The 144179-nt window shown below is 37.6% G+C and overlaps 1 pseudogene; it reads left to right on the top strand.

Annotated features, from left to right (window-relative positions):
* Nucleotides 1-30866: 30866 nt before the first annotated feature.
* On the top strand, nt 30867-125014 carry LOC133730625 (uncharacterized; annotated as a pseudogene).
* The last annotated feature ends 19165 nt before the right edge of the window (nt 125015-144179 follow it).

The following is a 144179-nucleotide window of genomic DNA, read 5'->3' as shown; positions in this document are numbered from 1 at the left end:
ATTTAACCATCAAGAATCTCACGAAATTCCAATCCTTACTCAACTAGAAATCCAAACTCCACATTGCTTTGAAATCCGAATTCCTTGTTGCTTTCTCTTCCATGTGCACGGCATATGATCTTCTTGAGACTTCTAGATACTTCATGAATGTTCCAAGGCTCTCCTAGAATGAGTAGAACTCCATATGCAAGTAGGTTTCCTAGTTGAATACTGCTTTCTTTTCCGAGATGCTTCTACACTCTTCCGGAACCTTCTTGAGTAATCCTTATCCCACAGGGACTCCTTGTCACACTAGTATTCCTTATCTGAGTAGAATTGGGTTTCCTTGTCCAAGTAGAACTCCTAGTCCAAGTCAGCTTCAGACTCCTACTCCAACTGGGATTCCTTTTCCTAGTCAAACTGGGAAAACTTCCATTTCTTCATTTTTCTTCATTTCTGCGCCACTTGTGCTTCCTTAGCCATTTTTGGACTTTGAGACTCCATTTACACCTGTAAAACACTAACTAAGTTAAATTGATCAAGATAAAGGAAATAACTTAGCAAAATATAGGGTTTAAACATTATTAACGTCGCATTTTATGCTCCTATCACCTATAGGTGGCAATCAACCTAATGGCCTCACTGTTGAATCACAGCCTTACATAGAGGCTACTTATGGAGAACGTCATCAACAAGATTGTTCTTCAGACAAGAAAATTGTCTCTGAACAAATATCTGATGTCTCCACTGATCAAGCCAAATATGTGGCTACTGCTCAGATGCATGGGGGGCAAGATATGACCCATGATCATCCCTTTGATCAAGAGAAGTTGGCGACAGTTGGCGACAAAGCCGATCTTGGGACACCGTCATCTTCCAAATTACAATTGGAGATCATGTCTCGTCAACCAACAAAGATACTTGGGGGGCAAGAATACCCCTCTCACGAGCCAAATTCCTCCAAATTCTTCAACGAGAAGTATCTTTGTTCTTTTTCTACAAGCTCTCATAGGAGGGATTTTTACCCTACAAATTTTGATACATCGGAGCTTGGAGTGAAGCATAGATGGCCTCCCCCGTGGCCTTCTGGAGGTTAGCCAAATATAGTGATGCTAACTTCTTTCTTTGTTTTTAAATTTCCTGTCAATTTTCAGTTTTCATTTTTATTTTCGTCATTTGTGAATCATAACGGAATAGGTGAAGTCTCTTTTGTTAATATTGGCCTAAACTCCTTATTGGTGCCTAGTTCAGGTCCCTTAAGGTTAAGGGCGGCTTTTATTAACACTTGTTGAACTGTCTTCACACTTATGACCTTTCTCATCTTAGTAAGTATAGCCTATGTGAAATGGTGTCTAGAAAGGGGACAACGTTCATGACAGGTTCTTGAATCCAGAAGTGCGTGCAAATGGGCCTAAACCACTATGTGGGAGTAGCTCATGCCAAAATGGATCCTGCCTCTCTTGTTCGCCCTCCCTCACCTGGCCATTTCAGTAAGGTTGCCCAAAGGATTTGAAAGAAAATTTGTGTCTAGACGACTATACTTGGGCCGCATGTCTAAACCTTGATTCACAATGTCTTATTAAAATTCAAAAACAAAAAAAAAAATACAAAAATACAAAAAGAGTTTCAAATTTGTGCGTCGCGGAGGATGCAAAAAATTGTGTTCTTGCCTAATAGTGGCTGGAACTTGCTAATATACTTAAGAGGCCATTGGTATTGGTCTCGGCACATATACAAGAGGCATTTAATATGCCTAGTATGGTATTAGCAGTGGAGGAGGTCAAATCAATATTTTTGCCAATAATTGTGGCGAAAGCTGGGTTGCGAATTGTTGGCAGCGAAGTGGTTTTAATTACATGGCCTCGCAAAGGATGGTTCGCGAAGGAAGACTGGCGATTAATATATGTATGCTCACTATGTATAATTAAGAGAGGGAGAGAGGCTACTGTTCAAGTAATTTTAGTCAAGCCAATACAAGTGGCTTTGGAGCAACGACATTATAAGAGGAGTGCTGATTCAAGACCTCTTCAGTCAAGACGAAGACCTTTGACTTCGAGGTCTGGGGGGCAATGTTTGGACCCAAAATAAGCATTTTGGCCTGACAAGGCACGTCTTGGAGAAATTGAGCCAATGTCAGTGGCTCAAGCTATATATTGTCGACAAGTTCGAAATATATATTTAGAGGCTAAATAAAGCCTACTATGAAAGCATGGAAGCATGGAAACATGAAAAGTCAACTTTAGCACATTTTCCTACTTCGGCTAGGAGAAACCGAGCTAAACAAGGAAGGAGGGGCGGCAGACTGACCAAATGAACTTGAAATGAGCTGAAACTCTGCAGATTCATTCTAGACAGCCCAAGGATCATTTCTTATGAAGAGTGCCAGAGCTTTTTTTGAGTGGAAGGCCTTCAAACAATCAGCCCAATTTTCTACAGAAGCAAAACTGGAAAACTGGACCTGTAAGAGGTCCAGCAGCATTTTCGGCCCAACCACATGGAATAAAAATCTGAAAATTTGTCAGGATGATCTACACTCATAGTGGAACATTTCATATGAAGAAGTCGAAGGCATATAATGAAGTCTTGTTGGAGAAATAATTGAAGGAATAAAGGGGCAGAAACTGACCTAAAACCAGCTCAATATTCACATGTTCATGTTTCCTACCCACATGAAGAAAGCTAGATGCTTTTCTCTTTTTCCTTGGATATATTTTTCTTCTACAATCTCTTTAATAGATCATCACCACTTCCATGTTGCTGCACCTTCATGCTTTGCTTTCATTTCATCTTTTCTCTATCTTTTCCATATTTTACAAGTGAACTTAGATCTACTGTCATTATTTTTCTTCCACTCATCATTTCACTCTTCTTTTTCTTCCCTATATAAACACATTCTCCTCTCATTCTAAAACACACATTCACAACACAACATCAAAACATCTCTAAGATGATCTAAGTTCTCTCTAGAGCAACCTCTCTAAGAGCAACTCCTCTCCTTCTCTTTCTCTTACCGGTGATCACACTCCTAGTCCTAGTCTTCTCAGAAGCCGACTTTCAGTGCCACCAAACCCTCTGTCAACGTGCTTCGGTCCTAGTCTCCTCGGGAGCCGACGGTAGTGTCGCGACCACAACGGTTACAGAACCAGCCAAGCAAGGGTAACGCCCTAGCAACCCAGCCAAGCTAAAGTCACACTTTAGCAAGTTCTCCTCACTTCCCAGTGGTTCTCGCTCTGCTCGATCTACAACATCGAGTATCGATTGTGATTTTCAAGAAGCTCAGCAAAAGTCCTCGTCACGAGGCACAAAGAATCCCACGACGAGGTTGGTGCTCTCCTCGTCCACAATTGCTTGAAAGAAGTCAGGTCAAGGGACACCCCCGACGACCGCACCCGAACGGTGCTGGCACGCCCGCGCAGAAAAGAGACTGTTGACCAGCTGCAACAAAATTGGAGCCAAACAGAACTCCCTTTCATTTCTGTTATGATGTAAGCCCTAAGGCATCACAGTGCACTTGCCACTTTATTTTGTTGCTTTTCCTGACTTGTCGATTTAAATGTTGGGTTGTTGATTTAAAGTTCTTTCTTAAAAGTTTTTCTTGGTCTCCCATTTTCCCAAAAATTGCATTTTCAACAAGCCTTGTAGTATTAAGTTGGTAGGTCTACGGTACGTCTACGACGTATCGAGCTCCTATTGGCTTAATATTACGGCGCTATGGTATACCCATTCGGGTCGCCACAAAGTCTTTCTTCAATCTCTCGTGCACTAGGGATTTTAGAAGGCTCGGTCATTCATGGATATCCTGAACAACATTAAGAAGTACACAAGTTAGTAAATTACAAAATACAAGATATACAAGTTAATATTTTATACAAGAAAAACGTCACTATTCACAATGCAACAAAAGAGACTTACAAAGTTTGTACAAGTAAGAGAAGTAAGAAAACAAACCAATTTACACGTGAAGGGTATGTACAAGTACTTTATTTTACATGGAAATGTTATAAACATAGTTAATATCTCAATTGGTTCTAAGTTGTAAGTCGAGCCCAATAGAAACCACTACTATTGGTGAGCTACGATATAGGGATAGTCGCTTAGACATAAGTCCCTTTCCTTTGTTTCAGAAGGCCAGATAGCCAGATTAAGAGGTAAGTGAGAGGGAGGACTCATTTTGGTGATACTACGGAGGCTACTCCCTCAATGAGGTTTACGCCCCTATTGGCTACTTCCACATTGTGGTTTACGCACAGTCTATAGTATCTCTGAGATCCAATTTGAACCCATCACCCAGGGTCTCAACCTAAGACACCATCTGTATTGCCCCTTACTCAGCTTGGAAATTACTCATGTGTTAAACTGTTCTCCAAGTGCTAATAAAGGCCGCCCTCAACCTCATAAGACCTTAGAAAGGTACGAATGAAGGGTTAAGGCCAATATTAACAAAAGGGCCCTTGTCTACTCATACGATTTTACACACTCACAACAATTAAGCAATTAACGAAATTTATAACTCCATTTTATTTTCTTTAATTCTATTTCTTTACAAATATAATTAGACAAAAATATGTACAAAGCTTTCACACAAGTACAAAACGTCACTATTTACAACAACTTTTTTTTTTTTTTTTTTTCTTTTATTTTTAAAATTATTTTCAACACTTAGGTACGGGAACAGGGAATCTCAGAGTGCAATGGGCTGTAACAGCTTCCTTTCCGAGATTATGTTTAATCCAATATACCTTAAGTGTCACAACAATTTCTTACATTTTCTTTTTGTCATAAATATTATTGATATCAAATCTAATTCCAAGCGGTAAATCAAGTGGACGTGCGGCCCAAGTATAGTCGTCTAGACACTAAGTCCCTCCTACATCCTTTGGGCAACCTTACTGAAATGGCCAGGTAGGGGAGGGCGAACACAAGAGGTAGGATCCATTTTGGCATAGGCTACTCCCACATAGTGGTTTACGCCCATTTGTAAGCACTTCTGAATCCAGAACCTGTTATGAACGTTGTCCCCTTCCTAGACACCACCCCACATAGGCTATACTTACTTGGATATAAAAGGTCCTAAGTGTGAAGACAGTTTAATGAATGTTAATAAAGGCCGCCCTCAACCTTAAGGGACCTGAACTAGGTACCAATAAGGGGTTTAGGCCAATATTAATAAACACGACTTCACCTATTCCTTCTTTAATTTACAACTAACAATTAAACTCGTGTTCAACAATAAAAATAACAACCTAAGTAATTAATTAACTAATTTTCGAAAATTACAAATAATTAACAAGTAATTTTTTTTTTTCGGTCACAATATAAACAAGATAAAACAAATATTCACAAAGTGACAAATGATTTTTCAATCCCCGGCAACGGCGCCAAAAATTGATACGCTTTGAGCAAGCGCATAATTTAACCCTGAAATGTCATTAGTAGTATAAAGTAAATAGGGATCGTTCTATTCCGGGGATTGAGGGTACACCTGTCATTATCAAACAATTAAACAATTAAAATTAAAACAAAGTATAAAATTCACAAGAATTATTTACAACTATACACACTATTTACGAAATTAAGGGGGGATTTTGTTTTTGGTTTTCTTTTTCCGAAAATAAATACTAAGTTAACTAAATAATTAAAATGCAAAAACATAAAAACATCAACGGGATGTGAGAACAAGGATCAAAGTCGAAACTCATGATTAAAATTGATTCAAGTTCATCATTGTTCATCATAGTCATGCAAGAGGAGTTGATCATGTGAAACGTTAAAAGCAAACAATTCCCCATATTTTACTTTCAATGCTAATTAATCTAAGTGAAAGCACATAGACTAATCCTATCAAACATGCATTCAAGCCCTAGAAAGCTAGTCAATCATACATGTTTAACGCAATAAGCACCTAGAAAGGCTATCAACTCAAATGTGCAACTTAGTATGAAAAAGTCCACCTAATTGCAATCTTCTTTGATTAAATTCGGTTTTTGTACAAAACCTTTACTACTTATTGATTCAAGAACACAAGACCAAAAAGTTGATCCATGTTCTCAAATTCGTAGCAACATTCACATAAAAACCCTAAATGTTTCGAACCATTCAAGATTATCATACAAAAGATTTCTATCATGCAAATTGATAGGAGCATAAAGTGCGACGATATTATTGAGTATATGCCCCATTTTAGCCTTGTTTCTCCCTTAAGTTTTGTGTTTTGAGTCATCAAGTCAGTTTAAGAGTCTTGTACAGTGTTTGGCGTGAAATAAGCGAAAAAAGTTAAATTCATGAAAAATCCTAGCTGGATCAGGATTCCTCGTTTTTGTGGTCTTTACATTTTAATTCCCTTTATTTTCTCTAGAAAATTTTGATATTCTCCTGCTTGTTGTAGGAAACCTTGGCTGGTGGAACTCTTGGAAACAACAACGATGGAGTCATAAAATAAAGCATTTAAGACATTTGACCGAGCAATGAAGAAGGGAAATAAAGGAGAAAGACGTTTTCAGTTGGGGAATAAAGGAGAAAGACGTTTTCAGTTGCGGAATAAAGGAGAAAGATGTTTCAACTGGAAAATAAATAAAGGAGAAAGACGTTTCAGCTGTTAAAAGACCCCATTATGAGAGAAGTTAAGGCCATAAAGGAGACGTTTTCAGTTGGAAAATTAAAGGAATTATGATGCAATCCCATCCGTCCAATGATGAAGGGTATGATCGACAAAAGCCAACCAATGCTCTCCTATAAATAGGCAACGTCCAGAACAGAATTTCTATCACTTCCTAGCCAAGATCACTTCCCGGCCTATCACTTCCTGGCCAAAAACTATTCCAAGACTCTGCCCAATTCACTCCTTAAACTTCCATCACTCACAAGACCGTGACCACCATCCATCCATCATTCTACGAAGTTCTTAGGCGCTGAGTCAAGGACGCTCCACCACCATATCAGAGACGAGTTCATCACCTTGTTGCCAAGCCGCTGAGGAAAGCTTCAAAGTGTAACTATGACTCTACTTACAATTTTTATTTCGGTTTTGTGTGTTTGGATTTGCGAGTTGTGTAATTGGAGACATGAAATTTTCAGAATATTTTTATTAATATTTTTGAGATTTTCAGTTTATTATTGAGTTAATTTCGAGAATTCTTTGATGATGCATGTCACAATCTTGTGCCCTTTTATGTGTTTAGGTAATTTTCAGAGTTAGGTTCATAAGTTTGCATGCAAGAATAATGGTGAGAGTTCTTGTGTGTTTGCTTAATTTGCCAAGGGTAATTGTTATTTGTTAAGGCGCTGAGTTAAACAAGTAGCAATTAGTTCTAAAAAGTGGTAAAAATCATGCTTTAATGATTAAACGATTCTGGAAATTACGTGTTAAATTCTATGTGTAATGGTTAATTTGCACGTGTGAGTTGATTCGAGGGTTAGATAATACTACTACTTAAGAGAACTACGCTGAGTGTTTTCGAAAATTAGTAGTATTAGGCTTGGTAAGGACTTTTCCGATCCAAGCCTACATTAGAACGAATCAGATAAATGGATTGATCCGCTGAGGCTTTTCATTTGGGCTCTTATCTATGCATTCAAGATGGGCACAGTTTTGTAGCATGTTGAAATGAATTTCTGAGTGGTATTGGTCTAGGTTAGGGAAGTCGATCATTGTATATAGGTTTATTTGTTTCGTTTTTTTTATTTTAAGTAGATTAGGAACCAAATCTCAAAACCCCCATTTTATTCTTTTATTTGTTAATTGACCTTTTTGTGTAGGTGTACCCTACAATCCCCGGACTGAACGATCCCTGCTTATCCTATACTGACAACTACATTTTGCAGGGTTAAATTGTGAGGCTATTTTAGCTGCATCACAAATTTAATCAAACACTCACACAAAAGCAACCATAAATCGCAATATATGAATCTGAAAATTAACAATTAATCATAAAATTTCAGAAATCAACACTTGTTCAAACATGTGTGTCAACTAGGGCAAAACCAACGAAAATACAAAGCAAAGTTACAAGGAGAATCGGATTACACCGTGATGAAGGTGAGATGAATGAAGTGATGATGTGGTCTCTTGAATTTCGAAAGCAATCTTCAAGGTGGAGGATGGATGGTGTTCCCGGCTTGTCTTCTTCTTCCTTGGCCTTGCTTGCACTTCGTGGTTGCCCTAGAGGATGGAGAGGAGCACGGCTAGGCTAGAGAGAGTTTTCTGAATGTTTTCTAAAATGTAAAACGCAAAGAATGGGAACCTTTGACGTTGAGAAGAGGGGAGTATATATAGGAGCACGGCAAACTTAGTCTCCAAGCCGTGCACTCCTCAAAATTCTCACGGCAATTACTTGTTAATTCTCCATAATTTTCCTCCAATGCTTGCTTGCCACCTTACCCTATGATGTGTTCCAACCAATCACAAAATTCCAATATTAATTCCCTAAATATATTATTGCCGAAATATAGAGATATTTTCTGATTTTCTTCACCAATTTCGGCAACAATATCTTTAGAGAATATAGGGGACGAATCTAGACTCCTTTTTGGCCGTTTCTTGGTCTCCACACTTTGGCTTTCCTTAAAACTCTCTAGGGTTTATCACTTTGCCGAAATCTCTAGGGTTTCTTCTTGACTTGGACGGCAATCCCTTCTTTTCCTCTTCATTCTTAACGGCAATCTTCTAGGGTTTATCTCCAAGTATATTTCTTTCCATAAAAATAGCCCTAGAAAATCTCAACCGAAATCTTCTAGGTTCTTCTTGATTCTCACGCCATCTCCTTGTTTCTCTCTTTGGTTTTCACGGCAATACAACCCTAGGGTTAGGGTTATGCGTCACAAACCCTAATGTCATGGGCTTTGATGGGCCTTGATCCATTTTGCCGAAAATCCATAGAGTTCTTGGGCCTCGTTGCTTCATCTTCAAGCCTTCTCATTTTCCAACGCAAAACACATTATTTTTCCATTTCTTTTTCATGGTTGCGTTGGAAACTTGCTAGGGAAGCCTTCCTCCATTTCGCAGGGTTTCCTGGTTGGACTAGGAAAACTTCTTTTCTTCATTTCTGCTCATTTCTGTGGTCCAATGTCCTTCATTTTTGTTCCCCTTGATGTTCGCAAGCTCCTCTTTCCATTTATGAGTTCATTTCCACTTTTTAGCTCGGAGGTCCTGAAAATAGAAACTAGTATGAAAAATAGAAACTTACCTAATTTGAAAAATAGAAACTTACTAAAAGTGAAAAATAGAAAGTTACTAAAAATGAAAAATAGAAACTTGCCAGAAATGAGAAATGAAAACTACAAAAATAGAAACTTTATACAAATAGGAACTTTCCCAGTCAAAGAATGGAAACTTTCCAAAACAGGGATTTTTCCAAGGAAATGACGCAGAAAACATAGGGAAATGCAGTTAAAACGTCGCATTAAAATGCTCCTATCAAGTAGTCGCCACTTTGTTCACAAGAAGGGTGAGTTTGCTCAATTGATCCGCAATGGCAGGACTAGTGCTCACCTCATTGACCCTACGAGTGGTTTGTCTCACACCCTCATACTGTTGAGTATTCAAGGCACGATTAGCAATCAATTCTTTCCCAGCAGCAGGTGACTTATCCACAAAAGCTCCTCCAACTGCAGCATCAAGCATTTGCCTTTCCAAAGGTAGGAGTCCTTCATAAAAACATGTAAGGAGGGTCTCATCCTTCATCTGATGTTGAGGACATTGCGCAAGTAAGGAATTGAACCACTCATAGTAGGCAGAATAGGACTCATCTTGGGCTTGCTCGATTCCACTGAGCTTCTTTCTGAGTGTGATGACCTTCGAAGCTGGGAAGTACTTTTCCAAGAAGGCCTTCATCATTGTGTCCCATGAAGTGATACGTCCAGCAGGAAGCTCATATAGCCAATCTTTGGCTCTGTCAGCTAAGGAGAAAGGAAATGCCTTCATCTTGAGAATGTTCTTGATAGGAGCATAAAATGCGACGTTAATAATGTTTAAACCCTATATTTTGCTAAGTTATTTCCTTTATCTTGATCACTTTAACTTAGTTAGTGTTTTTACAGGTAAAATGGAGTCTCAAAGTCCAAAAATGGCTAAGGAAGGCACAAGTGGCGCAGAAATGGAAAGAAATGAAGAAATGGAAGTTTTCCCAGTTTGACTAGGAAAAGGAATCCCAGTTGAAGTAGGAGTCTGAAGCTGACTTGGACTAGGAGTTCTACTTGGACAAGGAAACTCAATTCTACTCAGATAAGGAATACTAGTATGACAAGGAGTCCCTGTTGGATAAGGATTATTACTCAAGAAGGTTCCGGAAGAGTGTAGAAGCATCTCGGAAAAGGAAGCAGTATTCAACTAGGAAACCTACTTGCATATGGAGTTCTACTCATACTAGGAGAGCCTTGGAACGTTCATGAAGTATCTAGAAGTCTCAAGAAGATCATATGCCGTGCACATGGAAGAGAAAGCAACAAGGAATTCGGATTTCAAAGCAATGTGGAGTTTGGATTTCTAGTTGAGTATGGATTGGAATTGCCGTGAGATTCTTGAAGGTTCTAGGGAGTTCTTGACGTTTCATTCTTCAATAAGGCGTGGAAGACATGTGAGAGGCATGTGATGTGAAGGAAAACCGAATTAGACTTAAGTTATGCTTTAAAAGTCAAATCCATTACAGATTCGGATTACTGCCTGTGCAGATCAGTCAACTTCAACGGAGCATAGAAAATCGCTCAGAGCTCAGAAAATTATGATCTTTATATGGTTGGAAAGCTACAGATGTCTAGTTTCCAGAACATTTTACAGCTCGTCGATATCTATTTTCTAGAGGAAGTTATGGCCGTTTTAGTACACTGAGGTCAAGACTGCCGGAAATCTACTTTGTGCCAAACAAGTCCTAAATCAACACAACTTTGGAGAAACCAAGTAGAAACGAATTGGGAGTGCCTTGGGACGTTCTCCTATATATACCTTGTGTATTAGACGTCTCAAGGTTGACACATATTCTCCACAATTTCGTTTCTCACCGGTTTGCTCTTGAGTTTCAGGTTTTCGCATCTTGCAAGTTCTTGCCGTGCCATCCTCCATCCTTTGCCGTGATCTTCATCTTGTGTTGCTGCCTTGGATCTGCTTTGGACCTTGGGACGTAGTCAAGGGTTGTTCTTACTATCTTCATCATGTTTTCTTCTCGGTTTTGTGACTTGTTAGATAGAAATTCTGTTTTTGTTTTTCTTTGTGTAAAACCGAAACCATGAGTTAACTTTCTGAATTTTGGATGCAATTTTGATATGCTTTTCTATGATTGATGTGTTTGTGTGTTTTTGATCTTGATTAATTGCCGAAATATGGAATGATAATCTGGTTTTGTTTTATAGATAACTTTTATGTGTTCTTGTTCTTTGGTGGCCAACTTAGGATGATTGCATGTAATTGGAGCTAGTAATTAGGTAAAACGCTTCGGGACCCTAATTCGATATAGTAGTAAAGGCTTTGTACAAAGGTCGAGATCAGATTATGCATGTAATGAAAAGATTCGCTTCGAGTACTTGAATTTGCATGTTTATTGACTAAACTTTCACTTGCTCTTAATGATTTGAATGCATGAGATTATGAGTCGCTTCGATTGTGTGATACTTGCATTTGAAATATGTTGGTTTGGCGCTTCGTCGATCAATTGCGTAAAGGGAAGTCATATAAGGGACATTGGGCGCTTGTAACTTTGTTTCTTGGTTGATATCTTTCCATGGTAATTAACAAGATTAAGGGATGCATGAATATGTTGTTCTTGAAAGGTTCTTGATAAATTGTTTTCCAAAAATTCTTCTTTTCCCACCTATGTAAATAAAATGTTTTTAATCTTTTATTTGTTTTCGAAAATTATAGTTTAAATCTTCAAAAACCCCCCCTTGTTTCGTTTGTTATGTGTTTTTGTATATGTGTAAATAATTAAAATTAACTTAGAGTTTTTAGGTAGCATGTTAACTTAGATAATTAAATAAATAAAAAATGTTTTTAAAATTCGTGAATAGTGTCTCCGTGAATAGTAAATATGTGTTAGTGTTTTCTAGGGATTTCTTTGGTGTTTTTTAGGTACAAGTCCTAGATCAACACAACTTTGGAGAAACCAAGTAGAAACGAATTGGGAGTGCCTTGGGATGTTCTACTATATATACCTTGTGTATTAGACGTTCATGGGTAACAATATTCTCCACAATTTCGTATTCTCACTTGTTCTCTCTAGTTTTTCAGGTTTTGCAATCTTCAAGGAGAAAGGCCGTGACCATCCACCTTCCTAGCCATGATCTTCACTTCTGCATCATCTTGGATCTGCTTTGGACCTTGGGACGTGATCAAGGGTTGTCCACACCATAATCTCATCATGAATTTTCACGGTTTTTGCTTTCTTGTAGTTAGAGTTTCTGCTTTGGAAAATCTGTTGTGTAAGCCGAAACTATGATGTGACAAAACTGTTTTCGAAGTATAATTTTGATGTTCTTTTCATGATTGATGTGTTTGTGTGTCCTTTGTCTTGATTAATTGCCGAATATATGGATTGTTGATCTGGTTTTATGCTTCAGTACATGTTAACGATTCTCTAAGTCTGACAAACAATTAGGAAGAATTGCATGTAACTTGCTAGTAATTAGGTTATGCTTTGTAACTCTAATTCGAATAAGTAGTAAAGGCTTGCTTTGAGTCGAAATCAGATTATGCATGTGATGATGAGTTTTGACTTGCTTTGAGTGCTTGGATTTGCATGTCTATTGATTCTTTCTTGTACTTAATGATTTGAAAACGGGATTTTTCATTATTGATATCGAACTTTTCAAAATAAAATTGATTTGGTGCTTTGCTATTTCGATTTGACTTAAGAAAGAAAGTTAAAAGGGGACAATGGTTGCTTTGATCTTTGTGTTTTTGGTTGATAGCTTTCCATGGTAATTAAAAGAAAGATTAAGGGATGCATGAATATGTTGTTCTTGATTGGTTCTTGATAAGTTGTTCTTCGAAAATTCTTCTTTTCCCACCTTTGTATAGAAACGATTTTTACTTTTTATTTGCTTTCGAAAATTTATGTTTTTCAATCTTTAAAAACCCCCCCATCTTTATGTTATGTGTTTTTGTATATTTGTAAATAATTAAAATTAACTTAGAGTTTTTAGGTAGCATGTTCATATAAATAATAAATAAAATAAAAAATGTTTTTAAATTCGTGAATAGTGTCTCCGTGAATAGTAAATATGTGTTAGTGTTTTCTAGGAATTAATTTAGTGGTTTTTAGGAAATTGTCTTGTGTTTTTTTAGGGATTGCTAAAAAATAGGGATTTCTTTGGTGTTTTTTAGGAATTGTGTTTCTTAGGGATTTTTGGTGGTGTTCTTTAGGGATTTTTGTTTCCTTGTTGTATATGGATTCCCTATGTGATATGGATTTGTAAATTGTGTATAAATAGGAGAGTAGGATTTCCAAAACCTTTTCTAACTTAGTTTTCTCTCTAATTTTCGATCTTATATATATGTAGACTTGTATATTTGTTTCTCATTCCTTGCTCTCTAATTCGTGTGAACATGTATGTGTGCTCTCTAACTCTTTGTTGTTTCATAATTCTTTCTTGTAAACTTGTAAAATATTTTCGTAACCTTGTATATGTTTGTTCTTTAATTTCGTGACTTGTAAATTCTTTTCTTTATATGTTTCTCACATGTTAGCACCCTCAATCCCCGGTTTTGAACGATACCCTATTTGCTCTATACTAACGATGATATTTTTCAGGGTTTAAATTGGCGATGCTTTTGCACGTATCAATTTTTGGCGATTATTTTGTTGATCTCATGCCATAGCTCTTTAATGGACTAGAGAATGCTAGAATTCACTGTTATGCTTGTTGAGACGTTTATAATCAATACATGTCCCTGATTCTGGAAAGGATAAAGGTACTTACTTAGGATTTTACCACCATTGCCAAATATAGCCTGTGTCCTTAATTGTGCCCGTCGTGGGACCCCCCTAGTTTAACCATTTTGAGCCTACATTAAACCTTTTCTTTCATCACCCTCGAAACTCCTTAAACCTTAACCCTAGTATAGTTATATCTTTACCCTTTGTTCTAAAGACTTAGTGGAGCATATTTTGAGACTTTGCTTGGAGTTTTGGTGTCAAGGATGCATTTTTGAAGACATGAAGAAGTTCAAGTGTGGGGGTAGACTTGTCCATAAGAGAAATTGTATGTAATTGCCGAAAGAAAAAGAAAAAAAAAGAAATCAAAAAAAAAAGAGAAAGAATTTTCAGCAATTAAAAGAAAAAATGTGTTAATATTGTTTAAGTTTTATGGATTTTAGTCCCCTATACTTAGTGGATTTGGAGTTTGTTTTAAATTGAAGGCCCATTGTTGAAGAATTTGGTCTTTGTCCTGTTCACACTTGTTCAAAAGAAGGTTAGAATGAAGTTTGGGCCCAACATGATGACACTTGGCCTTTTATAAGCCCAAAGGAGGACATGACGTTTTGCTATGCTTGGTGGATTTCGAAGATAGTCTCTCTACATGAACAAGTGCTCTGCTAGGTTTTTAGGATACTTTGTGATTTTCCTATCCCTTCGTTTCTTTAAACCTTAAGCCTTGGCCCCATTACAACCCTTAATTGAAAGACCTCTTTGATCCTTAAGATGGGACAGCCTTTGATGTGGAGATGAGTTATAACTGTTGAACTTATGGCTTGGGTTCATTCGTGCATGTGGTTGATATCTTTCATGAGATCTTTAAAAGAAAAATATATATGCTTTCGTTTCTTATGTATGTGATCTACTTCGTAATCTTTCACATATACTTGAGTGATAAGCTTTTAAGCATGAACCTTGAATCTGAGAGAAGAAAGAGTGATATATCTATGTGAGGTTGAATCATGACTTGTTTGAAATGTGTTGAGAACCCCCATCACCATTGTTTACCCCCAAGTCTTACATGCTTATATGTGGATTATATTTTGTAATTAACTCTCGAATATCTTGAAGATGTGATGCTTGGTTAAGTGCTAATCTTGGCGACTTGAAAGTATGAGATTGCTGAGACAATATGTTAAAGGGCTTAGAAGTCATTGTGTGTGTCAACGTTGGAGTCTTTGTTTGTGATGTTTTTGTGTTGATTTTGTTTAAGTGTTTTTGACGTTTTTCTTGAGTCTTGAGTCCTTGTGTTTTTCGTTTTCTATACTTGGTATTTTCGTTAGTTCTTTGTTTTGTTTTGTTTCTTAGTCTTTTGGTTTGTTATGTTGATTTTGCTAAGGGACTAGCAAAAGCTAAGTGTGGGGGAATTTGATAGGAGCATAAAATGCGACGTTAATAATGTTTAAACCCTATATTTTGCTAAGTTATTTCCTTTATCTTGATCACTTTAACTTAGTTAGTGTTTTTACAGGTAAAATGGAGTCTCAAAGTCCAAAAATGGCTAAGGAAGGCACAAGTGGCGCAGAAATGGAAAGAAATGAAGAAATGGAAGTTTTCCCAGTTTGACTAGGAAAAGGAATCCCAGTTGAAGTAGGAGTCTGAAGCTGACTTGGACTAGGAGTTCTACTTGGACAAGGAAACTCAATTCTACTCAGATAAGGAATACTAGTATGACAAGGAGTCCCTGTTGGATAAGGATTATTACTCAAGAAGGTTCCGGAAGAGTGTAGAAGCATCTCGGAAAAGGAAGCAGTATTCAACTAGGAAACCTACTTGCATATGGAGTTCTACTCATACTAGGAGAGCCTTGGAACGTTCATGAAGTATCTAGAAGTCTCAAGAAGATCATATGCCGTGCACATGGAAGAGAAAGCAACAAGGAATTCGGATTTCAAAGCAATGTGGAGTTTGGATTTCTAGTTGAGTATGGATTGGAATTGCCGTGAGATTCTTGAAGGTTCTAGGGAGTTCTTGACGTTTCATTCTTCAATAAGGCGTGGAAGACATGTGAGAGGCATGTGATGTGAAGGAAAACCGAATTAGACTTAAGTTATGCTTTAAAAGTCAAATCCATTACAGATTCGGATTACTGCCTGTGCAGATCAGTCAACTTCAACGGAGCATAGAAAATCGCTCAGAGCTCAGAAAATTATGATCTTTATATGGTTGGAAAGCTACAGATGTCTAGTTTCCAGAACATTTTACAGCTCGTCGATATCTATTTTCTAGAGGAAGTTATGGCCGTTTTAGTACACTGAGGTCAAGACTGCCGGAAATCTACTTTGTGCCAAACAAGTCCTAAATCAACACAACTTTGGAGAAACCAAGTAGAAACGAATTGGGAGTGCCTTGGGACGTTCTCCTATATATACCTTGTGTATTAGACGTCTCAAGGTTGACACATATTCTCCACAATTTCGTTTCTCACCGGTTTGCTCTTGAGTTTCAGGTTTTCGCATCTTGCAAGTTCTTGCCGTGCCATCCTCCATCCTTTGCCGTGATCTTCATCTTGTGTTGCTGCCTTGGATCTGCTTTGGACCTTGGGACGTAGTCAAGGGTTGTTCTTACTATCTTCATCATGTTTTCTTCTCGGTTTTGTGACTTGTTAGATAGAAATTCTGTTTTTGTTTTTCTTTGTGTAAAACCGAAACCATGAGTTAACTTTCTGAATTTTGGATGCAATTTTGATATGCTTTTCTATGATTGATGTGTTTGTGTGTTTTTGATCTTGATTAATTGCCGAAATATGGAATGATAATCTGGTTTTGTTTTATAGATAACTTTTATGTGTTCTTGTTCTTTGGTGGCCAACTTAGGATGATTGCATGTAATTGGAGCTAGTAATTAGGTAAAACGCTTCGGGACCCTAATTCGATATAGTAGTAAAGGCTTTGTACAAAGGTCGAGATCAGATTATGCATGTAATGAAAAGATTCGCTTCGAGTACTTGAATTTGCATGTTTATTGACTAAACTTTCACTTGCTCTTAATGATTTGAATGCATGAGATTATGAGTCGCTTCGATTGTGTGATACTTGCATTTGAAATATGTTGGTTTGGCGCTTCGTCGATCAATTGCGTAAAGGGAAGTCATATAAGGGACATTGGGCGCTTGTAACTTTGTTTCTTGGTTGATATCTTTCCATGGTAATTAACAAGATTAAGGGATGCATGAATATGTTGTTCTTGAAAGGTTCTTGATAAATTGTTTTCCAAAAATTCTTCTTTTCCCACCTATGTAAATAAAATGTTTTTAATCTTTTATTTGTTTTCGAAAATTATAGTTTAAATCTTCAAAAACCCCCCCTTGTTTCGTTTGTTATGTGTTTTTGTATATGTGTAAATAATTAAAATTAACTTAGAGTTTTTAGGTAGCATGTTAACTTAGATAATTAAATAAATAAAAAATGTTTTTAAAATTCGTGAATAGTGTCTCCGTGAATAGTAAATATGTGTTAGTGTTTTCTAGGAATTAATTTGGTGTTTTTTAGGGATTTGTTTTGTGTTTTTTAGGGATTGCTAAAATTTAGGGATTCTCTTGGTGTTTTTTAGGGATTTTGTTTTCTTGTAGATTAAGTAATTCTAAGTAGATAATAACTAGTAATCCTTGTTGTATATGGATTCCCTATGTGATATGGACTTGTAAATTGTGTATAAATAGGAGTGGGATTTCCAAAACCTTTTCTAACTTGTTTTCTCTCTTTCCTTCGAATTCTTTGTGTATATATATGTGATTTTCGTTGCTCTCTATTGTTCATTGTTCTCTAGATTCGTGTGAATGTATGTATGCTCTCTCTCTTTTCTTTTGTTGTTCGAAATTTATGCATGCTTGTTCTTGTAAACTTGTAATATTTTCGTGAACTTGTATATGTTTGTTATTTGATTTCGTAAATTGTATATTTTATTCTTTAATTTGTTTCTCACATGTTAGCACCCTCAATCCCCGGTTTGTTCGATACCCTATTTGCTCTATACTAATGATGATATTTTTCAGGGTTTAAATTGGCGATGCTTTGCACGTATCAGTTCTCATCTGCTCCTTGTGGTTGCATATTTGCACACACAGCCTGGAATGCTCGAAGATGCTTGTTGGCGTCCTCCATATTGAGGTCATGGAAAATAGGGAGCTGGTGCAATAATCCACTCTTCAGCTCAAACTCTGCCTGTCTTCCTGCAGCAGGGGCAGGGTACACAATACTCGAAGGAGGTCCTCCTTCGACTGTTGCTGTGGAGAGTTCCCTAATGGATGCCATTCTCTCTTCCTTGACTTCTTCAGGTGGTGGTGAAGGTGGTGGTGTGGAATTGGACGAAACCAAAGGTGAAGGTGTACGTGAAGGTGGAGATGGAGTAGGTGTAGGTGATGTGGACTCCTCAGAAGAATAGTTCCTCTTCCCTTGCTCGTTAAATTTGTAATCTTTGAATGGCAAAGAGGAAGTTCTTCTGTACTCAAGTTGTGGAGGATTCTTCAAACGAGCAAGTCTTTCTTCAATCTCTCGTGCACTAGGGATTTTAGAAGGCTCGGTCATTCATGGATATCCTGAACAACATTAAGAAGTACACAAGTTAGTAAATTACAAAATACACAAAATACAAGTTAATATTTTATACAAGAAAAACGTCACTATTCACATCTAATTATCTTTTTTTTTTTTTTTTTTTAGTTAGGGTGTGACATAGTTAATAAAAGCTTGAATCCCATTATAAGCTCAGACACTGAAGGTATCGACCGAGAGAGAAAAGAGTTGGCTTCCGGAAAAGGAAACTTATGAAAATAGTAAGTTTCCCACTTTGGAAACTTCTATTTATACTAAAATGGAAATTCCTTCCAATAGCCATAACTTTCTCATACGAACTCCGATTGACGCGTTCCACATGTCCACGAACTCGTATCGACGCGCTCTACAACTTTTGTGAAGGAAGTTTTCGGAGAATCCCAACGAATAAAAAGTCAACCCTTGCGCCCCCCCTAAAATGGCGCTTCCCGAATAATTATTCACCCGAAACACTTCCGCTCCATCCACGAGCCACGAAACCATCCAATAATTTCTAATTTAATTCCGGAAAATCCTCGGAAAATAAATACGAATTTTCGGGGCATCACATTCTACCCCCCTTAAAGAAATTTCGTCCCGAAATTTACACGTACCACTCCTACAAGTACGAATAAATCCTCCTCAATTCCAATTCTCATTCCCCAGCAAGAATGCCCTTATCTCACGTACAATTTACCTCGATCTAATAAGGGATACAGGTACCTCGATCATTTCTATACCCCTTGCTGGTAATCCAATCATTTCATGGATCTCATCCTCACACGTTATCCCACAAAGACTCTGTGACTGCAGCACTACCCACAGATCACACAAGAGTCCAGAATCCTGTTATCACAACAGTATCTGCATCACAGCTCAATTCTTGTCCTACCATCTCAGAACACGAAATCACGATAAGGTCTAGCCTTCATCAACCCATACATAACCTATCACCTGGCATAATCACACAATCGAGCCACTAACGATGAAAAATGTATCACGCACATACTACCCTCGCTAAAAGGAAGTCATATGCCAAAGTCTAACTATAGGCATCAAACAAAACTCAACACATCACATCACAACACACGGAAGAAGTACGCAACTATCACACATCATTCTAGCAACCCAAGCAGAAATAGATAAGGTACCTTCTTCCCTAGCACCTCGCTGACCAACAGCAAACACCCTCGCATTTCCCTCTGGTAGTTGCCTCTGTTGGTTCCCTTGTCCCCTGCCTCGTGCCTGGGTACAATCCCTGGAGTAATGTCCTAACTGGCCACATTTGTAGCATGACAAATTCCTCGGCTTCGTGCAAAACCTGATTGCATGGCCTATTTCATTGCAATTGAAGCATCTCGAGGGTACCACCTGCCCGACAGGTGCAGCCTCAACAGGTGTAGCTGCTTCCCTAGCTGGCGCCTGCTGATGAGTCCTCCGCTTCTTCCAGGACCCACCCTGATTATCAGTCCCTTCACTGCTCTCAGCAATTGCCTTTCCCTTCATTCGGGAGTCCCTTTTCGCCGATTCTTGTTCCTGGAAAGTTAGGTTCTCCTGCTCAATGGTCATAGCCTTAGTGAAAATGAGCTCCACCGTCTTCAGTTCCAGAACAGCGACATCGCGCCGGATCGAAGCATTCAGTCCCCACTGAAACTTCATAGCTAAGCTCTCAGCATTCATCTGCCTCACAAAGCGATACAACCTTGAGAACTCAGCCTCATACTCCCTCACACTCTTAGTCCCTTGGACTAACGAGATGAATTCCCTTTCCATCTGCTCCAAAGTTTAGACGTGCAGCCCAAGGGCTCGATCCTTAATACTAGTCGCCCTCCTCAATCTTTTGGTAACTCTTTTCACACAGAGCCAGGTAGCAAAGGAACGATTTTGGCGGAGCTCAGCTCACTTGTTTAGCAGGGGACGAGACCCTTTGCTAACACTTCTCGTATCCAATCAACCTAGACACCCTATGCTACTAAGGTGCGCCACATGAAAGAGAAGGGTGCAAGACTAATGTTAAAGACAAAGTCCTTCACCTATTCCATTATGGTCAAAACCTCATAATAAAATTCATACTTCCATAAACCTGATTTTTACTATTCACGAAAATTTTATACAATTAAACTTAATTTCTTTTCTTTTATTTACAATTATTTCAACACTTGGGTACGGGAACAGGGAGTCTTGATGTGCAATGGGACTTAAACAGCTACCCTTTTCAAGACTATGTTTAATCCAATATACCTTAGTGTATTACAACATTTTCTTTTGTTATTAATATCATTGATGTCGAATTAAATCCCAAGTGGTAAATCAAGTGGACGTGCGGCCCAAGTATAGTCGTCTAGACACAAAGTCCCTCCTACATCCTTTGGGCAACCTTACTGAAATGGCCAGGTAGGGGAGGGCGAACACAAGAGGCAGAATCCATTTTGGCATGAGCTACTCCCTCATTGAGGTTTACGCCCATTTGTAAGCACTTCTGGATCCAAACCCGTTATGAACGTTGTCCCCTTCCTAGACACCATCCCACATAGGCTATACTTACTTAGATGAAAAAGGTCCTAGGTGTGAAGACAGTTCAATGAATATTAATAAAGACCGCCCTCAACCTTAAGGGACCTGAACTAGGTACCAATAAGGGGTTTAGGTCAATATTAATAAACACGACTTCACCTATTCCTCTTTAATTTACAACTCACAATAAAACTCGTATTCAATAACATAAACAACAACCTAAGTATTTAACTACAAATTTTTGAACATAATATAACCAAGTATATGATATTTACGAAAACAACAATATATCCAACAATTATTCACAATTCAACAAGTGATTTTTCAATCCCCGGCAACGGCGCCAAAAATTGATACGCTCAAAGCAAGCATATAATTTAACTCTAGAAATATCATTAGTAGTATAAGCAAGTAGGGATCGTTCTATTCCGGGGATTGAGGGTACACCTGTCAATGTAAGACAATTTAAACAATTAAAATAAAACAAAGTATAATATTTACACATATAAACACTATTCACGAATTTAGGGGGGTTTTTAGATTTTTGGTTTGTTTTTCGAAAATTAAAAATAAAAATTAAAACTAATGATAGGAGCATTTTAATGCGACGTTTTAACAGCATTTCCCTATGTTTTCTGCGCCATTTCCTTGGAAAAATCCCTGTTTTGGAAAGTTTCCATTCTTTGATTGGAAAAGCTCCTTATTGTAGAAAGTTTCCATATTTGTAGTTTTCATTTCTCATTTCTCATTTCTGGCAAGTTTCCATTTTCAGTTTAGGAAAGTTTCTATTTTTCATTTTTAGTAACTTTCTATTTTTCATTTTTAGTAAGTTTCTATTTTTCAAATTAGGTAAGTTTCTATTTCTCATACTAGTTTCTATTTTCAGGACCTCCGAGCTAAAAAGTGGAAATGAACGCACGAATGGAAAGAGGAGCCTGCGAACATCAAGACGAACAAATATGAGAGAAAACGGCCCACACATTTGAGCAGAAATGAAGAAACAAGCTTTCCTAGTGCAACCAGGAAACCCTGCGAACTGGAGGAGAGCTTACCAATGAAGTTTCCAACGCAACTATGAAAAGAAATGAAAGAAATGAAGTGTTTTGCGTTGGAAAATATGAAGGCTTGAAGATGAAGCAACGTGGCCCAAGAACTCTCAAGAATGAAGTGGATTTTCGGCAAAATGGACCAAGGCCCACCAAAGCCCATGACATTAGGGTTTGTGACGCAAAACCCTAACCCTAAAGTTGTTTTGCCGTGAAAACCAAAGGGAGGAGAGAGAAGTGGCGTGAAAATCAAGCAAGGATAAAGAAGATTTCGGCAAAGAGATTTCTTAGGGAGATTTTAAAGGAAAGAGAATATGTGTTGAACTCGAAAACCTCTCAAAAGAAGTCTAGATACATTCCTTGAAACCCTAAAGGAAGTTTGGCCGAATTGGAAGTGCAAAAATCAGAAAATTCTCAAGGTATTTCGGCAAGAAAATCAAGGGAAATAATCTAGAAAATTATGTGATTGGTTGAGACACATCATAGGGCTTACTTGGCAAGATTTCATTGGAGGGAATTATGTGGAGTTAACAAATCTTTGCCGTGAGTTTCTCTAGGGTTTTAGACGGTTTTGGAGACCTAGGGGTCGTCCCCTATATATTCTCCCCTCTTCTTGATAGGAGCATTTTAATGCGACGTTTTAACTGCATTTCCTTACATTTCTTGCGTCATTTCCTTAGTAAAACTCTGTTTAGGAAAGTTTCCATTCTTTGATTGGGAAAGTTCCTATTTGTAGAAAGTTTCCATTTTTCTTAGTTTCTATTTTCCATTTTTAGAAAGTTTCTATTCTTGTAGTTTTCATTTCTCATTTCTGGCAAGTTTCTATTTTTCATTTTTAGTAACTTTCTATTTTTCATTTTTGGTAAGTTGCTATTTTTCAAATTAGGAAAGTTTCTATTTCTCATACTAGTTTCTATTTTCAGGACCTCCGAGCTAGAAAGTGGAAATGAACTCACAAATGGAAAGAGGAGCCTGCGAACATCAAGACAAACAAATATGAGAGAAAACGGTCCACACATTTGAGCAGAAATGAAGAAACAAGCTTTCCTAGTGCAACCAGGAAACCCTGCGAAATGGAGGAGAGCTTACCAATGAAGTTTCCAACGCAACTATGAAAAGAAATGAAGAAAATAAAGTGTTGTGACGTTGGAAGATGACATGGCATAGAAGTGACGCATGGAGGCCCAAAAACTCTCAAGACTTGTTGGATTTTCGGCTAATTGGATAAAAGCCCACCAAAGCCCATGGAACTAGGGTTTGTGACGCAAACCCTAGCCCTAAAGATGTTTTGCCGTGAATTTGCAAGAGAGAAACAAGGAAGAGGCGTCCAAAAATCAGAAATTAAAAAGAGATTTTCTAGGGAGATTATCTAGGGCTATTTTTATGGAAAGAAAATACTTGGAGATAAACCCTAGATGTTTTGCCGTGAAAAAGGAAGAGATAAACAAGGGAGAACGTGAAATTCCTAGGGTTTTGGACGGCAAAGATATTCCCTAGAGAGTTTTAAGGAAAGAGAAAAAGGTGGAGACCAAGAAAAGCTCAAATGAAGACTAGATGCATTCCTACATTCCCTAAAGAGTTTTGGCCGAATTTAAAGACAGAAAATCAGAAATTATCTCAAGAATTTCGGCAAGAAAATCAAGGGAAATATTCTAGGAAATTATGTGATTGGTTGAGACACCTCATAGGGCTTATGTGGCAAGAAGTCATTGGAGGAAATTATGTGGAAGTGCAAGCAATTGCCGTGAGCTTTTCTAGGGTTTTGGACGGCATGGAGACCGAGGGGCCGTCCCCTATATATTCCTCTCTTCTCTCAACGTCAAGGGTCCCCACTTTTGCGTTTTATAACTTTAGAAAAAATCAGAAAACTCTCTCTAGCTTAGCCGTGTTCTTCTCCATCCTCTAGGGCAACCACGAAGTTCAAGCAAGGCCAAGGAAGAAGAGGACAAGCCGTGCACATCATCCATCACCATCCTTGAAGATTGCTTTCGAAATTCAAGAGACCACATCACCTTTTCGTTCATCACCATCTCCATCTCTTGGTGTAATTCGATTCTTCCTTGTAACCTTTGCTTTGTAATTTTCGTTGGTTATGCCCTAGTTGACACATGTGTTTGAACAATTTTCGAATTCTGAAATTCTATGATTAATTACTAATTTTCAGATTCATGTTTTGCGATTTATAGTTGCTTATGTGTGAGTGTTTGATTAAATTTGCATGATAGAAATCTTTTGTATGTTAATCTTAAAGGGTTCGAAACTTTTAGGATTTTTATATAATTGGTGCTACGAATTTAAGAACATGAATCAACTTTTTGGTTTTGTGTTCTTAAATCAATAAGTAGTAAAGGTTTTGTACAAAAACCGAATTTAATCAAAGAAGATGGCAATTAGATGGACTTTTTCATACTAAGTTGCACATTTGAATTGATAGCCTTTCTAGATGCTTAATGCGTTAAACATGTATGATTGACTAGCTTTCTAGGGCTTGAATGCATGTTTGATAGGATTAGTCTATGTGCTTTCACTTAGATTAATTAGCGTTGAAACTAAAATATGGGAAATTGTTTGCTTTGAACGTTTCACATGATCAATTCCTCTTGCATGACTATGATGAACAATGATGAACTTGGATTAATTTTAATCATATGTTTCGATTTTGATCTTTGTTCTTGCATTCCATTTATATTTTTATGTTTTAGCATTTTAATTATTTTGTTAACTTAGGTTAATTTTCAGAAAAACCAAAATCAAAAACCCCTTTTTAATTCGTAAATAATGTGCATATGTGTAAATATTATACTTTGTTTTAATTTTAATTGTTTAATTGTTTGAAAATGACAGGTGTACCCTCAATCCCCGGAATAGAACGATCCCTATTTGCTTATACTACTAACGATCTTTTCAGGGTTAAATTATGCGCTTGCTTTAAGCGTATCAATTTTTGGCGCCGTTGCCGGGGATTGAAAAAATCATTTGTCATATTGTGAATATTTGTTTTGGTTTGTTTATAATGTGACCGAAAAAAAAAAAAGAAAAAAAAAATATTACTTGTAAATTATTTTGTAATTGTCGAAATTTACTTAGATTAATTATTTAGGTTGTTATTTATATTGTTGAATACGAGTTTAATTGTGAGTTGTAAATTAAAGAAGGAATAGGTGAAGTCGTGTTTATTAATATTGGCCTAAACCCCTTATTGGTACCTAGTCCAGGTCCCTTAAGGTTGAGGGCGGCCTTTATTAACATTCATTGAACTGTCTTCACACTTAGGACCTTTTATATCCAAGTAAGTATAGCCTATGTGGGGTGGTGTCTAGGAAGGGGACAACGTTCATAACGGGTTCTGGATTCAGAAGTGCTTACAAATGGGCGTAAACCTCAATGAGGGAGTAGCCTATGCCAAAATGGATCCTACCTCTTGTGTTCGCCCTCCCCTACCTGGCCATTTCAGTAAGGTTGCCCAAAGGATGTAGGAGGGACTTAGTGTCTAGACGATTATACTTGGGCCGCACGTCCACTTGATTTACCGTTTGGAATTAAATTTGATATCAATAATATTTATGACAAAAGAAAATGTAAGAAATTGTTGTGACACTTAAGGTATATTGGATTAAACATAATCTCGGAAAGGAAGCTGTTACAGCCCATTGCACTCTGAGATTCCCTGTTCCCGTACCTAAGTGTTGAAAATAATTGTAAAATAAACGAAGAAAAAGAAAAAAAAAAAAAAAAAAAAAAAGTTAATTAGATGTGAATAGTGACGTTTTGTACTTTGTGTGAAAGTTTTGTGTTTTGTCTAATTATACTTGTAAAGAAATAGAATTAAAGAAAATAAAATGGAGTTATAAATTTTGTTAATTACTTAATTGTTGTGAGTGTGTAAAATCGTATGAGTAGACAAGGGCCATTTTGTTAATATTGGCCTTAACCCTTCATTCGTACCTTTCTAAGGTCGTATGAGGTTGAGGGCGGCCTTTATTAGCACTTGGAGAACAGTTTAACACATGAGTAATTTCCAAGCTGAGTAAGGGGCATTACAGATGGTGTCTTAGGTTGAGACCCTGGGTGATGGGTTCAAATTGGATCTCAGAGATACTACAGACTGTGCGTAAACCACAATGTGGAAGTAGCCAATAGGGGCGTAAACCTCAATGAGGGAGTAGCCTCCGTAGTATCACCAAAATGAGTCCTCCCTCTCACTTACTTCTTAATCTGGCTATCTGGCCTTCTGAAACAAAGGAAAGTGACTTATGTCTAAGCGACTATCCCTATATCGTAGCTCACCAATAGTAGTGGTTTCTATTGGGCTCGACTTACAACTTGGAATCAATTGAGTTATTAACTTTGTTTATGACATTTCCATGACAAAAATAAAATACTTGTACATGACTCTCAATTGTAAATTGGTCTATTTTCTTACTTCTCTTACTTGTACAAAATTTGTAAGTCTCTTTTGTTGCATTGTGAATAGTGACGTTTTTGTATGAAAATATTAACTTGTATTTTGTTTGTTTTCGTAAGTTACTCACTTTTGTACATCTTAATGTTGTTCAGGAATTCCATGAATGTCCGAGTCTTCTAAACTCCCTACCATACAAGAGATTGAAGAAAGGCTCGCTCGTTTGAAAAATCCTCCTACACTTGAGTACAGAAGACCTTCTTCCTTGCAATTCAAAGAGTACAAGTTTAACGAGCAAGGGAAGAGAATCTATCCTTCTGAGGAATCTACATCACCTACACCTACCCCATCTCCTCCTTCACGTTCACCTTCACCTGTGATTTCGTCTAACTCTACACCACCACCTTCACCACCACCTGAAGAAGTTCAAGAAGAGAGAATGGCATCCATTAGGGAACTATCCACAGCAACAGTTGAGGGAGGACCCCCTATAGGTATTGTGTACCCTGCCCCTGCTGCAGGAAGAAATGCAGAGTTTGAGCTGAAGAGTGGATTATTGCACCAACTCCCTAAGTTTCATGGGCTCCCTATGGAGGATGCCAACAAGCATCTTAGGGCATTTCAGGTTGTGTGTTCTAACATGCAACCACAAGGAGCAGATGAGAACATTCTAAGGATGAAGGCATTTCCATTTTCCTTAGCCGACAGAGCCAAAGATTGGCTATATGAGATTCCTGCTGGACGTATCACCTCTTGGGACACTATGAGGAAGGCCTTCTTGGAACGATACTTCCCAGCTTCCAAGGTCATCACACTCAGGAAGAAGCTTAGTGGAATTGAACAAGCTCCAGATGAGTCCTATTCTGCCTATTATGAGAGGTTCAACTCCTTACTTGCTCAATGTCCTCAACATCAGATGAAGGATGAGACCCTACTGACATGCTTCTATGAGGGACTCTTACCCTTAGAGAGGCAAATGCTTGATGCTGCAGCTGGAGGAGCTTTTGTGGACAAGTCACCTGCAGAGGGAAAGGAACTTATTGAGAATCGTGCCCTCAACAGTCAACAATACGAGGGTATAGGGCACTCCATTCGAAAGGTACATGAAGTGGGTAGGAACAATGCCATTGAGGATCAACTGAATAAGCTCACCTTGCTCATGAACCAAGTCATAAGTTCCAAAGGACCTAGTGCATCCATAGCTTGTGGGGTATGCTCTATGCAAGGGCATGTTACTGATCAATGCCCTCAACTCAATGAAAATGGAGGATGGGAATCTGCCAATGCTATTGGAGGATACCAAGGAGGATTTCAAGGAGGATATCAGGGAGGACCTCAACGTCCTAGACATGACCCTTATTCCAATACTTATAACCCAGGATGGAGGGACCATCCCAACTTCAAGTGGACCAACAATGACAATGTTCAGAATCCTCTTGGTGGGAACTTTCAACGTCCTCAAGGGCCTACTTTTCAACGTCCTCAAGCTCCTTACATGCCTCCTCCTCAACAAAACTCTGGGAATTCCAATTCCCATTATGATAAGACGTTGGAAGCCTTGACTGCTTCTACACAAGCCTTGACAAACTCTACTCAGGCTTTGATCCAAGGACAACAGACCCATACTAAGGACATTGCAGAACTCAAGAAGCAGATGGGCCAAGTTGTAGATTTCATGAGCAAGATTCATGAGAATGGGAAGCTCCCTAGTGTCACAATACCTAATCCTAAGGGTAATGTGGAGAATGCATCAGTTGTGACTACAAGGAGTGGAAGGCCATTTGTGGATCAACCCAAGCCACCCAAGAAAGCCCAAGTAAGCATAGAGATTGAGGAAGACCATGAACCCACAAAGTTGGGTATTGAAAAGGACCCTGCAACGTCTAAGGAAGAACTCAAGGCGTCCTCACCCCCAAAGGCAAAACCGGATATTCAAGGTATTAGTTCCAACTTATCCAATTCGGTTATTACTAACCCTTCTTCTTCTTGCATGCCCTTTCCACGCAGATTTGCTAAATCCAAGAAGGATGAAAGTGACCAAGCTATCTTGGAAACTTTCAAGAAGGTGCAAGTAAACTTACCCCTCCTAGAGGCCATCAAACAAGTCCCTAAGTATGCCAAGTTCCTTAAAGAGCTTTGCACTACTAGGAGAGTAAACCGTGAGAAGGAGGTGGTAAAGGTGAGTGAGAACGTTTCTGCCTTGATTCAGAGGAAGATTCCTCCAAAGTGTAAGGATCCTGGAAGCTTTACTATTCCATGTACTATTGGTAACTCTAGATTTAAGAATGCCATGCTAGATCTAGGTGCATCTGTTAATGTTATGCCCTACTCTGTTTATGAAACCCTAGGTCTAGGGGAACTTAAATCTGATAATGTCATCATTCAGTTAGCTGACAGATCCAATGCATACCCTAGAGGTTTGTTGGAGGATGTGCTTGTGCAGGTTAACCATCTTATCTTCCCAGCTGATTTTTATGTGTTGGAAATGGAGGACTCCCCTGTGAGTTCCACTCCTTTGCTTTTGGGACGTCCTTTCTTAAGGACAGCTAGGACGAAGATAGATGTGTATGCAGGTTCTCTCACCATGGAGTTTGATGGTGACGTTATTGGCTTCAACATTTTTGAAGCCATGAGGTATCCTCTTGATATAAATGATTGTTATTCTATTGATATTTTGGATGACCTTGCTCAGAAAATGTTTGAGGCCATGAATGAGGATACCCTAGCCACCACACTCGAACAAGGAATAGGGTACACAAAAGGTGGTGCCATTATCCCAGAGGAGGAATTGAAGGACACTTGTGAAGGAAAGATAATTGAAAACGTCTCCTTCCTTGAAGCATCCCCTTATATAGGTAAGTCTAATTCTCCTTTGTCCATTCAGTTATCTACTAACAAGACTTTACCTTCAGTGGTCCAGGCCCCAGAACTTGAGCTTAAACCTCTTCCAGACCATTTGAAGTATGTCTACTTAGGAGACAAGGAGACCTTACCAGTGATAGTGTCCTCTGCACTTACGACTCCACAAGAAGAGAAGTTGGTGGAGATGCTGAAGCAACACAAGACCGCCATAGGATGGACATTGGCGGACATCAAGGGAATTAGCCCTACAACTTGCGTCCATAGGATACTTCTTGAGGAGGGGTCTAAACCCACTAGAGAGGCTCAACGTCGTCTCAACCCTCCAATGATGGAAGTTGTGAAGAAGGAGGTTATCAAACTCCTAGATTGTGGGGTGATCTACCCCATTTCAGACTCCAAGTGGGTCTCTCCAGTTCAGGTTGTGCCCAAGAAATCTGGGGTAACTGTAGTGAAGAATGCTGAGAACGAACTGGTGCCCCAAAGGACAGTCACAGGTCATAGAGTGTGCATTGATTACAGGAAGCTCAACGCAACAACAAGGAAAGATCACTTTCCTCTTCCATTCATTGATCAGATGCTTGAGCGCCTAGCTGGACATGATTACTACTGCTTCTTGGATGGCTACTCAGGCTACAATCAGATTGCCATAGCCAATGAAGATCAAGAGAAGACAACCTTCACTTGCCCCTTTGGGACGTTTGCCTATAGACGCATGCCCTTTGGCCTTTGCAACGCCCCAGGTACCTTTCAGAGGTGTATGGTAAGTATTTTTTCAGATTATATTGAGAAAATCATAGAGGTATTCATGGATGACTTTTCCGTTTTTGGAAAGAATTTTGATGATTGTCTTAATAATCTGGAAATAATTCTAAAACGTTGCATGGAAACTAACCTTGTACTTAATTGGGAGAAATGCCATTTTATGGTTAAACAAGGAATAGTTTTAGGACATATTGTCTCTGCTAGGGGAATAGAGGTCGATAAGGCCAAGGTTGATATTGTGCGTTACTTACCCTCTCCCACTTCTGTGAGAGAGATTCGTTCTTTCCTTGGCCATGCAGGTTTTTATAGGAGGTTTATCAAGGACTTCTCCAAGATTTCGAGACCTCTATGTCAACTACTCCAGAAGGATGTGCCATTTCACTTTGACAAGGAGTGTCAAGATGCTTTTGACAAGCTTAAGGAGTTGTTGACGTCAGCCCCCATTATGCTCCCTCCAGATTGGTCCTTGCCCTTTGAGTTGATGTGTGATGCCTCTGACTATGCAGTTGGAGCTGTTTTGGGGCAAAGGAAGGACAAACGACCCTATGCCATCTACTACGCCTCAAGGACTCTGAATGATGCACAAATGAATTATTCCACCACAGAGAAAGAGCTCCTTGCAGTTGTTTTTGCCCTTGAAAAGTTTCGTTCCTACTTACTTGGTACCAAGGTAATTATTTATACTGACCAAGCAGCTTTGAAGTACTTGATGACCAAGAAGGAGGCGAAACCAAGGCTTATCAGATGGGTCCTACTCTTGCAAGAGTTTGACGTTGACATCAAGGACAAGAAGGGTAGTGAAAACGTGGTAGCTGACCACTTGAGTCGTTTGGTACATGCAGAAGACCCTCTCCCTCTGGTGGAGACGTTTCCAGATGAGCAGCTTTTTGGACTTCAGGTAAGTGAACCATGGTATGCTGATATTGTGAACTATATTGTTTCTAGGAAGATTCCTGATACCATGTCACGTGCTCATAGAGATAGGCTTAAGAAAACTGTTAAGCAATATGTTTGGGATGAACCTTATTTGTGGAAATATTGCTCTGATCAACTGATTAGGAGATGTGTGCCTGAACATGAACATAATGCCATACTTTCGTTTTGCCATTCTAAAGCATGTGGGGGTCACTTTGGGTCTAAAAAGACTGCTTTTAAGGTGTTAGAGTCTGGGTTCTTTTGGCCAACGTTATTTAAGGATGCACATGCATATTGTTTAACTTGTGATAGATGCCAACGAACCGGAAATCTAAGTTCTAGAGATCAAATGCCATTGTCCAATATCATAACTGTTGAAATATTTGATGTCTGGGGCATAGATTTCATGGGACCTTTCCCTTCATCTTTTGGGTTTCTATATATCTTACTTGCAGTGGACTATGTTTCCAAATGGGTGGAAGCAAAGGCCACTAGAACTAATGACTCTAAGGTTGTTGCAGATTTTATCAAGTCTAACATCTTTAGCAGGTTTGGAATGCCTAGAGTTCTCATTAGTGATGGTGGATCCCATTTTTGCAATCGGACGATTGAGGCCTTGTTGAAGAAATATGATGTTACACATAAGGTTTCTACACCTTATCACCCCCAAACTAGTGGGCAGGCTGAGGTCTCAAATCGTCAGATCAAGGGGATATTGGAAAAGACTGTGAACCCTAACAGGAAGGATTGGTCCCTACGCTTGGAGGATGCCTTGTGGGCCTACAGAACTGCATACAAGACTCCCATAGGTATGTCCCCATATCGCATTGTCTATGGCAAACCTTGCCATTTACCTGTGGAGTTAGAGCACAAAGCTTGGTGGGCTGTGAAGCAGTTTAACATGGATATTGATGAAGCTGGGCTTCATAGGAAGCTGCAGTTGCAAGAGTTAGAGGAGATTAGGAATGATGCTTTCGAAAGTGCCAACATCTATAAAGAAAAGACTAAGGCATTCCATGATAAAATGATTCGAAGGAAGACTTTTGTTGTGGGTCAAAAAGTTCTTCTCTTCCATTCTCGTCTCAAACTCTTCCCAGGTAAACTTCGTTCTCGTTGGATTGGACCTTTTGTTATCACTAATGTGTTTTCTCATGGAGCTGTGCAGATAAAGAGTGAACAAACAGGTAACGAGTTCAAAGTGAATGGCCATCGTTTGAAGCCTTACTATGAGGCCTTTGTGGAACACGAAGTGGAGGAAGTACCACTCCAAAACGTTCCACCTCTTGAGGATTAAATGGAGGTACAAGTCTAGGCTGAAAGACTATAAACATTAAGCGCTGCTTGGGAGGCAACCCAATTCAGAAGTAGCTGTGGAGGAGCCTTCAACGCAGATTTGCTCTTTTTCCTCCCTACTTCTTTATTTTATGCTTTTTGTTTGTCTTTGAACTTTATTTTCGTAAATTCCATCTCTATATGCTTAAGTGTTTCATTGCATGCTTATAATTAATTACATTGAGGACAATGCAATATTTAAGTGTGGGGGAAGGGATTTACATTTTTGTTTTGAGTCATATATATTGAAAAATACAAAAAAAAAAAAAAAAACAAATCGAAAAATGTCATAAAAATAAAAATTTCGTTGCTTTTGTTTTTGTTTTGAGTCTTAGGATGCCCTTTCAACTGTCTAGGATGATTCTATATCTCTGAAATCATGACTAAAAGAGGATCACAAAATTGAGATGACTTAAAATGGTATTCTTTGGTTAATTGAGATATATGAAAAATATGTGCCTTGTAGTGGATATGGATTTCGAAACTTTGGTACAGAATATGAGCATGTTAAGATGAGTTTGATTCATATAAACCCATGTGAGATAATTGTGCCATGTCCCTTTTTCTTGGAGTGAATGAAATATATATTCTAAATTGCTTGGCGATGTTTTGATGATCTCATTATTCTTTCATCTTGATTGACTACTTGCCATAGATTAAGTTTGATGGACTAGAGAATGCTAGAATTCGCTCTTGTGCTTGTTGAGATGTGATATCAATATATGGCCCTGATTCTGGAAGGGATAGAGGCACCCTAGGAACTACCACCATTGCCAAATGAACCTGTGTCCCTAATTGTGCCCGTCGTGGGACTCCCCTAGATAAACCCCTTTGAGCCTACGTTAAGCCTTTTCTTTCATCACCCTTAAAATCTTTAACCTAAGCCTTAGTATAGCTATAACCCTACCCTTTGTCCTAAGGACTTAGTGGAGCTAAATTGAGACTTTACTTGAAGAATTTTGACGTCAATTTTGAAGAATAAGAAGAGGTGAAGGTTCAAGTGTGGGGGTAAACTTGTCCATGAATGAAAAATGTATGAAAAAGCCGAGAAAAAAGAAAAAGGAAAAAATGAAAATATGTAAACGGCTAAGAAAAAGAAAAGAGAATATGTTTATGGACTTTAGTACCCCATACTTAGTGATCTTGGAGTTTGCTTTGAATTGAAGGCCCACTACAGAAAAATTTGGCCTTTGTCCATTTCACTAGAGTTCAAGGGAAGTTTACAATGAAGATTGGGCCCAACATGAAGACATTAGGCCCTTTTCTGTGACCACTAGGAGAGAGTGACGTTTTTGCAATGCCTTGGTGACATATTTCGAGGACTCTCTACATTTACATAAGCTCTACTTGGTTTTCAGGACACTTTGTTAAATTCCTTACCCTTCGTTTCTTTAAACCTTGAGCCATGGCCCCATTACAACCTTTGAGGGGACCTTCTTGATCCTTAAGATGGGACAGCCTTTGATGTGGAGATGAGTTACAAGAGTTGAACCTATGGCTTGGGTCCATCTGTGCAAGTAGTTGATATCCTTCATGAGATCTTTAAAGAAAATTATACTTGTGCTTTCGTTTCTTGCATTATGTGATATACTTGCTATCTTTCACATATAATTGAGTGTATAAGCTTTTAAGCATTGCCATGATCTGAGAGAAGAAAGAGTGGATATACCTTGTGAGGAATTGAATCGAACTTGTTTGAAGCATGCTTAACAGAAACCATCACCATTGTTCCAACCAAGTCCTACTTGTGTATATGTGAATTATGTGTTTTAATTAACTCTCGAATGCCTAAACATTTATTCTTGGTAAAGTGCTAATCTTGGTGTTGTGAAAGTAAGAGATTGCTGAGACAAATAGTTGAAGGGCAATAGAGTCTTTGTTTGTTTGAGTCTTTAATTTTCGTTGAGTCTTAGTGTGTGTCTTTGTTTGATTTTGCTAAGGGACTAGCGAAAGCTAAGTGTGGGGGAATTTGATAGGAGCATTTTAATGCGACGTTTTAACTGCATTTCCTTACATTTCTTGCGTCATTTCCTTAGTAAAACTCTGTTTAGGAAAGTTTCCATTCTTTGATTGGGAAAGTTCCTATTTGTAGAAAGTTTCCATTTTTCTTAGTTTCTATTTTCCATTTTTAGAAAGTTTCTATTCTTGTAGTTTTCATTTCTCATTTCTGGCAAGTTTCTATTTTTCATTTTTAGTAACTTTCTATTTTTCATTTTTGGTAAGTTGCTATTTTTCAAATTAGGAAAGTTTCTATTTCTCATACTAGTTTCTATTTTCAGGACCTCCGAGCTAGAAAGTGGAAATGAACTCACAAATGGAAAGAGGAGCCTGCGAACATCAAGACAAACAAATATGAGAGAAAACGGTCCACACATTTGAGCAGAAATGAAGAAACAAGCTTTCCTAGTGCAACCAGGAAACCCTGCGAAATGGAGGAGAGCTTACCAATGAAGTTTCCAACGCAACTATGAAAAGAAATGAAGAAAATAAAGTGTTGTGACGTTGGAAGATGACATGGCATAGAAGTGACGCATGGAGGCCCAAAAACTCTCAAGACTTGTTGGATTTTCGGCTAATTGGATAAAAGCCCACCAAAGCCCATGGAACTAGGGTTTGTGACGCAAACCCTAGCCCTAAAGATGTTTTGCCGTGAATTTGCAAGAGAGAAACAAGGAAGAGGCGTCCAAAAATCAGAAATTAAAAAGAGATTTTCTAGGGAGATTATCTAGGGCTATTTTTATGGAAAGAAAATACTTGGAGATAAACCCTAGATGTTTTGCCGTGAAAAAGGAAGAGATAAACAAGGGAGAACGTGAAATTCCTAGGGTTTTGGACGGCAAAGATATTCCCTAGAGAGTTTTAAGGAAAGAGAAAAAGGTGGAGACCAAGAAAAGCTCAAATGAAGACTAGATGCATTCCTACATTCCCTAAAGAGTTTTGGCCGAATTTAAAGACAGAAAATCAGAAATTATCTCAAGAATTTCGGCAAGAAAATCAAGGGAAATATTCTAGGAAATTATGTGATTGGTTGAGACACCTCATAGGGCTTATGTGGCAAGAAGTCATTGGAGGAAATTATGTGGAAGTGCAAGCAATTGCCGTGAGCTTTTCTAGGGTTTTGGACGGCATGGAGACCGAGGGGCCGTCCCCTATATATTCCTCTCTTCTCTCAACGTCAAGGGTCCCCACTTTTGCGTTTTATAACTTTAGAAAAAATCAGAAAACTCTCTCTAGCTTAGCCGTGTTCTTCTCCATCCTCTAGGGCAACCACGAAGTTCAAGCAAGGCCAAGGAAGAAGAGGACAAGCCGTGCACATCATCCATCACCATCCTTGAAGATTGCTTTCGAAATTCAAGAGACCACATCACCTTTTCGTTCATCACCATCTCCATCTCTTGGTGTAATTCGATTCTTCCTTGTAACCTTTGCTTTGTAATTTTCGTTGGTTATGCCCTAGTTGACACGTGTTTGAACAATTTTCGAATTCTGAAATTCTATGATTAATTACTAATTTTCAGATTCATGTTTTGCGATTTATAGTTGCTTATGTGTGAGTGTTTGATTAAATTTGCATGATAGAAATCTTTTGTATGTTAATCTTAAAGGGTTCGAAACTTTTAGGATTTTTATATAATTGGTGCTACGAATTTAAGAACATGAATCAACTTTTTGGTTTTGTGTTCTTAAATCAATAAGTAGTAAAGGTTTTGTACAAAAACCGAATTTAATCAAAGAAGATTGCAATTAGATGGACTTTTTCATACTAAGTTGCACATTTGAATTGATAGCCTTTCTAGATGCTTAATGCGTTAAACATGTATGATTGACTAGCTTTCTAGGGCTTGAATGCATGTTTGATAGGATTAGTCTATGTGCTTTCACTTAGATTAATTAGCGTTGAAACTAAAATATGGGAAATTGTTTGCTTTGAACGTTTCACATGATCAATTCCTCTTGCATGACTATGATGAACAATGATGAACTTGGATTAATTTTAATCATATGTTTCGATTTTGATCTTTGTTCTTGCATTCCATTTATATTTTTATGTTTTAGCATTTTAATTATTTTGTTATCTTAGGTTAATTTTCAGAAAAACCAAAATCAAAAACCCCTTTTTAATTCGTAAATAATGTGCATATGTGTAAATATTATACTTTGTTTTAATTTTAATTGTTTAATTGTTTGAAAATGACAGGTGTACCCTCAATCCCCGGAATAGAACGATCCCTATTTGCTTATACTACTAACGATCTTTTCAGGGTTAAATTATGCGCTTGCTTTAAGCGTATCACTTCTCAACGTCAAGGGTTCCTCGCTCCATACAATCTACACTTTAGAAAAAAATCAGAAAGTTCTCTAGCCTAGCCGTGCTCCTCCCCATCCTCTAGGGCAACCACGAAGTGCAAAGCATGGCCAAAGGGGAAGAAGACAAGCCGTGAACATCATCCACCCTCCACCTTGAAGATTGCTTTCGAAATTCAAGAGACCACATCACCTTTTCGTTCATCACCATCTCCATCTCTTGGTGTAATTCGATTCTCCCTTGTAACTTTGTTTTGTATTTTCGTTGGTTATGCCCTAGTTGACACATATGTTTGAACAAGTATTGTTTTCTGAAATTTTATGATTAATTGTTAATTTTCAGATTCATGTTTTGCGATTTATGGTTGCTTATGTGTGAGTGTTTGATTAAATTTGCATGATAGAAATCTTTTGTATGTTAATCTTAAAGGGTTCGAAACTTTTAGGGTTTTTATATAATTGGCACTACGAATTTAAGAACATGAATCAACTTTTTGGTTTTGTGTTCTTGAATCAATAAGTAGTAAAGGTTTTGTACAAAAACCGAATTTAATCAAAGAAGATTGCAATTAGGTGGACTTTTTCATACTAAGTTGCACATTTGAATTGATAGCCTTTCTAGATGCTTATTGCGTTAAACATGTATGATTGACTAGCTTTCTAGGGCTTGAATGCATGTTTGATAGGATTAGTCTATGTGCTTTCACTTAGATTAATTAGCATTGAAAGTAAAATATGGGAAATTGTTTGCTTTGAACGTTTCACATGATCAATTCCTCTTGCATGACTATAATGAACAATGATGAACTTGAATCAATTTTAATCATGAATTTCGACTTTGATCTTTGTTCTTGCATTCCATTTGTATTTTTATGTTTTTGCATTTTAATTGTTTTGTTAACTTAGTTTTATTTTCGAAAGAAACCAAAATCAAAAATACCCCCTGATAGGAGCATTTTAATGCTACGTTTTAACTGCTATTTCCCTACATTTCCTGCGTTATTTCCTTAATAAAACTCTGTTTAGGAAAGTTTCCATTCTTTGATTGGGAAAGTTCCTAATTGTAGAAAGTTTCCGTTTTGTAGTTTCTATTTTCCATTTTTAGAAAGTTTCCATTTTAGTTTAGGAAAGTTTCCATTTCTTATTTTAGAAAGCTTCTATTTTCAGGTCTTTGGAATAAATAAGCTGAATTGAGTTCATAAATGGAAAGAGAAGCTTCATGAAGATGACATGGCAAGGAAATGACGTGGAAAATCAGAAAATATAATGCCAAGAGGAAATCAAGGAAGAGTTTTTAAAAAGGAAAATATATTTTCCTTGGGGATTAAATTTGCCGTGTAATACTTAAGGAAAAACAAGGTGACAACATGGGAATGAAAGATGATTGATTGAGGATTTCAAGGAGAGATTTTCTTGGGAGACTTTTATGGGAAGGAAATATTGTTGGAGGAATAATTTGGTGTGATTGCCAACGTGAAAATCAGAAATAATCAAGGAGATAACGCCAAGAGAGATTCAAGGGAGAAATAAAAGGAAAGAGAAAAAGGTGGAGACCAAGAAAAGCTGAAAACGTGTCTAGGTGCATCCCTAAATTCCCTAAAGGAATATTAGCCGAAATTCATGAAGAAAATCAGAATAATTTCAAGGAAATTCGGCAATTAAATATTAGGGAGGTATTTTAGAGAATTTTGATTGGTTGGAACACATCACACGGATTACTTGGCATTCTATGATTGGTTGGACTACATCACAAAGCTTACTTGGCGAATTCTCATTGGTGGAAGCTATGTGGAAATTTGTGATTGCTTTGTGAACCCTAGCCGTGCTCCTATATATACCCGCCTCTTTGACGTTGAAAGAGGTTCCATATCCCTTAGAAAAATTCAGAAAAATTATATTGTTGCCGTGAGCTTCTCCCATTTTCTCTCCATCCTCTAAAGCAAGCCACGGAGTTCAAGCAAGGCCGAAGGGAGAAGAAGGAGCCGTGACTATTCCTCCACCATCCACCATTGAAGACTTGCTTTCAAGCTTCAAGGATCACAACGAAAATCATTCATCCTCATCTTCCATCCACGGTGTAATTCGACCTCTACTTTGTAACCTTTGTTTGAATTTCGTTGGTTTGTTTTAGTTGACATATATGTTTGAATGAATATTAATTTCTGGAATTTTATATGATTGAATGAAATTTTCAGATTCATATTATTGTTCTTCGAGAGTTGCTTATGTGGGTTTGTTTAATTAAATTTGCGTTATAGATAACTTTTGTATTTTAATCTTATGTGGTTGCAAACACTTAGGGTTTCGATATAATTGGTGCTAGGTTTAAGAACATGAAATCGACTTTTCGTTTTGTGTAAACTTGAATCAAAGTAGTAAAGGTTTTGTACAAAGATCGAATTTAATTAACGAGGATTGCAATTAGGTGGACTTTTCCATACTAAGTTGTACACTTGAGTTGATAGCCTTTCTCTATGTGTAATGCGTTAAACATGACATGATTGACTAGCTTTCTAGGGTTTGATTGCATGTTTGATAGGATTAATCTAGGTGCTTTCGCTTAGGTTAATTAGCATTGAAAAGTAAAAAATGGGAATTCATTTGCTTTCGAATGTTTCACATGATCAACTCCTTTCTCATGACTTAGATGAACAATATTAGGGTTTGAATCAATTTTAATCATAAGTTTCGGTTTTGATCTTTGTTCTCTCATTCCATTTGTATTTTTATGTTTTTGCATTTTAATTGTTTTATTAACTTAGTTTTATTTTCGAAAAACCAAAAACAAAATCCCCCTTTTTCGTAAATAATGTTTATACTTGTGAATATTATACTTTGTTTTAATTTTAATTGTTTAATTGTTTGACAATGACAGGTGTACCCTCAATCCCCGGAATAGAACGATCCCTATTTGCTTATACTACTAACGATATTTCAGGGTTAAATTATGCGCTTGCAAAAAGCGCATCAATTTTTGGCGCCGTTGCCGGGGATTGAAAAATCACTTGTTTTTGTTCATAATTGTTGTATATAAACTGTTTGAAATTTAGTTTAAATTAACTAGGTTGTTTTTTATATTGTTGAATACGAATTTTAATTGTAAGTTGTAAATTAAATGGAATAGGTGAAGTCTCTTTTGTTAATATTGGCCTAAACCCCTTATTGGTACCCCTTAAGGTTGAGGGCGGCTTTTATTAACATTTGTTGAACTGTCTTCACACTTATGATCTTTTTCATCTTAGTAAGTATAGCCTATGTGGAATGGTGTCTAGGAAGGGGACAACGTTCATAACGGGTTTTGAATCCAGAAGTGCTTACAAATGGGCTTAGCTCATGCCAAAATGGATTCTGCCTCTTGTGGTCGTCCTCCCCTACCTGGCCATTTCAGTAAGGTTGCCCAAAGGATGTAGGAGGGAGTTTGTGTCTAGGCGACTATACTTGGGCCGCACGTCCACTTGATTTACCGCTTGGAATTAGATTTGATATCAATAATATTTATGACAAAAGAAAATGTAACAAAATGTTGTGATACACTAAAAAAAAAAAAAAAAAAAACATTTGTGTAAATATTTTTCATGTTTTTTTTTACTCACTTGTGTACCTAACTTGTGTCTTGTGTACAATGTACTTGCTAATTTTACTTGTAGTTTGTAATTCGTAGTTAAACTTGTTTGTATATTTTGTATTTCTTAGTTAATTATAGTCACTAACTTTTTTTTTTTAATCGAGGTTCCGTCTGGCTGAAAGACGTTAAACTCAAGCGCTGCTTGGGAGGCAACCCAATTCAGAAGTAGCTGTGAAGGAGTCTACCTACACAGATTTGCTTTCTCTTTCCCTATTTCTTTTTATTTTTCAATTTTTTCTCTTTTGTTTTTATTTTAGGATTTGTTTTCATAAATGCCTTCTATCTATGCTTACTTGTTTCATTGCATGCTTATGATTGATTACATTGAGGACAATGCAATATTTAAGTGTGGGGGAAGGGATTTATACTTTTATCTTGAGTCATATATATTGAAAAATACAACAAAATTGAAAAATGTCAAAAATTTGTTGCTTTTGTTTTTGTTTTGAGTCTTAGGATGCCCTTTCAACTGTCTGGGATGATTCTATATCTCTGAAATTATGACTAAAAGAGGATCACAATATTGAGATGATTTTAACATGGTATTCTTTGGTTAATTGAGATATATGAAAAATGTATGCATGTGTAGTGGATATGGATCTCGTGACCTTGGTACAGAATATGAGCATGTTAAGATGAGTTTTGATTTATAAAGCCCATGTGAGATAATTGAGCCATGTCCCTTTTTCTTGGAGTGAAAATGAAAAATATTTATTCTTAATTTCTTGGCGATGTTTTGATGATCTCATTATTCTTTCATCTTGATTGACTGCTTGCCATAGATTAAGTTTAATGGACTAGAGAATGCTAGAATTCGCTCTTGTGCTTGTTGAGACATTTTATCAATACATGGCCCTGATTCTGGAAGGGATAGAGGCACCCTAGGAATTACCACCATTGCCATATAAACTTGTGTCCCTATTTGTGCCCGTCGTGGGACCCCCTTAGATAAACCCCTTTGAGCCTACGTTAAGCCTTTTCGTTCATCACCCTTAAAATCCTTAACCATGAAGCTTAGTATAGTTATAACCCTACCCTTTGTTCTAAAAACTTAGTGAACTATCTTTTGAGACATATTACATGGGTTTGGTGCTAAGGATGATTGAGAAGAGGTGAAAGTTCAAGTGTGGGGGTAGACTTGTCCATAAAGAAAAAAATATGTGAAAGCCGTGAAAAATGAAAAAAAAAAAAAATTGAGTACGGCTAAAAAGAAAAAGAAAAAGAAAAGAAATGTTATGGATTTTAGTCCCCCATACTTAGTGATTTTGGAGTTTGTTTTGAATTGAAAGCCTACTACAGAAAAATTTGGCCTTTGTCCATTTCACTAGAGTTCAAGGGGAAGTTTACAATGAAGATTGGGCCCAACATGAAGACATTAGGCCCTTTATTTTGCTTCTATGGGTGTGACGTTTTGCCTTGGTGGATTTTTCGAGGTCTCTACATTTACATGAGCTCTGCTAGGTTTTTAGGACACTTTGATAAATCCTTACCTTTCATTTCTTAAAACCTTGAGCCTGAGCCCCATTACAACCTTTGAGAGGACCTTCTTGATCCTTAAGATGGGACAGCCTTTGATGTGGAGATGAGTTACAAGAGTTGAACCTATGGCTTGGGTCCATTCGTGCAAGTAGTTGATATCCTTCATGAGATCTTTTGAAAAAAATTATATTCACAAAGTGCTTTTCGTTTCTTATATATGTGAGCTATTTGATTGCCTTAAAATATGTTCTCTCACATATAATTGAGTGATTATAAGCTTTTAAGCATTGCCATGATCTGAGAGAAGAAAGAGTGGATATACCTTGTGAGGATGTGGATCATACTTGTCTGAAGCATGCTAAGCTCCACCCCATCACCATTGTTACAACCAAGTCCTACTTGTGTATGTGTGGATTATATGTTTTAATTAACTCTCGAATGCTTAAACATTGATTCTTGGTTGAGTGTTAATCTTGGTGTTGTGAAAGTAAGAGATTGCTGAGACAAAATGTTGAAGGGCAATAGAGTCATTGTTTGTGTAGAGTCTTTAAATTTTCGTTGAGTCTTAGTTGAGTCTTTGTGTGATTTTGCTAAGGGACTAGCAAAAGCTAAGTGTGGGGGAATTTGATAGGAGCATTTTAATGCTACGTTTTAACTGCTATTTCCCTACATTTCCTGCGTTATTTCCTTAATAAAACTCTGTTTAGGAAAGTTTCCATTCTTTGATTGGGAAAGTTCCTAATTGTAGAAAGTTTCCGTTTTGTAGTTTCTATTTTCCATTTTTAGAAAGTTTCCATTTTAGTTTAGGAAAGTTTCCATTTCTTATTTTAGAAAGCTTCTATTTTCAGGTCTTTGGAATAAATAAGCTGAATTGAGTTCATAAATGGAAAGAGAAGCTTCATGAAGATGACATGGCAAGGAAATGACGTGGAAAATCAGAAAATATAATGCCAAGAGGAAATCAAGGAAGAGTTTTTAAAAAGGAAAATATATTTTCCTTGGGGATTAAATTTGCCGTGTAATACTTAAGGAAAAACAAGGTGACAACATGGGAATGAAAGATGATTGATTGAGGATTTCAAGGAGAGATTTTCTTGGGAGACTTTTATGGGAAGGAAATATTGTTGGAGGAATAATTTGGTGTGATTGCCAACGTGAAAATCAGAAATAATCAAGGAGATAACGCCAAGAGAGATTCAAGGGAGAAATAAAAGGAAAGAGAAAAAGGTGGAGACCAAGAAAAGCTGAAAACGTGTCTAGGTGCATCCCTAAATTCCCTAAAGGAATATTAGCCGAAATTCATGAAGAAAATCAGAATAATTTCAAGGAAATTCGGCAATTAAATATTAGGGAGGTATTTTAGAGAATTTTGATTGGTTGGAACACATCACACGGATTACTTGGCATTCTATGATTGGTTGGACTACATCACAAAGCTTACTTGGCGAATTCTCATTGGTGGAAGCTATGTGGAAATTTGTGATTGCTTTGTGAACCCTAGCCGTGCTCCTATATATACCCACCTCTTTGACGTTGAAAGAGGTTCCATATCCCTTAGAAAAATTCAGAAAAATTATATTGTTGCCGTGAGCTTCTCCCATTTTCTCTCCATCCTCTAAAGCAAGCCACGGAGTTCAAGCAAGGCCGAAGGGAGAAGAAGGAGTCGTGACTATTCCTCCACCATCCACCATTGAAGACTTGCTTTCAAGCTTCAAGGATCACAACGAAAATCATTCATCCTCATCTTCCATCCACGGTGTAATTCGACCTCTACTTTGTAACCTTTGTTTGAATTTCGTTGGTTTGTTTTAGTTGACATATATGTTTGAATGAATATTAATTTCTGGAATTTTATATGATTGAATGAAATTTTCAGATTCATATTATTGTTCTTCGAGAGTTGCTTATGTGGGTTTGTTTAATTAAATTTGCGTTATAGATAACTTTTGTATTTTAATCTTATGTGGTTGCAAACACTTAGGGTTTCGATATAATTGGTGCTAGGTTTAAGAACATGAAATCGACTTTTCGTTTTGTGTAAACTTGAATCAAAGTAGTAAAGGTTTTGTACAAAGATCGAATTTAATTAACGAGGATTGCAATTAGGTGGACTTTTCCATACTAAGTTGTACACTTGAGTTGATAGCCTTTCTCTATGTGTAATGCGTTAAACATGACATGATTGACTAGCTTTCTAGGGTTTGATTGCATGTTTGATAGGATTAATCTAGGTGCTTTCGCTTAGGTTAATTAGCATAGAAAAGTAAAAAATGGGAATTCATTTGCTTTCGAATGTTTCACATGATCAACTCCTTTCTCATGACTTAGATGAACAATATTAGGGTTTGAATCAATTTTAATCATAAGTTTCGGTTTTGATCTTTGTTCTCTCATTCCATTTGTATTTTTATGTTTTTGCATTTTAATTGTTTTATTAACTTAGTTTTATTTTCGAAAAACCAAAAACAAAATCCCCCTTTTTCGTAAATAATGTTTATACTTGTGAATATTATACTTTGTTTTAATTTTAATTGTTTAATTGTTTGACAATGACAGGTGTACCCTCAATCCCCGGAATAGAACGATCCCTATTTGCTTATACTACTAACGATATTTCAGGGTTAAATTATGCGCTTGCAAAAAGCGCATCACCCCCCTATTTCGTGAATAGTGTATATGTGTGAATATTATACTTTGTTTTAATTTTAATTGTTTAATTGTTTGACAATGACAGGTGTACCCTCAATCCCCGGAATAGAACGATCCCTATTTACTTTATATTACTAATGACATTTCAGGGTTAAATTATGCGCTTGCTTAAAGCGTATCAATTTTTGGCGCCGTTGCCGGGGATTGAAAAATCATTTGTCACTTTGTGAATATTGTGTGTTGTTTATATTGTGACCGAAAAAAAAAATAAAATAAAAAAAATTTTTTACTTGTTAATTATTTTGTAATTGTCGAAAATTAGTTAATTAATTACTTAGGTTGTTATTTTTATTGTTGAACACAAATTTAATTGTAGGTTGTAAATTAAAGAAGGAATAGGTGAAGTCGTGTTTATTAATATTGGCCTAAACCCCTTATTGGTACCTAGTTCAGGTCCCTTAAGGTTGAGGGCGGCCTTTATTAACATTCATCGAACTGTCTTCACACTTAGGACCTTTTATATCCAAGTAAGTATAGCCTATGTGAGATGGTGTCTAGGAAGGGGACAACGTTCACAACGGGTTTTGGATTCAGAAGTGCTTACAAATGGGCGTAAACCTCAATGAGGGAGTAGCCTATGCCAAAATGGATCCTACCTCTTGTGTTCGCCCTCCCCTACCTGGCCATTTCAGTAAGGTTGCCCAAAGGATGTAGGAGGGACTTAGTGTCTAGACGATTATACATGGGCCGCACGTCCACTTGATTTACCGCTTGGAATTAAATTTGATATCAATAATATTTATGACAAACGAAAATGTAAGAAATTGTTGTGACACTTAAGGTATATTGGATTAAACATAATCTCGGAAAGGAAGCTGTTACAGCCCATTGCACTCTGAGATTCCCTGTTCCCGTACCTAAGTGTTGAAAATAATTTTAAAATTAAAAGAAGAAAAAAAGAAAAGAAACCGAAAAAAAAAAAAAAAAAAAAAGAAAAAAAAAAAAGAAAGATAAATGGATAGTGACGTTTTGTACTTTGTGTGAAAGTTTTGTGTGATTTGTGTCTAATTATACTTGTAAAGAAATAGAATTAAAGAAAATAAAATGGAGTTATAAATTTTGTTAATTACTTAATTGTTGTGAGTGTGTAAAATTGTATGAGTAGACAAGGGCCCTTTTGTTAATATTGGCCTTAACCCTTCATTCGTACCTTTCTAAGGTCTTATGAGGTTGAGGGCGGCCTTTATTAGCACTTGGAGAACAGTTTAACACATGAGTAATTTCCAAGCTGAGTAAGGGGCATTACAGATGGTGTCTTAGGTTGAGACCCTGGGTGATGGGTTCAAATTGGATCTCAGAGATACTACAGACTGTGCGTAAACCACAATGTGGAAGTAGCCGATAGGGGCGTAAACCTCAATGAGGGAGTAGCCTCCGTAGTATCACCAAAATGAGTCCTCCCTCTCACTTACCTCTTAATCTGGCTATCTGGCCTTCTGAAACAAAGGAAAGTGACTTATGTCTAAGCGACTATCCCTATATCGTAGCTCACCAATAGTAGTGGTTTCTATTGGGCTCGACTTACAACTTGGAATCAATTGAGTTATTAACTTTGTTTATGACATTTCCATGACAAAAATAAAACACTCGTACATAACTTTCAGTTGTAAATTGGTCTGTTTTCTTACTTCTCTTACTTGTACAAAATTTGGAAGTCTCTTTTGTTACCTTGTGAATAGTGACGTTTTTGTATAAAATATTAACTTGTATATCTTGTATTTTGTAAATTACTAACTTGTGTACTTCTTAATGTTGTTCAGGATATCCATGAATGACCGAGCCTTCTAAGATCCCTAGTGCACGAGAGATTGAAGAAAGACTTGCTCGTTTGAAGAATCCTCCACAACTTGAGTACAGAAGACCTTCCTATTTGCCATTCAAAGATTACAAATTTAACGAGCAAGGGAAGAGGATCTATTCTTCTGAGGAGTCCACATCACCTACACCTACTCCATCTCCACCTTCACGTACACCTTCACCTTTGGTTTCGTCCAACTCCACACCACCACCTTCACCACCACCTGAAGAAGTCAAGGAAGAGAGAATGGCATCCATTAGGGAACTATCCACAGCAACAGTCGAGGGAGGACCTCCTACAGGCATTGTGTACCCTGCCCCTGATAGGAGCATTTTAATGCGACGTTTTAACTGCATTTCCTTACATTTCTTGCGTCATTTCCTTAGTAAAACTCTGTTTAGGAAAGTTTCCATTCTTTGATTGGGAAAGTTCCTATTTGTAGAAAGTTTCCATTTTTCTTAGTTTCTATTTTCCATTTTTAGAAAGTTTCTATTCTTGTAGTTTTCATTTCTCATTTCTGGCAAGTTTCTATTTTTTCATTTTTAGTAACTTTCTATTTTTCATTTTTGGTAAGTTGCTATTTTTCAAATTAGGAAAGTTTCTATTTCTCATACTAGTTTCTATTTTCAGGACCTCCGAGCTAGAAAATGGAAATGAACTCACAAATGGAAAGAGGAGCCTGCGAACATCAAGACAAACAAATATGAGAGAAAACGGTCCACACATTTGAGCAGAAATGAAGAAACAAGCTTTCCTAGTGCAACCAGGAAACCCTGCGAAATGGAGGAGAGCTTACCAATGAAGTTTCCAACGCAACTATGAAAAGAAATGAAGAAAATAAAGTGTTGTGACGTTGGAAGATGACATGGCATAGAAGTGACGCATGGAGGCCCAAAAACTCTCAAGACTTGTTGGATTTTCGGCTAATTGGATAAAAGCCCACCAAAGCCCATGGAACTAGGGTTTGTGACGCAAACCCTAGCCCTAAAGATGTTTTGCCGTGAATTTGCAAGAGAGAAACAAGGAAGAGGCGTCCAAAAATCAGAAATTAAAAAGAGATTTTCTAGGGAGATTATCTAGGGCTATTTTTATGGAAAGAAAATACTTGGAGATAAACCCTAGATGTTTTGCCGTGAAAAAGGAAGAGATAAACAAGGGAGAACGTGAAATTCCTAGGGTTTTGGACGGCAAAGATATTCCCTAGAGAGTTTTAAGGAAAGAGAAAAAGGTGGAGACCAAGAAAAGCTCAAATGAAGACTAGATGCATTCCTACATTCCCTAAAGAGTTTTGGCCGAATTTAAAGACAGAAAATCAGAAATTATCTCAAGAATTTCGGCAAGAAAATCAAGGGAAATATTCTAGGAAATTATGTGATTGGTTGAGACACCTCATAGGGCTTATGTGGCAAGAAGTCATTGGAGGAAATTATGTGGAAGTGCAAGCAATTGCCGTGAGCTTTTCTAGGGTTTTGGACGGCATGGAGACCTAGGGGCCGTCCCCTATATATTCCTCTCTTCTCTCAACGTCAAGAGTTCCCACTTTTGCGTTTTATAACTTTAGAAAAAATCAGAAAACTCTCTCTAGCTTAGCCGTGTTCTTCTCCATCCTCTAGGGCAACCACGAAGTTCAAGCAAGGCCAAGGAAGAAGAGGACAAGCCGTGCACATCATCCATCACCATCCTTGAAGATTGCTTTCGAAATTCAAGAGACCACATCACCTTTTCGTTCATCACCATCTCCATCTCTTGGTGTAATTCGATTCTTCCTTGTAACCTTTGCTTTGTAATTTTCGTTGGTTATGCCCTAGTTGACACATGTGTTTGAACAATTTTCGAATTCTGAAATTCTATGATTAATTACTAATTTTCAGATTCATGTTTTGCGATTTATAGTTGCTTATGTGTGAGTGTTTGATTAAATTTGCATGATAGAAATCTTTTGTATGTTAATCTTAAAGGGTTCGAAACTTTTAGGGTTTTTATATAATTGGTGCTACGAATTTAAGAACATGAATCAACTTTTTGGTTTTGTGTTCTTAAATCAATAAGTAGTAAAGGTTTTGTACAAAAACCGAATTTAATCAAAGAAGATTGCAATTAGGTGGACTTTTTCATACTAAGTTGCACATTTGAATTGATAGCCTTTCTAGATGCTTAATGCGTTAAACATGTATGATTGACTAGCTTTCTAGGGCTTGAATGCATGTTTGATAGGATTAGTCTATGTGCTTTCACTTAGATTAATTAGCGTTGAAAGTAAAATATGGGAAATTGTTTGCTTTGAACGTTTCACATGATCAATTCCTCTTGCATGACTATGATGAACAATGATGAACTTGGATTAATTTTAATCATATGTTTCGATTTTGATCTTTGTTCTTGCATTCCATTTATATTTTTATGTTTTAGCATTTTAATTATTTTGTTAACTTAGTTTAATTTTCAGAAAAACCAAAATCAAAAACCCCCTTTTAATTCGTAAATAATGTGCATATGTGTAAATATTATACTTTGTTTTAATTTTAATTGTTTAATTGTTTGACAATGACAGGTGTACCCTCAATCCCCGGAATAGAACGATCCCTATTTGCTTATACTACTAACGATGTTTTCAGGGTTAAATTATGCGCTTGCTTTGAGCGTATCAGCCCCTGCAGCAGGAAGACAAGCAGAGTTTGAACTGAAGAGTGGACTATTGCACCAACTCCCTATGTTCCATGGGCTTCCTATGGAGGACGCCAACAAGCATCTTAGAGCATTTCAGGTTGTGTGTTCTAACATGCAACCACAAGGAGCAGATGAGAACATTCTGAAGATGAAGGCATTTCCATTCTCCTTAGCTGACAGAGCCAAAGATTGGCTATATGAGATTCCTGCTGGACGTATCACCTCTTGGGAAACAATGAGGAAGGCCTTCTTGGAAAGATACTTCCCAGCTTCCAAGGTCATCACACTCAGGAAGAAGCTAAGTGGGATCGAGCAAGCCCAAGATGAGTCTTATGCTGCCTACTATGAGCGGTTCAATTCCTTAATTGCTCAATGTCCTCAACATCAGATGAAGGATGAGAACCTACTTACATGCTTTTACGAAGGACTCCTACCCTTGGAAAGGCAAATGCTGGATGCTGCAGCTGGAGGAGCTTTTGTGGATAAGTCACCTGCAGCTGGGAGGGAACTTATTGAAAATCGTGCCCTAAATACTCAACAGTATGAGGGTGTGAGACAGACCACTCGTAGGGTCAATGAGGTGAGCACTAGTCCTGCCATTGCGGATCAATTGAGCAAACTCACCCTTCTTGTGAACAAGGTAGCGACTATTCAAGGCCATGGAGGACCTTCTGCTTGTGGGGTATGCTTTACCCAAGGACATCCTACGGATCAATGTCCTCAACTAAGTGAGAATGGTGGTTGGGAGTCTGTGAATGCTATAGGAGGCTATCAAGGGAACCAAGGGGGTCCCCAACGTCCAAGGTATGATCCATATTCGAATACCTATAACCCTGGATGGAGGGACCACCCCAACTTCAAGTGGACCAACAATGAGAATGTTCAGAACCCTCTTGGTGGGACTTTCCAACGTCCTCAAGGACCTTCTTTTCAAAGGCCTTACATGCCTCCTCAACTCAACGTAGGGAATTCAAATTCCCACTATGATAAGACTTTTGAGGCATTGACTAATTCCACTCAGGCATTGACTAGTGCCACACAGACTTTGATGCAAGGACAACAGAACCACACCAAGGACATTGCTGAACTCAAAAAGCAGATGGGACAAGTGGTGGACTTCATGACCAAGTTTCATGAAACTGGTAGGCTTCCGAGCAACACAATTCCAAACCCAAAAGGAGGCTCTGAAGGCCCACCCAACTGAGGACGAGAGGAAACCAAGTCTAGGCTGAAAGACTATAAACATTAAGCGCTGCTTGGGAGGCAACCCAATTCAGAAGTAGCTGTGGAGGAGCCTTCAACGCAGATTTGCTTTTTCCTCCCTACTTCTTTATTTTGTATCTTTTGTTTTTCTTTGAACTTTATTTTCGTAAATTCCATCTCTATCTGCTTAAGTGTTTCATTGCATGCTTTTAATTGATTACATTGAGGACAATGCAATATTTAAGTGTGGGGGAAGGGATTTATATTTTGAGTCTTTTATTTTTAGTCATATATATAAAAAAAAAAAAAAAAAAAAAAAAAAAATAGGAAAATGTCATAACAATAAAAAATTTTGTTGCTTTTGTTTTTGTTTTGAGTCTTAGGATGCCCTTTCAACTGTCTAGGATGATTCTATATCTCTGAAATTATGGCTAAAAGAGGATCACGAAATTGAGATGACTTTAAAAGGTATTCTTTGGTTAATTGAGATATATGAAAAATATGTGCCTTGTAGTGGATATGGATTTCGAAACTTTGGTACAGAATATGAGCATGTTAAGATGAGTTTTGATTCATATAAACCCATATGAGATAATTGAACCATGTTCCTTTTTCTTGGAGTGAAATGAAAAATATATTCTTAATTTCTTGGCGATGTTTTGATGATCTCATTATTCTTTCATCTTGATTGACTACTTGCCATAGATTAAGTTTGATGGACTAGAGAATGCTAGAATTCGCTCTTGTGCTTGTTGAGACGTGATATCAATATATGGCCCTGATTCTGGAAAGGATAGAGGCACCCTAGGAATTACCACCATTGCCAAATGAACCTGTGTCCCTAATTGTGCCCGTCGTGGGACTCCCCTAGATAAACCCCTTTGAGCCTACGTTAAGCCTTTTCTTTCATCACCCTTAAAAGTCTTTAACCTAAGCCTTAGCATAGCTATAACCCTACCCTTTGTCCTAAGGACTTAGTGGAGCTAAATTGAGACTTTACTTGAAGATTTTTGGCGCAAACAATGAAGGATAAGAAGAGGTGAAAGTTCAAGTGTGGGGGAATTTTGTCCATAAAGAAAAAAATATGTGAAGCCGTGAAAAAAAAAAGAAAAAGAAAAAGAAAAGTGTGTACGGCTAAAAAGAAAAAAGAAAGAAAGAAAAATATATGTTTATGGACTCTAGTCCCCCATACTAAGTGATTTAGGAGTTTGTTTTAAATTGAAGGCCCACTACAGAAAAATGTGGCCTTTGTCCATTTCACTAGAGTTCAAGGGAAGTTTACAATGAAGATTGGGCCCAACATGAAGACATTAGGCCCTTTTATGTGACCACTAGGAGAAAGTGACGTTTTTGCAATGCCTTGGTGAAATATTTCGAGGACTCTCTACATTTACATAAGCTCTACTAGGTTTTTAGGACACTTTGTTAAATTCCTTACCCTTCGTTTCTTTAAACCTTGAGCCATGGCCCCATTACAACCTTTGAGAAGACCTTCTTGATCCTTAAGATGGGACAGCCCTTGATGTGGAGATGAGTTGCAAGAGTTGAACCTATGGCTTGGGTCCATCTGTGCAAGTAGTTGATATCCTTCATGAGATCTTTAAAGAAAATTATACTTGTGCTTTCGTTTCTTGCATTATGTGATATACTTGCTATCTTTCACATATAATTGAGTGTATAAGCTTTTAAGCATTGCCAGGATCTGAGAGAAGAAAGAGTGGATATACCTTGTGAGGAATTGAATCAAACTTGTTTGAAGCATGCTTAACAGAAACCATCACCATTGTTCCAACCAAGTCCTACTTGTGTATATGTGAATTATGTGTTTTAATTAACTCTCGAATGCCTAAACACTGATTCTTGGTAAAGTGCTAATCTTGGTGTTGTGAAAGTAAGAGATTGCTGAGACAAATAGTTGGACGGCAATAGAGTCATTGTATTTGATTGAGTCTTTAATTTTCGTTGAGTCTTAGTGTGTGTCTTTGTTTGATTTTGCTAAGGGACTAGCAAAAGCTAAGTGTGGGGGAATTTGATAGGAGCATTTTAATGCGACGTTTTAACTGCATTTCCCTATGTTTTCTGCGCCATTTCCTTGGAAAAATCCCTGTTTTGGAAAGTTTCCATTCTTTGATTGGGAAAGCTCCTTATTGTAGAAAGTTTCCATATTTGTAGTTTTCATTTCTCATTTCTCATTTCTGGCAAGTTTCCATTTTCAGTTTAGGAAAGTTTCTATTTTTCATTTTTAGTAACTTTCTATTTTTCATTTTTAGTAAGTTTCTATTTTTCAAATTAGGTAAGTTTCTATTTCTCATACTAGTTTCTATTTTCAGGACCTCCGAGCTAAAAAGTGGAAATGAACGCACGAATGGAAAGAGGAGCCTGCGAACATCAAGACGAACAAATATGAGAGAAAACGGCCCACACATTTGAGCAGAAATGAAGAAACAAGCTTTCCTAGTGCAACCAGGAAACCCTGCGAACTGGAGGAGAGCTTACCAATGAAGTTTCCAACGCAACTATGAAAAGAAATGAAAGAAATGAAGTGTTTTGCGTTGGAAAATATGAAGGCTTGAAGATGAAGCAACGTGGCCCAAGAACTCTCAAGAATGAAGTGGATTTTCGGCAAAATGGACCAAGGCCCACCAAAGCCCATGACATTAGGGTTTGTGACGCAAAACCCTAACCCTAAAGTTGTTTTGCCGTGAAAACCAAAGGGAGGAGAGAGAAGTGGCGTGAAAATCAAGCAAGGATAAAGAAGATTTCGGCAAAGAGATTTCTTAGGGAGATTTTAAAGGAAAGAGAATATGTGTTGAACTCGAAAACCTCTCAAAAGAAGTCTAGATACATTCCTTGAAACCCTAAAGGAAGTTTGGCCGAATTGGAAGTGCAAAAATCTGAAAATTCTCAAGGTATTTCGGCAAGAAAATCAAGGGAAATAATCTAGAAAATTATGTGATTGGTTGAGACACATCATAGGGCTTACTTGGCAAGATTTCATTGGAGGGAATTATGTGGAGTTAACAAATCTTTGCCGTGAGTTTCTCTAGGGTTTTAGACGGTTTTGGAGACCTAGGGGCCGTCCCCTATATATTGTCCCCTCTTCTCAACGTCAAGGGTTCCTCGCTCCATACAATCTACACTTTAGAAAAAAATCAGAAAGTTCTCTAGCCTAGCCGTGCTCCTCCCCATCCTCTAGGGCAACCACGAAGTGCAAAGCAAGGCCAAAGGGGAAGAAGACAAGCCGTGAACATCATCCACCCTCCACCTTGAAGATTGCTTTCGAAATTCAAGAGACCACATCACCTTTTCGTTCATCACCATCTCCATCTCTTGGTGTAATTCGATTCTCCCTTGTAACTTTGTTTTGTATTTTCGTTGGTTATGCCCTAGTTGACACATATGTTTGAACAAGTATTGTTTTCTGAAATTTTATGATTAATTGTTAATTTTCAGATTCATGTTTTGCGATTTATGGTTGCTTATGTGTGAGTGTTTGATTAAATTTGCATGATAGAAATCTTTTGTATGTTAATCTTAAAGGGTTCGAAACTTTTAGGGTTTTTATATAATTGGCACTACGAATTTAAGAACATGAATCAACTTTTTGGTTTTGTGTTCTTGAATCAATAAGTAGTAAAGGTTTTGTACAAAAACCGAATTTAATCAAAGAAGATTGCAATTAGGTGGACTTTTTCATACTAAGTTGCACATTTGAATTGATAGCCTTTCTAGATGCTTATTGCGTTAAACATGTATGATTGACTAGCTTTCTAGGGCTTGAATGCATGTTTGATAGGATTAGTCTATGTGCTTTCACTTAGATTAATTAGCATTGAAAGTAAAATATGGGAAATTGTTTGCTTTGAACGTTTCACATGATCAATTCCTCTTGCATGACTATAATGAACAATGATGAACTTGAATCAATTTTAATCATGAATTTCGACTTTGATCTTTGTTCTTGCATTCCATTTGTATTTTTATGTTTTTGCATTTTAATTGTTTTGTTAACTTAGTTTTATTTTCGAAAGAAACCAAAATCAAAAATACCCCCCTATTTCGTGAATAGTGTATATGTGTGAATATTATACTTTGTTTTAATTTTAATTGTTTAATTGTTTGACAATGACAGGTGTACCCTCAATCCCCGGAATAGAACGATCCCTATTTACTTTATATTACTAATGACATTTCAGGGTTAAATTATGCGCTTGCTTAAAGCGTATCAACTAAGTATAAACAAAAACAAAAATACAAGAATGAAATGTAAGAAACAAAGATTAAAACCGAGTTCATGATTAAATTCGAATTAACCCTACATTGTTCTTCCAAGTCATGTGAAAAGAGTTGATCATGTGAAACATTCGAAAGCAAACGATTTCCCATATTTTACTTTTCATTGCTAATTAATCTAAGTGAAAGCACAAAGACTAATCCTATCAAACATGTAATCAAACCCTAGAAAGCTAGTCAATCATACATGTTCAACGCAAGAAGTTCAAAGAAAGGCTATCAACTCAAGTGTACAACTTAGTATGAATAAGTTCATCTAATTGCAATCCTCTTCAATTGAATTCGATTTTTGTCCAAAACCTTTACTACTTTTGATTCAAGTTACACAAAACAAAAAGTTGATTTCATGTTCTTAAATCTAGCACCATTCATATCAAAACCCTAAGTGTTTGCAACCACATAAGATTAAAATACAAAAGTTATCTATAAAGCAAATTCAATCGAACAATCACACATAAGCAACTTTGGAATCACAACATAGAACTCGAAATCCTTTATTCAATCATAAAATTTCAGATTATAAACTTTGTTCAAACATCAATGTTAACTAGAACAACATCCAACGAAATCAAACAAGGAGAATCAAAAGTGATTACAAGAAAGAAGGTTGAATTACACCGTGAATGGAGAGATGGATGAATAACTCGAATGATGAACCAATGAAGCTTGAAAGCAAACTTCAAAGAACACGGCTTCAAGGTGAAATGGTGGAGATGCTCACGGCCTAGTCCTTGCTTCTTCCTTCCTTGCTTGAAAACGCCAAAAGTTGAACTAGAGAATGGAGAGAGCTTCCGCGCGTAGAGAGAATTTTCTGAATTGTGTAGTCGTTGAGATGTCTAGGGTAGAGAGTATATATAGGGAACGGCCAAACTTGGTCTCCAAGCCGTGAATTTTCTGATTTTCTTCCAAGGAATTAAATTAATAATTCCACATAGCTTCCACCAATGAGAAATTGCCAAGTAAGCCCTAGTGTGTCATCCAACCAATCATAAAACTCCAAGAAGATACCCTAATATATTCTTGCCGAAATTCATTGAATATTTTCTGATTTTCTTCTTGATTTTCACGCCAAAACATTCTTAGGGTTTCTAGGAATGAATTCTTTCCATAAACTTCACCCTAGAAAATTTCTTGCGTAATCTTTTATTTTCTTCTTGATTTTCACGCCAACTTTCTCTCCTCCCTTTGGTTTTCACGGCAAAGCATCCCTAGGGTTAGGGTTTTGCGTCACAAACCCTAATGTCATGGGCTTTGATGGGCCTTGATCCATTTTGCCGAAAATCCATAGAGTTCTTGGGCCTCGTTGCTTCATCTTCAAGCCTTCTCATTTTCCAACGCAAAACACATTATTTTTCCATTTCTTTTTCATGGTTGCGTTGGAAACTTGCTAGGGAAGCTTTCCTCCAGTTCGTAGGATTTCCTGGTTGGACTAGGAAAGCTTATTTCTTCATTTCTGCTCAAATGTGTGGACCGTTTTCTCTCATATTCGTTCGTCTTGATGTTCGCAAGCTCCTCTTTCCATTTGTGAGTTCATTTCCACTTTTTAGCTCGGAGGTCCTGAAAATAGAAACTAATAAGAAAATAGAAACTTTCTAAAAATGAAAATAGAAACTTACTAAAAATGAAAAATAGAAAGTTACTAAAAATGAAACATAGAAACTTTCCTAAACTGGAAATGGAAACTTGCCAGAAATGAGAAATGAAAACTACAAAAATGGAAACTTTCTACAATAAGGAACTTTCCCAATCAAAGAATAGAAACTTTCCAAAACAAGGATTTTTCAAGGAAATGGCGCAGAAAAATGTAGGGAAATGCAGTTAAAATGTCGCATTAAAATGCTCCTATCAACTTTGTGAATATTGTATTTTGTTTATATTGTGTTCGAAAAAAAAAAAAAAAAAATTACTTGTTAATTGGTTGTAATTCTCGAAAATTAGTTAATTAATTAATTAGGTTGTTATTTATATTGTTGAACACGAGTTTAATTGTGGGTTGTAAATTAAAGAAGGAATAGGTGAAGTCGTGTTTATTAATATTGGCCTAAACCCCTTATTGGTACCTAGTTCAGGTCCCTTAAGGTTGAGGGCGACCTTTATTAACATTCATTGAACTGTCTTCACACTTAGGACCTTTTATATCCAAGTAAGTATAGCCTATGTGAGATGGTGTCTAGGAATGGGACAACGTTCATAACGGGTTCTGGATTCAGAAGTGCTTACAAATGGGCGTAAACCACTATGTGGGAGTAGCCTATGCCAAAATGGATCCTACCTCTTGTGTTCGCCCTCCCCTACCTGGCCATTTTAGTAAGGTTGCCCAAAGGATGTAGGAGGGACTTTGTGTTTAGACGATTATACTTGGGCCGCACGTCCACTTGATTTACCGCTTGGAATTAGATTTGATATCAATAATGTTTATTGATAGGAGCATTTTAATGCGACGTTTTAACTGCATTTCCCTACATTTTTCTGCGCCATTTCCTTGAAAAATCCTTGTTTTGGAAAGTTTCCATTCTTTGATTGGGAAAGTTCCTTATTGTAGAAAGTTTCCATTTTTGTAGTTTTCATTTCTCATTTCTGGCAAGTTTCCATTTTCAGTTTAGGAAAGTTTCTATTTTTCATTTTTAGTAAGTTTCTATTTTTCATTTTTGGAAAGTTTCTATTTTCAGTATAGTTTCTATTTTCAGGACCTCCTGATAGGAGCATTTTAATGCGACGTTTTAACTGCACTTCCTTACATTTCTTGCGTCATTTCCTTAGTAAAACTCTGTTTAGGAAAGTTTCCATTCTTTGATTGGGAAAGTTCCTATTTGTAGAAAGTTTCCATTTTTCTTAGTTTCTATTTTCCATTTCTAGAAAGTTTCTATTCTTGTAGTTTTCATTTCTCATTTCTGGCAAGTTTCTATTTTTCATTTTTAGTAACTTTCTATTTTTCATTTTTGGTAAGTTTCTATTTTTCAAATTAGGAAAGTTTCTATTTCTCATACTAGTTTCTATTTTCAGAACTTCCGAGCTAAAAAGTGGAAATGAACACACGAATGGGAAGAGGAGCTTGCGAACGTCAAGGGGAACAAAAATGAAGAACATTGAACCACACATTTGAGCAGAAATGAAGAAACAAGCTTTCCTAGTGCAACCAGGAAACCCTGCGAAATGGAGGAGAGCTTACCAATGAAGTTTCCAACGCAACTATGAAAAGAAATGAAGAAAATGAAGTGTTTTGCGTTGGAAAAGAAGAAGGCTTGAAGATGAAGCAACGAAGCCCAAGAGCACTTTGAATTTTCGGCAAAATGGACCAAGGCCCACCAAGGCCCAAGGGATTAGGGTTTGTGACGCATGGAATAAACCCTAGGGAGTTTTGCCGTCCAAGATGAAGAGAGAAACAAGGAAGTGGCGTCCAAAAATCAGAAATTAAAAGGAGATATTCTAGGGAGATTTTCTAGGGCTATTTTTATGGAAATACATCAAGAGATAAACCCTAGAAGATCTTTTGCCGTCCAAGCCAAGAGGAAAAGAAGGAATTGCCGTGATATACATGAAGAAACCCTAGAGAATTCGGCAAAGAGAGATTCTAGGGGAGAGTTTTAAGGAAAGCCAAAGTGTGGAGACCAAGAAACGGCCAAAAAGGAGTCTAGATACATTCCTACATTCCCTAAAGAGTTTTGGCCGAATTTAAAAACAGAAAATCAGAAATTATCTCAAGAATTTCGGCAAGAAAATCAAGGGAAATATTCTAGGAAATTATGTGATTGGTTGAGACACATCATAGGGCTTACTTGGCAAGATTCTATTGGGAGGAATTATGTGGAGTTAGACATTGTTGCCGTGAGTTTCTCTAGGGTTTTACACGGCCTTGGAGACCAAGTTGCCGTCCCCTATATAATCTCTCCTCTTCTCAACGTCAAAGGGTTCTCTTCCCACACAATTACAACTTTAGAAAAAAATCAGAAAACTCTCTAGCCTAGCCGTGCTCTTCTCCATCCTCTAGGGCAACCACGAAGTGCAAGCAAGGCCAAGGAAGAAGAAGACAAGCCGTGAACACCATCCATCCTCCACCTTGAAGATTGCTTTCGAAATTCAAGAGACCACATCACCTTTTCGTTCATCACCATCTCCATCTCTTGGTGTAATTCGATTCTTCCTTGTAACTTTGTTTGTATTTTCGTTGGTTATGCCTTAGTTGACACATATGTTTGAACAAGTATTGTTTTCTGAAATTTTATGATTAATAGTTAATTTTCAGATTCATACTTTGCGAATTATGGTTGCTTATGTGTGAGTGTTTGATTAAATTTGCATGATAGAAATCTTTTGTATGTTAATCTTAAAGGGTTCGAAACTTTTAGGGTTTTTATATAATTGGTGCTACGAATTCAAGAACATGAATCAACTTTTTGGTTTTGTGTTCTTGAATCAATAAGTAGTAAAGGTTTTGTACAAAAACCGAATTTAATCAAAGAAGATTGCAATTAGGTGGACTTTTTCATACTAAGTTGCACATTTGAATTGATAGCCTTTCTAGATGCTTATTGCGTTAAACATGTATGATTGACTAGCTTTCTAGGGCTTGAATGCATGTTTGATAGGATTAGTCTATGTGCTTTCGCTTAGATTAATTAGCGTTGAAAGTAAAATATGGGAAATTGTTTGCTTTGAACGTTTCACATGATCAATTCCTCTTGCATGACTATGATGAACAATGATGAACTTGAATCAATTTTAATCATGAGTTTCGACTTTGATCTTTGTTCTTGCATTCCATTTATATTTTTATGTTTTAACATTTTAATTATTTTGTTAACTTAGTTTAATTTTCAGAAAAACCAAAATCAAAAACCCCCTTTTTATTCGTAAATAATGTGCATATGTGTAAATATTATACTTTGTTTTAATTTTAATTGTTTAATTGTTTGACAATGACAGGTGTACCCTCAATCCCCGGAATAGAACGATCCCTATTTATTCTATGCTACTAATGACATTTCAGGGTTAAATTATGCGCTTGCTTATAGCGTATCAATTTTTGGCGCCGTTGCCGGGGATTGAAAAATCATTTGTCATATTGTGAATATATTGTTTTGTTTATAATGTGACCGAAAAAAAAAAAAAAAAAAAAATATTACTTGTAAATTTTTTGTAATTGTCGAAATTTACTTAGATTAATCACTTAGGTTGTTATTTTTATTGTTGAACACGAATTTAATTGTTAGTTGTAAATTAAAGAAGGAATAGGTGAAGTCGTGTTTATTAATATTGGCCTAAACCCCTTATTGGTACCTAGTTCAGGTCCCTTAAGGTTGAGGGCGGCCTTTATTAACATTCATTGAACTGTCTTCACACTTAGGACCTTTTACATCCAAGTAAGTATAGCCTATGTGAGATGGTGTCTAGGAAGGGGACAACGTTCATAACGGGTTCTGGATTCAGAAGTGCTTACAAATGGGCGTAAACCTCAATGAGGGAGTAGCCTATGCCAAAATGGATCCTACCTCTTGTGTTCGCCCTCCCCTACCTGGCCATTTCAGTAAGGTTGCCCAAAGGATGTAGGAGGGACTTAGTGTCTTGACGATTATACTTGGGCCGCACGTCCACTTGATTTACCGCTTGGAATTAAATTTGATATCAATAATATTTATGACAAAAGAAAACGTAAGAAATTGTTGTGACACTTAAGGTATATTGGATTAAACTTATCTCGGAAAGGAAGCTGTTACAGCCCATTGCACTCTGAGATTCCCTGTTCCCGTACCTAAGTGTTGAAAATAAATTTAACAATAAAAGAAAGAAAAAGGAAAAAAAAAAAAAAAAAAAAAAAAAAAAAAAAAGTTAATTAGATGTGAATAGTGACGTTTTGTACTTTGTGTGAAAGTTTTGTGTGTTTTGTGTCTAATTTTACTTGTAAAGAAATAAAATTAAAGATAATAAAAATGGAGTTATAAATTTTGTTAATTATTTAATTGTTGTGAGTGTGTAAAATCGTATGAGTAGACAAGGGCCCTTTTGTTAATATTGGCCTTAACCCTTCATTCGTACCTTTCTAAGGTCTTATGAGGTTGAGGGCGGCCTTTATTAACACTTGGAGAACAGTTTAACACATGAGTAATTTCCAAGCTGAGTAAGGGGCATTACAGATGGTGTCTTAGGTTGAAACAAAGGAAAGTGACTTATGTCTAAGCGACTATCCCTATATCGTAGCTCACCAATAGTAGTGGTTTCTATTGGGCTCGACTTACAACTTGGAATCAATTGAGTTATTAACTTTGTTTATGACATTTCCATGACAAAAACAAAATACTCGTACATAACTTTCATTTGTAAATTGGTCTGTTTTCTTACTTCTCTTACTTGTACAAAATTTGTAAGTCTCTTTTGTTGCATTATGAATAGTGACGTTTTTGTATGAAAATATTAACTTGTATTTTGTTTATTTTCGTAAGTTACTCACTTTTGTACATCTTAATGTTGTTCAGGAATTCCATGAATGTCCGAGTCCTCTAAAATCCCTTCCATACAAGAGATTGAAGAAAGGCTCGCTCGTTTGAAAAATCCTCCTACACTTGAGTACAGAAGACCTTCTGCCTTGCAATTCAAAGAGTACAAGTTTAACGAGCAAGGGAAGAGAATCTATCCTTCTGAGGAATCCACATCACCTACACCTACTCCATCTCCACCTCCACGTACACCTTCACCTTTGGTTTCATCCAACTCCACACCACCACCTTCACCACCACCTGAAGAAGTTCAAGAAGAGAGAATGGCATCCATTAGGGAACTATCCACAGCAACAGTCGAGGGAGGACCCCCTACAGGTATTGTGTACCCTGCCCCTGGTGCAGGAAGAAATGCAGAGTTTGAGCTGAAGAGTGGATTATTGCACCAACTCCCTAAGTTTCATGGGCTCCCTATGGAGGACGCCAACAAGCATCTTAGGGCATTTCAGGTTGTGTGTTCTAACATGCAACCACAAGGAGCAGATGAGAACATTCTAAGGATGAAGGCATTTCCATTTTCCTTAGCCGACAGAGCCAAAGATTGGCTATATGAGATTCCTGCTGGACGTATCACCTCTTGGGACACTATGAGGAAGGCCTTCCTGGAAAGATACTTCCCAGCTTCCAAGGTCATCACACTCAGGAAGAAGCTTAGTGGAATTGAACAAGCTCCAGATGAGTCCTATTCTGCCTATTATGAGAGGTTCAACTCCTTACTTGCTCAATGTCCTCAACATCAGATGAAGGATGAGACCCTACTGACATGCTTCTATGAGGGACTCTTACCCTTAGAGAGGCAAATGCTTGATGCTGCAGCTGGAGGAGCTTTTGTGGACAAGTCACCTGCAGAGGGAAAGGAACTTATTGAGAATCGTGCCCTCAACAGTCAACAATACGAGGGTATAGGGCACTCCATTCGAAAGGTACATGAAGTGGGTAGGAACAATGCCATTGAGGATCAACTGAATAAGCTCACCTTGCTCATGAACCAAGTCATAAGTTCCAAAGGACCTAGTGCATCCATAGCTTGTGGGGTATGCTCTATGCAAGGGCATGTTACTGATCAATGCCCTCAACTCAATGAAAATGGAGGATGGGAATCTGCCAATGCTATTGGAGGATACCAAGGAGGATTTCAAGGAGGATATCAGGGAGGACCTCAACGTCCTAGACATGACCCTTATTCCAATACTTATAACCCAGGATGGAGGGACCATCCCAACTTCAAGTGGACCAACAATGACAATGTTCAGAATCCTCTTGGTGGGACCTTTCAACGTCCTCAAGGGCCTACTTTTCAACGTCCTCAAGCTCCTTACATGCCTCCTCCTCAACAGAACTCTGGGAATTCCAATTCCCATTATGATAAGACGTTGGAGGCTTTGACTGCTTCTACACAAGCCTTGACCAACTCTACTCAGGCTTTGATCCAAGGACAACAGACCCATACTAAGGACATTGCAGAGCTCAAGAAGCAGATGGGCCAAGTTGTGGGTTTCATGAGCAAGATTCATGAGAATGGGAAGCTCCCTAGTGTCACAATACCTAATCCTAAGGGTAATGTGGAGAATGCATCAGTTGTGACTACAAGGAGTGGAAGGCCATTTGTGGATCAACCCAAGCCACCCAAGAAAGCCCAAGTAAGCATAGAGATTGAGGAAGGCCATGAACCCACAAAGTTGGGTGTTGAAAAGGACCCTGCAACGTCCAAGGAAGAACTCAAGGCGTCCTCACCACCAAAGGCAAAACCGGATATTCAAGGTATTAATTCTAACTTATCCAATTCGGTTATTACTAACCCTTCTTCTTCTTGCATGCCCTTTCCACGCAGATTTGCTAAATCAAAGAAGGATGAAAGTGACCAAGCTATCTTGGAAACTTTCAAGAAGGTGCAAGTAAACTTACCCCTCCTAGAGGCCATCAAGCAAGTCCCTAAGTATGCCAAGTTCCTTAAAGAGCTTTGCACTACTAGGAGAGTGAACCGTGAAAAGGAGGTGGTAAAGGTAAGTGAGAACGTTTCTGCCTTGATTCAGAGGAAGATTCCTCCAAAGTGTAAGGATCCTAGAAGCTTTACTATTCCATGTACTATTGGTAACTCCAGATTTAAGAATGCCATGCTAGATCTAGGTGCATCTGTTAATGTTATGCCCTACTCTGTTTATGAAACCCTAGGTCTAGGGGAACTTAAATCTGATAATGTTATCATTCAGTTAGCTGACAGATCCAATGCATACCCTAGAGGTTTGTTGGAGGATGTGCTTGTGCAGGTTAACCATCTTATCTTCCCAGCTGATTTTTATGTGTTGGAAATGGAGGACTCCCCTGTGAGTTCCACTCCTTTGCTTTTGGGACGTCCTTTCTTAAGGACAGCTAGGACGAAGATAGATGTGTATGCAGGCTCTCTCACCATGGAGTTTGATGGTGACGTTATTGGCTTCAACATTTTTGAAGCCATGAGGTATCCTCTTGATATAAATGACTGTTATTCTATTGATATTTTGGATGACCTTGCCCAGAAAATGTTTGAGGCCATGAATGAGGATACGCTAGCCACAACACTCGAACAAGGAGTAGGGTATACGAAAGGTGGTGCCATTATCTCAGAGGAGGAATTGAAGGACACTTGTGAAGGAAAGATAATTGAAAACGTCTCCTTCCTTGAAGCATCCCCTTATATAGGTAAGTCCAATTCTCCTTTGTCCATTCAGTTATCTACTAACAAGACTTTACCTTCAGTGGTCCAAGCCCCAGAACTTGAGCTTAAACCTCTTCCAGACCATTTGAAGTATGTCTACTTAGGAGACAAGGAGACCTTACCAGTGATAGTGTCCTCTGCGCTTACGACTCCACAAGAAGAGAAGTTGGTGGAGATGCTGAAACAACACAAGACCGCCATAGGATGGACATTGGCGGACATCAAGGGAATTAGCCCTACAACTTGCGTCCATAGGATACTTCTTGAGGAGGGGTCTAAACCCACTAGAGAGGCTCAACGTCGTCTCAACCCTCCAATGATGGAAGTTGTGAAGAAGGAGGTTATCAAACTCCTAGATTGTGGGGTGATCTACCCCATTTCAGACTCCAAGTGGGTCTCGCCAGTTCAGGTTGTGCCCAAGAAATCTGGGGTAACTGTGGTGAAGAATGCTGAGAACGAACTGGTGCCCCAAAGGACAGTCACAGGTCACAGAGTGTGCATTGATTACAGGACTCTGAATGATGCACAAATGAATTATTCCACCACAGAGAAAGAGCTCCTTGCAGTTGTTTTTGCCCTTGAAAAGTTTCGTTCCTACTTACTTGGTACCAAGGTAATTATTTATACTGACCATGCAGCTTTGAAGTACTTGATGACCAAGAAGGAGGCGAAACCAAGGCTTATCAGATGGGTCCTACTCTTGCAAGAGTTTGACGTTGACATCAAGGACAAGAAGGGTAGTGAAAACGTGGTAGCTGACCACTTGAGTCGTTTGGTACATGCAGAAGACCCTCTCCCTCTGGTGGAGACGTTTCCAGATGAGCAGCTTTTTGGACTTCAGGTAAGTGAACCATGGTATGCTGATATTGTGAACTATATTGTTTCTAGGAAGATTCCTGATACCATGTCACGTGCTCATAGAGATAGGCTTAAGAAAACTGTTAAGCAATATGTTTGGGATGAACCTTATTTGTGGAAATATTGCTCTGATCAACTGATTAGGAGATGTGTGCCTGAACATGAACATAATGCCATACTTTCGTTTTGCCATTCTAAAGCATGTGGGGGTCACTTTGGGTCTAAAAAGACTGCTTTTAAGGTGTTAGAGTCTGGGTTCTTTTGGCCAACGTTATTTAAGGATGCACATGCATATTGTTTAACTTGTGATAGATGCCAACGAACCGGAAATCTAAGTTCTAGAGATCAAATGCCATTGTCCAATATCATAACTGTTGAAATATTTGATGTCTGGGGCATAGATTTCATGGGACCTTTCCCTTCATCTTTTGGGTTTCTATATATCTTACTTGCAGTGGACTATGTTTCCAAATGGGTGGAAGCAAAGGCCACTAGAACTAATGACTCTAAGGTTGTTGCAGATTTTATCAAGTCTAACATCTTTAGCAGGTTTGGAATGCCTAGAGTTCTCATTAGTGATGGTGGATCCCATTTTTGCAATCGGACGATTGAGGCCTTGTTGAAGAAATATGATGTTACACATAAGGTTTCTACACCTTATCACCCCCAAACTAGTGGGCAGGCTGAGGTCTCAAATCGTCAGATCAAGGGGATATTGGAAAAGACTGTGAACCCCAACAGGAAGGATTGGTCCCTACGCTTGGAGGATGCTTTGTGGGCCTACAGAACTGCATACAAGACTCCCATAGGTATGTCCCCATATCGCATTGTCTATGGCAAACCTTGCCATTTACCTGTGGAGTTAGAGCACAAAGCTTGGTGGGCTGTGAAGCAGTTCAATATGGATCTGGATGAAGCTGGGCTTCATAGGAAGCTGCAGTTGCAAGAGTTAGAGGAGATTAGGAATGATGCTTTCGAAAGTGCCAACATCTATAAAGAAAAGACTAAGGCATTCCATGATAAAATGATTCGAAGGAAGACTTTTGTTGTGGGTCAAAAAGTTCTTCTCTTCCATTCTCGTCTCAAACTCTTCCCAGGTAAACTTCGTTCTCGTTGGATTGGACCTTTTGTTATCACTAATGTGTTTTCTCATGGAGCTGTGCAGATAAAGAGTGAACAAACAGGTAACGAGTTCAAAGTGAATGGCCATCGCTTGAAGCCTTACTATGAGGCCTTTGTGGAACACGAAGTGGAGGAAGTACCCCTCCAAAACGTTCCACCTCTTGAGGATTAAATGGAGGTACAAGTCTAGGCTGAAAGACTATAAACATTAAGCGCTGCTTGGGAGGCAACCCAATTCAGAAGTAGCTGTGGAGGAGCCTTCAACGCAGATTTGCTCTTTTGCCTCCCTACTTCTTTATTTTATGCTTTTTGTTTGTCTTTGAACTTTATTTTCGTAAATTCCATCTCTATATGCTTAAGTGTTTCATTGCATGCTTATAATTGATTACATTGAGGACAATGCAATATTTAAGTGTGGGGGAAGGGATTTACATTTTTGTCTTTTATTTTGAGTCATATATATTGAAAAATACAAAAAAATCGAAAAATGTCAGAAAAATAAAAAAAAAAAAACATTTCGTTGCTTTTGTTTTTGTTTTGAGTCATAGGATGCCCCTTCAACTGTCTAGGATGATTCTATATCTCTGAAGTCATGACTAAAAGAGGATCACAACATTGAGATGATGTTTAACATGGTATTCTTTGGTTAATTGAGATATATGAAAAATGTATGCATGTGTAGTGGATATGGATCTCGTGACCTTGGTACAGAATATGAGCATGTTAGGATGAGTTTTGATTCATAAAACCCATGTGAGATATTTGAGCCATGTTCCTTTTTCTTGGAGTGAAAATGAAAATATATTCTTAATTTCTTGGCGATGTTTTGATGATCTCATTATTCTTTCATCTTGATTGACTGCTTGCCATAGATTAAGTTTAATGGACTAGAGATGCTAGAATTCGCTCTTGTGCTTGTTGAGACGTAATATCAATACATGGCCCTGATTCTGGAAGGGATAGAGGTTCTCTAGGAATTACCACCATTGCCATATAAACTTGTGTCCCTATTTGTGCCCCTCGTGGGACCCCCCTAGATAAGCCCCTTTGAGCCTACATTAAGCCTTTTCGTTCATCACTTTAAAATCCTTAACCATGAAGCTTAGTATAGTTACAACTCTACCCTTTGTTCTAAGAACTTAGTAGAGCTAACTTTTGAGACATATTACATGGGTTTGGTGTTAAAGATGAAGATTGAGAAGAGGTGAAAGTTCAAGTGTGGGGGTAGACTTGTCCATGAAAAGAAAAAATATGAGAAAGCCGTGAAAAATGAAAAGAAAGAAAAAATATATACGGCTAAAAAGAAATAAAAAGAAAGAAATGTTTATGGATTAAGTCCCCTATACTTAGTGATTTTGGAGTTCTGCTTTAAATTGAAGGCCCACTACAGAAAAATTTGGCCTTTGTCCATTTCACTAGAGTCAAGGGAAGTTTACATTGAAGATTGGGCCCAACATGAAGACATTTGGCCCTTTTATGTGACCTATATGGGGAAGTGACGTTTTTGCAATGCCTTGGTGGAATTTCGAGATCTCTACATTCATATGAGCTCTACTAGGTTTTTAGGACACTTTGATAAATCCTTACCTTTCGTTTCTTTAAACCTTGAGCCTGAGCCCCATTACAACCCTTGAGAGAAAGGACCTTCTTGATCCTTAAGATGGGACAGCCCTTGATGTGGAGATGAGTTACAAGAGTTGAACCTATGGCAGTCCATTCGTGCAAGTAGTTGATATCCTTCATGAGATCTTTAAAAGAATATTTATGTGCTTTCGTTTCTTTATATGTGATACACTTGTTTATCTTTCACATATACTTGAGTGAATAAGCTTTTAAGCATTGCCATGATCTGAGAGAAGAAAGAGGGATATACTTGTGAGATTTGAATCATACTTGTCTGAAGCATGCTAAGCTTAAACCCATCACCATTGTTACAACCAAGTCCTACTTGTGTATGTGTGGATTATATGTTTTAATTAACTCTCGAATGCCTAAACATTGATTCTTGGTGAAGTGCTAATCTTGGTGTTGTGAAAGTAAGAGATTGCTGAGACAAAAAGTTGAAGGGCAATAGAGTCTTTGTTTGTTTGAGTCTTTAATTTTCGTTGAGTCTTAGTATGTGTCTTTGTTTGATTTTGCTAAGGGACTAGCAAAAGCTAAGTGTGGGGGAATTTGATAGGAGCATTTTAATGCGACGTTTTAACTGCACTTCCTTACATTTCTTGCGTCATTTCCTTAGTAAAACTCTGTTTAGGAAAGTTTCCATTCTTTGATTGGGAAAGTTCCTATTTGTAGAAAGTTTCCATTTTTCTTAGTTTCTATTTTCCATTTCTAGAAAGTTTCTATTCTTGTAGTTTTCATTTCTCATTTCTGGCAAGTTTCTATTTTTCATTTTTAGTAACTTTCTATTTTTCATTTTTGGTAAGTTTCTATTTTTCAAATTAGGAAAGTTTCTATTTCTCATACTAGTTTCTATTTTCAGAACTTCCGAGCTAAAAAGTGGAAATGAACACACGAATGGGAAGAGGAGCTTGCGAACGTCAAGGGGAACAAAAATGAAGAACATTGAACCACACATTTGAGCAGAAATGAAGAAACAAGCTTTCCTAGTGCAACCAGGAAACCCTGCGAAATGGAGGAGAGCTTACCAATGAAGTTTCCAACGCAACTATGAAAAGAAATGAAGAAAATGAAGTGTTTTGCGTTGGAAAAGAAGAAGGCTTGAAGATGAAGCAACGAAGCCCAAGAGCACTTTGAATTTTCGGCAAAATGGACCAAGGCCCACCAAGGCCCAAGGGATTAGGGTTTGTGACGCATGGAATAAACCCTAGGGAGTTTTGCCGTCCAAGATGAAGAGAGAAACAAGGAAGTGGCGTCCAAAAATCAGAAATTAAAAGGAGATATTCTAGGGAGATTTTCTAGGGCTATTTTTATGGAAATACATCAAGAGATAAACCCTAGAAGATCTTTTGCCGTCCAAGCCAAGAGGAAAAGAAGGAATTGCCGTGATATACATGAAGAAACCCTAGAGAATTCGGCAAAGAGAGATTCTAGGGGAGAGTTTTAAGGAAAGCCAAAGTGTGGAGACCAAGAAACGGCCAAAAAGGAGTCTAGATACATTCCTACATTCCCTAAAGAGTTTTGGCCGAATTTAAAAACAGAAAATCAGAAATTATCTCAAGAATTTCGGCAAGAAAATCAAGGGAAATATTCTAGGAAATTATGTGATTGGTTGAGACACATCATAGGGCTTACTTGGCAAGATTCTATTGGGAGGAATTATGTGGAGTTAGACATTGTTGCCGTGAGTTTCTCTAGGGTTTTACACGGCCTTGGAGACCAAGTTGCCGTCCCCTATATAATCTCTCCTCTTCTCAACGTCAAAGGGTTCTCTTCCCACACAATTACAACTTTAGAAAAAAATCAGAAAACTCTCTAGCCTAGCCGTGCTCTTCTCCATCCTCTAGGGCAACCACGAAGTGCAAGCAAGGCCAAGGAAGAAGAAGACAAGCCGTGAACACCATCCATCCTCCACCTTGAAGATTGCTTTCGAAATTCAAGAGACCACATCACCTTTTCGTTCATCACCATCTCCATCTCTTGGTGTAATTCGATTCTTCCTTGTAACTTTGTTTGTATTTTCGTTGGTTATGCCTTAGTTGACACATATGTTTGAACAAGTATTGTTTTCTGAAATTTTATGATTAATAGTTAATTTTCAGATTCATACTTTGCGAATTATGGTTGCTTATGTGTGAGTGTTTGATTAAATTTGCATGATAGAAATCTTTTGTATGTTAATCTTAAAGGGTTCGAAACTTTTAGGGTTTTTATATAATTGGTGCTACGAATTCAAGAACATGAATCAACTTTTTGGTTTTGTGTTCTTGAATCAATAAGTAGTAAAGGTTTTGTACAAAAACCGAATTTAATCAAAGAAGATTGCAATTAGGTGGACTTTTTCATACTAAGTTGCACATTTGAATTGATAGCCTTTCTAGATGCTTATTGCGTTAAACATGTATGATTGACTAGCTTTCTAGGGCTTGAATGCATGTTTGATAGGATTAGTCTATGTGCTTTCGCTTAGATTAATTAGCGTTGAAAGTAAAATATGGGAAATTGTTTGCTTTGAACGTTTCACATGATCAATTCCTCTTGCATGACTATGATGAACAATGATGAACTTGAATCAATTTTAATCATGAGTTTCGACTTTGATCTTTGTTCTTGCATTCCATTTATATTTTTATGTTTTAACATTTTAATTATTTTGTTAACTTAGTTTAATTTTCAGAAAAACCAAAATCAAAAACCCCCTTTTTATTCGTAAATAATGTGCATATGTGTAAATATTATACTTTGTTTTAATTTTAATTGTTTAATTGTTTGACAATGACAGGTGTACCCTCAATCCCCGGAATAGAACGATCCCTATTTATTCTATGCTACTAATGACATTTCAGGGTTAAATTATGCGCTTGCTTATAGCGTATCACCTCCGAGCTAAAAAGTGGAAATGAACTCACGAATGGAAAGAGGAGCTTGCGAACGTCAAGGCAAGCGAATATGAGACAAAATGGGCCACACATTTGAGCAGAAATGAAGAAATAAGCTTTCCTAGTCCAACCAGGAAATCCTACGAAAAGGAGGAAGGCTTCCCGAGCAAGTTTCCAACGCAACCATGAAAAAGAAATGGAAAAATAATGTGTTTTGCGTTGGAAGGTGACAAGGCTTGAAGTTGAAGCAACGAGGCCCAAGAACTCTATGGAATTTCGGCAAATTGGATCAAGGCCCATCAAAGCCCATGACATTAGGGTTTGTGACGCAAAACCCTAACCCTAGAGATGTTTTGCCGTGAAAACCAAAGAGAGAAACAAGGGAGATGGCGTGAAAATCAGAAATTAAAAGAAGATTACGCAAGAGATTTTCTAGGGTAATTTTAATGGAAAGATAAACCCTAGGAGACTCTTGCCGTCCAAGCCAAGAGGAAAAGGAGGAAGTTGCCGTGATATTCATGAAGAAACCCTAGAGAATTCGGCAAAAAGATATTCTAGGGAGAGTTTTATGGAAAGAAAAAGTGTGGACATCAAGAAAAGCACCAAAAGGCGTCTAGATTCATTCCTAGAAACCCTAAGTATATTTTGGCCGAAATTGCAAGAAGAAAATCAGAAAATATGTGCTTGGGGACCAAGTTTGCCGTGCTCCTATATATACTCCTTTATTCACAACGTAAAAAGTTCCTCTCCATACGTTTTACAACTTAAAAAAATCAGAAAATCCCTCTAGCATAGCCGTGAGTTCCTCCATCCTCTAGAGCAAGCCACGAGTTCAAGCAAGGCCAAGGAAGAGAAGAAGAAGCCGTGACCTATTCCTCCACCATCCACCTTTGAAGCTTGCTTTCGAGTTTTAAAGAATTCATCTTTATTCACCCATTATCATCTTCCATCCACGGTGTAATTCGACCTCTACTTTGTAACCTTTGCTTTGTATTTCGTTGGTTTTGTTCTAGTTGACATATATGTTTGAATGAATATTAATTTCTGGAATTTTTATGATTAATTGAGAATTTTCAGATTCATATATATTGTTCTTCGAAAGTTGCTTATGTGAGTTTGGTTAATTAAATTTGCGTTATAGATATCTTTTGTATTTTAATCTTATGTGGTTGCAAACACTTAGGGTTTTGATATGAATGTTGCTAGGTTTAAGAACATAAAATCGACTTTTCGTTTTGTGTAAACTTGAATCAAAGTAGTAAAGGTTTTGTACAAAGATCGAATTTAATTAACGAGGATTGCAATTAGGTGGACTTTTTCATACTAAGTTGCACACTTGAGTTGATAGCCTTTCTAGGTGTTTATTGCGTTGAACATGTCATGCTTGACTAGCTTTCTAGGGCTTGATTACATGTTTGATAGGATTAATCTAGGTGCTTTCGCTTAGGTTGGGTAGCATTGAAAAGTAAAATATGGGAAATTGTTTGCTTTCTAACGTTTCACATGATCAACTCCTTTCTCATGACTTAGATGAACAATATTAGGGTTTGAATCAATTTTAATCATAGTTTCGGGTTTTGATCTTTGTTCTTTCATTCCATCTTTATTTTTATGTTTTTGCATTTTAATTATTTTGTTTACTTAATTTATTTTCGAAAACCAAAAACAAAATCCTCCCTTTTGTGTAAAATGTTTATAGTTGTGAATATCTTTGTGAATATTATACTTTGTTTTAATTTTAATTGTTTAATTGTTTGACAATGACAGGTGTACCCTCAATCCCCGGAATAGAACGATCCCTACTTGCTTCACTACTATGATATTTTTAGGGTTAAATTATGCGCTTGCTTTAGCGTATCAATTTTTGGCGCCGTTGCCGGGGATTGAAAAATCATTTGTCACTTTGTGAATATATTGTGTTGTTTATATTGTGACCGAAAAAAAAAAAAAAAAAATTTACTTGTTAATTATTTTTGTAATTGTCGAATTTTAGTTAATTAATTACTTAGGTTGTTATTTATATTGTTGAACACGAGTTTAATTGTGAGTTGTAAATTAAAGAAGGAATAGGTGAAGTCGTGTTTATTAATATTGGCCTAAACCCCTTATTGGTACCTAGTTCAGGTCCCTTAAGGTTGAGGGCGGCCTTTATTAACATTCATTGAACTGTTTTCACACTTAGGACCTTTTATATCCAAGTAAGTATAGCCTATGTGAGATGGTGTCTAGGAAGGGGACAACATTCATAACGGGTTTTAGATTCAGAAGTGCTTACAAATGGGCGTAAACCTCAATGAGGGAGTAGCCTATGCCAAAATGGATCCTACCTCTTGTGTTCGTCCTCCCCTACCTGGCCATTTCAGTAAGGTTGCCCAAAGGATGTAGGAGGGACTTAGTGTCTAGACGATTATACTTGGGCCGCACGTCCACTTGATTTACCGCTTGGAATTAGATTCGATATCAATAATATTTATGACAAAAGAAAATGTAAGAATATGTTGTGATACATTAAGGTATATTGGATTAAACATAATCTTGGAAAGGTAGCTGTTACAGCCCATTGCACTCCAAGATTCCCTGTTCCCGTACCTAAGTGTTGAAAATAATTGTACAATAAAAGAGAAAAAAGTGGAAAAAAAAAAAAAAAAAAAAACGAAAAAGAGATAATTAGATGTGAATAGTGACGATTTGTACTTGTGTTTTGTGTGAAAGCTTTGTGTATATCTTGTCTAATTATATTTGTAAAGAATTATACTTAAAGAAATTACAAATGGAGTTATGAATTTGGTTAACTACTTAATTGTAGTGAGTGTGTAAAATCGTATGAGTAGACAAGGGCCCTTTTGTTAATATTGGCCTTAACCCTTCATTTGTACCTTTCTAAGGTCATATGAGGTTGAGGGCGGCCTTTATTAACATTTGGAGAACAGTTTAACACATCAGTTATTTTCCAAGCTGAGTAAGGGGCATTACAGATGGTGTCTTAGGTTGAGACCCTGGGTGATGGGTTCAAATTGGATCTCAGAGATACTATAGACTGTGCGTAAACCACAATGTGGAAGTAGCCAATAGGGGCGTAAACCTCAATGAGGGAGTAGCCTCCGTAGTATCACCAAAATGAGTCCTCCCTCTCACTTACCTCTTAATCTGGCTATCTGGCCTTCTGAAACAAAGGAAAGTGACTCATGTCTAGGCGACTATCCCAATATCGTAGCTCACCAATAGTAGTGGTTTCTATTGGGCTCGACTTACAACTTGGAATCAATTGAGTTATTAACTATGTTTATAACATTTCCGTGTAAAAATAAAATACTTGTACATACCCTTCACATGTAAATTGGTTTGTTTCATACTTCTCTTACTTGTCCAAACTTTGTAAGTCTCTTTTGTTGAATTGTGAATAGTGACGTTTTTCTTGTATAAAATATTAACTTGTATTTTGTGTATTTTGTAATTTACTAACTTGTGTACTTCTTAATGTTGTTCAGGATATCCATGAATGACCGAGCCTTCTAAAATCCCTAGTGCACGAGAGATTGAAGAAAGACTTGCTCGTTTGAAGAATCCTCCACAACTTGAGTAGAGAAGAACTTCCTCTTTGCCATTCAAAGATTACAAATTTAACGAGCAAGGGAAGAGGATCTATTCTTCTGAGGAGTCCACATCACCTACACCTACTCCATCTCCACCTTCACGTACACCTTCACCTTTGGTTTCGTCCAATTCCACACCACCACCTTCACCACCACCTGAAGAAGTCAAGGAAGAGAGAATGGCATCCATTAGGGAACTCTCCACAGCAACAGTCGAAGGAGGACCTCCTTCGAGTATTGTGTACCCTGCCCCTGCTGCAGGAAGACAGGCAGAGTTTGAGCTGAAAAGTGGATTATTGCACCAACTCCCTATCTTCCATGGTCTTAATATGGAGGACGCCAATAAGCATCTGAGAGCATTCCAGGCTGTATGTGCAAACATGCAACCACAAGGAGCAGATGAAAACATTCTCAAGATGAAGGCGTTTCCCTTCTCTCTAGCTGACAGAGCCAAAGATTGGCTATATGAGCTTCCGGCTGGACGTATTACTTCGTGGGACACAATGATGAAGGCCTTCTTGGAAAAGTACTTCCCAGCTTCGAAGGTCATCACACTCAGAAAGAAGCTCAGTGGAATCGAGCAAGCCCAAGATGAGTCCTATTCTGCCTACTATGAGAGGTTCAATTCCTTACTTGCGCAATGTCCTCAACATTAGATGAAGGATGAGACCCTCCTTACATGTTTTTATGAAGGACTCCTACCTTTGGAAAGGCAAATGCTTGATGCTGCAGCAGGAGGAGCTTTTGTGGATAAGTCACCTGCTGCTGGGAAAGAATTGATTGCTAATCGTGCCCTAAACACTCAACAGTATGAGGGTGTGAGACAAACTACTCGTAGGGTCAATGAGGTGAGCACTAGTCCTGCCATTGCGGATCAATTGAGCAAACTCACCCTTCTTGTGAACAAGGTGGCGACTACTCAAGGACAAGGAGGACCTTCTGCTTGTGGGGTATGCTTTACCCAAGGACATCCTACGGATCAATGTCCTCAACTAAGTGAGAATGGTGGTTGGGAGTCTGTGAATGCCCTAGGAGGATATCAAGTGAACCAAGGGGGTCCCCCACGTCCAAGGTATGATCCATATTCGAATACCTATAACCCTGGATGGAGGGACCACCCCAACTTCAAGTGGACCAACAATGAGAATGTTCAGAACCCTCTTGGTGGAAGTTTCCAACGTCCTCAAGGACCTTCATTCCAAGGACCTTCTTTTCAACGGCCTTACATGCCTCCTCAACACAACGTAGGGAATTCAAATTCCCACTATGATAAGACGATTGAGGCATTGACTAATTCTACTCAGGCATTGACTAGTGCCACACAGACTTTGCTACAAGGACAACAGAACCACACCAAGGACATTGCTGACCTTAAGAAGCAGATGGGACAAGTGGTGGACTTCATGACCAAGTTTCATGAAATTGGTAGGCTTCCGAGCAACACAATTCCAAACCCAAAAGGAGGCTTTGAAGGCCCAACCAGCTGAGGACGAGATGAAACCAAGTCTAGGCTGAAAGACTATAAACATTAAGCGCTGCTTGGGAGGCAACCCAATTCAGAAGTAGCTGTGGAGGAGCCTTCAACGCAGATTTGCTCTTTTTCCTCCCTACTTCTCTATTTTACGCATTTTGTTTTTCTTTGCACTTTAATTTCGTAAATTTCATCTCTATATGCTTAAGTGTTTCATTGCATGCTTATAATTGATTACATTGAGGAAAATGCAATATTTAAGTGTGGGGGAAGGGATTTATATTTTGAGTCTTTTATTTTTGAGTCATATATTGAAAAATACAAAAAAATTCGAAAAATGTCATAAAAATAAAAAAAAATTTCGTTGCTTTTATTTTTTGAGTCTTAGGATGCCCTTTCAACTGTCTAGGATGATTCTATATCTCTGAAATCATGATTAAAAGAGGATCACGAAATTGAGATGACTTAAAATGGTATTCTTTGGTTAATTGAGATATATGAAAAATGTATCCATGTGTAGTGGATATGGATTGCATAACCTTGGTACAGAATATGAGCATGTTAAGATAAATTTTGATTCATAAAGCCCATGTGAGATAATTGAGCCATGTCCCTTTTTCTTGGAGTGAAATGAAAAATATATATTCTTAATTTCTTGGCGATGTTTTGATGATCTCATTATTCTTTCATCTTGATTGACTGCTTGCCATAGATTAAGTTTAATGGACTAGAGAATGCTAGAATTCGCTCTTGTGCTTGTTGAGACGTGATATCAATACATGGCCCTGATTCTGGAAGGGATAGAGGCACCCTAGGAATTACCACCATTGCCAAATAAACTTGTGTCCCCATTTGCGCCCGTCGTGGGACCCCCTAGATAAGCCCCTTTGAGCCTACATTAAGCCTTTTCGTTCATCACCCTTAAAATCCTTAACCATGAAGCTTAGTATAGTTACAACCCTACCCTTTGTTCTAAGAACTTAGTGGAGCTATCTTTTGAGACATACTACATGGGTTTGGTGCTAAGAATGAAAATTGAGAAGATGTGAAAGTTCAAGTGTGGGGGAATCTTGTCTATAAAGAAAAAAATATGTGAAAGCCGTGAAAAATGAAAAGAAAGAAAGAAAAAATATGTACGGCTAAAAAGAAAAAAAAAAGAAAGAAAAAAATATATGTTTATGGATTAAATCCCCCATACTTAGTGATTTCGGAGTTTACTTTGAATTGAAGGCCCACTACAGAAAAATTTGGCCTTTGTCCATTTCACTAGAGTTCAAGGAAATTTTACAATGAAGATTGGGCCCAACATGAAGACATTAGGCCCCTTTCATGGTACCTCTAGGGAAAGTGACGTTTTTACAATGCCTTGGTGGATTTTTCGAGGTCTCTACATTTACATGAGCTCTGCTAGGTTTTTAGGACACTTTGATAAATCCTTACCTTTCATTTCTTTAAACCTTGAGCCTTGGCCCCATTACAACCCTTGAGAAGACCTTCTTGATCCTTAAGATGGGACAGCCCTTGATGTGGAGATGAGTTACAAGATTTGAACCTATAGCAGTCCATTCGTGCAAGTAGTTGATATCCTTCATGAGATCTTTAAAAAGAATAAATATATGTGCTTTCGTTTCTATATATATATGTGATACACTTTGTTTATCTTTCACATATACTTGAGTGAATAAGCTTTTAAGCATTGCCATGATCTGAGAGAAGAAAGAGTGGATATATCTTGTGAGGATTTGAATCATACTTGTCTGAAGCATGCTAAGCTTAAACCCATCACCATTGTTACAACCAAGTCCTACTTATGTATGTGCGGATTATATGTTTTAATTAACTCTCGAATGCTTAAACATTGAATCTTGGTTGAGTGCTAATCATGGTGTTGTGAAAGTAAGAGATTGCTGAGACAAATAGTTGAAGGGCAATAGAGTCTGTTATGTGTCGAGTCTTTAATTTTCGTTGGGTCATAGTCGTGTCTGTGTTGTGATTTTGCTAAGGGACTAGCAAAAGCTAAGTGTGGGGGAATTTGATAGGAGCATTTTAATGCGACGTTTTAACTGCATTTCCTTACATTTTTCTGCGCCATTTCCTTGAAAAATCCTTGTTTTGGAAAGTTTCCATTCTTTGATTGGGAAAGTTCCTTATTGTAGAAAGTTTCCATTTTTGTAGTTTTCATTTCTCATTTCTGGCAAGTTTCCATTTTCAGTTTAGGAAAGTTTCTATTTTTCATTTTTAGTAAGTTTCTATTTTTCATTTTTGGAAAGTTTCTATTTTCAGTATAGTTTCTATTTTCAGGACCTCCGAGCTAAAAAGTGGAAATGAACTCACGAATGGAAAGAGGAGCTTGCGAACGTCAAGGCAAGCGAATATGAGACAAAATGGGCCACACATTTGAGCAGAAATGAAGAAATAAGCTTTCCTAGTCCAACCAGGAAATCCTACGAAAAGGAGGAAGGCTTCCCGAGCAAGTTTCCAACGCAACCATGAAAAAGAAATGGAAAAATAATGTGTTTTGCGTTGGAAGGTGACAAGGCTTGAAGTTGAAGCAACGAGGCCCAAGAACTCTATGGAATTTCGGCAAATTGGATCAAGGCCCATCAAAGCCCATGACATTAGGGTTTGTGACGCAAAACCCTAACCCTAGAGATGTTTTGCCGTGAAAACCAAAGAGAGAAACAAGGGAGATGGCGTGAAAATCAGAAATTAAAAGAAGATTACGCAAGAGATTTTCTAGGGTAATTTTAATGGAAAGATAAACCCTAGGAGACTCTTGCCGTCCAAGCCAAGAGGAAAAGGAGGAAGTTGCCGTGATATTCATGAAGAAACCCTAGAGAATTCGGCAAAAAGATATTCTAGGGAGAGTTTTATGGAAAGAAAAAGTGTGGACATCAAGAAAAGCACCAAAAGGCGTCTAGATTCATTCCTAGAAACCCTAAGTATATTTTGGCCGAAATTGCAAGAAGAAAATCAGAAAATATGTGCTTGGGGACCAAGTTTGCCGTGCTCCTATATATACTCCTTTATTCACAACGTAAAAAGTTCCTCTCCATACGTTTTACAACTTAAAAAAATCAGAAAATCCCTCTAGCATAGCCGTGAGTTCCTCCATCCTCTAGAGCAAGCCACGAGTTCAAGCAAGGCCAAGGAAGAGAAGAAGAAGCCGTGACCTATTCCTCCACCATCCACCTTTGAAGCTTGCTTTCGAGTTTTAAAGAATTCATCTTTATTCACCCATTATCATCTTCCATCCACGGTGTAATTCGACCTCTACTTTGTAACCTTTGCTTTGTATTTCGTTGGTTTTGTTCTAGTTGACATATATGTTTGAATGAATATTAATTTCTGGAATTTTTATGATTAATTGAGAATTTTCAGATTCATATATATTGTTCTTCGAAAGTTGCTTATGTGAGTTTGGTTAATTAAATTTGCGTTATAGATATCTTTTGTAGTTTAATCTTATGTGGTTGCAAACACTTAGGGTTTTCATATGAATGTTGCTAGGTTTAAGAACATAAAATCGACTTTTCGTTTTGTGTAAACTTGAATCAAAGTAGTAAAGGTTTTGTACAAAGATCGAATTTAATTAACGAGGATTGCAATTAGGTGGACTTTTTCATACTAAGTTGCACACTTGAGTTGATAGCCTTTCTAGGTGTTTATTGCGTTGAACATGTCATGCTTGACTAGCTTTCTAGGGCTTGATTACATGTTTGATAGGATTAATCTAGGTGCTTTCGCTTAGGTTGATTAGCATTGAAAAGTAAAATATGGGAAATTGTTTGCTTTCTAACGTTTCACATGATCAACTCCTTTCTCATGACTTAGTGATAGGAGCATAAAATGCGACGTTTATAATGTTTAAACCCTTTATTTTGCTAAGTTATTTCCTTTATCTTGATCAATTTAACTTAGTTAGTGTTTTTACAGGTAAAATGGAGTCTCAAAGTCCAAAAATGGCTAAGGAAGGCACAAGTGGCGCAGAAATGAAGAAAAATGAAGAAATGGAAGTTCTCCCAGTTTGACTAGGAAAAGGAATCCCAGTTGAAGTAGGAGTCTGAAGCTGACTTGGACTAGGAGTTCTACTTGGACAAGGAAACCCAATTCTACTCAGATAAGGAAATCTAGTATGATAAGGAGTCCCTGTTGGATAAGGATTACTCAAGAAGGTTCCGGAAGAGTGTAGAAGCATCTCGGAAAAGGAAGCAGTATTTGACTAGGAAACCTACTTGCATATGGAGTTCTACTCATACTAGGAGAGCCTTGGAACGTTCATGAAGTATCTAGAAGTCTCAAGAAGATCATATGCCGTGCACATGGAAGAGAAAGCAACAAGGAATTCGGATTTCAAAGCAATGTGGAGTTTGGATTTCTAGTTGAGTATGGATTGGAATTGCCGTGAGATTCTTGAAGGTTCTAGAGAGGTCTTGACGTTTCATTCTTCAACAAGGCGTGGAAGACATGTGAGAGGCATGTGATGTGAAAGAAAATGGAATTGGACTTAAGTTGCGCTTTAAAAGTCAAATCCATTACAGATTCGGATTACTGCCTGTGCAGATCAGTCAACTTCAACGGAGCATAGAAAATTTCTCAGAGCTCAGCAAATTATGATCTTTATATGGTTGGAAAGCTACAGATGTCTAGTTTCCAGAACATGTTACAGCTCGTCGATATCTATTTTCTAGAGAAAGTTATGGCCATTTTAGTTCACTGAGGTCAATCCTGCCGGAAATCTGTTTTGTGCCAAACAAGTCCTAAATCAACACAACTTTGGAGAAACCAAGTAGAAACGAATTGGGAGTGCCTTGAGACGTTCTCCTATATATACCTAGTGTATTAGACGTTTCAAGGTGACAACATTATTCTCCACAATTTCGTTTCTCACCGGTTTGCTCTTGAGTTTCAGGTTTTCGCATCTTGCAAGTTCCTAGCCGTGCCATCCTCCATCTTTGCCATGATCTTCACTTTGTGCCGCCGCCTTGGATCTGCGTGGGACCTTGGGACGTAACTAAGGGTTGTTCATACCACCTTTCATATGTATTCTTCTCGGTTTTAAGACTTGTTAGATAGAAATTTCTGTTTTGATTTTCTTTGTGTAAAACCGAAACCATGAGTTAACTTTCTGATTTTTGGATGCTATTTTGATGTTCTTTTTAATGATTGATGTGTTTGTGTGTCTTTGATGCTTGTAGGTTGCCGAAATATGGATTGATAATCTGATTTTGTTTTATAGATAACTTTTGCATGTTTTTGTTCTTTGAGTGCACGCTTAGGATGATTGCATGTAATTGGAGCTAGTAATTAGGTTCATGCGTTGTGACCCTAATTCAATATGGTAGTAAAGGCTTTGGACAAAGGTCGAGATCAGATTATGCATGTAATGAAAAGACTTGCGTTGAGTACTTGAATTTGCATGTTTATTGACTAAACTTTCACTTGCTCTTAATGATTTGAATGCATGAGATTATGAGTCGCTTCGATTGTGTGATACCTGCATTTGAAATATGTTGGATTAAGTGCGTTGCTTGATCAACTGTGTAAAGGGAAGTCATATAAGGGACATTGGGCGCTTGTAACTTTGTTTCTTGGTTGATATCGTTCCATGGTAATTAACAAGATTAAGGGATGCATGAATGGATTGATCTTGAATTGTTCTTGATAAATTGTTTTCCAAAAATTCTTCTTTTCCCACCTATGTAAATAAAAATGTTTTCTTGTTTTTAATCTTTTAATGTTTTCGAAAATTTATCTTTTCAATCTTCAAAAAACCCCCATCTTTATGTTTTCTTGTTTGTGTAAATAAATGAAATTAACTTAGAGTTTTTAGGTAGCATGTTAATATAAATAAAATAAAAAAAAAATGTTTTTAAAATTCGTGAATAGTGATCCGTGAATAGTAATATGTGTTGGTGTTTTCTAGGAATTAATTTAGTGGTTTTTAGGAAATTGTTTTGTGTTTTTTAGGGATTGCTAAAAAAATAGGGATTTCTTTGGTGTTTTTTAGGAATTGTGTTTCTTAGGGATTTTTGGTGGTGTTCTTTAGGGATTTTTGTTTCCTTGTTGTATATGGATTCCCAATGTGATATGGATTTGTAAATTGTGTATAAATAGGAGTAGGATTTCCAAAACCTTTTCTAACTTAGTTTTCTCTCTAATTTTCGATCTTATATATATGTAGACTTGTATATTTGTTTTTCTCATTCCTTGCTCTCTAATTCGTGTAAACATGTATGCTCTCTCTCTCTAACTCTTTGTTGTTTCATAATTCTTTCCTTGTAAACTTGTAATTTTTGTGTGAATTTGTAAAGTGTTCTTTTAATTTTCGTAACTTGTATATTGTTTTAATTAATTTGTTCTCACATGTTAGCACCCTCAATCCCCGGTTTTGAACGATACCCTATTTGCTCTATACTAACAATGATATTTTTCAGGGTTTAAATTGACGATGCTTTTGCACGTATCACTTAGATGAACAATATTAGGGTTTGAATCAATTTTAATCATAGTTTCGGGTTTTGATCTTTGTTCTTTCATTCCATCTTTATTTTTATGTTTTTGCATTTTAATTATTTTGTTTACTTAATTTATTTTCGAAAACCAAAAACAAAATCCTCCCTTTTGTGTAAAATGTTTATAGTTGTGAATATCTTTGTGAATATTATACTTTGTTTTAATTTTAATTGTTTAATTGTTTGACAATGACAGGTGTACCCTCAATCCCCGGAATAGAACGATCCCTACTTGCTTAACTACTATGATATTTTTAGGGTTAAATTATGCGCTTGCTTTAGCGTCTCATTTATGACAAAAGAAAATGTAAGAATTTGTTGTGATGCATTAAGGTATATTGGATTAAACATAATCTTGGAAAGGTAGCTGTTACAGCCCATTGCACTCCGAGATTCCCTGTTCCCGTACCTAAGTGTTGAAAATAATTGTAAAATAAAAGAAGAAAAAGAGAAGAAAAAAAAAGAAAAAAAGATAATTAGATGTGAATAGTGACGTTTTGTACATGTGTGAAATTTTTGTATATTTTTGTCTAATTATACTTGTAAAGAAATAGAATTAAAGAAAATAAAAATGGAGTTATGAATTTGGTTAAATACTTAATTGTTGTGAGTATGTAAAATCGTATGAGTAGACAAGGGCCCTTTTGTTAATATTGGCCTTAACCCTTCATTCGTACCTTTCTAAGGTCTTATGAGGTTGAGGGCGGCCTTTATTAGCATTTGGAGAACAGTTTAACACATGAGTAATTTCCAAGCTGAGTAAGGGGCATTACAGATGGTGTCTTAGGTTGAGACCCTGGGTGATGGGTTCAAATTGGATCTCAGAGATACTATAGACTGTGCGTAAACCACAATGTGGAAGTAGCCAATAGGGGCGTAAACCTCAATGAGGGAGTAGCCTCCGTAGTATCACCAAAATGAGTCCTCAGAGCACTTACTTCTTAATCTGGCTATCTGGCCTTCTGAAACAAAGGAAAGTGACTTATGTCTAAGCGACTATCCCTATATCGTAGCTCACTGATACGTGCAAAAGCATCGTCAATTTAAACCCTGAAAAATATCATCGTTAGTATAGAGCAAATAGGGTATCGTTCAAAACCGGGGATTGCGGGTGCTAACATGTGAGAAACATATAAAGAAAAGAATTTACAAGTCACGAAATTAAAGAACAAACATATACAATTTCACAAAAATATTTTACAAGTTACAAGCATGCTTAGAATTAGAACAATGATAGGAGCATTTTAATGCGACGTTTTACTTGTTTTTTCCTACATTTCTTGCGTCATTTCCTTAGTAAAACTCTGTTTAGGAAAGTTTCCATTCTTTGATTGGGAAAGTTTCTATTTGTAGAAAGTTTCTATTTTTGTAGTTTCTATTTATCATTTTTAGTAAGTTTCTATTTTTGTAGTTTCTATTTTTCATTTTTAGAAAGTTTCCCATTTTCAGTTTAGGAAAGTTGCCATTTTTCATTTTAGGAAAGTTTCTATTTTTCTTATTAGTTTCTATTTTCAGGATCTCTGAGCTAAAAAGTGGAAATGAACTCACAAATGGAAAGAGGAGCTTGCGAACACCAAGGGGAGCAAAAATGAGGAACAATGGACCACACATTTGAGCAGAAATGAAGAAATAAGCTTTCCTAGTCCAACCAGGAAATCCTACAAAATGGAGGAAGGCTTCCCTAGCAAGTTTCCAACGCAACCATGAAAAAGAAATGGAAAAATAATGTGTTTTGCGTTGGAAAATGAGAAGGCTTGAAGATGAAGCAATGAGGCCCAAGAACTCTATGGATTTTCGGCAAAATGGATAAAGGCCCATCAAAGCCCATGACATTAGGGTTTGTGACGCATAACCCTAACCCTAGGGTTGTATTGCCGTGAAAACCAAAGAGAGAAACAAGGAGATGGCGTGAGAATCAAGAAGAACCTAGAAGATTTCGGTTGAGATTTTCTAGGGCTATTTTTATGGAAAGAAATATACTTGGAAATAAACCCTAGAAGATTGCCGTGAAGAATGAAGAGGAAAAGAAGGGATTGCCGTCCAAGTCAAGAAGAAACCCTAGAGATTTCGGCAAAGTGATAAACCCTAGAGAGTTTTAAGGAAAGCCAAAGTGTGGAGATCAAGAAACGGCCAAAAAGGAGTCTAGATTCGTCCCCTATTTTCTCTAAAGATATTGTTGCCGAAATTGGTGAAGAAAATCAGAAAATATCTCTATATTTCGGCAATAATATATTTAGGGAATTAATATGGGAATTTTGTGATTGGTTGGAACACATCATATGGCTTATGTGGCAAGCAAGCATTGGAGGAAAATTATGTGGAGTTAACAAGTCTTTGCCGTGAGAATTTTGAGGAGTGCACGGCTTGGAGACCAAGTATGCCGTCCCCTATATATATTCACCTCTTCTCAACGTCAAGGGTTCCTCTCCTTTTGCGTTTACACTTTAGAAAAATTCAGAAAAGTTCTTAGAATAGCCGTGAGTTCTTCCATCCTCTAGTCATCTCCACGAGTTCAAGCAAGGCCAAGGGAGAAGAAGCATAGCCGTGATCATCCATCATCCATCTCCAACCTTGAAGCTTGCTTTCGAGTTTCAAGAGACCACAACGTTCATCATCCATCTCATCTTCATCCACGGTGTAATCCGATTCTCCTTTGTAACCTTTGCTTTGAAATTCGTTGGTTATGAACTAGTTGACATAGATGTTTGAACAAATTATTAATTCTGAAATTTTATGATTAATTGAAGAATTTTCAGATTCTTTTATTGTGATTCGAAGTTGCTTATGTGTGAGTGTTTGATTAAATTTGCATGATAGATATCTTTTGTATGTTAATTCTAAATTGTTCGAAACTTTTAGGGTTTTTATATGAATGGTGCTACGAATTCAAGAACATGAATCAACTTTTTGGTTTTGTGTTCTTGAATCGAAAAGTAGTAAAGGTTTTGTGCAAAAATCGGATTTAATCAAAGAGAATTGCAATTAGGTGGACTTTTTCATACTAAGTTGCACACTTGAGTTGATAGCCTTTCTAGGTGCTTATTGCGTTGAACATGTTATGATTGACTAGCTTTCTAGGGCTTGAATGCATGTTTGATAGGATTAGTCTTTGTGCTTTCACTTAGATTAATTAGCATTGAAAAGTAAAATATGGGAAATTGTTTGCTTTTAACGTTTCACATGATCAACTCCTCTTGCATGACTTTGATGAACAATGTTAGAGTTTGAATCGATTTTAATCATGATTTTCGGTTTTGATCTTTGTTTTCTCATTCCATTCGTTTACTTATGTTTTATTTGTTTTCTAAACTTAGTTTATTTTTCGAAAACCAAAACCAAAAACCCCCCTTTGAATTCGTAAATAATGTGTATATGTGTGAATAATATACTTTGTTTTAATTTTAATTATTTAATTGTTTGACAATGACAGGTGTACCCTCAATCCCCGGAATAGAACGATCCCTATTTACTTATACTACTAATGACATTTCAGGGTTAAATTATGCGCTTGCTTTGAGCGTATCAATTTTTGGCGCCGTTGCCGGGGATTGAAAAATCATTTGTCTTATTGTGATTATGTGTATTGTATATATATTTTGTGACCGAAAAAAAAAAAAAAAAAAAAATTTTACTTGTTAATTATTTTGTAATTGTCGAAAATTAGTTAATTAATTACTTAGGTTGTTATCTTTATTGTTGAACACGAGTTTAATTGTGAGTTGTAAATTAAAGAAGGAATAGGTGAAGTCGTGTTTATTAATATTGGTCTAAACCCCTTATTGGTACCTAGTTCAGGTCCCTTAAGGTTGAGGGCGGCCTTTATTAATATTCATTGAACTGTCTAACACACTTAGGACCTTTTATATCCAAATAAGTATAGCCTATGTGAGATGGTGTCTAGGAAGGGGACAACGTTCATAACGGGTTCTGGATTCAGAAGTGCTTACAAATGGGCGTAAACCTCAATGAGGGAGTAGCCTATGCCAAAATGGATCCTACCTCTTGTGTTCGTCCTCCCCTACCTGGCCATTTCAGTAAGGTTGCCCAAAGGATGTAGGAGGGACTTAGTGTCTAGACGATTATACTTGGGCCGCACGTCCACTTGATTTACCGCTTGGAATTAAATTTGATATCAATAATATTTATGACAAAAGAAAATGTAAGAAAGTGTTGTGATGCATTAAGGTATATTGGATTAAACATAATCTTGGAAAGGTAGCTGTTCCAGCCCATTTCACTCCGAGATTACCTGTTCCCTTACCTAAATGTTGGAAATAATTGTAAAATAAAAGAGAAAAAGAGAAAAGAAAACGAAAAAAATAAAATAAAATAAAATAAAAAAAAACGAAAAAAAATATATATTAGATGTGAATAGTAACGTTTTGTACTTTGTGTGAAAGTTTTGTGCATATTTTTGTCTAATTATTTTGTTGTAAAGAATTATACTTAAAGAAAATAAAAATGGAGTTATGAATTTTGTTAAATACTTAATTGTTGTGAGTGTGTAAAATCGTATGAGTAGACAAGGGCCCTTTTGTTAATATTGGCTTTAACCCTTCATTCGTACCTTTCTAAGGTCGTATGAGGTTGCGGGCGGCCTTTATTAGCACTTGGAGAACATTTTAACACATGAGTTATTTTCCAAGCTGAGTAAGGGGCATTACAGATGGTGTCTTAGGTTGAGACCCTGGGTGATGGGTTCAAATTGGATCTCAGAGATACTATAGACTGTGCGTAAACCACAATGTGGAAGTAGCCAATAGGGGCGTAAACCTCAATGTGGGAGTAGCCTCCGTAGTATCACCAAAATGAGTCCTCCCTCTCACTTACCTCTTAATCTGGCTATCTGGCCTTCTGAAACAAAGGAAAGTGACTTATGTCTAAGCGACTATCCCTATATCGTAGCTCACCAATAGTAGTGTTTTCTATTGGGCTCGACTTACAACTTAGAATCAATTGAGTTATTAACTATGTTTATAACATTTCCATGTAAAAATAAAATACTTGTACATACCCTTCACATGTAAATTAGTTTGTTTTATACCTCTCTTACTTGTCCAAACTTTGTAAGTCTCTTTTGTTGCTTTGTGAATAGTGACGTTTTTGTATAAAATATTAACTTGTATATCTTGTATTTTGTAATTTACTAACTTGTGTACTTCTTAATGTTGTTCAGGATATCCATGAATGACCGAGCCTTCTAAAATCCCTAGTGCACGAGAGATTGAAGAAAGACTTGCTCGTTTGAAGAATCCTCCACAACTTGAGTACAGAAGACCTTCCTCTTTGCCATTCAAAGATTACAAATTTAACGAGCAAGGGAAGAGGATCTATTCTTCTGAGGAGTCCACATCACCTACACCTACTCCATCTCCACCTTCACGTACACCTTCACCTTTGGTTTCGTCCAACTCCACACCACCACCTTCACCACCACCTGAAGAAGTCAAGGAAGAGAGAATGGCATCCATTAGGGAACTCTCCACAGCAACAGTCGAAGGAGGACCTCCTTCGAGTATTGTGTACCCTGCCCCTGCTGCAGGAAGACAGGCAGAGTTTGAGCTGAAGAGTGGATTATTGCACCAGCTCCCTATTTTCCATGGCCTCAATATGGAGGACGCCAACAAGCATCTTCGAGCATTCCAGGCTGTGTGTGCAAATATGCAACCACAAGGAGCAGATGAGAACATTCTCAAGATGAAGGCATTTCCTTTCTCCTTAGCTGACAGAGCCAAAGATTGGCTATATGAGCTTCCTGCTGGACGTATCACTTCATGGGACACAATGATGAAGGCCTTCTTGGAAAAGTACTTCCCAGCTTCGAAGGTCATCACACTCAGAAAGAAGCTAAGTGGAATTGAGCAAGCCCAAGATGAGTCCTATTCTGCTTACTATGAAGGTCAATTCCTTACTTGCGCAATGCCCTCAACATCAGATGAAGGACGAGACCCTCCTTACATGTTTTTATGAAGGACTTTTGCCCTTGGAAAGGCAAATGCTTGATGCTGCAGCTGGAGGAGCTTTTGTGGACAAGTCACCTGCGGCTGGGAAGGAATTTATTGCCAATCGTGCCCTAAACACTCAACAATATGAGGGTATAGGACCTCCCATTCGTAGGGTGCATGAGGTGAGCAAGAATACTGCTCTTGAGGACCAACTGAATAAGCTCACTTTCCTTATGAACCAAGTCGTCACTTCTAAGGGAATTGGTGCACCTATAGCTGGTGGGGTATGCTCTATGCAAGGGCATGTTACAGATCAGTGCCCTCAACTCAATGAAAATGGAGGCTGGGAATCTGCGAATGCTATTGGAGGGTACCAAGGAGGATATCAAGGAGGACCTCAGCGTCCTAGACATGACGCTTACTCCAATACTTATAACCCAGGATGGAGGGACCATCCCAAGTTCAAGTGGACCAATAATGAAAACGTTCAGAATCCTCTTGGTGGGAACTTCCAACGTCCTCAAGGGCCTTCATTCCAAGGGTCATCTTTTCAAAGGCCTTACATGCCTCCTCCTCAACAGAACTCAGGGAATTCCAACTCTCACTATGATAAAACGTTGGAGGCCTTGACTAGCTCTACACAAGCCTTGACAAACTCTACTCAGGCTTTGATTCAAGGACAACAGACCCACACTAAGGACATTGCAGACCTTAAAAAGCAGATGGGCCAAGTTGTGGACTTCATGAGCAAGATTCATGAGACTGGGAAGCTTCCTAGTGTCACAATACCTAACCCTAAGGGTAATGTGGAGAATGCATCAGTTGTGACTACAAGGAGTGGAAGACCTTTTGTGGATGTTGCCAAGCAACCCAAGAAGGCCCATGTGAGCATAGAGGAAGACCAAGAACCCACCAAGTTGGGTATTGAGAAGGACCCTGCAACGTCCAAAGAAGAAACCAAGGCATCCTCACCATTAAAGGCAAAACCGGAACTTAAAGGTACAACTTCTAACTTATCAAATTCGGTTATTGCTAACTCTTCTTCTTCTTGCATGCCCTTTCCACGCAGATTTGCCCAATCTAAGAAGGTTGAAAGTGACCAAGCTATCTTGGAAACTTTCAAGAAGGTGCAAGTGAACTTACCCCTCCTAGAGGCCATCAAGCAAGTCCCTAAGTATGCCAAGTTCCTCAAAGAGCTTTGCACTACTAGGAGAGTAAACCGTGAAAAGGAGGTGGTAAAGGTAAGTGAGAATGTCTCTGCCTTGATTCAGAGGAAAATTCCTCCAAAGTGTAAGGACCCTGGAAGCTTTACTATTCCATGTACTATTGGTAACTCTAAATTTAAGAATGCCATGCTAGACTTAGGCGCATCTGTTAATGTTATGCCCTATTCTGTTTATGAAACCCTAGGTCTAGGGGAACTTAAATCTGATAATGTTATCATTCAATTAGCAGACAAATCCAATGCATACCCTAGAGGTTTGTTAGAGGATGTGCTTGTGCAGGTGAACCATCTTATCTTCCCAGCTGATTTTTATGTGTTGGAAATGGAGGACTCCCCTGTGAGTTCCACTCCATTGCTTTTGGGACGTCCTTTCTTAAGGACAGCTAGGATGAAGATTGATGTGTATGCAGGCTCTCTCACAATGGAGTTTGATGGTGACGTGATAGGCTTCAACATTTTTGAAGCCATGAGGTATCCTCTTGATGTAAATGATTGTTATTCTATTGACATTTTGGATGATCTTGCACAGAAAATGTTTGATGTCATCAACGAGGATACCCTAGCCACGACACTTGAACAAGGAGTGGGGTACACAAAAGATGGCGTCACTATCTCAGAGGAGGAATTGAAGGACACTTGTGAGGGAAAAATCATTGAAAACGTCTCCTTCCTTGAAGCATCTCCCTATATAGGTAAGTCTCCTTCTCCTTTGTCCATTCAGTTATCTGCTAACAAGACTTTACCTTCAGTGGTCCAGGCCCCAGAACTTGAGCTAAAACCTCTTCCAGACCATTTGAAGTATGTCTACTTAGGGGACAAGGAGACCTTACCAGTGATCGTGTCCTCTGCACTTACGACTCCACAAGAAGAGAAGTTGGTGGAAATGCTGAAGCAACACAAGACCGCCATAGGATGGACATTGGCGGATATCAAGGGAATTAGCCCTACAACTTGCGGACAGGATACTTCTAGAGGAGGGGTCTAAACCCACTAGAGAGGCTCAACGTCGTCTCAACCCTCCAATGATGGAAGTTGTGAAGAAGGAGGTTATCAAACTCCTTGATTGTGGGGTGATCTACCCCATTTCAGACTCCAAGTGGGTGTCCCCAGTTCAGGTTGTGCCCAAGAAGTCTGGGGTAACTGTGGTAAAGAATGCTGAGAACGAACTGGTGCCCCAAAGGACAGTCACAGGCCACAGAGTCTGTATTGACTACAGGAAGCTCAACGCCACAACAAGGAAAGATCACTTTCCTCTTCCATTCATAGATCAAATGCTTGAGCGCCTAGCTGGACATGAGAACTACTGCTTCTTGGATGGCTATTCAGGATACAATCAGATTGCCATAGCCAATGAGGACCAAGAGAAGACAACGATCACCTGCCCTTTTGGGACATTTGCCTATCGTCGCATGCCTTTTGGACTTTGCAACGCACCAGGTACCTTCCAGAGGTGTATGGTAAGTATATTTTCAGATTATATTGAGAAAATCATAGAGGTATTCATGGATGATTTTTCTGTTTTTGGAAAAAGTTATGATGATTGTCTTAATAATCTTGAAATTATTTTGCAACGTTGTGTGGAAACTAACCTCGTGCTAAACTGGGAAAAATGCCATTTTATGGTTAAACAAGGAATAGTTCTAGGCCATATTGTCTCTGCTAGGGGAATAGAGGTTGACAAGGCTAAGGTAGATATTGTGCGTTACTTACCCTCTCCCACTTCTGTGAGAGAGATTCGTTCATTCCTTGGCCATGCAGGTTTTTATAGGAGGTTTATCAAGGACTTCTCCAAGATTTCGAGACCTCTATGCCAACTACTTCAAAAGGATGTGGCGTTTGTGTTTGACAAGGAGTGTCAAGAAGCTTTTGACAAGCTCAAGGAACTATTGACATCTGCCCCTATCATGTTACCTCCAAATTGGTCCTTGCCCTTTGAGTTGATGTGTGATGCCTCTGACTATGCAGTTGGAGCTGTTTTGGGGCAAAGGAAGGACAAATGTCCCTACGCCATCTACTACGCCTCAAGGACTCTGAATGATGCACAAATGAACTACTCCACTACAGAGAAAGAGCTCCTTGCAGTTGTTTTTGCCCTTGAGAAGTTTCGTTCCTACCTACTTGGTACCAAGGTAATTATTTATACTGACCATGCAGCTTTGAAGTACTTGATGACCAAGAAGGAGGCGAAACCAAGGCTCATTAGATGGATCCTACTCTTACAAGAATTTGACGTTGAAATCAAGGACAAGAAGGGTAGTGAAAACGTGATAGCTGACCACTTGAGTCGTTTGGTGCACGCAGAAGACCCTCTCCCTTTGGTGGAGACGTTTCCAGATGAACAACTCTTTGGAATCCAGGTAAGTGAACCATGGTATGCAGATATTGTGAATTACATTGTTTCTAGGAAGATTCCTGATACCATGTCACGTGCTCATAGAGATAGGCTTAAGAAAACTATTAAGCAATATGTTTGGGATGAACCTTATCTGTGGAAATATTGCTCTGATCAATTGATTAGAAGATGTGTGCCTGAACATGAACATAATGCTATACTTTCTTTTCGCCATTCTAAAGCATGTGGGGGTCACTTTGGGTCTAAGAAAACTGCGTTTAAAGTATTGGAATCTGGGTTCTTTTGGCCAACGTTATTTAAGGATGCACATGCTTATTGTTTGACTTGTGATAGATGCCAAAGAACCGGAAATTTAAGCTCTAGAGATCAAATGCTTTTGTCTAATATCATAACTGTTGAAATATTTGATGTCTGGGGTATAGATTTCATGGGACCCTTCCCTTCATCTTTTGGGTGTTTATATATCTTACTTGCAGTGGACTATGTTTCCAAATGGGTGGAAGCAAAGGCCACTCGAACTAATGACTCTAAGGTTGTTGCAGATTTTATCAAGTCTAACATCTTTAGCAGGTTTGGAATGCCTAGAGTCCTCATTAGTGAGGGTGGTTCCCATTTTTGCAATCGGACGATTGAGGCCTTGTTGAAGAAATATGACGTTACACATAAGGTTTCTACACCTTATCACCCCCAAACAAGTGGGCAAGCTAAAGTCTCAAATCGTCAGATTAAGGGGATATTGGAAAAGACTGTGAACCCTAACAGGAAGGATTGGTCCCTACGCTTGGAGGATGCTTTGTGGGCATACAGAACTGCATACAAGACTCCCATTGGAATGTCACCATATCGAATTGTCTATGGCAAACCTTGCCATTTACCTGTGGAGTTAGAGCACAAAGCTTGGTGGGCTGTGAAGCAGTTCAACATGGATATTGATGCCGCTGGGCTTCATAGGAAGTTGCAATTGCAAGAGTTAGAAGAGATTAGGAATGATGCCTTCGAAAGTGCTAAGATTTACAAGGACAAGACTAAGGCATTCCATGATAAAATGATTCGAAGGAAGACTTTTGTTGCATTCTCTTCCATTCTCTTCCATTCTCGTCTCAAACTCTTGTTACAAGGGCCAAAAAGTTCTTCTCTTCCATTCTCGTCTCAAACTCTTCCCAGGTAAACTTCGTTCTCGTTGGATTGGGCCTTTTGTTATCACTAATGTGTTCTCCCATGGAGCTGTGCAGATAAAGAGTGAACAAACAGGTAATGAGTTCAAAGTCAATGGCCATCGCTTGAAGCCTTACTATGAGGCATTTGTGGAACATGAAGTGGAGGATGTACCCCTCCAAGACGTTCCAAACCCTGAGGATTAAATGGAGGTACCAGTCTAGGCTGAAAGACTATAAACATTAAGCGCTGCTTGGGAGGCAACCCAATTCAGAAGTAGCTGTGGAGGAGCCTTCAACGCAGATTTGCTCTTTTTCCTCCCTACTTCTCTATTTTGTCCCTTTTGTTTTTCTTTGAACCTTATTTTCGTAAATTTCATCCCTATATGCTTAAGTGTTTCATTGCATGCTTATTCTTGATTACATTGAGGACAATGCAATATTTAAGTGTGGGGGAAGGGATTTATACTTTTGTCTTGAGTCATATATATTGAAAAATACAAAAAAAAAATCGAAAAATGTCAAAAATAAAATAAAAAAAAATTTTCGTTGCTTTTGTTTTTATTTTGAGTCATAGGATGCCCCTTCAACTGTCTAGGATGATTCTATATCTCTGAAATCATAACTAAAAGAGGATCACAACATTGAGATGATTTTAACATGGTATTCTTTGGTTAATTGAGATATATTGATAGGAGCATAAAATGCGACGTTTATAATGTTTAAACCCTATATTTTGCTAAGTTATTTCCTTTATCTTGATCAATTTAACTTAGTTAGTGTTTTATGATAGGAGCATTTTAATGCGACGTTTTAACTGCATTTCCTTACATTTCTTGCGTCATTTCCTTAGTAAAACTCTGTTTAGGAAAGTTTCCATTCTTTGATTGGGAAAGTTCCTATTTGTATAAAGTTTCTATTTTTGTAGTTTTCATTTCTCATTTCTGGCAAGTTTCTATTTTTCATTTTTAGTAACTTTCTATTTTTCATTTTTAGTAAGTTTCTATTTTTCAAATTAGGTAAGTTTCTATTTTTCATACTAGTTTCTATTTTCAGGACCTCCGAGCTAAAAAGTGGAAATGAACTCACGAAATGAAAGAGGAGCTTGCAAACACCTAGGGGAACAAAAATGAGAGAAAACGGCCCACACATTTGAGCAGAAATGAAGAAACAAGCTTTCCTAGTGCAACCAGGAAACCCTGCGAAATGGAGGAGAGCTTACCAATGAAGTTTCCAATGCAACTATAAAAAGAAATGAAAGAAATGAAGTGTTTTGCGTTGGAAAATAAGAAGGCTTGAAGATGAAGCAACGAAGCCCAAGAACACTTTGAATTTTCGGCAAAATGGATCAAGGCCCAAGCAACTAGGGTTTGTGACGCATGGAAGAAACCCTAGAAGATGTTTGCCGTCCAAAGCAATGAGAGAAACAAGGAAGAGGCGTAGAAAATCAGAATATTAAAGAGAGATTCGGTGGAGATTTTTGAGGGAGAAATAAAAGGAAGGAGAATATATGTTGAACTCGAAAATCTCTCAAAAGAAGTCTAGATACATTCCTTGAAACCCTAAAGGAAGTTTGGCCGAATTGGAAGTGCAAAAATCAGAAAATATCTTAAGGAATTTCGGCAAGTTTATTTAGGAAGATATTCTAGAAAATTATGTGATTGGTTGAGACACATCATAGGGCTTACTTGGCAAGAGGAAATTATGTGGAGTTATCAAGACTTTGCCGTGAGAAACCCTAGAGACTATTACGGCTTGGAGACCAAGTTTGCCGTCCCCTATATAGTCTCTTTTCTTCTCAACGTCAAAGGTTCCCATTCTTTGCGTTTTACATTTTAGAAAAAAATTCAGAAAACTCTCTAGCCTAGCCGTGCTCCTCTCCATCCTCTAGGGCAACCACGAAGTGCAAGCAAGGCCAAGGAAGAAGAAGACAAGCCGTGAACACCATCCATCCTCCACCATCCATCATCACTTCATTCATCTCACCTTCATCACGGTGTAATCCGATTCTCCTTGTAACTTTGTTTGTATTTTCGTTGGTTTTGCCTTAGTTGACACACATGTTTGAACAAGTGTTAATTTCTGAAATTTTATGATTAATTGTTAATTTTCAGATTCATATATTGCGATTTATGGTTGCTTTTGTGTGAGTGTTTGATTAAATTTGCATGATAGAAATCTTTTGTATGATAATCTTGAATGGTTCGAAACATTTAGGGTTTTTATGTGAATGTTGCTACGAATTTGAGAACATGGATCAACTTTTTGGTTTTGTGTTCTTGAATCAATAAGTAGTAAAGGTTTTGTACAAAAACCGAATTTAATCAAAGAAGATTGCAATTAGGTGGACTTTTTCATACTAAGTTGCACATTTGAGTTGATAGCCTTTCTAGGTGCTTATTGCGTTAAACATGTATGATTGACTAGCTTTCTAGGGCTTGAATGCATGTTTGGTAGGGTTAGTCTATGTGCTTTCACTTAGATTAATTAGCATTGAAAGTAAAATATGGGGAATTGTTTGCTTTTAACGTTTCACATGATCAACTCCTCTTGCGTGACTATGATGAACAATGATGAACTTGAATTAATTTTAATCAGGAGTTTCGACTTTGATCCTTGATCTCACATCCCATTGATGTTTTTATGTTTTTGCCTTTTAATTATTTAGTTAACTTAGTTTTATTTGTTTTCTTAACTTAGTTTATTATTCGAAAACCAAAACTAAAAACCCCCCTTTGAATTCGTAAATAATGTGTATATGTGTGAATATTATACTTTGTTTTAATTTTAATTGTTTAATTGTTTGACAATGACAGGTGTACCCTCAATCCCCGGAATAGAACGATCCCTATTTACTTTATACTACTAATGACATTTCAGGGTTAAATTATGCGCTTGCTTTGAGCGTATCAATTTTTGGCGCCGTTGCCGGGGATTGAAAAATCATTTGTCATATTGTGAATATTTGTTTTGTTTTGTTTATAATGTGACCGAAAAAAAAAAAAAAAAAAAAAAAAAAATATTACTTGTTAATTATTCTTGTAATTGTCGAAATTTAGTTAATTAATTACTTAGGTTGTTATTTATATTATTGAACACGAGTTTAATTGTGAGTTGTAAATTAAAGAAGGAATAGGTGAAGTCGTGTTTATTAATATTGGCCTAAACCCCTTATTGGTACCTAGTTCAGGTCCCCTAAGGTTGAGGGCGGCCTTTATTAACATTCATTGAACTATCTTCACACTTAGGACATTTTATATCCAAGTAAGTATAGCCTATGTGAGATGGTGTCTAGGAAGGGGACAACGTTCATAACGGGTTCTGGATTCAGAAGTGCTTACAAATGGGCGTAAACCACTATGTGGGAGTAGCCTATGCCAAAATGGATCCTACCTCTTGTGTTCGCCCTCCCCTACCTGGCCATTTCAATAAGGTTGCCCAAAGGATGTAGGAGGGACTTAGTGTCTTGACGATTATACTTGGGCCGCACGTCCACTTGATTTACCGCTTGGAATTAAATTTGATATCAATAATATTTATGACAAACGAAAATGTAAGAATATGTTGTGATACATTAAGGTATATTGGATTAAACATAATCTTGGAAAGGTAGCTGTTACAGCCCATTGCACTCCGAGATTCCCTGTTCCCGTACCTAAGTGTTAAAAATAATTGTAAAGTAAAAGAAAAAAAAAAAAAAAAAATTGTGAATAGTGACGTTTTGTACTTGTGTGAAAACTTTGTGTATATCTTGTCTAATTATATTTGTAAAGAATTATACTTAAAGAAAATACAAATGGAGTTATAAATTTTGTTAATTACTTAATTGTTGTGAGTGTGTAAAATCGTATGAGTAGACAAGGGCCCTTTTGTTAATATTGGCCTTAACCCTTCATTCTTACCTTTCTAAGGTCTTATGAGGTTGAGGGCGGCCTTTATTAGCATTTGGAGAACAGTTTAACACATGAGTAATTTCCAAGCTGAGTAAGGGGCATTACAGATGGTGTCTTAGGTTGAGACCCTGGGTGATGGGTTCAAATTGGATCTCAGAGATACTATAGACTGTGCGTAAACCACAATGTGGAAGTAGCCAATAGGGGCGTAAACCTCAATGAGGGAGTAGCCTCCGTAGTATCACCAAAATGAGTCCTCCCTCTCACTTACTTCTTAATCTGGCTATCTGGCCTTCTGAAACAAAGGAAAGTGACTTATGTCTAAGCGACTATCCCTATATCGTAGCTCACCAATAGTAGTGGTTTCTATTGGGCTCGACTTACAACTTGGAATCAATTGAGTTATTAACTATGTTTATAACATTTCCATGTAAAAATAAAATACTTGTACATACCCTTCACATGTAAATTGGTTTGTTTCATACTTCTCTCACTTGAACAAACTTTGTAAGTCTCTTTTGTTGCCTTGTGAATAGTGACGTTTTTGTATAAAATATTAACTTGTATATCTTGTATTTTGTAATTTACTAACTTGTGTACTTCTTAATGTTGTTCAGGATATCCATGAATGACCGAGCCTTCTAAAATCCCTAGTGCACGAGAGATTGAAGAAAGACTTGCTCGTTTGAAGAATCCTCCACAACTTGAGTACAGAAGACCTTCCTCTTTGCCATTCAAAGATTACAAATTTAACGAGCAAGGGAAGAGGATCTATTCTTCTGAGGAGTCCACATCACCTACACCTACTCCATCTCCACCTTCACGTACACCTTCACCTTTGGTTTCGTCCAATTCCACACCACCACCTTCACCACCACCGGAAGAAGTTCAAGAAGAGAGAATGGCATCCATTAGAGAACTATCCACAGCAACAGTCGAGGGAGGACCCCCTACAGGCATTGTGTACTCTGCCCCTGCAGCAGGAAGACAAGCAGAATTTGAACTAAAGAGTGGACTATTGCACCAACTCCCTATTTTCCATGGACTTCCTATGGAGGACGCCCACAAGCATCTTAGAGCATTCCAGGTTGTGTGTTCTAACATGCAACCACAAGGAGCAGATGAAAATATTCTGAAGATGAAGGCATTTCCATTCTCCTTAGCTGACAGAGCCAAAGATTGACTATATGAGATTCCTGCTGGACGTATCACCTCATGGGAAACAATGAGGAAGGCCTTCTTGGAAAAATACTTCCCAGCTTCAAAGGTCATCGCACTCAGGAAGAAGCTCAGTGGAATTGAACAAGCCCCAGATGAGTCTTATGCTGCTTACTATGAGAGGTTCAATTCCTTACTTGCACAATGCCCACAACATCAAATGAAGGATGAGACCCTACTTACTTGCTTTTACGAAGGACTCCTACCCTTGGAAAGGCAAATGCTTGATGCTGCAGCTGGAGGAGCTTTTGTGGATAAGTCACCTGCAGCTGGGAGGGAACTTATTGAAAATCGTGCCCTAAACACTCAACAGTATGAGGGTGTGAGACAAACCACTCGTAGAGTCAATGAGGTGAGCACTAGTCCCGCCATTGCGGATCAATTGAGCAAACTCACCCTTCTTGTGAACAAGGTAGCGACTACTCAAGGCCATGGAGGATCTTCTGCTTGTGGGGTATGCTTTACCCAAGGACATCCTACGGATCAATGTCCTCAACTAAGTGAGAATGGTGGTTGGGAGTCTGTGAATGTCCTAGGAGGATATCAAGGGAACCAAGGGGGTCCCCAACGTCCAAGGTATGATCCATATTCGAATACCTATAACCCTGGATGGAGGGATCACCCCAACTTCAAGTGGACCAACAATGAGAATGTTCAGAATCCTCTTGGTGGGAGTTTCCAACGTCCTCAAGGACCTTCATTTCAAGGACCTTCCTTTCAAAGGCCTTACATGCCTCCTCCACAGAACGTAGGGAATTCACATTCCCACTATGATAAGACGATTGAGGCATTGACTAATTCCACTCAGGCATTGACTAGTGCCACACAGACTTTGATGCAAGGACAACAGAACCACATCAAGGACATTGCTGAACTCAAAAAGCAGATGGGACAAGTGGTGGACTTCATGACCAAGTTTCATGAAACTGGTAGGCTTCCGAGCAACACAATTCCAAACCCAAAAGGAGGCTTTGAAGGCCCAACCAGCTGAGGACGAGATGACACCAAGTCTAGGCTGAAAGACTATAAACATTAAGCGCTGCTTGGGAGGCAACCCAATTCAGAAGTAGCTGTGGAGGAGCCTTCAACGCAGATTTTCTTCTTCTTCCCTACTTCTTTATTTTTGTAACTTTTGTTTTTCTTTGAACTTTATTTTCGTAAATTCCATCTCTATATGCTTAAGTGTTTCATTGCATGCTTATAATTGATTACATTGAGGACAATGCAATATTTAAGTGTGGGGGAAGGAATTTATATTTTGTCTTTTATTTTTGAGTCATATATATTGGAAAATACAAAAAATCGAAAAATGTCAGAAAATAAAAATTTTCGTTGCTTTTGTTTTTATTTTGAGTCATAGGATGCCCCCTTCAACTGTCTAGGATGATTCTATATCTCTGAAATCATGACTAAAAGAGGATCACAATATTGAGATGATTTTAACATGGTATTCTTTGGTTAATTGAGATATATGAAAAATGCATGCATGTGTAGTGGATATGGATTGCATGACCTTGGTACAGAATTTGAGCATGTTAGGATGAGTTGTGATTCATAAAGCCCATGTGAGATAATTGAGCCATGTTCCCTTTTCTTGGAGTGAAATGAAAACAAAATATACTCTTAATTTCTTGGCGATGTTTTGATGATCTCAATATTCTTTCATCTTGATTGATTGCTTGCCATAGATTAAGTTTAATGGACTAGAGAATGCTAGAATTCACTCTTGTGCTTGTTGAGACATTATATCAATACATGGCCCTGATTCTGGAAAGGATAGAGGCACCCTAGGAATTACCACCATTGCCATATAAACCTGTGTCCCTAATTGTGCCCGTCGTGGGACCCCCCTAGATTAGCCCCTTTGAGCCTACATTAAGCCTTTTCGTTCATCACCCTTAAAATCCGTAACCATGAAGCTTAGTATAGTGACAACCTTACCCTTTGTCCTAAGGACTTAGTGGAGCTAAATTGAGACTTTACTTGAAGATTTTTGGCGTCAACAATGAAGGATAAGAAGAGGTGAAAGTTCAAGTGTGGGGGAATTTTGTCCATAGAAAAAAAAATATATGAAAGCCGTGAAAAATGAAAAAGAAAAAGAAAAAGAAAAATGTGTACGGCTAAAAAGAAAGGAAAGAAAGAAAAATACATGTTTATGGATTCTAGTCCCCCATACTAAGTGATTTAGGAGTTTGTTTTGAATTGAAGGCCCACTATAGAAAAATTTGGCCTTTGTCCATTTCACGAGAGTTCAAGAGAAGTTTACAATGAAGATTGGGCCCAACATGAAGACATTAGGCCCCTTTATAACACCCCCATGGAATAGTGACGTTTTGGCATACTTGGTGGATTTCTAGAAGTCTCTCTACATTTACATGGGCTCTACTAGGTTTTTAGGACACTTTGTTAATTTCCTTACCCTTCGTTTCTTTAAACCTTGAGCTATGGCCCCATTACAACCCTTGAGAAGACCTTCTTGATCCTTAAGATGGGACAGCCCTTGATGTGGAGATGAGTTGCAAGAGTTGAACCTATGGCTTGGGTCCATCTGTGCAAGTAGTTGATATCCTTCATGAGATATTATACTTGTGCTTTCGTTTCTTGCATTATGTGATATACTTGCTATCTTTCACATATAATTGAGTGTATAAGCTTTTAAGCATTGCCATGATCTGAGAGAAAAAAAAGAGTGGATATACCTTGTGAGGAATTGAATCAAACTTGTTTGAAGCATGCTTAACAGAAACCATCACCATTGTTCCAACCAAGTCCTACTTGTGTATACGTGAATTATGTGTTTTAATTAACTCTCGAATGCCTAAACATTGATTCTTAGTGAAGTGCTAATCTTGGTGTTGTGAAAGTAAGAGATTGCTGAGACAAATAGTTGAAGGGCAATAGAGTCTGTTTGTTTGAGTCTTTAATTTTCGTTGAGTCTTAGTGTGTGTCTTAGTGTGATTTTGCTAAGGGACTAGCAAAAGCTAAGTGTGGGGGAATTTGATAGGAGCATTTTAATGCGACGTTTTAACTGCATTTCCTTACATTTCTTGCGTCATTTCCTTAGTAAAACTCTGTTTAGGAAAGTTTCCATTCTTTGATTGGGAAAGTTCCTATTTGTATAAAGTTTCTATTTTTGTAGTTTTCATTTCTCATTTCTGGCAAGTTTCTATTTTTCATTTTTAGTAACTTTCTATTTTTCATTTTTAGTAAGTTTCTATTTTTCAAATTAGGTAAGTTTCTATTTTTCATACTAGTTTCTATTTTCAGGACCTCCGAGCTAAAAAGTGGAAATGAACTCACGAAATGAAAGAGGAGCTTGCAAACACCTAGGGGAACAAAAATGAGAGAAAACGGCCCACACATTTGAGCAGAAATGAAGAAACAAGCTTTCCTAGTGCAACCAGGAAACCCTGCGAAATGGAGGAGAGCTTACCAATGAAGTTTCCAATGCAACTATAAAAAGAAATGAAAGAAATGAAGTGTTTTGCGTTGGAAAATAAGAAGGCTTGAAGATGAAGCAACGAAGCCCAAGAACACTTTGAATTTTCGGCAAAATGGATCAAGGCCCAAGCAACTAGGGTTTGTGACGCATGGAAGAAACCCTAGAAGATGTTTGCCGTCCAAAGCAATGAGAGAAACAAGGAAGAGGCGTAGAAAATCAGAATATTAAAGAGAGATTCGGTGGAGATTTTTGAGGGAGAAATAAAAGGAAGGAGAATATATGTTGAACTCGAAAATCTCTCAAAAGAAGTCTAGATACATTCCTTGAAACCCTAAAGGAAGTTTGGCCGAATTGGAAGTGCAAAAATCAGAAAATATCTTAAGGAATTTCGGCAAGTTTATTTAGGAAGATATTCTAGAAAATTATGTGATTGGTTGAGACACATCATAGGGCTTACTTGGCAAGAGGAAATTATGTGGAGTTATCAAGACTTTGCCGTGAGAAACCCTAGAGACTATTACGGCTTGGAGACCAAGTTTGCCGTCCCCTATATAGTCTCTTTTCTTCTCAACGTCAAAGGTTCCCATTCTTTGCGTTTTACATTTTAGAAAAAAATTCAGAAAACTCTCTAGCCTAGCCGTGCTCCTCTCCATCCTCTAGGGCAACCACGAAGTGCAAGCAAGGCCAAGGAAGAAGAAGACAAGCCGTGAACACCATCCATCCTCCACCTTGAAGATTGCTTTCGAAATTCAAGAGACCACATCATCACTTCATTCATCTCACCTTCATCACGGTGTAATCCGATTCTCCTTGTAACTTTGTTTGTATTTTCGTTGGTTTTGCCTTAGTTGACACACATGTTTGAACAAGTGTTAATTTCTGAAATTTTATGATTAATTGTTAATTTTCAGATTCATATATTGCGATTTATGGTTGCTTTTGTGTGAGTGTTTGATTAAATTTGCATGATAGAAATCTTTTGTATGATAATCTTGAATGGTTCGAAACATTTAGGGTTTTTATGTGAATGTTGCTACGAATTTGAGAACATGGATCAACTTTTTGGTTTTGTGTTCTTGAATCAATAAGTAGTAAAGGTTTTGTACAAAAACCGAATTTAATCAAAGAAGATTGCAATTAGGTGGACTTTTTCATACTAAGTTGCACATTTGAGTTGATAGCCTTTCTAGGTGCTTATTGCGTTAAACATGTATGATTGACTAGCTTTCTAGGGCTTGAATGCATGTTTGGTAGGGTTAGTCTATGTGCTTTCACTTAGATTAATTAGCATTGAAAGTAAAATATGGGGAATTGTTTGCTTTTAACGTTTCACATGATCAACTCCTCTTGCGTGACTATGATGAACAATGATGAACTTGAATTAATTTTAATCAGGAGTTTCGACTTTGATCCTTGATCTCACATCCCATTGATGTTTTTATGTTTTTGCATTTTAATTATTTAGTTAACTTAGTTTTATTTGTTTTCTTAACTTAGTTTATTATTCGAAAACCAAAACTAAAAACCCCCCTTTGAATTCGTAAATAATGTGTATATGTGTGAATATTATACTTTGTTTTAATTTTAATTGTTTAATTGTTTGACAATGACAGGTGTACCCTCAATCCCCGGAATAGAACGATCCCTATTTACTTTATACTACTAATGACATTTCAGGGTTAAATTATGCGCTTGCTTTGAGCGTATCATTTTACAGGTAAAATGGAGTCTCAAAGTCCAAAAATGGCTAAGGAAGGCACAAGTGGCGCAGAAATGAAGAAAAATGAAGAAATGGAAGTTTTCCCAGTTTGACTGTGATAAGGAATCCCAGTTGGAGTAGGAGTCTGAAGCTGACTTGGACTATGATACGTGCAAAAGCATCGCCAATTTAAACCCTGAAAAATATCATCGTTAGTATAGAGCAAATAGGGTATCGTTCAAAACCGGGGATTGAGGGTGCTAACATGTGAGAACAAATTAAAGAAAAGAATATACAAGTCACGAAATCAATGATACAATATACAAGTTTTTACGAAAATATTACAAGTTTACAAGCATGCATAGAATTAGAACAAACAAAGAATCACAAAGAGTTAGAGAGAGAGCACATACATGTTACGAATTAGAAAGCAAAGGAATGAGAGAAAGAAACGAAATTCACAAGTATATATATTGACAAGGACGAAATTAAAGAGAAAACAAGTTAGAAAAGGTTTTGGAATCCTACTCCTATTTATACACAATTTACAAATCCATATCACATAGGGAATCCATATACAACAAGGATTACTAGTTATTATCTACTTAGAATTATTAATCTACAAGAAAACAAAATCCCTAAAAAAAACACCAAGAAAATCCCTAAATTTTAGCAATCCCTAAAAAACACAAAACAAATCCCTAAAAAACACCAAATTAATTCCTAGAAAACACTAACACATATTTACTATTCACGGAGACACTATTCACGAATTTTAAAAACATTTTTTATTTATTTTATTTTATATGAACATGCTACCTAAAAACTCTAAGTTAATTTTAATTATTTACAAATATACAAAAACACATAATATAAAGATGGGGGGGGTTTTTGAAGATTGAAAAACATAAATTTCGAAAACATTAAATAGTAAAAATCGTTTCTATACAAAGGTGGGAAAAGAAGAATTTTCGAAGAACAACTTATCAAGAACCATTCAAGAACAACATATTCATGCATCCCTTAATCTTTATTAGTTACCATGGAAAGCTATCAACCAAGACACAAAGATCAAAGCAACCATTGTCCCTTTTTACTTTCTTTCTTAAGTTAAATCGAAATAGCAAGAACCAAATCAATTTTATTTTGAAAAGTTCGATATCACACACTCAAAGCAACTGCGTTGAAAATCCCGTTTTCAAATCATTAAGTTCAAGAAAGAATCAATAGACATGCAAATCCAAGCACTCAAAGCAAGTCAACTTATCATCACATGCATAACCTAATTTCGACTCAAAGCAAGCCTTTACTACTTTTTCGAATTAGGTTTCACAAAGCATCAAACCTAATTACTAGCAAGTTACATGCAAGTCTTCCTATGTTTCGAACCACAAGAACGTTCCATGTAATGAAGCACAAAATCAGATTATCAATCCATATATTCGGCAATTAATCAAGACAAAGGACACACAAACACATCAATCATTGAATAGAACATCAAAATTATACTTGAAAACAGTTTTGCATACTCAAAAGATTCGGTTTACACATAGACAATCCAAAGCAGAAAATCTATCTAACAATTACACAAAACCGTGAAGTAGATGTATGATAAGGCTTATGAACAACCCTTAGTTACGTCCCAAGGTCCAAAGCAGCTCCTTAGCACGGCAACAAGTGATGAACACGGCTATGGAGGGTGATGGCACGGCTTGCTCCTTGAAGAATTATGAAAACCTGAAACTTGAGAGCACACAAGTGAGAATACGAAATTGTGGAGAAAATTCTGAACCTTGAGACGTCTAATAAACTAGGTATATATAGGAGAACGTCTCAAAGCACTCCCAATTCGTTTCTACTTGGTTTCTCCAAAGTTGTGTTGATCTAGGACTTGTTTGGCACAAAGCAGATTTCCGGCAGACTTGACCTCAGTGCACTAAAACGGCCATAACTTCTTCTAGAAAATAGATATCGACGAGCTGTAAAATGTTCTGGAAACTAGACATCTGTAGCTTTCCAACCATATAAAGATCATAATTTTCTGAGCTCTGAGCGATTTTCTATGCCCCGTTGAAGTTGACTGATCTGCACAGGCAGTAATCCGAATCTGTAATGGATTTGACTTTTAAAGCACAACTTAAGTCTAATTCGGTTTTCCTTCACATCACATGCCTCTCACATGTCTTCCACGCCTTGTTGAAGAATGAAACGTCAAGAACTCCCTAGGACCTTCAAGAATCTCACGGCAATTCCAATCCATACTCAACTAGAAATCCAAACTCCACATTGCTTTGAAATCCGAATTCCTTGTTGTTTTCTCTTCCATGTGCACGGCATATGATCTTCTTGAGACTTCTAGATACTTCATGAACGTTCCAAGGCTCTCCTAGTATGAGTAGAACTCCATATGCAAGTAGGTTTCCTAGTTGAATACTGCTTTCTTTTCCGAGATACTTCTACACTCTTCCGGAACCTTCTTGAGTAATCCTTATCCAACAGGGACTCCTTATCACACTAGGTTTCCTTATCTGAGTAGAATTGGGTTTCCTTGTCCAAGTAGAACTCCTAGTCCAAGTCAGCTTCAGACTCCTACTTCAACTGGGATTCCTTTTCCTAGTCAAACTGGGAGAACTTCCATTTCTTCATTTCTTTCCATTTCTGCGCCACTTGTGCCTTCCTTAGCCATTTTTGGACTTTGAGACTCCATTTTACCTGTACAAACACTAACTAAGTTAAATTGATCAAGATAAAGGAAATAACTTAGCAAAATATAGGGTTTAATGATACGCTCAAAGCAAGCGCATAATTTAACCCTGAAATGTCATTAGTAGTATAAGTAAATAGGGATCGTTCTATTCCGGGGATTGAGGGTACACCTGTCATTGTCAAACAATTAAACAATTAAAATTAAAACAAAGTATAATATTTACACATATGCACATTATTTACGAATTAAAAGGGGGTTTTTGATTTTGGTTTTTCTGAAAATTAAACTAAGTTAACAAAATAATTAAAATGCTAAAACATAAAAATATAAATGGAATGCAAGAACAAAGATCAAAATCGAAACATATGATTAAAATTAATCCAAGTTCATCATTGTTCATCATAGTCATGCAAGAGGAATTGATCATGTGAAACGTTCAAAGCAAACAATTTCCCATATTTTACTTTCAACGCTAATTAATCTAAGTGAAAGCACATAGACTAATCCTATCAAACATGCATTCAAGCCCTAGAAAGCTAGTCAATCATACATGTTTAACGCATTAAGCATCTAGAAAGGCTATCAATTCAAATGTGCAACTTAGTATGAAAAAGTCCACCTAATTGCAATCTTCTTTGATTAAATTCGGTTTTTGTACAAAACCTTTACTACTTATTGATTTAAGAACACAAAACCAAAAAGTTGATTCATGTTCTTAAATTCGTAGCACCAATTATATAAAAATCCTAAAAGTTTCGAACCCTTTAAGATTAACATACAAAAGATTTCTATCATGCAAATTTAATCAAACACTCACACATAAGCAACTATAAATCGCAAAACATGAATCTGAAAATTAGTAATTAATCATAGAATTTCAGAATTCGAAAATTGTTCAAACACATGTGTCAACTAGGGCATAACCAACGAAAATTACAAAGCAAAGGTTACAAGGAAGAATCGAATTACACCAAGAGATGGAGATGGTGATGAACGAAAAGGTGATGTGGTCTCTTGAATTTCGAAAGCAATCTTCAAGGATGGTGATGGATGATGTGCACGGCTTGTCCTCTTCTTCCTTGGCCTTGCTTGAACTTCGTGGTTGCCCTAGAGGATGGAGAAGAACACGGCTAGGCTAGAGAGCTTTTCTGAATTTTTTCTAAAGTTGTAAAACGCAAAAGTGGGAACCCTTGACGTTGAGAGAAGAGAGGAATATATAGGGGACGGCTTCTTGGTCTCCAAGGCCGTCCAAAACCCTAGAAAAGCTCACGGCAATTGCTTGCACTTCCACATAATTTCCTCCAATGACTTCTTGCCACATAAGCCCTATGAGGTGTCTCAACCAATCACATAATTTCCTAGAATATTTCCCTTGATTTTCTTGCCGAAATTCTTGAGATAATTTCTGATTTTCTGTCTTTAAATTCGGCCAAAACTCTTTAGGGAATGTAGGAATGTATCTAGTCTTCATGTGAGCTTTTCTTGGTCTCCACCTTTTTCTCTTTCCTTAAAACTCTCTAGGGAATATCTTTGCCGTCCAAAACCCTAGGAATTTCACGTTCTCCGTTGTTTATCTCTTCCTTTTTCACGGCAAAACATCTAGGGTTTATCTCCAAGTATTTTCTTTCCATAAAAATAGCCCTAGATAATCTCCCTAGAAAATCTCTTTTTAATTTCTGATTTTTGGACGCCTCTTCCTTGTTTCTCTCTTGCAAATTCACGGCAAAACATCTTTAGGGCTAGGGTTTGCGTCACAAACCCTAGTTCCATGGGCTTTGGTGGGCTTTTATCCAATTAGCCGAAAATCCAACAAGTCTTGAGAGTTTTTGGGCCTCCATGCGTCACTTCTATGCCATGTCATCTTCCAACGTCACAACACTTTATTTTCTTCATTTCTTCTCAAATGTGTGGACCGTTTTCTCTCATATTTGTTTGTCTTGATGTTCGCAGGCTCCTCTTTCCATTTGTGAGTTCATTTCCACTTTCTAGCTCGGAGGTCCTGAAAATAGAAACTAGTATGAGAAATAGAAACTTTCCTAATTTGAAAAACAGCAACTTACCAAAAATGAAAAATAGAAAGTTACTAAAAATGAAAAATAGAAACTTGCCAGAAATGAGAAATGAAAACTACAAGAATAGAAACTTTCTAAAAATGGAAAATAGAAACTAAGAAAAATGGAAACTTTCTACAAATAGGAACTTTCCCAATCAAAGAATGGAAACTTTCCTAAACAGAGTTTTACTAAGGAAATGACGCAAGAAATGTAAGGAAATGCAGTTAAAACGTCGCATTAAAATGCTCCTATCAAATTCCCCCACACTTAGCTTTTGCTAGTCCCTTAGCAAAATCAAACAAAGACACACACTAAGACTCAACGAAAATTAAAGACTCAAACAAACAAAGACTCTATTGCCCTTCAACTATTTGTCTCAGCAATCTCTTACTTTCACAACACCAAGATTAGCACTTCACCAAGAATCAATGTTTAGGCATTCGAGAGTTAATTAAAACACATAATTCACATATACACAAGTAGGACTTGGTTGGAACAATGGTGATGGTTTCTGTTAAGCATGCTTCAAACAAGTTCGATTCAATTCCTCACAAGGTATATCCACTCTTTCTTCTCTCAGATCATGGCAATGCTTAAAAGCTTATACACTCAAGTATATGTGAAAGATAGCAAGTATATCACATAATGCAAGAAACGAAAGCACAAGTATAATTTTCTTTAAAGATCTCATGAAGGATATCAACTACTTGCACAGATGGACCCAAGCCATAGGTTCAACTCTTGTAACTCATCTCCACATCAAAGGCTGTCCCATCTTAAGGATCAAGAAGGTCCCCTCAAAGGTTGTAATGGGGCCATGGCTCAAGGTTTAAAGAAACGAAGGGTAAGGAATTTAACAAAGTGTCCTAAAAACCAAGTAGAGCTTATGTAAATGTAGAGAGTCCTCGAAATATGTCACCAAGGCATTGCAAAAACGTCACTTTCTCCTAGTGGTCACATAAAAGGGCCTAATGTCTTCATGTTGGGCCCAATCTTCATTGTAAACTTCCCTTGAACTCTAGTGAAATGGACAAAGGCCAAATTTTTCTGTAGTGGGCCTTCAATTCAAAGCAAACTCCAAGATCACTAAGTATGGGGTACTAAAGTCCATAAACATATTCTCTTTTCTTTTTCTTAGCCGCTTACATATTTTCATTTTTTCCTTTTTCTTTTTCTCGGCTTTATCATACATTTTTCATTCATGGACAAGTTTACCCCCACACTTGAACCTTCACCTCTTCTTATTCTTCAAAATTGACGTCAAAAATCTTCAAGTAAAGTCTCAATTTAGCTCCACTAAGTCCTTAGGACAAAGGGTAGGGTTATAGCTATACTAAGGCTTAGGTTAAAGATTTTAAGGGTGATGAAAGAAAAGGCTTAACGTAGGCTCAAAGGGGTTTATCTAGGGGAGTCCCACGACGGGCACAATTAGGGACACAGGTTCATTTGGCAATGGTGGTAATTCCTAGGGTGCCTCTATCCCTTCCAGAATCAGGGCCATATATTGATATCACGTCTCAACAAGCACAAGAGAGAATTCTAGCATTCTCTAGTCCATCAAACTTAATCTATGGCAAGTAGTCAATCAAGATGAAAGAATAATGAGATCATCAAAACATCGCCAAGAAATTAAGAATATATATTTCGTTCACTCCAAGAAAAAGGGACATGGCACAATTATCTCACATGGGTTTATATGAATCAAACTCATCTTAACATGCTCATATTCTGTACCAAAGTTTCGAAATCCATATCCACTACAAGGCACATATTTTTCATATATCTCAATTAACCAAAGAATACCATTTTAAGTCATCTCAATTTTGTGATCCTCTTTTAGTCATGATTTCAGAGATATAGAATCATCCTAGACAGTTGAAAGGGCATCCTAAGACTCAAAACAAAAACAAAAGCAACGAAATTTTTATTTTTATGACATTTTTCGATTTTTTTTTTTTTTTGTTGTATTTTTCAATATATATGACTCAAAACAAAAATGTAAATCCCTTCCCCCACACTTAAATATTGCATTGTCCTCAATGTAATCAATCATAAGCAGGCAGTGAAATACTTAAGCATATAGGGATGAAATTTACGAAAATAAAGTTCAAAGAAAAAACACAAGTTACAAAAATAAAGAAGTAGGGAATAAGAAGAAAATCTGCGTTGAAGGCTCCTCCACAGCTACTTCTGAATTGGGTTGCCTCCCAAGCAGCGCTTAATGTTTATAGTCTTTCAGCCTAGACTTGGTTTCCTCTCGTCCTCAGTTGGGTGGGCCTTCAGAGCCTCCTTTTGGGTTTGGAATTGTGTTGCTCGGAAGCCTACCAGTTTCATGAAACTTGGTCATGAAGTCCACCACTTGTCCCATCTGCTTTTTGAGTTCAGCAATGTCCTTGGTGTGGGTCTGTTGTCCTTGCATCAAAGTCTGTGTGGCACTAGTCAATGCCTGAGTGGAATTAGTCAATGCCTCAATAGTCTTATCATAGTAGGAGTTTGAATTCCCTGAGTTGTGTTGAGGAGGCATGTAAGGCCTTTGAAAAGAAGGTCCTTGAAATGAAGGTCCTTGAGGACGTTGGAAACTCCCACCAAGAGGATTCTGAACATTCTCATTGTTGGTCCACTTGAAGTTGGGGTGATCCCTCCATCCAGGGTTATAGGTATTCGAATATGGATCATACCTTGGACGTTGGGGACCCCCTTGGTTCCCTTGATAGCCTCCTATGGCATTCACAGACTCCCAACCACCACTCTCACTTAGTTGAGGACATTGATCCGTAGGATGTCCTTGGGTAAAGCATACCCCACAAGCAGAAGGTCCTCCTTGGCCTTGAATAGTCGCTACCTTGTTCACAAGAAGGGTGAGTTTGCTCAATTGATCCGCAATGGCAGGACTAGTGCTCACCTCATTGACCCTACGAGTGGTCTGTCTCACACCCTCATACTGTTGAGTGTTTAGGGCACGATTTTCAATAAGTTCCTTTCCAGCTGCAGGTGACTTGTCCACAAAAGCTCCTCCAGCTGCAGCACTTGCATTTGCCTCTCTAAGGGTAAGAGTCCCTCATAAAAGCATGTAAGTAGGGTCTCATCCTTCATCTGATGTTGAGGACATTGGGCAAGTAAGGAATTGAACCTCTCAAAATAGGCAGAATAGGACTCATCTGGGGCTTGTTCAATTCCACTGAGCTTTTTCCTGAGTGTGATGACCTTTGAAGCTGGGAAGTATTTTTCCAAGAAGGCCTTCCTCATTGTTTCCCAAGAGGTGATACGTCCAGCAGGAATCTCATATAGCCAATCTTTGGCTCTGTCAGCTAAGGAGAATGGAAATGCCTTCATCTTCAGAATGTTCTCATCTGCTCCTTGTGGTTGCATGTTAGAACACACAACCTGAAATGCTCTAAGATGCTTGTTGGCGTCCTCCATTGGAAGCCCATGGAACATAGGGAGTTGGTGCAATAGTCCACTCTTCAGCTCAAACTCTGCATTTCTGCCTGCAGCAGGGGCAGGGTACACAATGCCTGTAGGGGGTCCTCCCTCAACTGTTGCTGTGGATAGTTCCCTAATGGATGCCATTCTCTCTTCTTGAACTTCTTCAGGTGGTGGTGTAGAGTTAGACGAAATCACAGGTGAAGGTGAACGTGAAGGAGGAGATGGGGTAGGTGTAGGTGATGTAGATTCCTCAGAAGGATAGATTCTCTTCCCTTGCTCGTTAAACTTGTACTCTTTGAATTGCAAGGAAGAAGGTCTTCTGTACTCAAGTGTAGGAGGATTTTTCAAACGAGCGAGCCTTTCTTCAATCTCTTGTATGGTAGGGATTTTAGAAGACTCGGACATTCATGGAATTCCTGAACAACATTAAGATGTACAAAAGTGAGTAACTTACGAAAATAAACAAAATACAAGTTAATATTTTCATACAAAAACGTCACTATTCTCAATGCAACAAAAGAGACTTCCAAATTTTTTTTTTTTTTACAAGTAAGAGAAGTAAGAAAACAGACCAATTTACAATTGAAAGTTATGTACAAGTATTTTATTTTTGTCATGGAAATGTCATAAACAAAGTTAATAACTCAATTGATTCCAAGTTGTAAGTCGAGCCCAATAGAAACCACTACTATTGGTGAGCTACGATATAGGGATAGTCGCTTAGACATAAGTCACTTTCCTTTGTTTCAGAAGGCCAGATAGCCAGATTAAGAGGTAAGTGAGAGGGAGGACTCATTTTGGTGATACTACGGAGGCTACTCCCTCATTGAGGTTTACGCCCCTATTGGCTACTTCCACATTGTGGTTTACGCACAGTCTGTAGTATCTCTGAGATCCAATTTGAACCCATCACCCAGGGTCTCAACCTAAGACACCATCTGTAATGCCCCTTACTCAGCTTGGAAATTACTCATGTGTTAAACTGTTCTCCAAATGTTAATAAAGGCCGCCCTCAACCTCATACGACCTTAGAAAGGTACGAATGAAGGGTTAAGGCCAATGTTAACAAAAGGGCCCTTGTCTACTCATACGATTTTACACACTCACAACAATTAAATAATTAACAAAATTTATAACTCCATTTTATTTTCTAATTCTATTTCTTTACAAGTATAATTAGACAAAACACAAAACTTTCACACAAAGTACAAAACGTCACTATTCACATCTAATTAACTTTTTTTTTTTTTTTTTTTCGTTTTCTTTTCTTCTTTTTCTTCTTTTATTTTACAATTATTTTCAACACTTAGGTACGGGAACAGGGAATCTCAGAGTGCAATGGGCTGTAACAGCTTCCTTTCCGAGATTATGTTTAATCCAATATACCTTAAGTGTCACAACAATTTCTTACATTTTCTTTTGTCATAAATATAATTGATATCAAATTTAATTCCAAGCGGTAAATCAAGTGGACGTGCGGCCCAAGTATAATCGTCTAGACACTAAGTCCCTCCTACATCCTTTGGGCAACCTTACTGAAATGGCCAGGTAGGGGAGGGCGAACACAAGAGGTAGGATCCATTTTGGCATAGGCTACTCCCTCATTGAGGTTTACGCCCATTTGTAAGCACTTCTGAATCCAGAACCCGTTATGAACGTTGTCCCCTTCCTAGACACCACCTCACATAGGCTATACTTACTTGGATATAAAAGGTCCTAGGTGTGAAGACAGTTCAATGAATGTTAATAAAGGCCGCCCTCAACCTTAAGGGACCTGGACTAGGTACCAATAAGGGGTTTAGGCCAATATTAATAAACACGACTTCACCTATTCCTTCTTTAATTTACAACTCACAATTAAACTCGTATTCAACAATATAAATAACAACCTAAATAATTAATCTAAGTAAATTTCGACAATTACAAAAAATTTACAAGTAATATTTTTTTTTTTTTTTTTCGGTCACATTATAAACAAAACAATATATTCACAAAGTGACAAATGATTTTTCAATCCCCGGCAACGGCGCCAAAAATTGATACGCTCAAAGCAAGCGCATAATTTAACCCTGAAATGTCATTAGTAGTATAAGTAAATAGGGATCGTTCTATTCCGGGGATTGAGGGTACACCTGTCATTGTCAAACAATTAAACAATTAAAATTAAAACAAAGTATAATATTTACACATATGCACATTATTTACGAATTAAAAGGGGGTTTTTGATTTTGGTTTTTCTGAAAATTAAACTAAGTTAACAAAATAATTAAAATGCTAAAACATAAAAATATAAATGGAATGCAAGAACAAAGATCAAAATCGAAACATATGATTAAAATTAATCCAAGTTCATCATTGTTCATCATAGTCATGCAAGAGGAATTGATCATGTGAAACGTTCAAAGCAAACAATTTCCCATATTTTACTTTCAACGCTAATTAATCTAAGTGAAAGCACATAGACTAATCCTATCAAACATGCATTCAAGCCCTAGAAAGCTAGTCAATCATACATGTTTAACGCATTAAGCATCTAGAAAGGCTATCAATTCAAATGTGCAACTTAGTATGAAAAAGTCCACCTAATTGCAATCTTCTTTGATTAAATTCGGTTTTTGTACAAAACCTTTACTACTTATTGATTTAAGAACACAAAACCAAAAAGTTGATTCATGTTCTTAAATTCGTAGCACCAATTATATAAAAATCCTAAAAGTTTCGAACCCTTTAAGATTAACATACAAAAGATTTCTATCATGCAAATTTAATCAAACACTCACACATAAGCAACTATAAATCGCAAAACATGAATCTGAAAATTAGTAATTAATCATAGAATTTCAGAATTCGAAAATTGTTCAAACACATGTGTCAACTAGGGCATAACCAACGAAAATTACAAAGCAAAGGTTACAAGGAAGAATCGAATTACACCAAGAGATGGAGATGGTGATGAACGAAAAGGTGATGTGGTCTCTTGAATTTCGAAAGCAATCTTCAAGGATGGTGATGGATGATGTGCACGGCTTGTCCTCTTCTTCCTTGGCCTTGCTTGAACTTCGTGGTTGCCCTAGAGGATGGAGAAGAACACGGCTAGGCTAGAGAGCTTTTCTGAATTTTTTCTAAAGTTGTAAAACGCAAAAGTGGGAACCCTTGACGTTGAGAGAAGAGAGGAATATATAGGGGACGGCTTCTTGGTCTCCAAGGCCGTCCAAAACCCTAGAAAAGCTCACGGCAATTGCTTGCACTTCCACATAATTTCCTCCAATGACTTCTTGCCACATAAGCCCTATGAGGTGTCTCAACCAATCACATAATTTCCTAGAATATTTCCCTTGATTTTCTTGCCGAAATTCTTGAGATAATTTCTGATTTTCTGTCTTTAAATTCGGCCAAAACTCTTTAGGGAATGTAGGAATGTATCTAGTCTTCATGTGAGCTTTTCTTGGTCTCCACCTTTTTCTCTTTCCTTAAAACTCTCTAGGGAATATCTTTGCCGTCCAAAACCCTAGGAATTTCACGTTCTCCCTTGTTTATCTCTTCCTTTTTCACGGCAAAACATCTAGGGTTTATCTCCAAGTATTTTCTTTCCATAAAAATAGCCCTAGATAATCTCCCTAGAAAATCTCTTTTTAATTTCTGATTTTTGGACGCCTCTTCCTTGTTTCTCTCTTGCAAATTCACGGCAAAACATCTTTAGGGCTAGGGTTTGCGTCACAAACCCTAGTTCCATGGGCTTTGGTGGGCTTTTATCCAATTAGCCGAAAATCCAACAAGTCTTGAGAGTTTTTGGGCCTCCATGCGTCACTTCTATGCCATGTCATCTTCCAACGTCACAACACTTTATTTTCTTCATTTCTTCTCAAATGTGTGGACCGTTTTCTCTCATATTTGTTTGTCTTGATGTTCGCAGGCTCCTCTTTCCATTTGTGAGTTCATTTCCACTTTCTAGCTCGGAGGTCCTGAAAATAGAAACTAGTATGAGAAATAGAAACTTTCCTAATTTGAAAAACAGCAACTTACCAAAAATGAAAAATAGAAAGTTACTAAAAATGAAAAATAGAAACTTGCCAGAAATGAGAAATGAAAATTACAAGAATAGAAACTTTCTAAAAATGGAAAATAGAAACTAAGAAAAATGGAAACTTTCTACAAATAGGAACTTTCCCAATCAAAGAATGGAAACTTTCCTAAACAGAGTTTTACTAAGGAAATGACGCAAGAAATGTAAGGAAATGCAGTTAAAACGTCGCATTAAAATGCTCCTATCATTTAAACATTATAAACGTCGCATTTTATGCTCCTATCAGACTAGGAGTTCTACTTGGACAAGGAAACCCAATTCTACTCAGATAAGGAATACTAGTGTGACAAGGAGTCCCTGTTGGATAAGGATTACTCAAGAAGGTTCCGGAAGAGTGTAGAAGCATCTCGGAAAAGAAAGCAGTATTCAACTAGGAAACCTACTTGCATATGGAGTTCTACTCATACTAGGAGAGCCTTGGAACGTTCATGAAGTATCTAGAAGTCTCAAGAAGATCATATGCCGTGCACATGGAAGAGAAAGCAACAAGGAATTCGGATTTCAAAGCAATGTGGAGTTTGGATTTCTAGTTGAGTATGGATTGGAATTGCCGTGAGATTCTTGAAGGTTCTAGGGAGTTCTTGACGTTTCATTCTTCAATAAGGTGTGGAAGACATGTGAGAGGCATGTGATGTGAAGGAAAACCGAGTTGGACTTAAGTTGTGCTTTAAAAGTCAAATCCATTACAGATTCGGATTACTGCTTGTGCAGATCAGTCAACTTCAACGGAGCATAGAAAATCGCTCAGAGCTCAGAAAATTATGATCTTTATATGGTTGGAAAGCTACAGATGTCTAGTTTACAGAACGTTTTACAGCTCAGTGATATCTATTTTCTAGAAGAAGTTATGGCCGTTTTAGTGCACTGAGGTCAAGTCTGCCGGAAATCTGCTTTGTGCCAAACAAGTTCTAAATCAACACAACTTTGGAGAAACCAAGTAGAAACGAATTGGGAGTGCTTTGGACGTCTTCCTATATATACCTTGTGTGTATGACGTTCAGAGGGTAACATTTTTCTCCACAATTTCGTATTCTCACTTGGGTGCTCTTGAGTTTCAGGTTTTCACAATTCTTCAAGGAGCTAAGCCGTGCCACCTTCCTCCATTGCCGTGTTCATCACTTGTTGCCGTGCTAAGGAGCTGCTTTGGACCTTGGGACGTAACTAAGGGTTGTTCATAAGCTTTAACATACATTAACTCACGGTTTATGCGTAATTGTTAGATAGATTTTCTGCTTTGGATTATCTACGTGTAAACCGAATCTTTTGAGTATGCAAAACTGTTTTCAAGTATAATTTTGATGTTCTCTTCTATGATTGATGTGTTTATGTGTTCTTGATCTTGCTTAGTTGCCGAATATATGGAATGATAATTTGATTTTGTGCTTCATTATATGTGACGTTCTTGTGGTTGCAAACATAGGAAGACTTGCATGTAACTTGCTAGTAATTAGGTTTGATGCTTTGTGAAACCTAATTCGAAATAAGTAGTAAAGGCTTGCTTTGAGTCGGAAATCAGATTATGCATGTGATGATGAGTAGTGATGCCCTTGGAGTTGCATGTTCATCAATTCTTTCTTGAACTAAATGATTTGAAAACGGGATTTTTCAACACAGTTGCTTTGAGTGTGTGATATCGAACTTTTCAAAATAAAATTGATTTGGTTCTGCTATTTCGATTTGACTTAAGAAAGAAAGTTAAAAGGGGACAATGGTTGCTTTGATCGTTGTATTCTTGGTTGATAGTTTTCCATGGTAACTAATGAAGATTAAGGGATGCATGAATATTTTGTTCTTGAATGGTTCTTGATAAGTTGTTCTTCGAAAATTCTTCTTTTCCCACCTTTGTATAGAAACGATTTTTAATCTTTATTTGTTTTCTGAAAATTTATGTTTTTCAATCTTTAAAAAACCCCCTATCTTTTATGTTTTGTGTTTTTGTATATTTGTAAATAATTAAAATTAACTTAGAGTTTTTAGGTAGCATGTTCATGTAAATAATAAATAAAATAAAAAAATGTTTTTAAAATTCGTGAATAGTGATCCGTGAATAGTAAATATGTGTTAGTGTTTTCTAGGAATTAATTTAGTGGTTTTTAGGAAATTGTTTTGTGTTTTTTTTAGGTGTTCCTAAATTTTAGGGATTTCTTTGGTGTTTTTTAGGAATTGTGTTTCTTAGGGATTTTTGGTGGTGTTCTTTAGGAATTTTTGTTTCCTTGTTGTATATGGATTCCCTATGTGATATGGATTTGTAAATTGTGTATAAATAGGAGTAGGATTTCCAAAACCTTTTCTAACTTAGTTTTCTCTCTAATTTTCGATCTTATATATATGTAGACTTGTATATTTGTTTTTTTCATTCCTTGCTCTCTAATTCGTGTGAACATGTATGTGTGCTCTCTAACTCTTTGTTGTTTCATAATTCTTTCCTTGTAAACTTGTAATTTTCGTGTGAATTTGTAAAGTGTTCTTTTAATTTTCGTAACTTGTATATTGTTTTATTAATTTGTTCTCACATGTTAGCACCCTCAATGGGGGTTTTGAACGATACCCTATTTGCTCTATACTAACGATGATATTTTTCAGGGTTTAAATTGACGATGCTTTTGCACGTATCACAACATTAAGAAGTACACAAGTTAGTAAATTACAAAATACACAAAATACAAGTTAATATTTTATACAAGAAAAACGTCACTATTCACAAGGCAACAAAAGAGACTTACAAAGTTTGTACAAGTGAGAGAAGTATGAAACAAACCAATTTACATGTGAAGGGTATGTACAAGTATTTTATTTTTACATGGAAATGTTATAAACATGGTTAATAACTCAATTGATTCCAAGTTGTAAGTCGAGCCCAATAGAAACCACTACTATTGGTGAGCTACGATATAGGGATAGTCGCTTAGACATAAGTCACTTCCTTTGTTTCAGAAGGCCAGATAGCCAGATTAAGAGGTAAGTGAGAGGGAGGACTCATTTTGGTGATACTACGGAGGCTACTCCCTCATTGAGGTTTACGCCCCTATTGGCTACTTCCACATTGTGGTTTACGCACAGTCTATAGTATCTCTGAGATCCAATTTGAACCCATCACCTAGGGTCTCAACCTAAGACACCATCTGTAATGCCCCTTACTCAGCTTGGAAATTACTCATGTGTTAAACTGTTCTCCAAATGTTAATAAAGGCCGCCCTCAACCTCATACGACCTTAGAAAGGTACGAATGAAGGGTTAAGGCCAATATTAACAAAAGGGCCCTTGTCTACTCATACGATTTTACATACTCACAACAATTAAGTATTTAACGAAATTCATAACTCCATTTTTATTTTCTTTAAGTAAAATTGTTTATAAATATAATTAGACAAAACAAGTACCAAAACTTTCACACATGTACAAAACGTCACTATTCACATCTATTTTTTTTTTCGTTTATTTTACAATTATTTTCAACATTTAGGTACGGGAACAGGGAATCTCGGAGTGCAATGGGCTGGAACAGCTACCTTTCCAAGATTATGTTTAATCCAATATACCTTAATGCATCACAACACTTTCTTACATTTTCTTTTGTCATAAATATTATTGATATCAAATTTAATTCCAAGCGGTAAATCAAGTGGACGTGCGGCCCAAGTATAACTGTCTAGACACTAAGTCCCTCCTACATCCTTTGGGCAACCTTACTGAAATGGCCAGGTAGGGGAGGGCGAACACAAGAGGTAGGATCCATTTTGGCATAGGCTACTCCCTCATTGAGGTTTACGCCCATTTGTAAGCACTTCTGAATCCAGAACCCGTTATGAACGTTGTCCCCTTCCTAGACACCATCTCACATAGGCTATACTTACTTGGATATAAAAGGTCCTAAGTGTGAAGACAGTTCAATGAATGTTAATAAAGGCCGCCCTCAACCTTAAGGGACCTGAACTAGGTACCAATAAGGGGTTTAGGCCAATATTAATAAACACGACTTCACCTATTCCTTCTTTAATTTACAACTAACAATTAAACTCGTGTTCAACAATATAAATAACAACCTAAGTAATTAAATAACTAAAATTCGACAATTACAAAAAAAATTAACAAGTAAATTTTTTTTTTTTTTTCGGTCACAATATAAACAATACATATATTCACAAAGTGACAAATGATTTTTCAATCCCCGGCAACGGCGCCAAAAATTGATACGCTTAAAGCAAGCGCATAATTTAACCCTGAAATGTCATTAGTAGTATAAGTAAATAGGGATCGTTCTATTCCGGGGATTGAGGGTACACCTGTCATTGTCAAACAATTAAACAATTAAAATTAAAACAAAGTATAATATTCACAAGTATCAACAATTATTTACGAAAAAAGGGGGGATTTTTGATTTAGGTTTTCGAAAAAATAAACTAAGTTAAGAAAACAAATAAAACATAAGTAAACGAATGGACTGAGAAAACAAAGATCAAAACCGAACATCATGATTAAAATCGACTCAAGTTCTAACATTGTTCATCAAAGTCATGCAATAGGAGTTGATCATGTGAAACGTTAAAATCAAACAATTTCCCATATTTTACTTTTCAATGCTAATTAATCTAAGTGAAAGCACAAAGACTAACCCTATCAAACATGCATTCAAGCCCTAGAAAGCTAGTCAATCATACATGGTTAACGCAATAAGCACCTAGAAAGGCTATCAACTCAAGTGTTCAACTTAGTTTGGAAAAGTCCACCTAATTGCAATTCTCTTTGATTAATTCCGATTTTTGCACAAAACCTTTACTACTTTTCGATTCAAGAACACAAAACCAAAAAGTTGATTCATGTTCTTAAATTCGTAGCACCAATCATATAAAAACCCTAAAAGTTTCGAACCCTTTAAGATTAAAATACAAAAGATATCTATAAAGCAAAGTTAATCAAACAATCACACATAAGCAACAATGAATCACAATATATAGAATCTGAAATTTATTCAACCATAGAATTCGAAATTAAAATCTTGTTCAAACATATATGTCAACTAGTTCATAACCAGCGAAATTCAAAGCAATGGTTACAAAGGAGAATCGGATTACACCGTGGATGAAGATGAGATGGATGATTCACGTTGTGGTTTCTTGAAACTCGAAAGCAAGCTTCAAGGATGGGGGATGAATGGTGATGCTCACGGCTTCTTCTCTTCTTCTTTGGCCTTGCTTGAACTCGTGGAGATGACTAGAGGATGGAGGAAGCAAAGAACAAACTCACGGCACTAAGAGGAATTTCTGATTTTTTTCTAAAGTGTAGAACGTATATGGTGAGGAACCCCTTGACGTTGAGAAGAGGTGAGTATATATAGGGAGCGGCAATGCTTGCTCTCCAAGCCGTAATATTCCTCTTAATATCCCATGGAATTAATCTGAAAATGCCACATAATTTCCTCCAATAATAGCTTGCCAAATAAGCCCTATGACATGGTTCAACCAATCACAAAACTCCATTTTAATTCCCTAATATCTTGGCCGAAATATATAGAGATATATTCTGATTTTGTAGTTCAATTTCGGCCAAACTTCCTTAGAGAATATAGGGAACGAACCTAGACTCCTTTTTGGCCGTTTCTTGGTCTCCACACTTTGGCTTTCCTTAAAACTCTCCCCTAGAATCTCTCTAGGCGTCATCCTCTAGGGTTTCACGTTAATCCTCCTCTTTTCTCTCTTAATTCTTCACGGCAACAACATAAAATAATTCTCCAAGAATATTTCATTCCAAGAAAATCTCCCTAGAAAATCTCTCTAGAAAATCTTCTTTTATATTTCTGATTTTCCACGGCAAACTCCTTGTTTCTCTCATAGCTTTGGACGGCAACAACATCTCTAGGGTTTCATCCTTGCGTCACAACCCTAGTTCCATGGGCTCTTGTGGGCTTTTATCCAATTTGCCGAAAATCCAACGAGTCTTGAGAGTTCTTGGGCCTTGTTGCTTCAACTTCAAGCCTTGTCATCTTCCAACTTCAACCACTTCATCTGATCAATCACCACCACATACACCGCTATCACAACATTCAAGAACCACCCAACGCCCCACTACCTTTGCTTTTACCACCACCACCACCACCAATGGCTCTCACCATAAGGCAACTCTCTACATCCGTCATCCCACCTGGGGGAGTGCCAACCTGCATAACCTACCCTGCTGCAGCTGAGGGATTAACAGCTGATTTTGAGTTGAAGTCTGGGTTGCTTCATCGTCTTCCTACATTCCATGGACTCCCTATGGAAGATCCCAACAACCACTTGATGGAATTTCAGTTCATCTGCACTAGCATGAAGCCTCAAGGAGCTGATGAGCATATTTTGAAGTTGAAAGCCTTCCCTTTTTCGTTGGCTGACAAGGCAAAACAGTGGCTCTACGAGTTGCCTAGTGGACGAATTACATCTTGGGGAGACATGATGAAGGCGTTTCTTGAGAAGTACTTTCCTACATCTCGCATCATCATGTTAAGGAAGAAGATAAGTGGCATCCAACAAGGGCAAGATGAGTCCTACGCAGAATACTATGAGAGATTCAAGTCTCTTATCACTCAATGCCCTCAACATGGCATGAAGGATGAGACCTTGCTCACTTGTTTTTATGATGGTCTCACACCTTTGGAAAGAGACATGCTAGATGCCGCTTCTGGTGGATCTTTTGTTGACAAGGAGCCTGCGGCTGGAATGATCCTTATTGAGAATAGGGCCTTGAATCAACAACAGTATGGGAGCTCTAGGTCCAAGACCACCACCACACGTGAAAGGGTCCATGAGGTAAGTACATTAGCTCAATTGGAAGAGAAAATTAACAAACTTACTACTCTTGTGTCTCAGGGAGCACAAGGACAAGTCATGGTGTGTGGAGTATGTTCTATGCAAGGGCATGTATCTGACCAATGCCCTCAACTCATGGAAAGTGGAGGACAAGAAGGTGTCAACGCAATAGGCTTCCAACAAGGTTTCCAACGTCCTAGGAATGATCCATACTCGAATACTTACAATCCTGGATGGAGGGACCACCCCAATTTTCGTTGGAAGGATAATGAGAATGTTCAAAGTGCACCTCAAGGGTTCCAACAACGTCCTCAAGGCTTTTATCAAAAGCCTCAACCTCCTAACCCTACTCCTTTTAATTCGAATTTTAATTCAAATGCTTCTTCTTCTTCTCTTGATGAATTGATTCGTACTCTAACCAAATCTACTCAAGCTTTGATTGCAGGTCAAACTCATCATGGGAATCAGATCAATGCCATATCCACGGATGTGAATGAGATGAAGAAACAAATGAGTCAAGTTGTGGAATTTATGGGTAAGTTTCATGAGCAAGGAAAGCTGCCAAGTGGTACCATCCCAAATCCTCACTTTGAGCAAGCCAAATTCGTCACTACAAGGAGTGGTAAGACCCTTATAGATCCTCCAAAGCCTCCCAAGAAGGTCTCAACGTCCATAATAGAGGAGGAGGATGACCCTGCAACGTCTAAGGCTCAAGTGACGTCTCCACCTTCAAATGCAAAACCGAAACCTCAAGGACAATTTTCTAACTCTTTCAATTCGGTTATTGCTAATCCATCTTCTTCTCCTTTGCCTTTCCCAAGCAGATTTGCTAAGTCCAAGAAGGATGAGGCCGAAAAGGCCATCTTGGAAACTTTTAAGAAGGTGCAAATCAACATCCCTCTCCTTGAGGCCATCAAGCAAATTCCTAAGTATGCCAAATTTTTGAAGGAGCTTTGCACCACAAGGAGACAAAACCGTGAGAAAGAAGTGGTTAAGGTAAGTGAGAATGTCTCAGCTGTGCTTCAACGCAGAATGCCAGAAAAGTGTAAGGATCCAGGGAGTTTTTCTATCCCTTGTGTTATTAAAACAACTAGAATCGAAAATGCCATGCTAGACTTAGGAGCTTCTATTAATGTCATGCCTTATTCTGTTTATGAAGCTTTAGGTCTAGGTGAACTTAAACATGATAATGTTATTATTCAATTGCCTGATCGATCTAATGCATACCCTAAGGGGTTAGTTGAGGATGTACTTGTGCAGGTTGGAGAGCTAATCTTTCCAGCTGATTTCTATGTCCTTGAGATGGAGGAGTCCCCTAAGAGTGGAACGCCATTGTTGCTAGGCCGCCCCTTCATGAGGACGGCTAGAACTAAAATTGATGTTTATTCTGGCTCATTAACAATGGAGTTCGATGGTGAAATTGTTGGCTTCAACATCTTTGAAGCAATGAGGTATCCTTTGGTTGATTTTTCATCATGTTTCTCTATTGACATACTTGATGAACTTGCGCAGAAATTCATGGAGATGATGAATGAAGATACTTTGGTTTCAACCATTGCAAATGGTGTTGGAATAATGCAGGATGACACCACCATCCCTAAGGAGGAGCTCACGGCCATTCATAGTGATTCCATAATGGAACATGTTGCCCTTCTTGAGGCAACACCATTCGAGCTAGGTAATGTTTCTTCTGTGTTTATTTCCCCCTCTACTAATAAACCTCTACCTTCAGTGATTCAGGCACCTACTTTAGAACTTAAGCAATTACCGGATCACTTGAAGTATGCTTACTTGGGGGAAAACGAAACATTACCTGTCATCATTTCATCATCTTTGACGTCAACTCAAGAGGGCAGATTAGTAGAGATGCTTAAGCAACACAAGACTGCAATTGGTTGGACTTTAGCGGATATTAGAGGAATTAGTCCTACCACTTGTGTGCATCGAATTTTGCTTGAGGAAGGAGCCAAGCCAACTAGGGAGGCTCAACGACGTTTGAACCCACCTATGATGGAAGTTGTGAAGAAGGAAGTCATCAAACTCCTTGATTGTGGCGTCATTTACCCTATCTCAGACTCCAAATGGGTTTCACCAGTTCAAGTAGTGCCTAAGAAATCTGGAATAACTGTTGTGAAGAATGCAGAGAATGAGTTAGTGCCTCAGAGGACTGTGACTGGACATTGAGTTTGCATAGACTATAGGAAGCTCAACGCCACCACTAGGAAGGATCACTTCCCCTTGCCATTCATTGATCAGATGCTTGAGAGGTTAGCTGGTCATGAGTTCTATTGTTTCTTGGATGGGTATTCTGGGTACAACCAAATCGCCATTGCTAATGAAGACCAAGAGAAAACGACATTCACATGCCCCTTTGGGACGTTTGCCTACAGAAGGATGCCCTTTGGACTTTGCAACGCTCCAGGCACGTTTCAGAGATGCATGGTAAGTATTTTTTCTGATTTTATTGAGAAAATTATTGAAGTATTTATGGATGATTTTTCAGTTTTTGGTAAAGACTTTGATGATTGCTTAAATAACTTAGAATTAATACTTAGGCGTTGTGAAGAGACTAATCTTGTGCTTAATTGGGAAAAATGTCACTTTATGGTGAAACAAGGGATAATCTTAGGGCATATTGTTTCTAAACGTGGAATAGAAGTTGATAAAGCTAAAGTAGATCTTGTTAAGTACTTACCATACCCCACAAGTGTGAGGGAGGTCCGCTCTTTTCTTGGACATGCAGGTTTCTACAGGCGCTTCATCAAGGACTTCTCCAAGATTTCTAGGCCTCTATGTCGTCTTCTACAAAAGGAAGTGGCATTTGAGTTCAAGGAGGATTGCAAGGATGCATTCAATGCTTTAAAGGAGCTTCTGACGTCTGCACCCATCATGCTTCCTCCAGATTGGTCTCTTCCCTTTGAGATCATGTGTGACGCCTCAGATTATGCTATTGGGGCCGTGCTAGGCCAAAGGAAGGACAAAAAGCCTTATGCCATCTATTATGCATCAAGGACACTCAATGATGCTCAACTCAATTACTCTACAACTGAAAAAGAACTTTTAGCTGTTGTTTTTGCCTTAGAAAAATTTTGATCTTATTTATTGGGTACTAAAGTTATTATTTATTCTGATCATGCAGCTTTAAGGTACCTAATGTCAAAGAAGGAGGCAAAACCTAGGCTAATTCGTTGGATACTCTTGCTTCAAGAGTTTGATGTGGAGATCAAGGACAAGAAGGGCTCTGACAACGTGGTGGCGGACCACTTGAGCAGACTAGTGAGTGAGGAAGACGCCATACCTATAGTGGAGATGTTTCCGGATGAACAACTCTTCGGAATCCAGGTAAGTGAGCCTTGGTATGCTGATATTGTTAATTACTTGGTGTCTAAAACGTTCCCTAGTAATATGCTAAGTGCTCAACGTGATAAACTTAAGAATATGGTTAGACAATATGTTTGGGATGATCCTTATTTGTGGAAATATTGCTCTGATAAATTAATAAGGAGATGTGTGCCTAATAATGAACAAAAAGCTATACTTGAGTTTTGTCATTCTAAACAATGTGGTGGTCACTTTGGCTCTGATAGAACTGCTAAGAAGATATTGGAATCTGGTTTTTATTGGCCTACTTTGTTTAAAGATGCATATGAATTTTGTATGACATGTGATAGATGCCAACGAACTGGAAATTTAGGACCTAAGGATCAAATGCCTTTTAATTATGTTATAGTGGTCGAAATCTTTGATGTTTGGGGTATTGATTTCATGGGTCCTTTTCCTTCATCTAATGGTTTTCTTTATATTCTCTTGGCTGTTGATTATGTTTCTAAGTGGGTGGAAGCGAAAGCCACCAGGACTAATGATTCTAAGGTTGTTTCAGAGTTTATACAATCCAACATTTTTAGTAGGTTTGGAATGCCTAGAGCAATCATTAGTGACGGAGGTTCTCACTTTTGCAACAAGACCATTGAGGCTTTGCTTAGGAAGTACAACGTCACTCATAAGATTTCAACGCCTTATCATCCTCAAACGAGTGGACAAGCAGAAGTTTCAAATAGGGAGATCAAGAGGATACTTGAGAAAACGGTGGGACCATCAAGGAAAGATTGGAGCCAACGTTTGGAGGATGCTCTTTGGGCATATAGGACGGCTTACAAGACCCCAATAGGGATGTCACCATTTCGGTTAGTGTATGGTAAGCCGTGCCATTTACCTGTGGAGTTGGAGCACAAAGCTTGGTGGGCCGTGAGGAGGTTCCATATGGATTTGGATGAGGCTGGACTTCATAGGAAGCTGCAACTCAATGAGCTTGAGGAAATTCGAAATGATGCCTATGATAGTGCACGGATATACAAGGAAAAGACAAAGGCTTTTGATACGTGCAAAAGCATCGCCAATTTAAACCCTGAAAAATATCATCGTTAGTATAGAGCAAATAGGGTATCGTTCAAAACCGGGGATTGAGGGTGCTAACATGTGAGAACAAATTAAAGAAAAGAATATACAAGTCACGAAATCAATGATACAATATACAAGTTTTTACGAAAATATTACAAGTTTACAAGCATGCATAGAATTAGAACAAACAAAGAATCACAAAGAGTTAGAGAGAGAGCACATACATGTTACGAATTAGAAAGCAAAGGAATGAGAGAAAGAAACGAAATTCACAAGTATATATATAGACAAGGACGAAATTAAAGAGAAAACAAGTTAGAAAAGGTTTTGGAATCCTACTCCTATTTATACACAATTTACAAATCCATATCACATAGGGAATCCATATACAACAAGGATTACTAGTTATTATCTACTTAGAATTACTTAATCTACAAGAAAACAAAATCCCTAAAAAAAACACCAAGAAAATCCCTCAATTTTAGCAATCCCTAAAAAACACAAAACAAATCCGTAAAAAACACCAAATTAATTCCTAGAAAACACGAACACATATTTACTATTCACGGAGACACTATTCACTAATTTTAAAAACATTTTTTATTTATTTTATTTTATATGAACATGCTACCTAAAAACTCTAAGTTAATTTTAATTATTTACAAATATACAAAAACACATAACATAAAGATGGGGGGGGGGGGGGGGGTTTTTGAAGATTGAAAAACATAAATTTCGAAAACATTAAATAGTAAAAATCGTTTCTATACAAAGGTGGGAAAAGAAGAATTTTCGAAGAACAACTTATCAAGAACCATTCAAGAACAACATATTCATGCATCCCTTAATCTTTATTAGTTACCATGGAAAGCTATCAACCAAGACACAAAGATCAAAGCAACCATTGTCCCTTTTTACTTTCTTTCTTAAGTTAAATCGAAATAGCAAGAACCAAATCAATTTTATTTTGAAAAGTTCGATATCACACACTCAAAGCAACTGCGTTGAAAATCCCGTTTTCAAATCATTAAGTTCAAGAAAGAATCAATAGACATGCAAATCCAAGCACTCAAAGCAAGTCAACTTATCATCACATGCATAACCTAATTTCGACTCAAAGCAAGCCTTTACTACTTTTTCGAATTAGGTTTCACAAAGCATCAAACCTAATTACTAGCAAGTTACATGCAAGTCTTCCTATGTTTCGAACCACAAGAACGTTCCATGTAATGAAGCACAAAATCAGATTATCAATTGATACGTGCAAAAGCATCGTCAATTTAAACCCTGAAAAATATCATCGTTAGTATAGAGCAAATAGGGTATCGTTCAAAACCGGGGATTGAGGGTGCTAACATGTGAGAAACAAATTAAAGAAAAGAATATACAATTTACGAAAATTAAAGAACAAACATACAAGTTTTACAAGTTCTACGAAAATATTTTACAAGTTACAAGCATGCATAAAATTAGAACAACAAGAGTTAGAGAGAGAGCACTTACATTTAACATACGAAATTAGAAGACAATGAACAAAGAAAGCAACGAAATCACATATATATACTCACACAAATTTAAACAAACAAAGAAAACCAAGTTAGAATGGGTTTTGGAAATCCTACTCCTATTTATACACAATTACAAATCCATATCACATAGGGAATCCATATACAACAAGGAAACAAATTATCCCTAAAGAACACCACCAAAAATCCCTAAGAAACACAATTCCTAAAAAACACCAAAGAAATCCCTATTTTTTAGCAATCCCTAAAAAACACAAGACAATTTCCTAAAAACCACCAAAATAAATCCTAGAAAACACCAACACATATTTACTATTCATGGAGTTACTATTCACGAATTTTAAAACACTTTTTATTTTATTTATTATTTATATTAACATGCTACCTAAAAACTCTAAGTTAATTTTAATTATTTACAAATATACAAAAACACATAACATAAAAGATAGGGGGGTTTTTGAAGATTGAAGTATAAATTTTCAGAAAATAAATAAAAGAATAAAACGTTTTCTATACAAAGGTGGGAAAAGAAGAACTTTTGGAAAACAATTTATCAAGAACAATTCAAGATCAATCCATTCATGCATCCCTTAATCTTGTTAATTACCATGGAACGATATCAACCAAGAAACAAAGTTACAAGCGCCCAATGTCCCTTATATGACTTCCCTTTACACAGTTGATCAAGCAACGCACTTAATCCAACATATTTCAAATGCAGGTATCACACAATCGAAGCGACTCATAATCTCATGCATTCAAATCATTAAGAGCAAGTGAAAGTTTAGTCAATAAACATGCAAATTCAAGTACTCAACGCAAGTCTTTTCATTACATGCATAATCTGATCTCGACCTTTGTCCAAAGCCTTTACTACCATATTGAATTAGGGTCACAACGCATGAACCTAATTACTAGCTCCAATTACATGCAATCATCCTAAGCGTGCACTCAAAGAACAAAAACATGCAAAAGTTATCTATAAAACAAAATCAGATTATCAATCCATATTTCGGCAACCTACAAGCATCAAAGACACACAAGCACATCAATCATTAAAAAGAACATCAAAATAGCATCCAAAAATCAGAAAGTTAACTCATGGTTTCGGTTTTACACAAAGAAAATCAAAACAGAAATTTCTATCTAACAAGTCATAAAACCGAGAAGAATACATATGAAAGGTGGTATGAACAACCCTTAGTTACGTCCCAAGGTCCAACGCAGATCCAAGGCGGCGGCACAAAGTGAAGATCATGGCAAAGATGGAGGATGGCACGGCTAGGAACTTGCAAGATGCGAAAACCTGAAACTCAAGAGCAAACCGGTGAGAAACGAAATTGTGGAGAATAATGTGTCTACCCCTGAACGTCATACACACAAGGTATATATAGGAAGACGTCCAAAGCACTCCCAATTCGTTTCTACTTGGTTTCTCCAAAGTTGTGTTGATTTAGGACTTGTTTGGCACAAAGCAGATTTCCGGCAGACTTGACCTCAATGCACTAAAACGGCCATAACTTCTTCTAGAAAATAGATATCGACGAAATGTAAAAAGTTATGGAAACTAGACATCTGTAGCTTTCCATCCATATAAAGATCATAATTTTCTGAGCTCTGAGCGATTTTCTATGCTCCGTTGAAGTTGACTGATCTGCACAGGCAGTAATCCGAATCTGTAATGGATTTGACTTTTAAAGCACAACTTAAGTCTAATTCGATTTTCCTTCACATCACATGCCTCTCACATGTCTTCCACGCCTTATTGAAGAATGAAACGTCAAGAACTCCCTAGAACCTTCAAAAATCTCACGGAAATTCCAATCCATACTCAACTAGAAATCCAAACTCCACATTGCTTTGAAATCCGAATTCCTTGTTGCTTTCTCTTCCATGTGCACGGCATATGATCTTCTTGAGACTTCTAGATACTTCATGAACGTTCCAAGGCTCTCCTAGTATGAGTAGAACTCCATATGCAAGTAGGTTTCCTAGTTGAATACTGCTTCCTTTTCCGAGATGCTTCTACACTCTTCCGGAACCTTCTTGAGTAATCCTTATCCAACAGGGACTCCTTGTCACACTAGTATTCCTTATCTGAGTAGAATTGGGTTTCCTTGTCCAAGTAGAACTCCTAGTCCAAGTCAGCTTCAGACTCCTACTTCAACTGGGATTCCTTTTCCTAGTCAAACTGGGAAACTTCCGTTTCTTCATTTTTCTTCATTTCTGCGCCACTTGTGCCTTCCTTAGCCATTTTTGGACTTTGAGACTCCATTTACACCTGTAAACACTAACTAAGTTAAATTGATCAAGATAAAGGAAATAACTTAGCAAAATATAGGGTTTAAACATTATAAACGTCGCATTTTATGCTCCTATCAAATTCCCCCACACTTAGCTTTTGCTAGTCCCTTAGCAAAATCAACATAACAAACCAAAAGACTAAGAAACAAAACCAACGAAAATACTAAGTATGGAAAACGAAAAACACTAAAACACAAAGACTCAAACAAAAGAAAACGCAAAAGACACTTAGACAAAAATCAAGACACAAACGAAAATCAAAACCAAAAACAAAGATACAAACGTCACAAACACAATGACTCCAACCTTGACTCACAAAATGACTTCTAAGCCCTTTAACATATTGTCTCAGCAATCTCATACTTTCAAGTCACCAAGATTAGCACTTAACCAAGCATCACATCTTCAAGATATTCAAGAGCTAATTACAAAATATAATCCACATATAAGCATGTAAGACTTGGGAGTAAACAATGGTGATGGTTTAGCTCAACACATTTCGAACAAGTAATGATTCAAACCTCACATGGATATATCACTCTTTCTTCTCTCAGATTCAAGGCTCATGCTTAAAAGCTTATCACTCAATGGTATGTGAAAGATTACGAAGTAGATCACATACATAAGAAACGAAAGCATATATATTTTTTCAAAGATCTCATGAAAGATATCAACTACATGCACGAATGAACCCAAGCCATAAGTTCAACAGTTATAATTCATCTCCACATCAAAGGCTGTCCCATCTTAAGGATCAAAGAGGTCTTACAATTAAGGGTTGTAATGGGGCCAAGGCTTAAGGTTAAAAGAAACGAAGGGATAGGAAAATCACAAAGTATCCTAAAAACCTAGCAGAGCACTTGTTGATGTAGAGAGACTATCTTCGAAATCCACCATGTATAGCAAAACGTCATGTCCTCCTTAGGGCTTTATAAAAGGGCCAAGTGTCATCATGTTGGGCCCAAACTTCATTCTAACCTTCTTTTGAACAAGTGTGAATAGGACAAAGACCAAATTCTTCAACAATGGGCCTTCAATTTAAAGTAAACTCCAAATCCACTAAGTATAGGGGACTAAAATCCATAGACACTTAAACAATATCACACATTTTTTCTTTTAATTGCCGAAAATTCTTTCTCTTGTTTTTTTTTTTTCGATTTCTTTTTCCCTTTTTTTTCTTTTTTCGGCAATTACATACAATTTTTCTTATGGACAAGTCTACCCCCACACTTGAACTTCTTCATGTCTTCAAAATTCTTCCTTGACGCCAAAACTCAAAGCAAAGTCTCAAAAATATGCTCCACTAAGTCTTTAGAACAAAGGGTAAGGATGTAACTATACTAGGGTTAAGGGTTAAGGAATTTTGAGGGTGATGAAAGAAAAGGTTCAATGTAGGCTCAAAATGGTTAAACTAAGGGAGTCCCACGACGGGCACAAATAGGGACACAGGCTTTATTTGGCAATGGTGGTAAAATCCTAAGTAAGTACCTTTATCCTTTCCAGAATCAGGGCCATATATTGATCATAAACGTCTCAACAAGCATAACAGTGAATTCTAGCATTCTCTAGTCCATTAAAGAGCTATGGCATGTAGTCAATCAAGGTGAAAGAATAATGAGATCATCAAAATCATCGCCAAGAAAATTAGAGTATAATTCATTTTTTTTCATTAATCACTCACAAAGAAAGGGCACATGGCTCAAATTCTCACAAAGGGTTATTATGAATCATAACTTATCTTCCACATGTTCATATTCTGTACCAAAGTTACGCATGCACCATATCTACTACACATTCATATGCTTTTCATAAATCATAATTAACCAAAGAATATCATCAAACATTATCTCAATCTTGTGATCCTCTTTTAGCCTTAATTTCAGAGATATAAGTTCATCCTAGACAGTTAAAAGGGCATCCTAAGACTCAATCACACAACAAAACAAAACAAAAAACAAAAAGATTTTTTTTTAAATTTTTTTTTTTTTTTTTTTTTTTAAACAGTGACGATTTTTTTTTATTATTAATAAAGTGACGAAAATAATTTTTTTTTTTTTTTTTTTAAGACCACAAAACTAGCTATCTAAAAACAAAGTGAAACGTTAAACCCTTCCCCCACACTTAAATCATACATTGTCCTCAATGTATAAACAAGTATAAAGCATGCAAAGCATAAATCAAGCATAGAAGAATAGTTAACGCAAAGAAACCTAAAAACAAAACAAAATAACGAAAATAAAAGAGATGGAAGAGTTCAAGAAAGCAAATCTGCGTTGATGGCTCCTCCACAGCTACGGTTGAAATGGGTTGCCTCCCAAGCAGCGCTTAATGTTTAAAGTCTTTCAGCCTAGACTTGTACCTCCATTTACTCCTCTGGTTGTGGCGCCTCTTGGAGGGGTACATCCTCCACATTGTGCTCCACAAACGCCTCATAGTAAGGCTTAAAACATCATATATATACATTCATACACATGGCCAACGAAAATTTTAGTCATTAGTTACAATCTTCTACAATTTTCGAATTAATCAACTTCAATAAGAGATCTTGTAAGTCAAAGTTTAGACGTGCGGCCCAGAGATTCTAATGTTAATACAAGTCTCCCCTCCTAAATCTTTTGGTAACTCTTTTCACACAGAGCCAGGTAGTAGAGGAACGATTTTGGCGGAGCTCAGCTCACTTGATTGACAGGGGACGAGACCCTTTGTCAGCACTTCTCGTATCCAATCAACCGAGACACTTTGTGCTACTAAGGTGCGCCTACTTGATAAAGAAGGTTGATTGACAAGTATTAATAAAAGAACTCTCACCTATTCCGTTATGACTTACTTTCTTCTTACCAAAACCAATTTATGCGAAAATTGTCTAAGTATATGACTTTAATAAAACATCATGAACTATTGTTTTGGACGTGCGGCCCAAGTCCTTGCCTCCACACATATTTCTTCGCAAATCCTTTGGGCAACCTTACTGAAATGGCCAGTGCGGGGGAGGACGAGCACGAGAGGTAGAAACCATTTTGGCACAAGCTACTCCCACATAGTGGTTTACGCTCGTTTGATTGCCTTTCTGATTTCAAAACCCGTCATGAACGTTGTCCCCTTCCTAGTCACTATCTCACATAGGCTATACTTACTAGGATAAGGGAAAAAAATTAAGTGCAAGACATTTTTTCAAGTGTTAACAAAAGCCGCCCACAACCTTAAGAGACCTAAATTAGGTGCTAATAAGGGGTTAAGGCTATTGTCAACAAAAGAGACTTCACCTATTCCATAATAGTTCATAATCCCTTACCAAAATCATACCTTAGTGGCGTTTTCATCACATGAAGACTTTTCAATCCCCGGCAACGGCGCCAAAAATTGATACGTGCAAAAGCATCGTCAATTTAAACCCTGAAAAATATCATCGTTAGTATAGAGCAAATAGGGTATCGTTCAAAACCGGGGATTGAGGGTGCTAACATGTGAGAAACAAATTAAAGAAAAGAATATACAATTTACGAAAATTAAAGAACAAACATACAAGTTTTACAAGTTCTACGAAAATATTTTACAAGTTACAAGCATGCATAAAATTAGAACAACAAGAGTTAGAGAGAGAGCACTTACATTTAACATACGAAATTAGAAGACAATGAACAAAGAAAGCAACGAAATCACATATATATACTCACACAAATTTAAACAAACAAAGAAAACCAAGTTAGAATGGGTTTTGGAAATCCTACTCCTATTTATACACAATTACAAATCCATATCACATAGGGAATCCATATACAACAAGGAAACAAATTATCCCTAAAGAACACCACCAAAAATCCCTAAGAAACACAATTCCTAAAAAACACCAAAGAAATCCCTATTTTTTAGCAATCCCTAAAAAACACAAGACAATTTCCTAAAAACCACCAAAATAAATCCTAGAAAACACCAACACATATTTACTATTCATGGAGTTACTATTCACGAATTTTAAAACACTTTTTATTTTATTTATTATTTATATTAACATGCTACCTAAAAACTCTAAGTTAATTTTAATTATTTACAAATATACAAAAACACATAACATAAAAGATAGGGGGGTTTTTGAAGATTGAAGTATAAATTTTCAGAAAATAAATAAAAGAATAAAACGTTTTCTATACAAAGGTGGGAAAAGAAGAACTTTTGGAAAACAATTTATCAAGAACAATTCAAGATCAATCCATTCATGCATCCCTTAATCTTGTTAATTACCATGGAACGATATCAACCAAGAAACAAAGTTACAAGCGCCCAATGTCCCTTATATGACTTCCCTTTACACAGTTGATCAAGCAACGCACTTAATCCAACATATTTCAAATGCAGGTTGATAGGAGCATTTTAATGCGACGTTTTAACTGCATTTCCTTACATTTCTTGCGTCATTTCCTTAGTAAAACTCTGTTTAGGAAAGTTTCCATTCTTTGATTGGGAAAGTTCCTATTTGTAGAAAGTTTCCATTTTTCTTAGTTTCTATTTTCCATTTTTAGAAAGTTTCTATTCTTGTAGTTTTCATTTCTCATTTCTGGCAAGTTTCTATTTTTTTTCATTTTTAGTAACTTTCTATTTTTCATTTTTAGTAAGTTTCTATTTTTCAAATTAGGAAAGTTTCTATTTCTCATACTAGTTTCTATTTTCAGGACCTCCGAGCTAAAAAGTGGAAATGAACGCACGAATGGAAGGAGGAGCCTGCGAACATCAAGACAAACAAATATGAGAGAAAACGGTCCACACATTTGAGCAGAAATGAAGAAACAAGCTTTCCTAGTGCAACCAGGAAACCCTGCGAAATGGAGGAGAGCTTACCAATGAAGTTTCCAACGCAACTATGAAAAGAAATGAAGAAAATGAAGTGTTTTGCGTTGGAAAAGAAGAAGGCTTGAAGATGAAGCAACGAAGCCCAAGAGCACTTTGAATTTTCGGCAAAATGGATCATGGCCCATCATGGCCCAAGAGATTAGGGTTTGTGACGCATGAAGAAACCCTAGGAGAGTTTTGCCGTCCAAAATGAAGAGAGAAACAAGGAGTTGGCGTCCAAAAATCAGAAATTAAAAGGAGATATTCTAGGGAGATTTTCTAGGGTTATTTTTATGGAAATACATCAAGAGATCAACCCTAGAATATCTTTTGCCGTCCAAGCCAAGAGGAAAAGGAGGAATTGCCGTGATATTCATGAAGAAACCCTAGAGAATTCGGCAAAGAGAGATTCTAGGGGAGAGTTTTAAGGAAAGCCAAAGTGTGGAGACCAAGAAACGGCCAAAAAGGAGTCTAGGTTCGTTCCCTATTTTCTCTAAGGAAGTTTGGCCGAAATTGAACTACAAAATCAGAATATATCTTTATATATTTCGGCCAAAATATTAGGGAATTAAAATGGAGTTTTGTGATTGGTTGAACCATGTCATAGGGCTTATTTGGCAAGCTATTATTGGAGGAAATTATGTGGCATTTTCAGATTAATTCCTTGGGATATTAAGAGGTTTACACGGCTTGGAGAGCAAGGAGGCGTCCAATATATATTCTCACACATTCTCAACGTCAAGGGTTCCTTTGCTTTGTGTTTTACAACTTTAGAAAAAATTCAGAAAAGCTCTCTAGCCTAGCCGTGCTCTTCTCCATCCTCTAAGGCAACCACGAAGTGCAAGCAAGGCCAAGGAAGAAGAAGACAAGCCGTGAACACCATCCATCCTCCACCTTGAAGATTGCTTTCGAAATTCAAGAGATCACATCACCTTTTCGTTCATCACCATCTCCATCTCTTGGTGTAATTCGATTCTTCCTTGTAACTTTGTTTGTATTTTCGTTGGTTATGCCTTAGTTGACACATATGTTTGAACAAGTATTGTTTTCTGAAATTTTATGATTAATAGTTAATTTTCAGATTCATACCTTGCGAATTATGGTTGCTTATGTGTGAGTGTTTGATTAAATTTGCATGATAGAAATCTTTTGTATGTTAATCTTAAAGGGTTCGAAACTTTTAGGGTTTTTATATAATTGGTGCTACGAATTTAAGAACATGAATCAACTTTTTGGTTTTGTGTTCTTGAATCAATAAGTAGTAAAGGTTTTGTACAAAAACCGAATTTAATCAAAGAAGATTGCAATTAGGTGGACTTTTTCATACTAAGTTGCACATTTGAATTGATAGCCTTTCTAGATGCTTAATGCGTTAAACATGTATGATTGACTAGCTTTCTAGGGCTTGAATGCATGTTTGATAGGATTAGTCTATGTGCTTTCACTTAGATTAATTAGCATTGAAAGTAAAATATGGGAAATTGTTTGCTTTGAACGTTTCACATGATCAATTCCTCTTGCATGACTATGATGAACAATGATGAACTTGAATCAACTTTAATCATGGGTTTCCATTTGATCTTTGTTCTTGCATTCCATTTGTATTTTTATGTTTTAGCATTTTAATTATTTTGTTAACTTAGTTTAATTTTCAGAAAAACCAAAATCAAAAACCCCCTTTTAATTCGTAAATAATGTGCATATGTGTAAATATTATACTTTGTTTTAATTTTAATTGTTTAATTGTTTGACAATGACAGGTGTACCCTCAATCCCCGGAATAGAACGATCCCTATTTATTCTATGCTACTAATGACATTTCAGGGTTAAATTATGCGCTTGCTTTGAGCGTATCAATTTTTGGCGCCGTTGCCGGGGATTGAAAAATCATTTGCCATATTGTGAATAATTGTTTTGTTTATATTGTTATCGGAAAAAAAAAAAAAAAAAAAAAAAAAAAAAAAAAAAAAAAAATTTTGCTTGTTAATTTTGTAATTGTCGAAAATTAGATAATTAATTACTTAGGTTGTTATTTATATTGTTGAATACTAGTTTAATTGTGAGTTGTAAATTAAAGAAGGAATAGGTGAAGTCGTGTTTATTAATATTGGCCTAAACCCCTTATTGGTACCTAGTTCAGGTCCCTTAAGGTTGAGGGCGGCCTTTATTAACATTCATTGAACTGTCTAACACACTTAGGACCTTTTACATCCTAGTAAGAATATCCTATGTGAGATGGTGTCTAGGAAGGGGACAACGTTCATGACGGGTTCTGGATTCAGAAGTGCTTACAAATGGGCGTAAACCTCAATGAGGGAGTAGCCTATGCCAAAATGGATCCTACCTCTTGTGTTCGCCCTCCCCTACCTGGCCATTTCAGTAAGGTTGCCCAACGGATGTAGGAGGGACTTTGTGTCTAGACGATTATACTTGGGCCGCACGTCCACTTGATTTACCGCTTGGAATTAAATTTGATATCAATAGTATTTATAACAAAAAGAAAATGTAAGAAATTGTTGTGGCACTTAAGGTATATTGGATTAAACATAATCTTGGAAGGGTAGCTGTTTCAGCCCCATTGCACAACGAGATTCCCTGTTCCCGTACCTAAGTGTTGAAAATAATTGTAAATAAAAGATTCAAAAAAAAAAAAAAAAAAAAAAAAAAAAAAAAAAAATAAATTGTGAATAGTGACGTTTTGTACTTGTTTGGTGTGAAAGTTTTGTCTAATTTTACTTGTAAAGAAAAAAAGAAAAGAAATTTAATAAAAATTGAATTATGAATATTGTTAATTATTTAATTGTTGTGGGTGTGTAAAATCGTATGAGTAGACAAGGGCCCTTTTGTTAATATTGGCCTTAACCCTTCATTGGTACCTTTCTAAGGTCTTATGAGGTTGAGGGCGGCCTTTATTAGCATTAGGAGAACAGTCTAACACATGAGTACTTTCCAAACTGAGTAAGGGGCATTACAGATGGTGTCTTAGGTTGAGACCCTGGGTGATAGGTTCAAATTGGATCTCAGAGATACTATAGACTGTGCGTAAACCACAATGTGGAAGTAGCCAATAGGGGCGTAAACCTCAATGAGGGAGTAGCCTCCGTAGTATCACCAAAATGAGTCCTCCCTCTCACTTACCTCTTAATCTGGCTATCTGGCCTTCTGAAACCACGGAAAGAGACTTATGTCTAGGCGACTATCCCTATATCGTAGCTCACCAATAGTAGTGGTTTCTATTGGGCTCGACTTACAACTTGGAATCAATTGAGTTATTAACGATGTTTATAAGTTCTAAAAAAAATAGTAATAAAATACTTGTACATACCCTTCACATGTAAAGTGCCTTGTTTTTACTTCTCTTACTTGTACAAAATGTAAGTCTCTTTTGTTGCATTGTGAATAGTGACGTTTTTGTATGAAAATATTAACTTGTATTTTGTTTGTTTTCGTAAGTTACTCACTTTTGTACATCTTAATGTTGTTCAGGAATTCCATGAATGTCCGAGTCCTCTAAACTCCCTACCATACGAGAGATTGAAGAAAGACTTGCTCGTTTGAAGAATCCTCCACAACTTGAGTACAGAAGACCTTCTCCCTTGCAATTCAAGCCATATACATTCAACGAGCAAGGGAAAAGAATCTTAGATCCTTCAGAGGAATCCACATCACCTACACCAACTCCATCTCCACCACTTTCACCATCACCTTTGATTTCACCTAACTTACCATCACCACAAATTACTTCCCCTCTTTCACCTTCACCACCACTTACACCACCACCTGAAGAAGTTCAAGAAGAGAGAATGGCATCCATTAGGGAACTATCCACAGCAACAGTTGAGGGAGGACCCCCTATAGGTATTGTGTACCCTGCCCCTGCTGCAGGAAGGAATGCAGAGTTTGAGCTGAAGAGTGGATTATTGCACCAACTCCCTAAGTTTCATGGGCTTCCTATGGAGGACGCCAACAAGCATCTTAGGGCATTTCAGGTTGTGTGTTCTAATATGCAACCACAAGGAGCAGATGAGAACATTCTAAGGATGAAAGCATTTCCATTTTCCTTAGCTGACAGAGCCAAAGATTGGCTATATGAGATTCCTGCTGGACGTATCACCTCTTGGGACACTATGAGGAAGGCCTTCTTGGAACGATACTTCCCAGCTTCCAAGGTCATCACACTCAGGAAGAAGCTTAGTGGAATTGAACAAGCTCCAGATGAGTCCTATTCTGCCTATTATGAGAGGTTCAACTCCTTACTTGCTCAATGTCCTCAACATCAGATGAAGGATGAGACCCTACTGACATGCTTCTATGAGGGACTCTTACCCTTAGAGAGGCAAATGCTTGATGCTGCAGCTGGAGGAGCTTTTGTGGACAAGTCACCTGCAGAGGGAAAGGAACTTATTGAGAATCGTGCCCTCAACAGTCAACAATACGAGGGTGTAGGGCACTCCATTCGAAAGGTACATGAAGTGGGTAGGAACAATGCCATTGAGGATCAACTGAATAAGCTCACCTTGCTCATGAACCAAGTCATAAGTTCCAAGGGACCTAGTGCATCCATAGCTTGTGGGGTATGCTCTATGCAAGGGCATGTTACTGATCAATGCCCTCAACTCAATGAACATGGAGGATGGGAATCTGCTAATGCTATTGGAGGATATCAAGGAGGATATCAGGGAGGACCTCAACGTCCTAGACATGACCCGTATTCCAATACTTATAACCCAGGATGGAGGGACCATCCCAACTTCAAGTGGACCAACAATGACAATGTTCAGAATCCTCTTGGTGGGAACTTTCAACGTCCTCAAGGGCCTACTTTTCAACGTCCTCAAGCTCCTTACATGCCTCCTCCTCAACAGAACTCTGGGAATTCCAATTCCCATTATGATAAGACGTTGGAAGCCTTGACTGCTTCTACACAAGCCTTGACAAACTCTACTCAGGCTTTGATCCAAGGGCAACAGACCCATACTAAGGACATTGCAGAACTCAAGAAGCAGATGGGCCAAGTTGTGGATTTCATGAGCAAGATTCATGAGAATGGGAAGCTCCCTAGTGTCACAATACCTAATCCTAAGGGTAATGTGGAGAATGCATCAGTTGTGACTACAAGGAGTGGAAGGCCATTTCTGGATCAACCCAAGCAACCCAAAAAGGCCCAAGTAAGCATAGAGATTGAGGAAGGCCATGAACCCACAAAGTTGGGTATTGAAAAGGACCCTGCAACGTCCAAGGAAGAACTCAAGGCGTCCTCACCACCAAAGGCAAACCCGGATATTCAAGGTATTAATTCTAACTTATCCAATTCGGTTATCACTAACCCTTCTTCTTCTTGCATACCCTTCCCACGCAGGTTTGCCAAATCTAAGAAGGATGAGAGTGACCAAGCTATCTTGGAAACTTTCAAGAAGGTGCAAGTAAACTTACCCCTCCTAGAGGCCATCAAGCAAGTCCCGAAGTATGCCAAGTTCCTTAAAGAGCTTTGCACTACTAGGAGAGTGAACCGTGAAAAGGAGGTGGTAAAGGTAAGTGAGAACGTTTCTGCCTTGATTCAGAGGAAGATTCCTCCAAAGTGTAAGGATCCTGGAAGCTTTACTATTCCATGTACTATTGGTAACTCCAGATTTAAGAATGCCATGCTAGATCTAGGTGCATCTGTTAATGTTATGCCCTACTCTGTTTATGAAACCCTAGGTCTAGGGGAACTTAAATCTGATAATGTTATCATTCAGTTAGCTGACAGATCCAATGCATACCCTAGAGGTTTGTTGGAGGATGTGCTTGTGCAGGTTAACCATCTTATCTTCCCAGCTGATTTTTATGTGTTAGAAATGGAGGATTCCCCTGTGAGTTCCACTCCTTTGCTTTTGGGACGTCCTTTCTTAAGGACAGCTAGGACAAAGATAGATGTGTATGCAGGTTCTCTCACCATGGAGTTTGATGGTGACGTTATTGGCTTCAACATTTTTGAAGCCATGAGGTATCCTCTTGATATAAATGACTGTTATTCTATTGATATTTTGGATGACCTTGCCCAGAAAATGTTTGAGGCCATGAATGAGGATACCCTAGCCACAACCCTCGAACAAGGAGTAGGGTACACAAAAGGTGGTGCCATTATCTCAAAGGAGGAATTGAAGGACACTTGTGAAGGAAAGATAATTGAAAACGTCTCCTTCCTTGAAGCATCCCCTTATATAGGTAAGTCTAATTCTCCTTTGTCCATTCAGTTATCTACTAACAAGACTTTACCTTCAGTGGTCCAGGCCCCAGAACTTGAGCTTAAACCTCTTCCAGACCATTTGAAGTATGTCTACTTAGGAGACAAGGAGACCTTACCAGTGATAGTGTCCTCTGCGCTTACGACTCCACAAGAAGAGAAGTTGGTGGAGATGCTGAAGCAACACAAGACCGCCATAGGATGGACATTGGCGGACATCAAGGGAATTAGTCCTACAACTTGCGTCCATAGGATACTTCTAGAGGAGGGGTCTAAACCCACAAGAGAGGCTCAACGTCGTCTCAACCCTCCAATGATGGAAGTTGTGAAGAAGGAGGTTATCAAACTCCTAGATTGTGGGGTGATCTACCCCATTTCAGACTCCAAGTGGGTCTCTCCAGTTCAGGTTGTGCCCAAGAAATCTGGGGTAACTGTGGTGAAGAATGCTGAGAACGAACTGGTGCCCCAAAGGACAGTCACAGGTCACCGAGTGTGCATTGATTATAGGAAGCTCAACGCAACAACAAGGAAAGATCACTTTCCTCTTCCATTCATTGATCAGATGCTTGAGCGCCTAGCTGGACATGACTACTACTGCTTCTTGGATGGCTACTCAGGCTACAATCAGATTGCCATAGCCAATGAAGATCAAGAGAAGACAACCTTCACTTGCCCCTTTGGGACGTTTGCCTATAGACGTATGCCCTTTGGCCTTTGCAACGCTCCAGGTACCTTTCAGAGGTGTATGGTAAGTATCTTTTCAGATTATATTGAGAAAATCATAGAGGTATTTATGGATGACTTTTCAGTCTTTGGAAAGAATTTTGATGATTGTCTTAATAATCTGGAAATAATTCTCAAACGTTGCATGGAAACTAACCTTGTACTTAATTGGGAGAAATGCCATTTTATGGTTAAGCAAGGAATAGTTTTAGGACATATTGTCTCTGCTAGGGGAATAGAGGTCGATAAGGCCAAGGTTGACATTGTGCGTTACTTACCCTCTCCCACTTCTGTGAGAGAGATTCGTTCTTTCCTTGGCCATGCAGGTTTTTATAGGAGGTTTATTAAGGACTTCTCCAAGATTTCGAGACCTCTATGTCAACTGCTCCAGAAGGATGTGCCCTTTCACTTTGACAAGGAATGTCAAGCTGCTTTTGACAAGCTTAAGGAGTTGTTGACGTCAGCCCCCATCATGCTACCTCCAGATTGGTCCTTGCCCTTTGAGTTGATGTGTGATGCCTCTGACTATGCAGTTGGAGCTGTTTTGGGGCAAAGGAAGGACAAACGACCCTATGCCATCTACTACGCCTCAAGGACTCTGAATGATGCACAAATGAATTATTCCACCACAGAGAAAGAGCTCCTTGCAGTTGTTTTTGCCCTTGAAAAGTTTCGTTCCTACTTACTTGGTACCAAGGTAATTATTTATACTGACCATGCAGCTTTGAAGTACTTGATGACCAAGAAGGAGGCGAAACCAAGGCTTATCAGATGGGTCCTACTCTTGCAAGAGTTTGACGTTGACATCAAGGACAAGAAGGGTAGTGAAAACGTGGTAGCTGACCACTTGAGTCGTTTGGTACATGCAGAAGACCCTCTCCCTCTGGTGGAGACGTTTCCAGATGAGCAGCTTTTTGGACTTCAGGTAAGTGAACCATGGTATGCTGATATTGTGAACTATATTGTTTCTAGGAAGATTCCTGATACCATGTCACGTGCTCATAGAGATAGGCTTAAGAAAACTGTTAAGCAATATGTTTGGGATGAACCTTATTTGTGGAAATATTGCTCTGATCAACTGATTAGGAGATGTGTGCCTGAACATGAACATAATGCCATACTTTCGTTTTGCCATTCTAAAGCATGTGGGGGTCACTTTGGGTCTAAAAAGACTGCTTTTAAGGTGTTAGAGTCTGGGTTCTTTTGGCCAACGTTATTTAAGGATGCACATGCATATTGTTTAACTTGTGATAGATGCCAACGAACCGGAAATCTAAGTTCTAGAGATCAAATGCCATTGTCCAATATCATAACTGTTGAAATATTTGATGTCTGGGGCATAGATTTCATGGGACCTTTCCCTTCATCTTTTGGGTTTCTATATATCTTACTTGCAGTGGACTATGTTTCCAAATGGGTGGAAGCAAAGGCCACTAGAACTAATGACTCTAAGGTTGTTGCAGATTTTATCAAGTCTAACATCTTTAGCAGGTTTGGAATGCCTAGAGTTCTCATTAGTGATGGTGGATCCCATTTTTGCAATCGGACGATTGAGGCCTTGTTGAAGAAATATGATGTTACACATAAGGTTTCTACACCTTATCACCCCCAAACTAGTGGGCAGGCTGAGGTCTCAAATCGTCAGATCAAGGGGATATTGGAAAAGACTGTGAACCCCAATAGGAAGGATTGGTCCCTCCGCTTGGAGGATGCTTTGTGGGCCTACAGAACTGCATACAAGACTCCCATAGGTATGTCCCCATATCGTATTGTCTATGGCAAACCTTGCCATTTACCTGTGGAGTTAGAGCACAAAGCTTGGTGGGCTGTGAAGCAGTTTAACATGGATATTGATGAAGCTGGGCTTCATAGGAAGCTGCAGTTGCAAGAGTTAGAGGAGATTAGGAATGATGCTTTCGAAAGTGCCAACATCTATAAAGAAAAGACTAAGGCATTCCATGATAAAATGATTCGAAGGAAGACTTTTGTTGTGGGTCAAAAAGTTCTTCTCTTCCATTCTCGTCTAAAACTCTTCCCAGGTAAACTTCGTTCTCGTTGGATTGGACCTTTTGTTATCACTAATGTGTTTTCTCATGGAGCTGTGCAGATAAAGAGTGAACAAACAGGTAACGAGTTCAAAGTGAATGGCCATCGCTTGAAGCCTTACTATGAGGCCTTTGTGGAACACGAAGTGGAGGAAGTACCCCTCCAAAACGTTCCACCTCTTGAGGATTAAATGGAGGTACAAGTCTAGGCTGAAAGACTATAAACATTAAGCGCTGCTTGGGAGGCAACCCAATTCAGAAGTAGCTGTGGAGGAGCCTTCAACGCAGATTTGCTCTTTTTCCTCCCTACTTCTTTATTTTATGCTTTTTGTTTGTCTTTGAACTTTATTTTCGTAAATTCCATCTCTATATGCTTAAGTGTTTCATTGCATGCTTATAATTGCTTACATTGAGGACAATGCAATATTTAAGTGTGGGGGAAGGGATTTACATTTTTGTCTTTTATTTTGAGTCATATATATTGGAAAATACAAAAAAATCGAAAAATGTCAGAAAAGAAAAATGTCAGAAAAATAAAAAAAAATTTCGTTGCTTTTGTTTTTGTTTTGAGTCATAGGATGCC

The sequence above is a fragment of the Rosa rugosa genome, chromosome 2, assembly GCF_958449725.1.
Source record: "Rosa rugosa chromosome 2, drRosRugo1.1, whole genome shotgun sequence".
NCBI lineage: Eukaryota > Viridiplantae > Streptophyta > Magnoliopsida > Rosales > Rosaceae > Rosa > Rosa rugosa.
Note: the sequence above shows the minus strand (reverse complement) of the source record. Positions and strands in the feature narration are given on the sequence as shown.